Source organism: Punica granatum, chromosome 3 (assembly GCF_007655135.1).
Source record: "Punica granatum isolate Tunisia-2019 chromosome 3, ASM765513v2, whole genome shotgun sequence".
NCBI classification, from domain to species: Eukaryota; Viridiplantae; Streptophyta; class Magnoliopsida; order Myrtales; family Lythraceae; genus Punica; species Punica granatum.
This window is the reverse complement of record NC_045129.1, coordinates 21,395,126-21,539,304: the sequence shown is the minus strand read 5'-3', so window position 1 is coordinate 21,539,304 and position 144,179 is coordinate 21,395,126.

Below are 144,179 nucleotides of genomic sequence, written 5' to 3'. Positions count from 1 at the left end.
GAGAGTCGAAGAGAGTTTGCTTGCGTCGGAGTATGCCGAGCCACTACTCGGTGTAGCTTCACGGGGGAAGTGTCGCTTTTCTTTCGTGGTCGAGCCGACATTGTCCCCTAACTTTTGCCTAGGCCGCGAGATGCGTGATAGCCTAGCGGGGTATTTTATTTGATTTTTCTCACACGGATGCTCACCTTTTGCTACGATCCCCCACGTTTGGGTGGGATCGCACCCCTCGGGTCCTCTAATTTTTGCCTAGGCCGCCTCGAAGAGGTTTTCAACCTAGCGAGGAAGTGACTTGTGCTCTCCTTTTGCTGCGACTCCCCTTTGCGGGATTTTAAGTCGTGCCACTCGTTCCCTAGCTTTTGCCTAGGCCGCCTCGAAGAGGTTTTCGACCTAGCGGGAAAATTTATTTTTTTCTCTCAAGAAAGCTTAGTATTGTACAAAAGGTGGGAATTGACGCTCGTTCATGAGAACAGAAATGTCTTACAATAAAAATAGGCGCGGAGCCCGGCAAATAAAGAATGTACAAGTGCTCATGGATAATACTTCTTGATGGCGTCAGCGTTGACGGGAAGGGCAATTTCAGTGCCGTCCATATCGCTCAAAATGACCGCTCCTCCGGAGAAAACCTCTTTGATGACGAAGGGGCCGTCGTATTTATACGAGAACTTCCCTCGAGAGTCCGGCGTGACGTGTAGGACTTTCCTCAAAACGAGGTCACTGGGGCTGAAATCGCGGTGGCGGACTCTTGCGTTGAAAACTCGAGCCATTCTTTGCTGGTAGCACTGTCCATGGCATAGCGCTTTCAGCCTCTTTTCATCAATGAAGTTCAACTGTTCGTACTGTTGTTTCGCCCATTCTGCTTCTTCAAGTTCAGTCTCGGCAAGAATCCTCATGGAAGGGATCTCTACTTCGATTGGGAGGACGGCCTCCATGCCATAGACTAGGGAGTACGGGGTTGCCCCGGTTGAAGTCCGTATGGATGTCCGGTACGCCAAGAGTGCATAGGGGAGCATCTCGTGCCAATCCTTATAGTTCACCGTCATTTTTTCGATGATCTTCTTGATATTCTTATTCGCCGCTTCCACCGCGCCATTCATTTGGGGACGGTACGGGGTGGAGTTGCGGTGTCGGATTTTGAATTGTGCACAAAGCTCATCGATGACCTTGTTGTTCAGGTTCTTGGCATTGTCCGTGATGATTGTCGCAGGAACCCCGTACCGGGCGATGACGTCGCGTCTGAGAAAACGGGCCACGGCTTTTGCGGTGACTGACGCAAGAGTGATGGCCTCGATCCATTTGGTGAAGTAATCGATTGCCACCAAAATGAACATATGCCCGTTAGACGCTTTGGGGTTGATTGGGCCAATCACATCCATACCCCACATCGAAAAAGGCCATGGTGCCGTCATGGGGCGCAGTTTGTTGGGCGGCGCTTTGATCTGATCGGTGAAAACTTGACATCGGTGGCAATGTCTGACATGCTTCACACAATCAGTCTCCATGGTGGACCAGTAATAGCCTAGGTGCATAATCTTCTTAGCAAGCATGAGACCGTTCATATGGGGTCCACAGTTTCCCCCGTGCACTTCCTCCATGAGACGTCATGATTCGTGTTCATCGATGCACCGGAGGAGTGTGGAGTCGAAGGAGCGGCGGTAGAGTATCTCGCCTCAAAAAATAGTGTATCGCGAGGCATCTGAGAGTCTTTCGATCGCGGCGATCGGCGAATTGGGGGTATTGGCCGGTTCGTAGAAGGTTCTTAATGTCTTCGTACCACGGCTTTGCCTCGGACGCTTCGATTGAATTGCAGTGTGCTGGTCTTTCGGCTATCTCAATCTCGAGGGGCTCGATAAGGTTTTCCTTCGTGATGCTCACCATGGAGGCGAGCGTTGCAAGCGCATCTGCGAATTGATTTGTCACGCGTGGGGTATAGGTGAACGAGATGTCTTCGAAGTTCTCGGTTAACTTCTCGAGATACTCGTGGTATGGCACTAACTTCGCATCTTTTGTCTTCCACTGCCCCAATGTTTGGAAGATGGTGAGCATAGAGTCACCGAACACTTCTAGCTCTTTTACCTTGAAATCGATTGCCGCTTGTAGGCCGAGGATACATGCCTCGTATTCGGCCACATTATTGGTGCACGGGAAGTCGATCTTTGCCGCTACCGGGTAATAGCGTCCGTCCGGGGATATCAGTACTGCATCGATGCCTGATCCCGTGGAATTGACGGCACCGTCGAAGTACATCTTCCACCCCGGTTTCTCTCCCTCGTCGTCTACTTGGAGAATCCCCTCATCCGGGAAGTCGGGATTAATCGGTGTGCGGTCTTCAATTGGGAATTCTGCCAAATGATCTGCGATCGCCTGCCCCTTGATCGAAGTGCGGGACACGTACTCGATATCATACTCTGTCACCTGACAACGCCATTTGGCGAGGTTCCGCGTGGAGGAGGGGCTGTCGAGTAAATACTTCAAGGGGTCTGCCTTTGACAGCAAGTGGATCGTGTGATAAAGTGTGTATTGTCGGAGCCTCTGCATGACCCACACCAATGCACAACACATCTTCTCGATTTCCGGATAATTGGACTCTCCATCAGTGAACTTTTTGCTCAAATAATAGATCGCGCGCTCCGTGCGTGTGGACTCCTCCTCCTGCCTCAACATGCATCCTAATGATTGTCGGCGTACAGTTAGGTAAAGTACGAGGGGACGGCCTGGTGTAGGCGGGACCAATACCGGCGGTCGGACCAGATATGCCTTGATGGTGTCGAAGGCCTTCTGACATTCTTCGTCCCATTCGATCGCCGCGTTCTTGCGGAGCAAGCGAAAGAGTGGTTGACATTTGTCTATCAGGTTTGCAATGAATCGTGCGATGTAGTTCAATCGTCCTAGGAAGCCTCGTACTTCGCGGACCGATGACGGCGGAGGAAGCTCTTTGATCGCCTTGACTTTATCAGGATCTACCTCGATGCCGCGCTCGCTGACCACGAATCCTAGTAGTTTTCCTGATCGAGCGCCGAACGTGCATTTTGCCGGATTAAGCCGAAGTTTGTACTCTTTCAAGCGGTCGAAGAGACGCTTCAAATTAACGAGGTGATCTTCTCCTTCTTTGGACTTGGCAATCATGTCGTCGACATAGACCTCGACTTCTTTGTGCATCATATCGTGGAACAATGTAACCATAGCCCTCTGATAAGTTGCGCCGGCGTTCTTGAGGCCGAAAGGCATGACGCGGTAACAAAAGGTTCCCCACATCACAGTGAATGTCGTCTTGATCTTGTCTTCCTTGGCCATCCGAATTTGGTTGTATCCGGAGAAGCCATCCATGAAAGAAAACTGGGCGTGACGCGCCATGTTATCGACTAGTATGTCGATGTGGGGCAAGGGAAAATTGTCTTTGGGGCTAGCCTTATTGAGGTCTCGGTAGTCGACGCAGACTCGAACCCTTCCGTCTTTCTTTTCCACCGGCACAATGTTCGCCACCCACTCGGAATAGTTACAGACTTCGGGAAAGCCTGCGTTGATCTGCTTGACAACCTCCTCCTTGATGCGGAGAAGGAGGCTTGCCCGTTGCTGTCGCAATTGTTGCCGTTTGGGCGGGAACTTCTCAGTGTCTAACGGGAGGAAGTGCTTTACTATTGACGGGTCTAGACCCGGCATGTCGGCATAAGACCAGGCGAAAACTTCTTGATACCTGGTCAGGAAATCGATCATTCGGGCCCATTACGTTGGGTCGAGGCTCGTGCCGATCTTTAGGATGCGAGGCTCCTCTTTAGTGCCCACGTTAATCTCTTCCGTCGGCTCGAGCGAGGTGAGCTGGCGATCCTCGAGGCGGCGCAAACTCTCTTCTATCTCGGGCACTAGACTGTCTTCGTCGAGCCCTTCCCCGAAGTATATGGGTCCAGGCTCTCCGAGACATTCTTCGGGTGGGTTCGAATCAACGTGTCGAAGATTTGGATTCGAGTGGAGCCTGGAGAATTGAAAGAATCGTCTTAGAAAATTTAGAACGGTGTGAACAAAAGAGTAGGGAAGAGAGAATGGAATAGACAATGATTTAAAAAATGCATATAGGGAATTCATTGATAGAGTGGATCGTGAAGCCATAACAGAGTTCCCTCTTCCGTCGTGTGGCCTACGGCTACGCCGACACGCGGGAAACATCTTGTACATAGATAAATCTTACACATCGGCGATCACAGCCGAAAAGCGCAAGACTGAGGTCCAGTTGTTAAGCTCCTCGTTTTCCTGCGCCGGGCGAATGTGAACCCCTGAAGGAATCTCCTCGGTGACGGCATACACGGTTGGCGAAGCGTCAGGCGTGTTATCGGAATCCGAGGAAGGGCCGTCAGACGTGCTCCCGATGATGAGTGGAGGCCTGGGGAAGAAGTGGGGTAGCGGGGGGACTGGAATGCCCCTGTTGAGCCTACCATAGTGCGTAGCGAGGCGATGGAGATGGTTGCCCCGGCGGGCCTCAATAATTTCTTGGCAGGAGGGGCGAAAGCCAAGTCCCCTCCTATGCTTATACTCTTCAACTTCAATGGGGCGGCTGATTCCTTGCTCGCCTAAGACCGGTGCCGGGGATGTAATTGTGGCGCAAAAGGACCTTCCCTATCATGCGGTCGGCGCGGAACGGTCCGACCTCTCCGTAATCCCGAATGACGGATATGGTCTCGAAGGAGTGGAAGGGCAAGTTTTCGTCGTTTCCGACGCTGATGTAGGGAACTGCCGTCTCTTTGTAGATGGCGTAATCTTCCTCCCCTTTGACCGTGATGATCCTCTCCTCGACGATGAATTTCAACTTCTGATGTAGTGAGGATGGAATGGCGCCGGCCAAGTGGATCCAAGGCCTTCCGAGTAGTAGGCTGAAGGAGTTCGGGATATCCAACACTTGGAATGTGACGCTGAAGGAGCATGGGCCGATATCTATGAGGAGGTTGATTTCTCCGTTCACCTCTCTCCGTGAGCCATTAAAAGCTCGGACCGCTGTTTTGCTGGGACGGACGCAGTTGAGATCCACGTTCATTTGTTTCAAAGTGGTCACCGGGCACACGTTGAGCGCAAAGCCGTTGTCAATCATGACTTGGCCAACGATATGGTTGTTGCACTTGCAGACAATGTGCAGTGCCCGGGAATGCGCGCATCCTTTAGAGGGGAGCTCATCGTCTGAAAACGAGATGGTATTGGAGAAGATGGAATTGATGGTTTCCTCTATCCGGTCCGGGGGCGTCCCTTTGGGGACTTGCGCAGCCGTCAGGACCCACAGGAGGGCCTCCCTATGGGGTTCCGAATTGAGGAGGAGGGCTAGTAGTGAGATGTGGGCTGGAGATTTGGCCATCTGCTCCACCACCTTGTATTCACTCGCCTTGATGATCTTCATGAAGGCTTCGGCCTCCTCTTCAGTCACTTTCTTGGGCGGAGTAGGCTGGGCCCTGAGCATTGCCTCTACCTCGGCTGCGGGTGCCTTCCCTTTGTCCGTGGTTGCCGGGTTCTCATATAGCCGTCCCGAGCGGGTTACGCCCATGACGTTGAACTGTTGTTCGAGGTTCCCGACACCTTCTTCATAGGTCCAGGGGACCCTGTCATCGGAGTATGGCTCTCGGACGGGGATGTTTATGACGAAAGGAGCAGGGGGTGCACCAATTCCCGCGAACCCGACCGTAGCTTCCGTGGGGACGTATTCAATCACGAAGGGGGAGGGATCACCCCGTTCGCCTTCGCCCTCCCTTGATGTGCATACGGTGATCATGTTGATGGAGGGCCCCTGAGCCGGTCCATGGTCGGGGAGAGGATTAGCCTGTACATTCGGAGACCTTACAGCATTGAATACGAGCTCCTTCGAATCAATCATTTCCTAGATCCTCTCCCTTAACTTCCAGCAATTGTCTAGGGTGTGCCCTGGTGCCCCTCGGTGGTACTCGCATTGCTTGCTCTGATCTTGGATGGTTGGATCGAAGCTCGGGCCGGGTGTCGTTGTCCCGATCTTGTCAGGAATTTGCCAGTAAATGTGGGAAAGTGGGACCGGCAGGGCCGGGTATTGTCTGCGGGGTCGCAGTTGCGCTGCACCGCCCTGTTGAACTTGCGGGGGCGGGACTCGTTGTGTCGGCTGAGGAGTCCTAGGAGCCGGGGGTTGGTATTGAGGGGCTTGGGATGGAGTAGGGGCATAATGGTGGATGACGGGCGACGGCACCGTAGGTGGGGGTGGAGGCGGTAGTGCGGAATAGTAGATTGGTTGGGTAGGGGGTTGAGGCCGATATTGAGGTGCATGCAGGGCGTAGGAGGGAGCTACGGGAGGCGCCGCCGTGAAGTTCATCGAATACTGCTGGGAGGCCTGTTGCGCCGTGTTGACGGCGTTCACTGAAACTTCCTTCCCCCTCCTCCCGCCGGAAGATGACGATGTCGCAGGGACCTTCTTCGATGACTTCTCTCCTTTACTGACGGGGCCTTCCATCCTGCTGTCAGTACCCCATTTTGGCTCGCCATTCCAAACAACGATATTAGCAATGATCCAAGCCACGACTTGAGCAGAATACAGAAAACTGCTCGGCAGAGCAAGAAATCACTATTCATCCTCAAGTCGGCAAAATTGAGCAAATGACCCATGGATGCGATAGAAGGACTCCAGGGGTCACCAAAAGGCAACAGAGCGACCAGAGAGCTCAACAATGTCCAAAACCGGCATTTTCAATATATCACACGGACGATACTATTTTCCGATAGTTCGCTCGGTCGTCGGAAAATAGCCAATGTTGGACTCCAAAAATCCACTTCAATGCCAAATAGATGAAAAGTGTCCTCAAAGGCATTTTGCAAATCATCTGCTCTATACAGAACAACTTTCTGTATACAGACAACTTTTCAGTGGAAGTCCAAAAATGCCGGTTTCCTGGAGAAAAGTTAATTCCAAATATCAGACGCGGCCATGCCCCGCCAGCACACAGAGCATGAACAATGATTCAGATTGTCTCTTGGAAGTCGCACAGACACTTCAAATGACTTCCGAGCGGCAAAACAAGCATACCCTTCTTCAGAATAGCATAGCCGGAGACTGGTTTGATGGAATTACGGCATACAAAGTTCATACCGCATTGCCCTAAAAACTCTAGCGGACATTCGCAATTGGGCAAAACAGACAGCGAAACGCTTATCAGTTTCCCGAGTAACCTCCGAGGAGCGGAAATGGCCATTTTCAGTGGAAATGTATATCCGGAGGTTCTTTTCACGGAAACTTGATGTCGATTGTCTACCCTACATCATGTTAGCCTTCTCAAGGCTCAACGTGGAATCGTCGGAATAAACCACACGACTCATCTAGACCTCCCGAGCAATGCTTTAGAGGTCTCAGATACACTTTTCAAGTCCTTGGAGGTCTGACCATGACAAACAGAGATTACAGTAATCTCCGGAGTACCCAAGCAACTCAGAAGTCATCCTGAGAAATCCAGTTTCGGCCTCCTAGGACGTCTCCGGCCCCACGTTAGCATTATCGGCTCAAGGGATGATTGTTCACGTTGTCTGACAACTTATGTCAAAATGACCAACGTGAGATGCAGATACGAGATATGCTGTTAGAAGCGGACAACTTCGCCCTGGTCACTTGCAACGAGCAAAACCGGCTTCCGAGCCTCACACACATCCGGGACATTTCTCTATGAAAAATGTCAATCTCGGGCTCATTAACTCCGTTTTCACGCGTATATCGACAATTCGACGTTCAATTAGAACCACGAACTTCGAATACGCAACCAATCGAGACCCGAGTCTTTTCCCCGGTTTCTCCTCATGAGCCGTGGGACCCACGGGCTGCCCAAGGGCAACCGCCCTTTGCCCCCAAACTTTCGGCCTTTTCCTCTTCCTCTCTTGCCCTCACCTAGCCCAAAATATCTTTGGTCTTTCTAGTCAACACTCAAGCCATTAACTCCACCTCCATTGATGCTTCTTGGCTCTTCCTCATCAAGATACATGGAGGACATTCATCCTCATCTCCATTAGGGCAGCCGACTTTTGTTAATGAGGCCCTTAATGGTGCTTTGTTTTGCTTAATTGCTCATTAGCTTCACATATATATTGCATACTTGTCATTAAGTTAATCATTCATGAAGCACACATGATCTTGCTAGTTTCTCCCTCTAGAAAATGCTCTCAACTTCTTAGGAACCAGCAGCAAGCAAATAACTTGATGAAAACCGAAAACCAAGCCAAATATCCTTAGAGTTTAGGTCGGGATCCATAGCGGGCACTATTCCGACTTATATCCAAAATTCCTCAAACTTCATGGACGACATGTTTCGGACCCAAGGATTCCATTTCTGAACCCAGTTTTTTAGTTTGAAGTCATTTGCTGATTGTTTTGGGTCGTTTTAATCATTTCGGGTGAAGTTGGAGCTCTCGGGTGAATAGTGACGCGTCACCAGCGCCACCAGCGCCCGTCACCGAGCACCCCAGCGTCCGTCATCGAGCACGCCCGTGCTTGTCACCAGCGCCCGTCACCAAGCACCCCAGCGTCCGTCATCGAGCACGTCCGTGCCTGTCACCAGCACCCGTCACCAGCGCCACCAGCGCCCGTCACCGAGCGCCCCAGCGTCCGTCATCGAGCACGCCCGTGCTTGTCACCAGCGCCCGTCACCAAGCACCCCAGCGTCCGTCATCGAGCACGTTCGTGCCTGTCACCAGCACCCGTCACCAGCGCCCGTCACCGAGCACCCCAGCGTCCGTCATCGAGCACGCCCGTGCTTGTTACCAGCGTCCGTCATCGAGCACGTCCGTGCCTGTCACCAGCACCCGTCACCAGCGCCACCAGCGCCCGTCACCGAGCGCCCCAGCGTCCGTCATCGAGCACGCCCGTGCTTGTCACCAGCGCCCGTCACCAAGCACCCCAGCGTCCGTCATCGAGCACGTTCGTGCCTGTCACCAGCACCCGTCACCAGCGCCCGTCACCGAGCACCCCAGCGTCCGTCATCGAGCACGCCCGTGCTTGTTACCAGCGTCCGTCATCGAGCACGTCCGTGCCTGTCACCAGCACCCGTCACCAGCGCCACCAGCGCCCGTCACCGAGCGCCCCAGCGTCCGTCATCGAGCACGCCCGTGCTTGTCACCAGCGCCCGTCACCAAGCACCCCAGCGTCCGTCATCGAGCACGTTCGTGCCTGTCACCAGCACCCGTCACCAGCGCCCGTCACCGAGCACCCCAGCGTCCGTCATCGAGCACGCCCGTGCTTGTTACCAGCGTCCGTCATCGAGCACGTCCGTGCCTGTCACCAGCACCCGTCACCAGCGCCCGTCACCGAGCACCCTAGCGTCCGTCATCGAGCACGCCCGTGCCTGTCACCAGCACCCGTCACCAGCGCCACCAGTGCCCGTCACCGAGCACCCCAACGTCCGTCATCGAGCACGCCCGTGCTTGTCACCAGCGCCCATCACCGAGCACCCCAGCGTCCGTCATCAAGCACGCCCGTGCCTGTCACCAGCGCCACCAGCGCCCGTCACCAGCGTCGCCAGCTTTCGTCACCAGCGCCACCAGCGCCCGTCACCAGCATCACCAGCGCCTGTCATCGTGCCTGCCGTCACCCGTCATCGTGCCCGACGCCCGTCACCGTGCTTGACCGTGCTCGTGCACGCCCACCCTTGCACCCAAATACTCTTTCAAGGGTTCCACCGAGTCACCCGACTCTCAAACACTTCCCCGACTCTTTCCTCGTATCCTGAGGTTAGGTAAAACATTCTTGACCTAGAGGAGTCAGGGCTTTTCATATTTTTGCATGGCTATGGAGTATTATGGTGTTTCATTCATGTTTAACTTGCAAGATCCAATTTTTATGCAATTTTATGTTATATTATGCATGTGCACTACCTCATGACTTGCTAGCATGTCGGAAAAGGGCTTGGATCGTCGTAAAGAAGACTATCCCGACTCGACTATGGCCAACTAACTCTCGGCCAAGTCTCTAAATGAGAGGGTTCAGACTTAAATTGCTCTTTCCGGGTTAAGATCGGTCTCCTTAGCCGATCCAAGTTAGTTTCCGAGCTTGTTTTATCGTTATTGCACGCATGAAGCCGGTGTTATTTTATCCTTTCCTTAACTAACACGTTTGTAAATGTTTGTATGTTTAAATGAGCTAAACAAATCGTGATAACACCGGCTTTTTGTTAAAAAGGAGTGTTATTTATCACGGTTGATGTTTGAGCATCCGAAAAATAATTAAACCACGACTAGGAAATCATTTGTGACTCGGATAGAGCCATGAGAACCTTCGGCCACCTTTCATAAGATGAAGCCGAGGGCTTCTTGGCCTTCCTTGGGTCAAGAATGATTTCCTTATCTTAAGTTTAATTTGTTTATCGGACGGTGTGAATTTTTTAACTTCAATGTCTTTACGATTCCTATGTTAAAGTATCGTTTAAAGACTCTTTTAAAATAAACATGCATGGATTCATGTATCGAGGACTCATTTGGATCCATTCGGTTATAAGGATATTGTCGATTATTCAACTGAATTATCCTTGATCGTTATGGATTCATTTTGGTCGTCGAAACACGAATCGTTTTCCTAATTAATGCATTCGGCTATAACCCTTAAGCATTAATTCCACAAATGGGTTAATCGGGACGCCCACATGATTAAACCCACTTCACACTGATAAAGTTTACACAAATTGGCCGTTAACTGATAACTCGCGTCGACGAGTCGTCAAATGACGTTGATGCCCTTTTCAAACTTATCAATTTCAAAACCCGAAACGCGCGGTCCGATGTAGTATGAACGTCTGAAAAGGGCTTATGTGTCTCAACTTGAGTTTTTACCTGATTCCAGGTAGCTTAGGTCACGATACATAAGATCTTTCTAGATCACTTCCGGGCAGATCGACCGGTTCCTTGGCTTTTTCGAGGTTCTTGCACAACTCTGGACGATCTAGGGATTTGGTTGACACCGGCTACAGGCTGAGGTAGCCCGCACTACGATGTTTCCCCTTTTCTGAAAACAATTTTCAAATAAAGGGAAAAAATCGTCTTTTCACAATTCAGCGACACTCTTAGGGTTAGCATGACAGAAACACTACAGTACGGGATAAGAACGGGATACCTGTTCAGGTGCAGGTTCATCTGCATAGCCTTTTCCTATCTAACTGATGAGTTTCTATCATCCTAACATAGACTCGGGTAACTAGAACGGTTATCTCTGTCAGAAAACATGCAAAAATGCTGATTAACCTTTCACTCGACCTAACCAAACACTAGATAAGGGTTAGGAGGAATTCTAGATTCCAAATCTAGAGTCAAAACACGAGTTTGGTTAATTCAGTGGTAATTCAGTGTCACAATACGGAACAACTGTAAAAGCAATCCACACACCTGAGATTTGACTATCTTTGTCAAGTTCTCAAAACAAAGCCGAATGCTAAAACATTAGCACATGTTTGATTGTTTAGCATATGGCATTTGCTTGCAAAAACACCCCTGGGTTAATAATCTGTTAATTCACGTAAACACGACAATAACAAACACTTTGTCTGTTATTAACATGTTGCGTGTTATCTTTCCGCACCTGTTTGCCATGCGGGTCGAGCCTGATCCCTAGGCCGAATAATATTAGGGTTCAACGCTCTAATCATCGAGCACAGGGTCCAACACCCTAATCAACACTCACAGGGTCCAACGCCCTATTCAGCGAGAGCGTCCCTTGAATTTCAGTTTTTCGGTCTTTTCCCTAAACTCACGGTGAGTTAGAGTGGAATAATAACCGAACGCAAAACGACTGGAATTCAACCCTTTTGTAATTTGTATTTATTGTTTTCGAGAGCATTGTAAGGATTTCATTTTGTACTTTTATTCTGTAAGAATTCCAGTCGGTGAGCGAACGGTCCGAGAGTCGAATTAATCGAATCGGTCTAATACTTGCCCAGATACAAGTAAATCCAAGAACTCGTGGTTCTGGTTCACGCAGGGATTCAACCTCCATGGTTCGATGAACTATAACACAAGATTGTGAACCAACTCCCCGACATACGAGTTTACTTCTCTCTCGGCTTCTCAACCGACATCGTTTGGTTCACCGAATCTCCGGTGTCAAAACGTGCGAGCCGAGTGCAGCTTAATTCATGCGGTAAATCATAAAACATGCAAGCCTAGCAAACCAGAGTACCGAAAGGGTGTGCGGGATATAGGCCCGCACATAACATGAACCCCCGAACACGGATTTTCCGGTTTCGCACAGACCAATGACTTAACAACAAACTAGGTGTTCCATACCCCTAGACCCGGGTAACTTATCCGCCCTCGACCTTCGGGTTGTAAAGTGATAAGTGACGACTCCTTCTCTCACGCGTGTCCGTCACGCGTCCCCACGGGAAGGTGGACACCCCCCAAGCCGCGCGATCCAAAAGCGCGCAATGCGGGCCCCGACGAGAGTCCACATTCGGGGCCGTACAGCTTGGCGACTCCACTGGAGACAAACTTAATGGGTTTAGGCTCGATTCGTTTGCTTGCTTGCATGTTCATTTACCGCTTCCTGCAATTTTCTGCTTATCTACTTTATGCACCTTTACTTTCTGCACTTGCATTGCATCATTCTAGCGGATTTAGGTACCTCGCCTGAAATCCCACGGGCGCCGATTTAGGAAGCTAGGTTAGTCAGAGGTTCCGAGTAAGGGAACGGATCGAGTCGGCTCCGCCACCGAACCGGCCCCCAAAGATCCTCGCTCAATTTCAAGGAATTGACACCCCTGAATCGGGAGCCCCCATCCCTAGTTAGTGGTTTTCCCAGTAGAACATTGAAACCATGCATAAACAGGGTCTGTCATGCTGGACCAAAAATAACCTTCACGCCGCCAACCGACCCAAAAGTTGAGTCTTTGAGTCGGCTCGTAGTTTTTCTTTTAGGCGAGCCTTTTGTTGTTTTCACTAAAGGAGTGTTGTATATTGTAAAGAACTCGTGCTATAATTTATTTTCTGCACCTGCATGCATATTTTCAAAACAAACTAGGACATTGCATCAGTTTGTTTATAAACATTAAACCAACATTTTCTCCATTTAGGTAAGAATGGATCGCTCGCGTCCCTGTCCTAGGCTTGATATCATCATCACACCATCTGCGAACATTACTCGCCTTTGGAACACATTCCGCCCAGTGGACCGTGCATTCCTCCGGCTCATCATAGGAGACCTACCATTACTCGCCGATTCTCCCGTTGATTGGACCCTACTCAGAACTGCCATTAGTTTTTGGGACACTCAGCGAGCCGTTTTCAGCTTTCATGGGACAGAGTTAGCCCCTACAGTAGAAGAATATGCGACACTCCTTCAGCGGTCTACACCGATTCATGACATCGTGGTGCCTAACCAGTTTGCCACGATACAGAACAGACTAGCCATCCTTTTAGGTCTTCGCAACGAAGAAGTTCATTGCGAGCTTCAGTATGGAGGGGAGCACAGCATTAGGACTACATGGCTCATAGATTTCATACAGGCCCGTGCTCTGAATGCCACGGGAGAGTCCTATCAGCGTGACGCTTGTCACGGGTTTCTTTTGCTCATCTTCGGGACTATGCTATTCCCATACTCGTCGAACCTCACAGACGAGGCACTTGCTCAGGTCATCCTCCAAGTGGTAGGAGGCCATAGTTATGTGGAAGCCGTTTTGGCTGAGACCATTCGGTCTCTTGACTATGTACAAGAGAATCGACGGGGCAGGATGAGAGGATCCCCACATCTGCTTCAGATTTGGCTTCTAGCACATATCATACCGTTCGGCTTATCCCATCCTTTTTCATGTATCACCGACGAGCGATCACTCATTGCTCGTTTACTTCATGTGTTTCGACCCTCCGACCGTAACTACACCGACTGGATGCGGTTTATGGAAAAACTCTCCCCAGCACAGTTTTTATGGACTACACGTTGGAATCCTGGCGGTCCTATGATCATTGGATGTCCTTCAGTTATAGGACTTCCCTTAATCAGTCATTTAGGGAGCACACTTATCTTTCCAGCCCGAGTCATCAGACAACTCGGTGGGCTACAAGATATTCCTATAGAGGCAGATCGCACTTCACACCGTTTCAAGTGGGCAAACACCACAATTTCACTCCCGGATAGGATTCTACGGGTTAGAGAGGTCCGACGCTTATGGAGCACGCGCATCGTCCAGGAACTGTACTTCCCAGAGCATCCCACTGACGAGGAGCGAGCTTTCTCAGCTTCAGCAGCGTATGTGATGCAGTTCCATCCGTATGGATTCGTACCTGTTCGTCGGCTACGCATGCCACAGATGCTGCAGACATCGCAGGCAGACATTCCAGATGCAGAGAGCTCAGTCCAAGGAGCCGTGCGCCCAGAGTTGCAGGTTATTAGGGCAGAGCAAGATCGTCTTCGCTGTGAGCTAGTGGATATTCGTGCAGAACTCACCGACCACAGAGAACTTCAGAGCGAGTTAACTCAAACTCGTGCACGCGTAGTGAGCCAAGACAGGGAGATAGCGCGTTTGAGCGCTACGTTGGATCGGGCGCAGGCAAGAGCGCGCAGGATCTCCCATCCTTGAGCTCAGTTGCTGAGCGTTTTTGCCTGTACAGAACCCGCGTAGCGCTCACTCAGCTACGGGTCGTAACAGTTGTCGGTTTAATGTTTATGTTTCCTTTCGAACAGACTGCCTTTGTAAATTATGAAACGTGAATCAAACTGATGTAATGGCATTAGTGTTTTTAAACTCATACATCTCATGCATTCATATATTGTCATTTACATTTCGAAGATGGTCAACACACAACAATTACACTTATACACTTACACATACATAGGTACTAACAACTGGCGTCGCATCGATATCCTACTCAGGCACGCGGAAGAATGGCCGAAGAGCAACAACCCGTTATCTCGGAGCAAGACGCGCCACCGATGCCTGTACAGTCCCTTCCGGAAGACACACGCGTGATGTCATCTCCAGCATCTACAGCGTATTCCGGCGCTCTTCCAACGCACTTCCCTTCTCCTGCACAGGCGTCATCCAATGTTGTCGATCCCATGCGTTTTGCTGCACTCAAAGGGATGGTTAATCAGTTGGCTGCCAACATGAATACCAATATGACAAAGCTCATGGCTATGCTTCGGGATCAAAACTGAGCTTCCTCGAGCCACACTCCGCCTCCTGAACGCAGGACAACTGTTCACCGGAACTCGATCGACCCTCCTATTTATGTGAAGGATAGCGAAGATATGTCTTTTCCAGCAATGACATATGTGCCGACAGTCAGCCCAGTCAGTGATCCTATGCCACCAGCACCGGCTCCTACATCAGTGCCGTTTCCACCCGCGGCATTCCTATCAACAGATCCCGCGATGCTCACTTTGCCGCCGCTCACCATACCTACTCAATCTCCAATTTACACCGTTCCACCACGGACGGTTCCTCCAGTCGCGATCACACAAATCCCTGCTCCCACTGCGGAACCTTTTTCCTTCCAAGCTCCACAAGCCCAAATGAGCTTCTCCTACCAAACTCCACCGCCTCTAAATATTCCCCCACTGAGCCAGGCACGCCTACTCATGCCGCACTTGCAGTTCTACTGACGAACATTCCTCCTGATAATGAACAGGAGAAAAGAATGAAGAGAATGGAGGAAACCATTCGAACCCTCCAAGTAGGCACGTCCCGTCCTGACTCCGGTGACAGTGACTGGAATCTCTTTCCGGGCATGTTGTTGCCCCCTAAGATCAAGATTCCAGATTTTAAGAGGTACGATGGGACCAAAGACCCTCGGCATCATCTCCGTCACTATCATAGCAAAATGCTTTCGTATTGGGATTACGAGGAATTTGTCATCCAGACTTTCCAAGACAGTCTTACGGGATCAGCGCTAGATTGGTTTATGACCCTGAAAGCCGGCGACATCCCTACATGGACAGATCTTTCTCAGAAATTCCTCGACCAGTACCGATTCTGTGCAGAGACACCTCCTACTCTTCTTGATCTTAGCATGACAGAGATGAGAGAAAGTCAAACTTTCGAAGCATACGCAACGGAATGGAGAGGAAAAGCGACAAAGCACATTCCACCAATCACTGAGCGACAGCAAGTTCAACTGTTTCATTCTACGCTCAGAGGCGCATATTACTCACATCTCCTGGCTCATACTTCCTCTTTCTCAGACCTGATTGAGGCAGGAAAGAAGTTGGATATGGGTGTTAAGCTAGGAAGAATTGAAGGCCCGTCAAGGAAGAAGGACGGAGAGACACCGAAGAAACAAACTGCCGGAATATCCAGAAGAGGCAAAGACGCAACTATTGGCATCGTCAATTCTGGACATCAAGCTCCACAGCCAATGTCGATGGACTACACCCCTGCATTACCGACTTCTCAGGCATACGCGCATCCCGTGCAGTATGTGCAACCTCATCAAACGCCGCAAGCTTATTTCTCAACCCCGCCCACTGTCATCCAGTCGCAACCTTCGCAACCGTACCCTCCTATTCAAGTTCAACAAGCTAGACCCCCGGCTTCGAGACCTCCTCAGCCGGCTCAACGTGTTCCAGCTCCTAGAACTCAACACGACAGTGCTGCTCAACCGCGTTCACGCAAGCAATACACCAATTTACCAGCCCCCCTCTCACATATTCAGACAGCTCCTTGCAGGCGACAAGATCAAAACAGAAGCACCAGGTCCCCGTTTCGATCCGTCCATGCATAACCAAAATCTTCGCTGTGAATTTCATCAGGGTGCTCCTGGTCACACTCTGGATACTTGTTGGAGACTCCGGGATAAAATCTAGGAGATGATTGATGCAAGACAAATCTCCTTTAACGAGGTGAAGCCGCCGAATGTCCGTGCAAATCCTCTTTCTGATCATGGATCAGGTTCAGGACCTTCTGTGAACATGATTAGCATTGCTGCTATTGAGGAGGAAGAAGACGCGCAAAAGGCCTCAACTCCATTTGCCATTAACTATGCTCTAGTAGAAGTCGCATTCGCTCCCGTCCCGTTCGTTATAGAAGTTCATGCAAAGGAGCCTTATCACGGTAGTCGAGTTCCCTGGACATATGAGAGCGAGGTTGCCAGTGCAGAACTGGAAATGAGCGCGATGGGAATCACGCGTTCAAGACGGGTTTATCAGGGTCCAGAGCCTGTTGACAAAGGAAAGGCTCCCGCTACTGAGTTCTCAACCGTTCCAAAAGCCGTGTCACTCTCTACAAAGAAGGTCACCGATCAAGAAGCCGAAGATTCATGAAGGTGATCAAAGCAAGCGAATACAAAGTGGTCGAGCAAATGAGCAAGTCACCAGCTCATATATCGCTGCTCGCATTGCTTTTGAACTCCGAACCTCATCGGAACGCTTTGCTGAAAGTTCTCACTGCGGCACAAGTCCCGAAAGATACTACACCGGATAGAATCGAGGAGACGGTGAACTCTATTTTCTCGAATCAGATTTCCTTTTCAGAAGACGAAATTCCCTCGGAAGGACAAGGACACTTGCAGGCATTGCATATAGTTTGCAAGTGCAACAACCACGTCGTTGGTCGAGTCATGATCGACAACGGCTCTGCTCTTAACGTTTGCCCCGTCTCCACGTTGAAACAGATGAACGTGGACATGAGTCGCATTCGTGCAAGCAAGACCACCGTTCGAGCCTTTGACGGCTCTAAGAGAGTGGTGAACGGTGAAATTGATCTCCTAATTGATGTGGGTCCTTGCTCATTCTCTATTACCTTCCAGATCCTTGAAATACCCAATGCTTTTAGTCTCCTACTTGGAAGGCCATGGATTCACGCCGCCGGCGCCGTTCCTTCATCATTGCACCAGAAGTTGAAATTCTTTGCTGAAGGCAAACTCATCACTGTCAACGGCGAGGAAGATTATGCAGTCTATAAGGAAACGGCCATCCCTTATATCAGCATTGGAGAAGATCAGAATCTCCCCTTCCATTCTTTCGACATGATCTCCGTAATTCGAGACTACGGAGAGGTCAGTCCATCACGAATTGATCGCATGATTGGAAAGGTTCTCTTGAAGAACAATTATGTCCCTGGAACTGGACTCGGGGCACGTGCACAGGGAATCCTTCGACCGATTGAAATGGAGGAATATCGCAATAGGAGGGGACTCGGCTTTCGCCCCTCCTGTCATGAGATCATGCAAGCTCGCCGTGGAAAACATCTACACCGCCTTGCTGCATATTACGGAAAGCTTTGTAGGGGCATTCCAGTTCCACCCCTCTCACAGTTTTTTGCAGCACCACCACAAATCATGGGAGGCACCTCCGAGAGCCCGATCACTGAAACAGATGACTTCTCTTCGGATGCAGTTGAAGCGTTTTTGGCTTTGCCAGCCATATATGCCGTCACTGAGGAGACATCTTCTAGGGTTCATATCCGCCCTGTACGGGAGGATGAGGAGCTTACCAACTGGACTTCAGTTCCGCTCTACTCGGCCATAGTTGCCGATGTGTAAGACGGTCTTTATACATAATGCTGCCTGCGTGTCGGCAACGCCATAAGCCACATGACAGAAGATGGGTTTTTGTTATGGCCTGTTAATAGAATCCCTGCGTGCTTTTTGATTTCCTGTGTCTAAATTCTCTCTCTTGCACTTACTCCTAGCATCTTTAATTTCTAAAACAATTCACTTTCATGTCCAGGCTCCAATCGAATCCAAATCACGGATATAACGATTCGGATTCACTCGAAACACATCTCGGAAAGTCCCTACCCATATACTTCGGGGAAGGACTTGATGAGGACGGTCGCGTGCCCGAGATAGAAGAGAGTTTGCATCGTCTCGAAAACCACCAACTCACTTCCGTCGAGCCAACCAAAGACATCAACATAGGCAATGCAGAAGAACCACGCACCCTTAGAATCGGAACGGGACTCGACCCTGCACAGAGGGCCCGAATGATCGACTTCTTGACAGAGTATCAGGAGGTCTTTGCTTGGTCCTACGCCGATATGCCAAGACCCCTCAATTGTAAAGCATTTCCTTCCACTCGACACTGAAAGATTCCCACCCAAGCGCCAACACTTGCGACGTCAACGAGCTGACCTTCTCTTACGCATTAAGGAAGAAGTCATCAAGCAGGTAGACGCGGGATTCTTGGAGGTATGCAATTACTCTGAATGGGTAGCGAACATTGTTCCAGTGGAGAAGAAGAATGGGAAAGTCAGAGTCTGCATCGACTACCGAGATCTCAATAGGGCTAGCCCAAAGGATAACTTTCCGCTGCCTCACATTGATGTCTTGGTGGACAATACAGCACGCCACACACAATTCTCCTTCATGGACGGTTTCTCTGGATACAATCAGATTCAGATGGCCGAAGAAGACAAAGTCAAGACCACATTCATCACGATGTGGGGTAGATTTTGTTACAAGGTCATGCCTTTCGGTCTCAAAAATGCTGGGGCAACCTATCAACGGGCAATGGTCACTCTTTTTCATGACATGATGCATAAAGAGATCGAGGTCTATGTCGTCGACATGATCGCGAAGTCCAAAGAAGGAGAAGATCATTTGGTTAACCTCAAGCGACTGTTCGACCGTCTCAAGAAGTATAAACTCCGACTTAACCCAGCGAAATGTACATTTGGCGTCAAGTCAGGGAAATTGTTAGGGTTTATAGTTAGTGAGGAAGGGATCGAGGTCGACCCCGACAAGGTTAAAGCGATCATGGAATTGCCCCCTCCATCGACAGTGCGCGAAGTAAGGAGCTTCTTAGGACGGCTGAATTACATCGCGCGTTTCATTGCAAATTTGACAGATAAGTGCCAACCACTCTTCCGTCTGCTTCGTAAAATTGCAGCGGTCGAATGGGATGATGAGTGTCAGAAAGCTTTTGATACCATCAAGGCATGTCTAATTCAGCCACCGGTGTTGGTTCCACCTTCACCGGATCGTCCTCTCATTTTGTACTTGACGGTGCGCCGACAATCCATCGGATGCATGTTAGGGCAAAAGGACGAATCCTCTCACGCAGAGCGAGCAATTTATTATTTAAGCAAAAAGTTCACTGAAGGGGAGTCCAATTACCCGGAGATAGAGAAAATGTGTTGCGCACTTGTGTGGGTCATGCAAAGGCTCCGACAATACACTCTCTACCATACTGTTCGCCTGCTGTCGAAGACAGATCCTTTGAAATATCTACTTAGCACTCCGTCCTCCATGAGGAATATAGCAAAATGGCGTTGCCAACTGACGGAGTACGACATCGAATATGTGTCGCGCACATCAGTGAAGGGCCAAGCGATAGCAGATCATCTAGCAGAGTTCCCGATTGTCGATGACACACCGATCGACTCTGACTTTCCAGACGAAAGAATCCTCCAAATGAGTGGTGAGGAGGAAATTACCAGATGGAAGATGTACTTCGATAGTGCAGTCAATTCCACCGGGTCAGGTATTGGCGCAGTGCTGATATCCCCGGAAGGGCGTCATTTCCCTGTTGCAGCGAAGATTGATTTCCCCTGCACCAACAACATAGCCGAATATGAGGCATGTATCCTCGGCTTGCAGGCGGCAATCGACCTCAAAGTCAAGGAGCTTGAAGTGTTTGGAGATTCTATGCTCACAATCTTTCAAACACTCAAACAGTGGAAGACGAAAGATCCGAAACTGGTGCCATATCATGAGTACCTCGAAGACTTGACAGAGAACTTCAAGGACATTTCCTTTACATACACACCGCGCATGAAGAACCAGTTCGCCGATGCACTCGCAACGCTCGCTTCCATGGTTAGCATTACAAAAGAGAATCTCATCGAGCCCCTCGAGTTTGAGATTGCTCAGAGCCCTGCCCATTGCGATGTAATCGACGCTGTCAACGGCAAACCGTGGTATGCAAACATTAAACACTTGCTACAAACGGGTCAATTCCCAGCATTCACCGATCGACATGACCGGAGGACTCTTCGGCGCATTGCAGCAAATTTCTTCCTGAGTGGTGAAACCCTTTACCGCCGTTCATTCGATGCCACACTGCTTCAGTGTGTTGATGAGAATGAGGCATAACGCCTCATGGAAGAAGTGCACGAGGGAAATTGCGGACCTCACATGAACGGGCTCATGCTAGCAAAGAAGCTCATGTGACTTGGGTATTTCTGGTCCACCATGAAGACTGACTGCGTCAAACATGTCAGGCATTGTCATTTGTGTCAAGTCTACGCAAATCAGATCAGAGCACCACCCAACGAGCTGCATCCAATGGCTGCTCCGTGGCCCTTTTCAATGTGGGGCATGGACGTAATTGGTCCTATCAACCCCAAAGCATCCAATGGGCACTTGTACATACTGGTAGCTATCGATTACTTCACCAAATGGATCGAAGCTATCACCCTTGCATCGGTCACTGCAAAAACCGTGGCACGCTTCCTCAAACGCGACATTATCGCACGTTACGGGGTCCCTGCGACACTTGTCACAGACAACGCCAAGAATTTGAATAATAAGCTCATTGACGAGCTCTGTGCACAGTTCAAGATCCTACACCGCAACTCCTCTCCGTATCGTCCACAAATGAACGGCGCGGTAGAGGCAGCAAACAAGAACATAAAGAAAATCATTGAAAAGATGACAGTGAATTACAGAGACTGGCACGAGATGCTCCCGTTCGCACTCTTGGCGTATCGGACTTCTATCCGCTCGTCCACTGGAGCAACCCCGTATTCTTTGGTTTACGGCATGGAAGCAGTTCTTCCAATCGAAGTAGAGATTCCCTCTATGAGGTTCCTCGCCGAGTCCAAGCTCAAGGAAGCAGAATGGGCGAAACAACGCTACGAACAGCTCAATCTCATTGATGAGAGGCGACTAACAGCACTTTGCCACGATCAGTGCTATCAGCAAAGAATGGCCCGAGCTTTTAATAAGAAAGTTCGTCCCCGCGAGTTCAGCCCCGGTGACCTCGTCCTGCGGAAAGTTTTGCATATCGCCCCTGATTCCAGGGGCAAGTTTGCTTACAAATACGACGGTCCCTTCATCGTTAAAGAAGTCTTTAACGGGGGGGCAATCATTCTCAATGATATGGACGGGAACGAGAACGCTCTTCCGGTTAATGCTGATACACTTAAGAAATACTATCCGTGATGGTGTTTCTCTCATTCCACTGTGGACGTTTTTCTCAGATGCACATTACATTTTAACTTTCTTCGCATGTACAATTTCCCAGCACTTTCATTTCTGCTTATTAATACACTCCCCTCTTCTGCTCTTTCCCTTTCTCTGAACTTTTCCTGAGAGAAAAATAATGAATCTCCCGCTAGGTTGAAAACCTCTTTGAGGCGGCCTGGGTAAAAATTAGGGAGTGAGGGGCACGGTCTAAAATCCCGCCAAGGGGGGCCGTGGCAAAAGGAGAGTACAAAACGAAATCCTCGCTAGAGTGAAAACCCGAAAGGGTACCCTAGGCAAAAGTTAGAGGAACCGAGAGGTATGACCAGATCCAATAAGGACGGTCATAGCAAAAGGTGAGCTCTAAATGAGAGAAAAGTCTAAAAGAATACCCTGCTAGGTCGTCACGCGTCTTGCGACCTAGGCAAAAGTTAGGGGCCTTTGGCAGCTCGACTATGAAATGACAGCTACACTCAGTGTGAAGCGACAACAAGTAGTAGTTTGGCAGTCTTCGATGCAAGCAAACTCTCTTTGACTCTCACAGCGCAAGACACGTTTCGACATGCACTCAAATCGTTGTATCCTTAACTTGGAGGATCCCAAAATCCCTCCGCTTACCTTAATGCAAATTCTACGGGTCAAGCCCGTTCTGTAAAAGACTTTCTTGTCAAGTCACAATTTAGCGGGAGACGACCACCCCTTTTAATGGTCATTATGTTCAAATCCCCAAAGCATTATTATTCAGACTTCTTTACACATCTTCATTATGGCTATAGAGTAAGATTGACAACCACTATTAGCTCTTTTGATTCTAGATGCAGGAAGCAGGATGTGAACCCCGAAAAGAGTTTCTTTTTGACGAATGCATGTCTGCCTTAGGCCAAAAACTACAGTTTGAATCCGAAGAGAGACCTTCAGGATAACACTCCAGGCATTCAGTGACATCGAAATCAGTCGGCAAGCAATGAAACGTCCTACCACAGCATCGATTGCGACATGGACGAACTCAGCGATGGAAGAAACACAATGATTCCTTCCACACCTCACACTACTCCTCAGCGTTTGCATTTACTTCGCGCACCTTTATTTCTGCAATGCACTTTCATTGGCGCGCACCTTCTCAGGATCGCAGTGCGCTTTTATTTTTGCAATGCACTTTCATTGGCGTGCACCTTCTCAGGATCGCAGTGCGCCTTTATTTTTGCAATGCATTTTAATTGGCGTGCACCTTATCAGGATCGCAATGCGCCTTTATCTTTCCAATGCACTTTCATTGGCGTGCACCTTCTCAGGATCGCAGTGCGCCTTTATTTCTGCAATGCACTTTCATTGGCGTGCACCTTCTCAGGATCGCAGTGCGCCTTTATTTCTGCAATGCACTTTCATTGGCGTGCACCTTCTCAGGATCGCAGTGCGCCTTTATTTCTGCAATGCACTTTCATTGGCGTGCACCTTCTCAGGATCGCAGTGCGCCTTTATTTCTGCAATGCACTTTCATTGGCGTGCACCATCTCAGGATCGCAGTGCGCCTTTATTTCTGCAATGCACTTTCATTGGCGTGCACCCTCTCAGGATCGCAGTGCGCCTTTATTTCTGCAATGCACTTTCATTGGCGTGCACCCTCTCAGGATCGCAGTGCGCCTTTATTTCTGCAATGCACTTTCATTGGCGTGCACCCTCTCAGGATCGCAGTGCGCCTTTATTTCTGCAATGCACTTTCATTGGCGTGCACCCTCTCAGGATCGCAGTGCGCCTTTATTTCTGCAATGCACTTTCATTGGCGTGCACCCTCTCAGGATCGCAGTGCGCCTTTATTTCTGCAATGCACTTTCATTGGCGTGCACATTCTCAGGATCGCAGTGCGCCTTTATTTCGGCAATGCACTTTCATTGGCGTGCACCCTCTCAGGATCGCAGTGCGCCTTTATTTCCGCAATGCACTTTCATTGGCGTGCACCCTCTCAGGATCGCAGTGCGCCTTTATTTCCGCAATGCACTTTCATTGGCGTGCACCTTCTCAGGATCGCAGTGCGCCTTTATTTCCGCAATGCAGTTTAATTGGCGTGCACCTTCTCAGGATCGCAGTGCCCCTTTATTTCCGGCAATGCACTTTAATTGGCGTGCACCTTCTCAAGATCGCAGTGCACCTTTATTTTCGCAATGCATTTTAATTGGCGTGCACCTTCTGAGGATCGCAGTGCACCTTTATTTTCGCAATGCATTTTAATTGGCGTGCACCTTCTCAGGATCGCAGTGCACCTTTATTTTCGCAATGCATTTTAATTGGCGTGCACCTTCTCAGGATCGCAGTGCACCTTTATTTTCGCAATGCATTTTAATTGGCGTGCACCTTCTCAGGATCGCAGTGCACCTTTATTTTCGCAATGCATTTTAATTGGCGTCCACCTTCTCAGGAACGCAGTGCACCTTTATTTTCGCAATGCATTTTAATTGGCGTGCACCTTCTCAGGAACGCAGTGCACCTTGCAAACCCGCCGAGCAAGCGCTCGTGCACCTCGCAAGTCCACCGGGTAGGCGCCTTTGAACCATGCAGTTCATTTGGTATGCGCCCCGTGCATATTGCAAACCCTTCGGGTCAATCCCGACTTTACTTTCTGCACTGGGGTCAGTCCCCGTCGGGTCAATCCCGACTTTAATTACCTGTTTTAGCTCTGTTTCGGACTCTACAAGTCTATTGTGCGCATCTCACTATATCTCCATTTTATTAGGTACAACATCCCACATATCCAAAGTAAGAAGGAGAAGGCCATATAGGAAATTCCACCTTGATCATTGCTATCAAACTGGGGTGCTTCTGAAATCTTTGGCTGCATCCTCTACTCGAGCAAGCAGTCAAAGAGGGGCAAGCTGTCAGCACCCCATTTTGGCTCGCCATTCCAAACAACGATATTAGCAATGATCCAAGCCACGACTTGAGCAGAATACAGAAAACGGCTCGGCAGAGCAAGAAATCACTATTCATCCTCAAGTCGGCAAAATTGAGCAAATGACCCATGGATGAGATAGAAGGACTCCAGGGGTCACCAAAAGGCAACAGAGCGACCAGAGATCTGAACAATGTCAAAAACCGGCATTTTCAATATATCACACGGACGATACTATTTTCCGATAGTTCGCTCGGTCGTCGGAAAATAGCCAATGTTGGACTCCAAAAATCCACTTCAATGCCAAATAGATGAAAAGTATCCTCAAAGGCATTTTGCAAATCATCTGCTCTATACATGTCAGCACCCCATTTTGGCCCACCGGCTTCCTACACGAGAATCCCCGGCCAAAGCTCGGATTACTATTCATCACCCGACAATCGGAGGCGAGCATGCGGACACGGAATCATGAAGCACAGGAGAGAAGCATGGTCTACTGAGAAGACAGGGGAGAGCAATCAGAAAGGCAAACAGACGACAAATCTCGGAGCAACAGGAGTTGGCACTACGGCACTATTCATCGCCGGATCACCGGAGCGTCAAAAGATATCCAATATGGGACTTTAAAAATCCCTCTTGGTACCAAAATGACCAATGGCACCTCCGAGCGCATTTCAGAAGCCTCCTGCTTAAGCCGGGGCACTCCCGAACATTTGCAGACGCCTTCCTGACGGGGCTCCCAGGACGCCCGATCCACAAACAAGTAAACGGCACCGGAAACGGGCCTGCATGCACCCAAGGACCACCAGGACCATGGAACAGGATTTAGACTGCGTTTCGGAGTTCATCTTGGTCTCCCGAGTGGATCCGGACCCGGGAAAAAGATGCCATTTTCTACAAAAAGACATAGCCGGAGACCTTTTTAACAAATCGCCAATGCACGAAATTTGCGCCAATCAATCCCAGGGACCTCAAGGGCTTGGGAGATAAACCCCGATCGCATTGCATAATCCATTTAGGTTTCCCGAGTACCATTCCGGTAATAAAAGGGTACCTTTCACGGGGAATCTTGTGCTCAGAGCTCATTCGGGGAAATGTTGACGTCCGAGCTTCACACCACTCACTTCCTACAACTCCTAGGACTAGGGAAATCATTTCGCCTCAGGCCAAGTAAATCAATTAGGTCTCCCGAGTGACATTTCAGTGGTCCCGAACGCCTCTCGGCAAACCTTCGGGACTCGTTTCTAACAAACGGAGATCGCAGTGGTCTCCGAACACATCAAAACACTTGGGAAACACTGAGAAATCCCCGTTCGCGGATTCCTAGGTCATCTTCGGTTATCGATCTCCAGCCGGGGTCGGCGAGTAAACCGTTTCGCTCAATGCGGAAAATACACCGATGCGAGCCTTACAACCCGCAGAAGTGCAAATAGGCGTCAGAAGAGAACAACTCCGCTCCGATCATCCAAATATTGCAAAACCGGCTTTCGAGTCCCCGAGTCATCCGAGCATTCGCTTTCAAGAAGCATGTCAATATTAGGCTCATTAAAATCGTATTCGCGCGCACATTGATAATTCGTCGTTCAAGTGAACCACGGAAATCAAACGCACGATCAATCGAGCCCCGAGCTTCTTCCGGCTTTCTTTCTAGTCAAGTGGGACCCTTGAGATAGCCAAGCCAAGCCGCAAGCCATGGCTTCTCTCTAGGGGTGGCTAAAAGCAAGCCAACTCTCCCCTATCCACCCATTTCAAAATATCTCTTACACACTTCCCATCCATCCTTCCATCCATCAACTCTCATTTCCCTTCTCTTCCTTTCCCCACACTCAACAAGACAACTTCCCCACCCTAATCTTCCCTCAAAAATTCGGAACCCCTAAGCACCCCCCTCTAATTGCACTTAAACTCACTAATTTGGCTCATTAAGGCATCCTATAAGTGCCTAATTGCAAGACACTTTAATCACAACTCCTCTTGCACTCTCTCTCTAGCTTTCTCACTCAAAAACTCTCTCAAATTCCTCTCAAACTCCAACAATTCGTCCAGCTTTCCCTCAGCCCGAAACCAAGGCAAAATTGCCGGAAAACTCAACCGTTTTCCGGCGACCGCCACTCAACCCGAACCAAACTTGACCAAACTTTATATCCCACATGTATTCGACCTCCCGAGTCCATTTTCGGTGTTAGTTTCGGCATTTGAAGCCTCCAGCATGCAGTTCCAGCCCAGTCCAGAATCGGGTCCCTAGGGAGTTTCCCGGTTTCTAGGCGAGTTCTTCCTTCCCGACTTATCCGAGCCTCAGACAAACTACATATCCCACATGTATTCGACCTACCGAGTGCATTTCCGGTGTTAGTTTTGCGATTTGAAGCTCCCAGCAGCCCGAACCAGCTCTGTCCAGAACCGGGTTCAATAGGTGTTTTCACGGCTTCCCGGGCTCCCCGGACATTTCCACTACCTCACGACTATGGCGAGTCGTGCCATCATTTCCTAGGGGTTCCTCATGACCCTCACTCTCCCCCGTGACAAGGTGGTCGCGTGCCGAGAGCCGCTCAACCGCGCACCACCGTCATTTCTCTCCTTTCTCCCTTCACAGATTTTTTCCAGTTTTTACCGGTTTTCTTTGCATCTCTCAGGAACATCGACATGTCTAATCTTCATGAAACCACTGTAGGCATGATCCTCAGTCAGTTAGGAGTCCAATGCCACCGACCTTGCACCAAAAGACCACCGGGAGCCTCCCGTAGAGTCGTTTCCTCATCGGGTGCCAGTCGGGTTTGTTCCTCTGGTCGTCTTTTCTAACCCGAACTTTTCAGGTACGCACAGGTCAGCTCGGGTTGCATCTTGCTGCGAGCCACCTATCACCGTGATCCTCAGTCAGTTAGGAGTACAATGCCACCGACCTTGCATCAAAAGACCACCGGGAGCCTCCTGTGGAGCCGTTTCTTCATTGGGTGCCAGTCGGGTCTGTTTAGACCCGACTGGGTCTGTCCTTTTTTACTGACCCGACTTTGTTTTTGATTTCCAGAAAATCTATGCATGCTTTCCTCCCAAAACCACCACAGGCGCGATCCTTAGTCTTTTGGGAATCCAACGCAACTGGCCCCGAGCGAAAATTCCATCCCGATCAACCGATACAGATCCGACAAGCCAGACTGCCAGTTGGGTCTGCCAGTCGACCCGACTGCTCCGATTCGGGTCTGTTCGTTCCAGCCGAGTCTCCCGACTCCCTTTGCCACTTCTCCGACTCTTTCCTCGTGTTCCGAGGCTAGGTAACACTCCTCTACGACTTAGAGAAGTTAGGATCTCCGATATTCTTTTGATATGAGGTGTTAAGGCGTTTAACAAGTTGAAATGCATGCAAGTTTACGTTCTTACCTACTCCCATGCAAATGTACGTCGTTTATCATGCTATACGTCGTATGAACACATGTATCATGATGGGAAAGAACTTAAATCGGGGTTGAAGAGGTCGCCTTGACCCGCGTGAGCCACGGAAACTCACGGCCATTCCTCATGGGAGGTGGCTGAGAGTTTCTTTGGACCACACGGGTCCAAGGAATCCTCTTTCGCCTCGAAATAAGTCGGTTCCCGTATTTTCCATTTCGTCGTTGTATGAGTCGACGCCGTTTTATTGATTCCTTTAAATATCTTGTTTGTGCATGTTTGTATGCCCGTTTGCGTAATTATGATCATGGCGGCATCGATTTGGTTAAAACGTGCGTTACTATCGTGCTTGACGTATTATGCATGCAAGATACGATCGGAATCGATATAGGAGGCCCTCCATAACCCGAGTCGGGTCATGGAGTGCTCTCGGCTCAACCTTTGAAGGAGGGGCCGAGTGCCCTTTGACCCATCCCGGGCTCAGGAGGTCTCCTTCGTTGCTTCGGAATCGTCCCTTGGAATTGAGTGTACCCATATTTTGTGTTTCTATCGTCGATCATGTGCTAGCCGTCTCCTAGGAGAGTTAGCTTTGGAAGATTATCCGTCAAGTCCACAATTCCTCGATATAAGATAATCACCGAAGAATCTCACAAATGGGCAAACGGGACGTATCATTCGGTTAATTAAATCACTTGGATTAAATGATTGGACAAATTAGACATTAATCCGTAAACGCATCGATGGTTCATGGAACGACGGAAATGCCCTTTTCCTTTAAAAACCCACAATTTCAAAACACCGAAACGTGCAACACGAATAGAACCGACGTCTAGCGAACACTCGCGTGCTACGACTCGAGTCCGGGCCCGATTTGAGGCGGCTCGAGTCGAGACACGCGAGTCTTCCTTAGACTCCTTCGTGTCACACGATCTTCAATTTGCATACGAACATCACAATTTTATCGTCCAAGGGCATAACCGTCATTCCGTGATTCACCGATACCCTAGGCGCTAGAGAGTCGGAAACACCTCGATCTATGGACGAAAAAGGGCTACCCGTTCGGGTGCGAGTCTCATTCGCACGGCCCATTCCGTCCACTTTCGGTGTTTCTATCTCCCTATCGTAGATTCGTTGGGGAGTATTTTATTTCAGTTACAAAACACAAAGAACCGGATTAATCATACATCCAGCCTAATCAAACACTAGGTAATGGATAGGCGGAATGATAGATTCCAATCTAGAGTCAAAACACGAGTTTGGCTAATTCGGTGAAACCGCAGTGACACTTAACTGAATAAGAGTCATAAAACAAACATACACATGTAATTGGCTTAGAACCTTATCCTAGCCCGCCCTCTATGTATGCCTAGGTTAGATGCATTGTTTACCAATCAACCACGGGTAATAACTGATTAAATCACGTACATTCGACTTAATACACCACTTGTCTGTATTCACCGACAATTGTCAGTTGTTGTCTGTATTGTGTCAGTTTTATCAGTTTTCTTCTGTTTTGTCTTTGCATATGATGATTTATTGCGGTTCGGGCCCGAGCCCATAGGCCACGTGTTGCACGGGGTCCAACGCCCCAAATCACCGAACACGAGGTCCAACGCCTCTTGACTCACCGAGCGTGTGCAACTCGAGTGCGGAATGGGATCTAGCCTCGATTCACCGTTACACTCCGAATGCGGCCTATGTGGAAGGCGGATTTGGATTGAACGCGTGAAACGGGTTTAGATATCACCCGGGAGCTCGATCGGTCCATCGGATACAGTGAGAACCGACCGGATCTCCCGAAAATCGTTGGATCGATCGGACCCGACCCCCGGCTCCTCGAGCCCGCGTTGCCTTAATTTGTTTATCGGTTATTTAAAATACTCGGTGAGCCGGAGCGGAATATTGACCCAATGCAAACCGATCGGGATCCATTTACTTATTCAGTCATACTTTGTAATCGTTCGAGAGAACATTGTGAAAATTCTATTTGTATGTTCATTCATCTACTTGTAAGGATCCCTGATCGATGAGCGAGAGGTCCGAGTGCCGGATCGGTTAAATTGGTCTATCGCCACCAAAGGGTGAGTAAGCTTGGATACTCGTGGTTTCGGTTCACGCAGGGAATCGACCCACCAAAGGGTGAGTAAGCTCGGATACTCGTGGTTTCGGTTCACGCAGGGAATCGACCATCACGGTTCGATGAACTGTAACGCTAAGATAGTGAACCGACTCCTCGATGCACAAGCCTACTCATCTTTCGGACTCTTGGCCCAACTTGATCAATTCATCGAATTTACGGTGTCAAAACGGGCGAGTCGAGTGCAACTCTAAATCACGCGGTAAATAAACAAAATGGCAAGCCTAGCAAGCTAGAGTATCGAAAAGGCGTGCGGGATATAGGCCCGCACGTAATAGAACCCCCGAATTCAGAATTTTCGGTTCCGTATGTGCGCACCCGAATTTCATCTCGTCGGGGCACGCATGCGCGCGCCTAAGCAAACGCGGCTTGGGAGTGTCCACCTTCCCGGGGGGGACGCGCGACGGACGCACGTGAGAAGGAGTCGCCACTTGCCATTTTACGACCCGAAGGTCGAGGGCCGGCAAGTTACCCGGGTCTAGGGGTACGGGGTACACCTAAATGCTAAGGCAATGGTCGTACGGAACCGAAAGTTCCGAATTCGGGGGTTCTATTACGTGCGGGCCTATATCCCGCACGCCCTTTCGGTACTCTAGCTTGCTAGGTTTGCCATTTTTGTTTATTTACCGCGTGATTTAGGGTTGCACTCGACTCGCCCGTTTTGACACCGTAAATTCGATAAGTTGATTGAGTTGGGCCAAGAACCCGAAAGGTGAGTAGGCCTGTGTGTTCGAGGGATCGGTTCGCTATCTTGTCGTTACAGTTCATCGGACCAATACGGTCGATTCCCTGCGCGAACCGATATCACGATCATTCAAGCTTACTCATCCTTCGGTGATGATAGACCAACTTAACCAATTCGATACTCGGACCTCTCGCTTGCCGATCGGGGATCCTTACAAATGAATGAATGAACATACAAATAAAATCCTCACAATGTTCTCTCGAATAATTACAAAGTGTAAATGAATAAGTAAATGGATCCCGATCGGTTTGCATTGGGCCAATATTCCGCTCCGGCTCACCGTGTAGTTTGAATAACCGATAAACAAATTAGGGCAACGCGGGCTCAAGGAGCCGGGGGTCGGGTCCAATCGAACCGACGATTTGCAGGAGAACCGGTTTGTTTCCACTGTAATCGTTGGACCGATCGAGCTCCCGGGTGATATCTAAACACGTTTCACGCGTCCAATCCAAATTGCCTTCCACATAGGCCATATTTGGAATGTGATGGTGACTCGAGGCTAGATCCCATTCCGCACTCGGGTTGCACGCGCTCGATGAATTAAGAGGCGTTGGACCTCGTGTTCGGTGATTTGGGGCGTTGGACCACGTGCAACACGTAACCTATGAGTTCGGGCCCGAACCGCAATAAATCATCAAAAAGCAAGAATAAAATGGAAGAAAACTGACATAACTGACATGATACAGAAAGCAACTGACAACAACTGATAAGTGTCGGTGAATATCAACGAATTGTGTATTAGGCCGAATGTACGTGATTTAATCAGTTATTAGCCGGGGTTGATTAACGAACAATGTATCTATCCTAGGCAAGCACAAGTGGCGGATTGGGATGAGGTTCTAAGCCAATTACATGTGTGTGTTTGTTTTATGACTCTCATTCAGTTAAGTGTCACTGTGATTTCACCGAATTAACCAAACTCGTGTTTCGACTCTAGATTGGAATCTAATATTCCACCTATCCATTATCTAATATTTGATTAAGTCGGGTACACAATTAGTCCGGTCTTTGGTGTTTTGTAACTGAAATAAAATACTCCCCACTGAATCTATGATAGAAAGAAAAAACACCGAAAACAAACGAAATGGACCACGCGAATGAAACTCGCACCCGAACGGGTTGTCCTTTCTCGTTCATAGCTCTAGGTGTTTCCAACTCCCTAAAGCCTAGGGTATCGGTGAATCATGGAATGACGGTTATGCCCTTGGATGATAAAATTGTGATGTTCGTGTATAAATTGGAGATTTGCGTTACGCGAAGGAGTCTAAGAAGGACTCTCGTGCCCCGACTCGGGCCGCCTCAAATTGGGCCCGGACTCGAGTCACGGCACGTGAGTATTCCCTAGACGTCAATTCTATTCGTGTTACGCATCTCGGTATTTTGAAATTGTGAATTTTATTGGAAAAGGGCATTCACGCCGTTCCGTAAATCATCGATGCGTTTTACCAATTAAGGATCAATTAACCCGATTATTTAATCCAAGTGGTTTAATTAACCGAATGATTCGTCCTATTTCCCCGTTTGTGAAATTATTCGGTGGTGGTAATTTCATGTGGTTATCTCGGTTTTAATGGGGGATTGTTCAAAATTTATGTATCCATCATCCAATTATCATGTGAATAACGAAAATATGAGACACGGATACAAACAATCCCAAGGGACGATTCCAATCATGCCTTACATGCATAACATGCTTAAACTCAAGAACGAAATCTATTTCAACGAAACAAAAGAAAGTCGACGCCGTCAAGGTCTCTCAAACGCAAACGGACACACAACCACGTACACATGACACATAATATAACGAAATCCACAAAGAATGACGTCGACTCATACGATGAAAAAAATGTGAAACATGGGAACCGACTCATTTCGGGATGGGAGAAACCACCTTAGACCCGTGTGGTCCAAGGGGACTCTCGGCCACACCCATCCAAGAGTGGCCGTGGGTCCTCATGGCTCACGCGAGTCAAGGGGGGCTCTCTAAACCCGATCTAAGCCTATTCCCACCATGCTAATACGTGGTACATGACAAAACAGCGGCAAAAGGGAACGGGGACCGGCTAGCTTCTAGGAAAGAGAAGTACCCTAGCCTCGGAGGAACCATAGAGGCTCACGGGTCACCCCCTCAAGGCTAGACCGTGGGTTCTATGGTTCGGCCGTGACTCGGGACCTCTCCCGCTTCGATCCACGTCGTCTCCCCTCATGAGATATACATTCATGTAGTTTACGAGCATGATAGATAAAGTAAATAGATGCTGGACGTTGTATGGCATGCATGAGACATCCGGATCCGAGAAAAAAATGCAAGCTTTCACCTATCCCGAACCTTTAAAGCATATTAACACCACACGTAAGTAAATATCAAAGATCCTAACTCCTCTAAGTTAAAAGGTGTGTTACCTAGCCTCGATGTACGAGGGAAAGAATCGGGGAAGCGGCCACGAGAGTCGCAAGACTCGGTTTGGGCGGCTACGGGTGAGGGACCCGTAAGTGGGCAGGCGCGGCAGTCTCGGGAGAACGGCTTGGCACGCTCGCTCCGATCACGGAACGGTGCAAGGTCGGGCTCGTTGGACTCCTAAGAGGCAGATCTAGGTGGGCACGGAGAGCTCCGAGCGTGCCGAACCCTGAATAAGTCGGAAATGGTGAGAGAAGTTCCAGTGAAAACACAGAAAAACTGGTTAGCGAAAATGGGCCAAACGGAGGTCGTGCACGGTTGGTCGGCCCTCGGATCGTGACCACCTCTTCACGAGAGAGGGTGAGGGTTGTGAGGAACCCTTTAAACTTGATGGCACGACTCTCCGAAGTCGTGGGATGAAATGGCACGCCGTTAGTGTTCGGTGCGCGCGGTGAGGGTCTCGGGACCCGATTGCAACTTCGGCTGGAACGGGATCTTGGGGACCTCAAATCGAAAATCCAAGTCCGGAAATGGACTTAGGGGGTAGGAAATATGTAGGCTATGAAGTTTGAGAATTTTTGGGTTAAGTCGGGTCGGGTGGTTACCGGAATACCGGGTGGTTTTCCGACGGTTTTGGCCGGTTTCGGCCTTGGCAAAGGGTGGACGGAAGTGAGGGGATGGGCTGAGGTTTGAGAGAGTTCTTGAGAGAGATTGGCTTGAGAGAGAGTGAAATTCAAGAAGTGATTAAAGATAATGATGCAAAGGCTTATAAAGGGAGGCTTAATGAAGCAATTAGGGAAAGTGAAGTGTGCTTAGGAGGCCTAAGTATGGGCTGCCGAAAATGGAGGGAAGATTAGGGAGGGGTTTGTGTCTTGTAGAGTGTAGGAGAAGCAAGAGGGGTGATGGGTGTGATGGATGGGTGATGGGAGTTGATAGATGTGAGAGGAAGTGATGGGTGTAAGAGCCAAAATTTGAATTTGTGGAGGGGAGGGCTTGGAGCCGCCGGCCATGGGGGCTTGAGCCGCGGCTCGGGGCTGTCAATTCGAGCCGAGGGTTGAGCCGTGGCTTGGGGTTGAGCCGCGGCTTGATGGCTTGGCTTGGCTAGGCTGTGGGTCCCATTCGGTTGAGGGAAAAGCCGGGAAACGCTTGAAACTTGATTGAACGCGCATCCGACTTCCGATGTCCAATTAATTTGAAGATTTGGAATGCTTGAACTACGAGGATTTGAACGAGCCCGATATCGCCATACGTCGCGTGGACGAACGTCCGGGCGACTCGACGCCTCGAGAATCGATTTTGCCTCGTTCGGACGTTCGGAGTGGAATTTAATGCCCTTCGACCTCCGATTGATCTCTGTGCATTCTTGTATTTGTTTTGACGATCCTTTTGCCCCGTGAGGGATTGTTGGGTCGTCATCCTCGATCGGGGACCATTGGCCCGGGAAGACCTAGGGACTTCGACCGGGGTTTTCTCAGTGTGCTCTGAATGTCTTGAGGTGCTCGGGGCTCGTTGTGATCTGTGCTCTACGTGGACGTGCCCCGAAGGCTCGCCGGGAGACGTTCATGACCACTGAAACGTCCATCGGGAAACTGAGTCGAGTTCCGGAAGGTCATCTGAAGCTTGTTCCCCGGCCCTGATGGTCCCTGGGTGCCTGTAGGCCCGTTTTGAAGGGCCGTTTACTTGTCGGTGGAGTGAACCCCGGGAGCTATGTCAGAAAAGGCGTCCGTGGGGGATCGGGGTGTCCCGGCTTAAGCAGGATGTCCCGAAAATGCGCCCGGACGCGTCATTGGTCACTTTGGCACTGAGGGGGATTTTTGAAGCCCCATATTAGGCACCTTTCGGTGCTTCGGTGACTCGATGATGAATAGTGCCACAGTGTCAGCTCCGTTGTTTTCGGGGTTCTTTGTCTGTAAATTCTTCCGACTGCTCTCTTCAGCTTTTCTAATGGACCCAGCTCTTCTTCTGTGGTTTATGACTCCGTGCTCGCCTATTTGCCTCCGATTGCCGGGTGATGAATAGTAACCCGGGCCTTGGTCGGAAGTCCTCCCGTGGGAAGCCGGTGGGCCAAAATGGGGTGCTGACAGCTTGCCCCTCTTTGGTTGCGTGCTCGATTAGAGGAGGTAACCAAAGATCATGAGAGGCATCCCTTTTTGGTCCCGGCGACCGCCTTGTTGTCACTCCCTGTAGTGGCTCGCCCCTCCGCATTGGATACTTAGGGAGGATATGCAAAAGTGCCCGAATCTGTCACAAGGTAATCATATGGTTGAGAAGCGGAAATTACGAAATGTAGATGAGGGGCCTAAGCCCACATGACAGTATGTGTAGGGCCAAGGCCCGTGGAAAGCAGTAAAGTGGACGCGAAGTCCGGAAAGCAATAAAGTTACTAGGCCGAAGCCCGAGGAAAGCAGTAAAGGTGGACGCGAAGTCCGTGGACGCGAAGTCCGGAAAGCAATAAATTCACTAGGCCGAAGCCCGAGGAAAGCAGTAAAGGTGGACGCGAAGTCCGTGGACGCGAAGTCCGGAAAGCGATAAATTCACTAGGCCGAAGCCCGAGAAAAGCAGTAAAGGTGGACGCGAAGTCCGTGGACGCGAAGTCCGGAAAGCGATAAATTCACTAGGCCGAAGCCCGAGGAAAGCAGTAAAATGGACGCGAAGTCCGTGGACGCGAAGTCCGGAAAGCGGTAAAATCACTAGGCCGAAGCCCGAGAAAAGCAGTAAAATGGACGCGAAGTCCGTGGACGCGAAGTCCGGAAAGCAGTAAAATGGACGCGAAGTCCGTGGACGCGAAGTCCGAAAAGCGGTAAAATCACTAGGCCGAAGCCCGAGAAAAGTAGTAAAATGGACGCGAAGTCCGTGGACGCGAAGTCCGTGGACGCGAAGTCCGGAAAGCAGTAAAATGGACGCGAAGTCCGGAAAGCGGTAAAATCACTAGGCCGAAGCCCGAGAAAAGCAGTAAAATGGACGCGAAGTCCGTGGACGCGAAGTCCGGAAAGCAGTAAATTCACTAGGCCGAAGCCCGAGGAAAGCAGTAAAATGGACGCGAAGTCCGTGGACGCGAAGTCCGGAAAGCAGTAAATTCACTAGGCCGAAGCCCGAGGAAAGCAGTAAAGGTGGACGCGAAGTCCGTGGACGCGAAGTCCGGAAAGCGATAAATTCACTAGGCCGAAGCCCGAGAAAAGCAGTAAAGGTGGACGCGAAGTCCGTGGACGCGAAGTCCGGAAAGCGATAAATTCACTAGGCCGAAGCCCGAGAAAAGCAGTAAAATGGACGCGAAGTCCGTGGACGCGAAGTCCGGAAAGCAGTAAAATGGACGCGAAGTCCGTTGACGCGAAGTCCGGAAAGCGGTAAAATCACTAGGCCGAAGCCCGAGAAAAGCAGTAAAATGGACGCGAAGTCCGTGGACGCGAAGTCCGGAAAGCAGTAAAATGGACGCGAAGTCCGTGGACGCGAAGTCCGGAAAGCGGTAAAATCACTAGGCCGAAGCCCGAGAAAAGCAGTAAAATGGACGCGAAGTCCGTGGACGCGAAGTCCGGAAAGCAGTAAAATGGACGCGAAGTCCGTGGACGCGAAGTCCGGAAAGCGATAAAATCACTAGGCCGAAGCCCGAGAAAAGCAGTAAAATGGACGCGAAGTCCGTAGACGCGAAGTCCGGAAAGCAGTAAATTCACTAGGCCGAAGCCCGAGGAAAGCAGTAAAATGGACGCGAAGTCCGTGGACGCGAAGTCCGGAAAGCGATAAAGTCACTAGGCCGAAGCCCGAGAAAAGCAGTAAAATGGACGCGAAGTCCGTGGACGCGAAGTCCGGAAAGCAGTAAATTCACTAGGCCGAAGCCCGAGGAAAGCAGTAAAGGTGGACGCGAAGTCCGGAAAGCGATAAATTCACTAGGCCGAAGCCCGAGAAAAGCAGTAAAGTTACTAGGCCGAAGCCCGTGGAAAGCAGTAAAATTACTAGGCCGAAGCCCGTGGAAAGCAGTAAAATTACTAGGCCGAAGCCCGTGGAAAGCAGTAAAGTTACTAGGCCGAAGCCCGTGGAAAGCAGTAAAATTACTAGGCCGAAGCCCGTGGAAAGCAGTAAAATTACTAGGCCGAAGCCCGTGGAAAGCAGTAAAATTACTAGGCCGAAGCCCGTGGAAAGCAGTAAAGTGGAGAGAGCGAGGGGAAGCGAGGGTGGGAAAGAATGCTAAGCGGTTTGTCGGGGACGTCGGCAGAGGCGGATTGTCCCGTTCCAAGTTGAGCTTGTCATTTGTCGTTTCCTTGAGTCAGGGTCAAAAGGGTTCCTTATCATGCCCTTCATTTGGTTCGGTGCCCCGATCTGCCTCACAAGCCAAACGCGTGTTCGTCAAGAAGGAGATGCCTCCTGGGATTCCCGATCACACCTGTGCATGGAAATGAAGGAACCTACAAAGGGCGTCAGTTGCACTTAGTCGGCGAGACAGGCATACGTAAGAGGAATCTATGTAAAGATGCGTCGGGGATTTGATATCAGTGACCATTGTAGGGTGGTCGTGTCCCTATCGAAGAATGGCTTTTTTTAGAAACGGGTAGCCCGTGGAATATGTGCGTAAAGGTAAGAGGAGGGATCTCATGGGATCCTCCAAGTCAAGGATACGTTGATTCGACCCCCATTTCGAAGCGTGTCTCGAGCTTGGAGAGTTGAAGAGAGTTTGCTTGCGTCGGAGAGTGCCGAACCACTACTCGGTGTAGCTTCACAGGGAGAGTGTCGCTTTTCTTTCGTGGTCGAGCCGACATTTTTTTCCCTAACTTTTGCCTAGGCCGCGGGATGCGTGACGGCCTAGCGGGGTATTTTATTTAATTTCTCTCACATGAATGCTCACCTTTTGCTACGATTCCCCATGTTTGGGTGGGATCGTACCCCTCGGGTCCTCTAACTTTTGCCTAGGCCGCCTCAAAGAGGTTTTCGACCTAGCGAGGAAGTGATTTGTGCTCTCCTTTTGCCGCGACCCCCCTTTGCGGGATTTTAAGTCGTGCCGCTCGTTCCCTAGTTTTTGCCTAGGCCGCCTCAAAGAGGTTTTCGACCTAGCGGGAAAATTTATTTTTCTCTCAAGAAAGCTTAGTGTTGGACAGGTGGTGGGAATTGAAGCTCGTCCACGGAAATATAAATGTCTTACAATGAAAGGGGCACGACGCCCGGAGAATAAAGAATATACAAGTGTTCACGGATAATACTTCTTAATGGCGTCAGCGTTGACGGGAAGGGCATTTTCAGTGCCGTCCATGTCGCTCAAGATGACCGCTCCTCCGGAGAAAACCTCTTTGACGACAAAGGGGCCATCGTATTTGTACGAGAACTTCCCTCGAGAGTCCGGCGTGACGTGTAGGACTTTCCTTAAAACGAGGTCGCCGGGGTTGAAATCGCGGTGGCGGACTCTTGCGTTGAAGGCTCGAGCCATTCTTTGTTGATAGCACTGTCCGTGGCATAGCGCTTTCAACCTCTTCTCATCAATGAAATTTAACTGTTCATACCGCTGCTTTGCCCATTCCGCTTCTTCAAGCTCGGCCTCGGCAAGAATCCTCATGGAAGGGATCTCTACTTCGATTGGGAGGACGGCCTCCATGCCATAGACTAGCGAGTACGGGGTTGCCCCGGTTGAGGTCCGTATGGATGTACGGTACGCCAAGAGTGCATAGGGGAGCATCTCGTGCCAATCCTTGTAGTTCACCGTCATTTTTTCGATGATCTTTTTGATGTTCTTATTTGCCGCTTCCACTGCACCGTTCATTTGGGGACGGTACGGGGTGGAATTGCGGTGTCGGATTTTGAATTGTGCACAAAGCTCGTCGATGACCTTGTTGTTCAGGTTCTTGGCGTTGTCCGTGATGATTGTCGCAGGGACCCCGTATCGGGCTATGACGTCGCGTCTAAGAAAACGGGCCACGGCTTTCGCGGTGACTGACGCAAGAGTGACAGCTTCGATCCATTTGGTGAAGTAGTCAATTGCCACCAAAATGAACATGTGACCGTTGGACGCTTTGGGGTTGATCGGGCCGATCACATCCATTCCCCACATTGAAAAAGGCCATGGTGCCGTCATGGGGCGCAATTCATTGGGCGGCGCTTTGATTTGATCGGCGTAGACCTGACATTGGTGACAATGCCTGACATGCTTCACACAATCAGTCTCCATGGTGGACCAATAATAACCCAGGCGCATGATCTTCTTAGCGAGCATGAGGCCGTTCATATGGGGTCCACAGTTTCCCCCGTGTACCTCCTCCATGAGACGCCGCGATTCGTGTTCGTCGATGCACCGGAGGAGTGTGGAGTCGAAGGAGCGGCGGTAGAGTATCTCGCCACTCAAGAAGTAGTGTATCGCGAGGCGTCTGAGGGTCTTCCGGTCACGGCGGTCGGCGAATGGGGGGTATTGGCCGGTTCGCAGAAGGTTCTTGATGTCTTCGTACCACGGCTTCGCCTCGGATGCTTCGATTGAATTGCAGTGCGCCGGCCCTTCGGCTATCTCAATCTCGAGGGGTTCGATAAGGTTCTCCTTCGTGATGCTCACCATGGAGGCGAGCGTTGCAAGCGCGTCCGCGAATTGATTTGTCATGCGCGGAGTATAGGTGAACGAGATGTCCTCGAAGTTCTCGGTTAACTTCTCGAGGTACTCGTGGTACGGCACTAGCTTCGCGTCTTTCGTCTTCCATTGCCCCAGCGTCTGGAAGATAGTGAGCATGGAGTCACCGAACACTTCGAGCTCTTTTACTTTGAAATCAATCGCCGCTTGGAGGCCGAGAATACATGCTTCGTACTCAGCCACATTATTGGTGCAGGGAAAGTCGATCTTTGCCGCTACCGGGTAATAGCGCCCGTCCGGGGATATCAGTACCGCGCCGATGCCTGATCCCGTGGAATTGACAGCACCGTCGAAATACATCTTCCATCCCGGCTCCTCTCCCTCGTCGCCTACTCGGAGGATTCCCTCATCCGGGAAGTCGGGGTTTATGGGTGTGTGGTCTTCAATTGGGAATTCTGCTAAATGATCCGCGATCGCTTGCCCCTTGACCGAAGTGCGGGACACGTACTCGATATCGTATTCCGTCAATTGACAGCGCCATTTGGCGAGGTTGCGCGTGGAGGAGGGACTGTCGAGCAAATATTTCAGGGGATCCGCCTTTGATAGCAAGCGGACCGTGTGATAAAGCGTGTATTGTCGGAGCCTTTGCATGACCCACACCAACGCACAGCACATCTTCTCGATTTCCGGATAATTTGACTCTCCATCGGTGAACTTTTTGCTCAGATAGTAGATCGCGCGCTCCGTGTGCGTGGACTCCTCCTCCTGTCCCAGCATGCATCCTAATGATTGACGACGCACCGTTAGGTAGAGTACGAGGGGACGGCCTGGTGTAGGCGGGACCAAAACCGGCGGTTTGACCAGGTACGCCTTGATGGTGTCAAAGGCCTTCTGACATTCTTCGTCCCATTCGATCGCCGCGTTCTTGCGGAGCAAGCGAAAGAGTGGTTGGCATTTCTCTGTCAAGTTGGCAATGAATCGTGCAATGTAATTCAATCGCCCTAGGAAGCCTCGTACTTCGCGGACCGAAGACGGCGGAGGAAGCTCCTTGATCGCCTTGACTTTATCGGGATCTACCTCAATACCGCGCTCGCTGACCACGAACCCTAGTAGCTTTCCCGATCGAGCGCCGAACGTGCATTTTGCCGGATTGAGCCGAAGCTTGTACTCCTGCAAGCGGTCGAAGAGACGCTTCAAATTAACAAGATGGTCTTCTCCTTCTTTGGACTTGGCAATCATGTCGTCAACATAGACCTCGACTTCCTTATGCATCATGTCATGGAACAATGTGACCATAGCCCTCTGATAAGTTGCCCCGGCGTTCTTGAGACCGAAAGGCATGACGCGATAACAGAAAGTTCCCCACATGGTAGTGAACGTCGTCTTGATCTTGTCTTCCTCGGCCATCCGAATTTGATTGTATCCGGAGAAGCCGTCCATGAAAGAAAACTGAGAGTGGCGCGCCGTGTTGTCAACTAGTATGTCGATGTGGGGCAAGGGAAAATTGTCCTTGGGGCTGGCCTTATTGAGGTCCCGATAATCGACGCAGACTCGAACCCTTCCATCTTTCTTCTCCACCGGCACGATGTTTGCGACCCATTCAGAATAATTGCAGACCTCGAGGAAGCCCGCGTTGATCTGCTTGACAACCTCCTCCTTGATGCGGAGAAGGAGGCTTGCCCGTTGCCGTCGCAATTGTTGTCGTTTGGGCGGGAACTTCTCGGTGTCCAGCGGGAGGAAGTGCTTCACTATTGACGGGTCTAGCCCCGGCATGTCGGCGTAGGACCAGGCAAAAACTTCTTGATACTTGGTCAAGAAATCGATCATTCGGACTCGTTGTGTTGGGTCGAGGCTTGTGCCGATCTTTAGGATGTGGGGCTCCTCTTGAGTACCCACGTTGATCTCTTCTGTTGGCTCGAGCGAGGTGAGTTGGCGATCCTCGAGGCGGCGCAAACTCTCTTCTATCTCAGGCACTAAACTGTCTTCGTCGAGCCCTTCCCCGAAGTATATGGGGCCGGGCTCTCCGAGACTTTCTTCGGATGGGTTCGAATCAACGCATCGAAGATTTGGATTCGAGTGGAGCCTGGAGAATTGAAAGAATTGTCTTAGAGAAATTTAGAACGATATGAACAAAAGAGTAAGGAAGAGAGAGTGAAATAGACGAGGATTCAAAAAATGCATATAGGGAATTCATTGATAGTGAGGATCGCGAAGCCATAACAGAGTTCCCTCTTCCGTCGTGTGGCCTACGGCTACGCCGACACGCGGGAAACATCTCATACATAGATAAATCTTACACATCGGCGATCACAGCCGAGTAGCGCAGGACTGAGGTCCAGTTGTTAAGCTCCTCGTTTTCCTGTGCCGGGCGGATGTGAACCCCTGAAGGAATCTCCTCGGTGACGGCATACACGGTTGGCAAGGTGTCAGTCGCGTCGTCGAAGTCCGAGGAAGGGCCGTCAGAGGTGCTCCCGATGATGAGTGGAGGCCCGGGGAAGAAATGTGATAGCGGGGGGACTGGAATGCCCCTGTGGAGCCTACCATAGTGCGTGGCGAGGCGGTGGAGGCGATTGCCCCGGCGGGCCTCGATGATTTCATGGCAGGAGGGGCGAAAACCAAGTCCCCTCCTATGCTTGTATGTTTCAACTTCAATGGGGCGGTTGATTCCTTGCCCGCGCGCCCCAAGGCCCGTGCCGGGAATGTAATGGTGGCGCAAAAGGACCTTCCCTATCATGCGGTCAGCGCTGGAGGGTCTGACCTCTCCGTAATCCCGGATAACGGAGATAGTCTCAAAGGAGTGGAAAGGCAGGTTTTCGTCGTCCCCGACGCTGATATAGGGAACCGCCGTCTCCTTGTAGACGGCGTAATCCTCCTCCCCCTTGACCGTGATGATCTTTTCCTCGACGATGAATTTCACCTTCTGATGTAGCGAGGACGGAATGGCGCCGGCCGAATGAATCCAAGGCCTTCCAAGGAGTAGGCTGAAGGCGTTCGGGATATCCAATACCTGGAATGTGACGCTGAAGGAGCATGGGCCGATATCTATGAGGAGATCGATTTCACCGTTCACCTCTCTCCTCGAACCATCGAAAGCTCGGACCGCTGTTTTGCTGGGACGGATGCGGTTGAGATCCACATTCATCTGCTTCAGAGTGGTCACCGGGCATACGTTGAGTGCAGAACCGTTGTCGATCATGACTCGGCCGACAATATGGTTATTGCACTTGCAGACGATGTGCAGTGCCCGGAAATGCGCGCATCCTTCGGAGGGGAGCTCATCGTCCGAAAACGAGATGGTGTTGGAGAAAATAGAGTTGATGGTTTCCTCTATCCGGTCCGGGGGCGTCCCTTTGGGGACTTGCGCAGCCGTGAGGACCCGCATGAGGGCCTCCCTGTGAGGTTCCGAGTTGAGCAGGAGGGCGAGCAATGAGATATGGGCCGGAGATTTGGCCATCTGCTCCACTACCTTGTACTCGCTCGCTTTGATGACTTTCATGAAGGCTTCGGCCTCCTCTTCTGTCACCTTCTTGGACGGAGTAAGCAGGGTCCTAGGCCTCGTATCCTCTTCGGCAGCAGGTGCCTTCCCTCTGTCGGTGGTCGCCGGGTTCTCATATAGCCGCCCTGAGCGGGTTATGCCCATGACACCGAATTGTTGCTCTAGCTTCCCGACACTTCCCTCATAGGTCCAGGGGACCCTATCGTTCGAGTACGGCTCCTTGGCGGGGACGTCTATGACAAGCGGGGCATGAGGCGCGTCTACCCCGGTGAGCCCGACTGTGACTTCCGTCGGTACGTATTCAATCACAACGGGAGAGAACCCGTCTTGTTTGCCTTCGTCCTCGCTCGATGTGCACACGGTGATCATGTTGATGGAAGGCCCCGGAGCCGATCCATGGTCAGGAAGAGGATTAGCCTGTACGTTCGGAGGCCTTACAGCATTGAATACGAGCCCCTTCGCGTCGATCATCTCCTGAATCCTCTCCCTTAATCTCCAACAAGTGTCCAGGGTATGCCCCGGTGCCCCCCGATGATATTCGCACTGCTTGCTTTGATCTTGGATGGTTGGATCGAAGCTTGGGCCAGGCGCTATTGTTCCGATCTTCTCACGAATTTGCCGGTAGATGTGGGAAGGCGGAACCGGTAGGGTCGGGTATTGTCGGCGGGGTCGCGATGGTGCTGCACCGCCCTGTTGACTTTGCGGGGGTGGGGCCCTTTGTGCCGGCTGAGTAGTCCTAGGAGCCGGAGGTTGATATTGAGGGGCTTGGGATGGAGCAGGGGCATAATGGTGGACGACGGGCGATGATACTGCAGGTAGGGGTGGAGGCGGCAGTGCGGAATAGTAGATTGATTGGGTAGGGGCTTGAGGTCGATACTGAGGTGCCTGCGGGGCGAGTGAGGGGGCTGCGGGAGGCGCCACCGTGTAGTTCATAGAATATTGCTGGGGGGCTTGTTGCGCCGTATGGACGGTGTTTACCGAGACTTCCTTTCCCCTTCTCCCGCTCGAAGATGATGATGTCGTGGGGGCCTTCTTCGACGACTCATCTCCTTTGCTGGTGGGGTCTTCCATCCTTCCGAGCTTGATGCCCAAATCCAGCTTTTTTCCAGCCTCGATGAGGTCGGAGAACGAGGAGGTGTGCGCCAACAAGTGCGAGTAATATACCCCTCTCAGCGTGGAGTGGAACAATTGGATCTGTTGCACCTCGCTGATCGGAGGGATGTGTTTTGCTGCTTGGGCCCGCCACTTGGCAGCATACTCCTCAAACCTTTGGCCCCTTGCCATCTCTTTGGTGCTTAGCTCCAACAGGGTGGGAGGCGTTTCTGCACAATACCGGTACTGGTCGGTGAACTTCCGGGAGAGGTCCTCCCACGTTGGGATGTCTTCGGCCTTCAACGACATGAACCAATCGAGGGCCGATCCTGACAGGCTATCCTGGAAGGAGTGGATGACGAACTCCTCGTATTCCCAATACTGCAGCATCTTCCCTCGGTAATGGCGGAGGTGGTGGCGCGGATCCGTCGTGCCTTCATAGGTCTTGAACTCTGGAACCTTGAACTTCGGGGGCAGACGCATGCCCGGGAATAGGCTACAGTTACCGTAAAGGGCGTCGGGACGAGCGTCGTTTGCTTGCAGGGCCCGTATAGTTTCCTCCACTCGCTTCAGCCTACGTTCCTGTTCGGCGTCGGCCTCGGGGAAGAAGTGCGTCGGTGAGGCGAGTTGGGCCGCATGAGTTGGCGTGCCCGGTTCGTGGAAGGTGGTGTTTATGGGGGGCGGTACCTGGTAGGAGAGGCCGACGTGGGGCTGCAGAGTCGGATAAGAAGGGAGCTCCGTGGCTTGAGGATGAGTTGGAGCAGGTGCGGTGGGTGCCGGGAAAACCGTCGGCGGAGGCGCCGTGTAGATCATAGCCGGAGCCGGTATAGGAGCAGGTGGAGGTGCAGACAGGATGTGCTCCGCGGATAGGAAGGTAGCCGGTGGAAGAGGGACTACCGAAGGGGCCGGCGGTGGCTGAAATTGACTTGTGAAGGGGTGGGCCGTGGACGTATACAACGTTGGTGGTGCGGGAGCTTCAACGTTCTCCGGGGCTTGGGTCGGTGGAGCCCACGGGGTTGGATCGACTGTTGGTCCCGGTCCCGGGGGAGGAGTAAAACTCGAGGAGGCCCGGTTAGGTCCTCTGAGCAAGGCGAGCAGTTCCGCCATATTAGTGGCCATTTGGTTGACCGTGCCCTCGAGGGCCGCAATGCGGGCTTGGTCATTGGTGGCGGCGGATGTTGGTGAGGCCGTGGGAGAGGCGCCCCTGAAGGTGCCGGGGGTGGGAGATGCGTCGGAAGGGCGCCGGAGTATGCCGGGAGTACGCCTGCAGGAGTAAGAGGTGGTAGAGCGTGTGTCTGCGGTGGTTGAGAGAGAGTCGGGACCGAAGGGTTGACTTCTTCGGAAATATCGACGTGATCTCCTTCCGCCATTCTGAGACGTTGACGAGTCGGGTAGCGGTGTGACGCCAGTGGTAATCACCTAGATTCCAAGAATGTGTAAGGACATACACCAATATCTCAAATGATAAGTGCGGAATTAAGTAAAATGACAAAATGTATGAGATGCATGAGCTTTCAAAACACTAATGTCATTACATTGATTTGCTCCAGGTTCCATGGTTTTCACAAAATAGAACAATCGGAAGAAAGGAAAGGAACATAAATGTAAAGCCGACATCCCTTTGCGCTCGGTGGCCGCTCGAAAATGGCGTGGGTGCGAGCGAGGGCAAAAATGAGTGCGCCTACTAATCCTAAGGATGGGCGAGGTTGCGCGCCCTCTTGTGCACTCGATCCAACTCCGCGTCCAAGCGGGCCATCTCCCGGTCTAAGTGTGCGACCCGGGCGCGTGCTCGAGTCAGCTGCGTCTGAACCTCCCTGTAGTCCGCGACCTCTGCGCGGGCGTCGACAAGCTCGCAACGGAGCCTATCCCGTTCCTCCCTGACGGCCCGTAGCTCCGTGTGCATGGCCGCTTGGATAGAACTCTCGGCTTCGGGAGCGAAGGCGGATGTAGCGCGGGGAGTCGGGGCGGCCTGAGGCCGTTGTGGTGGTGTCGATCCTTGCGGGTAGAACTGGGCTACATATGCTGAGGTGGCAGAAAATGCTCGCTCCTCGTCGGTAGGATGCTCGGGGAAATACAGGCGCTGTATGGTGCTAGCATCCCGCTGACGGCGGATCTCCCGAATCTGTAGGAATCTATCAGGAGCTGTGGACGTGGAGTCGGCCCATTGGATGCGGAAAGGTAGGCGGTCCGCCTCGGCGGGAATGTCCTGTAGGCCGCCGAGTTGTCTGATTACTCGGCCGGGAAATATGAGGGTGCTCCCCAAATGGCTGAGGAGGGGAACTCCAACGATTCCGGGACATCCCGTGATCATGGGGCCGCCGGGATTCCATCGGGCGACCCATAGGAACCGTGAGGGTGTCAGCTCGCGCCAAAAGCGCCTCCATTCCGAGAAGCTGTGCTCGGGAGGTGGGATGACCGGCGCCAAGCGTTCGACAACGAGCGCTCGTCGGCGATGTAGGAGAACGGATGTGACGAGCAGAACGGGCGGATGTGGGCTAGAAGCCAAATCTGTAGCAAGTGCGGGGATCCTCTCATCCTTCCGCGCCGAACCTCCCTAACATAGTCAAGAGACCGAACGGTCTCGGCTAATAGAGCCTCCACATAACTATGGCCTCCCACCGCTTGGAGGACGACTTGGGCTATAGCCCCGTCAATGAGGTTCGGCGAGTACGGGAACAGGAGGGTGCCAAAGATCAAGAGCAGGAATCCATGGCAAGCATCGCGCTGATAGGAAGCCGTAGTAGGCGTCATTGCGCGGAGGAGCGTCCAATCGGAGAGCCATGCAATCCGGATGCCTTGATCCCACCTTTGATGGAGCTCCTCGTGGATATCTTGAGCGGGTATGCGGAGAAGAGCGGAGAGCTGACCCTGGACGGTTGTGAACGGATTGGGTCTGAATATGCCTTGGGTCGTGGGTGTGGGCCTCTGGATGAGTGCCGTGTACTCCTCGATCGTAGGAGCTAACTCTGTACCCTGGAAGTTGAATACTGCGTGCTCGGGGTCCCAAAATTCGGTAGCGGTCCTCAAGAAGATCCAGTCTACCGGAGTCTCGGTGAGCATGACCACGTCTCCGATGATGTCCTGGATGAATGCGCGGTCCACCGGTCGGAGAGTCCTCCAGATGCGCATGATGTCTTGCCTTGGTGGTGTAATTGCTTCGAGCCTAAGACCGGGAGCCGGGCGGTCCATCCTTACCTAGATGGAGGAGATGCCGGCTTAACGTTTTTAGGATCAAATCAATGTAATGTCCTAGATTTTTCGAAAAAATGTATGCAGTGCGAAAAGATAAACTATAGTTGTGTTCTTTACAGTATACATCGCTCTTTCTTATAAAAACAACAAAATGCCCGTCCTAAAAAAAACTACGGGCCGACTCAAGGACTCGACTTTGGGTCGGTTGACGGCATGGAGGTAAAAATTGGTCCAGCATGACGGTCCCTGTGTATGCATGGTTTTCGGTGCTACTGGGAGAACCGCTAACTAGGGATGGGGGCTCCCGACTCAAGGGTGTGAATTCCTTGAAATCGAGCGAGGATCTTTGGGGGCCGGTTCGGTGGCATAGCCGACTCGATCCGTTCCCTTACTCGGAACCTCTGACTAACCTAGCTTCCTATATTGGTGCCCGTGGGATGTCGGACAAGGTCCCTAAGAATCTAGTATGATGTGCAATGCATGTGCAGGAAATAAGATGCGTAAAGTAGATAAGCGGGAAATGCGGAAAGCGGTAAATAGACAAGCAAACAAACAAGCGGGAACGAGCCCGAACCCTCTAAGTGTCCCCAGTGGAGTCGCCAAGCTGTGCGCACCCGAATTTCATCTCGTCGGGGCACGCATGCGCGCGCCTAAGCAAACGCGGCTTGGGAGTGTCCACCTTCCCGGGGGGGACGCGCGACGGACGCACGTGAGAAGGAGTCGCCACTTGCCATTTTACGACCCGAAGGTCGAGGGCCGGCAAGTTACCCGGGTCTAGGGGTACGGGGTACACCTAAATGCTAAGGCAATGGTCGTACGGAACCGAAAGTTCCGAATTCGGGGGTTCTATTACGTGCGGGCCTATATCCCGCACGCCCTTTCGGTACTCTAGCTTGCTAGGTTTGCCATTTTTGTTTATTTACCGCGTGATTTAGGGTTGCACTCGACTCGCCCGTTTTGACACCGTAAATTCGATAAGTTGATTGAGTTGGGCCAAGAACCCGAAAGGTGAGTAGGCCTGTGTGTTCGAGGGATCGGTTCGCTATCTTGTCGTTACAGTTCATCGGACCAATACGGTCGATTCCCTGCGCGAACCGATATCACGATCATTCAAGCTTACTCATCCTTCGGTGATGATAGACCAACTTAACCAATTCGATACTCGGACCTCTCGCTTGCCGATCGGGGATCCTTACAAATGAATGAATGAACATACAAATAAAATCCTCACAATGTTCTCTCGAATAATTACAAAGTGTAAATGAATAAGTAAATGGATCCCGATCGGTTTGCATTGGGCCAATATTCCGCTCCGGCTCACCGTGTAGTTTGAATAACCGATAAACAAATTAGGGCAACGCGGGCTCAAGGAGCCGGGGGTCGGGTCCAATCGAACCGACGATTTGCAGGAGAACCGGTTTGTTTCCACTGTAATCGTTGGACCGATCGAGCTCCCGGGTGATATCTAAACACGTTTCACGCGTCCAATCCAAATTGCCTTCCACATAGGCCATATTTGGAATGTGATGGTGACTCGAGGCTAGATCCCATTCCGCACTCGGGTTGCACGCGCTCGATGAATTAAGAGGCGTTGGACCTCGTGTTCGGTGATTTGGGGCGTTGGACCACGTGCAACACGTAACCTATGAGTTCGGGCCCGAACCGCAATAAATCATCAAAAAGCAAGAATAAAATGGAAGAAAACTGACATAACTGACATGATACAGAAAGCAACTGACAACAACTGATAAGTGTCGGTGAATATCAACGAATTGTGTATTAGGCCGAATGTACGTGATTTAATCAGTTATTAGCCGGGGTTGATTAACGAACAATGTATCTATCCTAGGCAAGCACAAGTGGCGGATTGGGATGAGGTTCTAAGCCAATTACATGTGTGTGTTTGTTTTATGACTCTCATTCAGTTAAGTGTCACTGTGATTTCACCGAATTAACCAAACTCGTGTTTCGACTCTAGATTGGAATCTAATATTCCACCTATCCATTATCTAATATTTGATTAAGTCGGGTACACAATTAGTCCGGTCTTTGGTGTTTTGTAACTGAAATAAAATACTCCCCACTGAATCTATGATAGAAAGAAAAAACACCGAAAACAAACGAAATGGACCACGCGAATGAAACTCGCACCCGAACGGGTTGTCCTTTCTCGTTCATAGCTCTAGGTGTTTCCAACTCCCTAAAGCCTAGGGTATCGGTGAATCATGGAATGACGGTTATGCCCTTGGATGATAAAATTGTGATGTTCGTGTATAAATTGGAGATTTGCGTTACGCGAAGGAGTCTAAGAAGGACTCTCGTGCCCCGACTCGGGCCGCCTCAAATTGGGCCCGGACTCGAGTCACGGCACGTGAGTATTCCCTAGACGTCAATTCTATTCGTGTTACGCATCTCGGTATTTTGAAATTGTGAATTTTATTGGAAAAGGGCATTCACGCCGTTCCGTAAATCATCGATGCGTTTTACCAATTAAGGATCAATTAACCCGATTATTTAATCCAAGTGGTTTAATTAACCGAATGATTCGTCCTATTTCCCCGTTTGTGAAATTATTCGGTGGTGGTAATTTCATGTGGTTATCTCGGTTTTAATGGGGGATTGTTCAAAATTTATGTATCCATCATCCAATTATCATGTGAATAACGAAAATATGAGACACGGATACAAACAATCCCAAGGGACGATTCCAATCATGCCTTACATGCATAACATGCTTAAACTCAAGAACGAAATCTATTTCAACGAAACAAAAGAAAGTCGACGCCGTCAAGGTCTCTCAAACGCAAACGGACACACAAACACGTACACATGACACATAATATAACGAAATCCACAAAGAATGACGTCGACTCATACGATGGAAAAAATGTGAAACATGGGAACCGACTCATTTCGGGATGGGAGAAACCACCTTAGACCCGTGTGGTCCAAGGGGACTCTCGGCCACACCCATCCAAGAGTGGCCGTGGGTCCTCATGGCTCACGCGAGTCAAGGGGGGCTCTCTAAACCCGATCTAAGCCTATTCCCACCATGCTAATACGTGGTACATGACAAAACAGCGGCAAAAGGGAACGGGGACCGGCTAGCTTCGAGGAAAGAGAAGTACCCTAGCCTCGGAGGAACCATAGAGGCTCACGGGTCACCCCCTCAAGGCTAGACCGTGGGTTCTATGGTTCGGCCGTGACTCGGGACCTCTCCCGCTTCGATCCACGTCGTCTCCCCTCATGAGATATACATTCATGTAGTTTACGAGCATGATAGATAAAGTAAATAGATGCTGGACGTTGTATGGCATGCATGAGACATCCGGATCCGAGAAAAAAATGCAAGCTTTCACCTATCCCGAACCTTTAAAGCATATTAACACCACACGTAAGTAAATATCAAAGATCCTAACTCCTCTAAGTTAAAAGGTGTGTTACCTAGCCTCGATGTACGAGGGAAAGAATCGGGGAAGCGGCCACGAGAGTCGCAAGACTCGGTTTGGGCGGCTACGGGTGAGGGACCCGTAAGTGGGCAGGCGCGGCAGTCTCGGGAGAACGGCTTGGCACGCTCGCTCCGATCACGGAACGGTGCAAGGTCGGGCTCGTTGGACTCCTAAGAGGCAGATCTAGGTGGGCACGGAGAGCTCCGAGCGTGCCGAACCCTGAATAAGTCGGAAATGGTGAGAGAAGTTCCAGTGAAAACACAGAAAAACTGGTTAGCGAAAATGGGCCAAACGGAGGTCGTGCACGGTTGGTCGGCCCTCGGATCGTGACCACCTCTTCACGAGAGAGGGTGAGGGTTGTGAGGAACCCTTTAAACTTGATGGCACGACTCTCCGAAGTCGTGGGATGAAATGGCACGCCGTTAGTGTTCGGTGCGCGCGGTGAGGGTCTCGGGACCCGATTGCAACTTCGGCTGGAACGGGATCTTGGGGACCTCAAATCGAAAATCCAAGTCCGGAAATGGACTTAGGGGGTAGGAAATATGTAGGCTATGAAGTTTGAGAATTTTTGGGTTAAGTCGGGTCGGGTGGTTACCGGAATACCGGGTGGTTTTCCGACGGTTTTGGCCGGTTTCGGCCTTGGCAAAGGGTGGACGGAAGTGAGGGGATGGGCTGAGGTTTGAGAGAGTTCTTGAGAGAGATTGGCTTGAGAGAGAGTGAAATTCAAGAAGTGATTAAAGATAATGATGCAAAGGCTTATAAAGGGAGGCTTAATGAAGCAATTAGGGAAAGTGAAGTGTGCTTAGGAGGCCTAAGTATGGGCTGCCGAAAATGGAGGGAAGATTAGGGAGGGGTTTGTGTCTTGTAGAGTGTAGGGGAAGCAAGAGGGGTGATGGGTGTGATGGATGGGTGATGGGAGTTGATAGATGTGAGAGGAAGTGATGGGAGTAAGAGCCAAAATTTGAATTTGTGGAGGGGAGGGCTTGGAGCCGCCGGCCATGGGGGCTTGAGCCGCGGCTCGGGGCTGTCAATTCGAGCCGAGGGTTGAGCCGTGGCTTGGGGTTGAGCCGCGGCTTGATGGCTTGGCTTGGCTAGGCTGTGGGTCCCATTCGGTTGAGGGAAAAGCCGGGAAACGCTTGAAACTTGATTGAACGCGCATCCGACTTCCGATGTCCAATTAATTTGAAGATTTGGAATGCTTGAACTACGAGGATTTGAACGAGCCCGATATCGCCATACGTCGCGTGGACGAACGTCCGGGCGACTCGACGCCTCGAGAATCGATTTTGCCTCGTTCGGACGTTCGGAGTGGAATTTAATGCCCTTCGACCTCCGATTGATCTCTGTGCATTCTTGTATTTGTTTTGACGATCCTTTTGCCCCGTGAGGGATTGTTGGGTCGTCATCCTCGATCGGGGACCATTGGCCCGGGAAGACCTAGGGACTTCGACCGGGGTTTTCTCAGTGTGCTCTGAATGTCTTGAGGTGCTCGGGGCTCGTTGTAATCTGTGCTCTACGTGGACGTGCCCCGAAGGCTCGCCGGGAGACGTTCATGACCACTGAAACGTCCATCGGGAAACCGAGTCGAGTTCCGGAAGGTCATCTGAAGCTTGTTCCCCGGCCCTGATGGTCCCTGGGTGCCTGTAGGCCCGTTTTGAAGGGCCGTTTACTTGTCGGTGGAGTGAACCCCGGGAGCTATGTCAGAAAAGGCGTCCGTGGGGGATCGGGGTGTCCCGGCTTAAGCAGGATGTCCCGAAAATGCAACCGGACGCGTCATTGGTCACTTTGGCACTGAGGGGGATTTTTGAAGCCCCATATTGGGCACCTTTCAGTGCTTCGGTGACTCGATGATGAATAGTGCCACAGTGTCAGCTCCGTTGTTTTCGGGGTTCTTTGTCTGTAAATTCTTCCGACTACTCTCTTCAGCTTTTCTAATGGACCCAGCTCTTCTTCTGTGGTTTATGACTCCGTGCTCGCCTATTTGCCTCCGATTGCCGGGTGATGAATAGTAACCCGGGCCTTGGTCGGAAGTCCTCCCGTGGGAAGCCGGTGGGCCAAAATGGGGTGCTGACACTGTACAACCATTGCCTTAGCATTTAGGTGTACCCTGTACCCCTAGACCCAGGCGACTCAACAGCCCTCGACCTACGGGTCGTAAACAGTAAGTGGCGACTCCTTCTCACGCGTGTCCGTCGCGCGTCCCCGGGAAGGTAGACACTCCCAAGCTGCGTTTGCTTAGGCGCGCGCACGCGTGCCTCGACGAGATTAAATTCAGGTGCGCACAATACAGAACAACTTTCTGTATACAGATAACTTTTCAGTGGAAGTCCAAAAATGCCGGTTTCCTGGAGAAAAGTTAATTCCAAATATCAGACGCGGCCATGCCCCGCCAGCACACAGAGCATGAACAATGCTTCAGATTGTCTCTTGGAAGTCACACAGACACTTCAAATGACTTCCGAGCGGCAAAACAAGCATACCCTTCTTCAGAATAGCATAGCCGGAGACTGGTCTGATGGAATTACGGCATACAAAGTTCATACCGCATTGCCCTAAAAACTCTAGCGGACATTCGCAATTGGGCAAAACAGACAGCGAAACGCTTATCAGTTTCCCGAGTAACCTCCGAGGAGCGGAAATGGCCATTTTCAGTGGAAATGCATATTCGGAGGTTCTTTTCACGGAAACTTGATGTCGATTGTCTACCCTACATCATGTTAGCCTTCTCAAGGATCAACGTGGAATCGTCGGAATAAACCACACGACTCATCTAGACCTCCCGAGCAATGCTTTAGAGGTCTCAGATACACTTTTCAAGTCCTTGGAGGTCTGACCTTGACAAACAGAGATTACAGTAATCTCCGGAGTACCCAAGCAACTCAAAAGTCATCCTGAGAAATCCAGTTTCGGCCTCCTAGGACGTCTCCGGCCCCACGTTAGCATTATCGGCTCAAGGGATGATTATTCACGTTGTCTGACAACTTATGTCAAAATGACCAACGTGAGATGCAAATACGAGATATGCTGTCAGAAGCGGACAACTTCGCCCTGGTCACTTGCAACGAGCAAAACCGGCTTCCGAGCCTCACACACATCCGGGTCATTTCTCTATGAAAAATGTCAATCTCGGGCTCATTAACTCCGTTTTCACGCGTATATCGACAATTCGACGTTCAATTCGAATACGCAACCAATCGAGACCCGAGTCTTTTCCCGATTTCTCCTCACGAGCCGTGGGACCCACATGATCTTGCTAGTTTCTCCCTCTAGAAAATGCTCTCAACTTCTTAGGAACCAGCAGCAAGCAAATAACTTGATGAAAACCGAAAACCAAGCCAAATATCCTTAGAGTTTAGGTCGGGATCCATAGCGGGCACTATTCCGACTTATATCCAAAATTCCTCAAACTTCATGGACGACATGTTTCGGACCCAAGGATTCCATTTCTGAACCCAGTTTTTTAGTTTGAAGTCATTTGCTGATTGTTTTGGGTCGTTTTAATCATTTCGGGTGAAGTTGGAGCTCTCAGGTGAATAGTGACGCGTCACCCGCGTCACCAGCGCCACCAGCGCCCGTCACCGAGCACCCCAGCGTCCGTCATCGAGCACGGCCGTGCTTGTCACCAGCTCCCGTCACCAAGCACCCCAGCGTCCGTCATCGAGCACGTCCGTGCCTGTCACCAGCACCCATCACCAGCGCCACCAGCGCCCGTCACCGAGCGCCCCAGCGTCCGTCATCGAGCACGCCCGTGCTTGTCACCAGCGCCCGTCACCAAGCACCCCAGCGTCCGTCATCGAGCACGTTCGTGCCTGTCACCAGCACCCGTCACCAGCGCCCGTCACCGAGCACCCCAGCGTCCGTCATCGAGCACGCCCGTGCTTGTTACCAGCGTCCGTCATCGAGCACGTCCGTGCCTGTCACCAGCACTCGTCACCAGCGCCACCAGCGCCCATCACCGAGCACCCTAGCGTCCGTCATCGAGCACGCCCGTGCCTGTCACCAGCACCCGTCACCAGCGCCACCAGTGCCCGTCACCGAGCACCCCAACGTCCGTCATCGAGCACGCCCGTGCTTGTCACCAGCGCCCATCACCGAGCACCCCAACGTCCGTCATCGAGCACGCCCGTGCCTGTCACCAGCGCCTGTCACCAGCGCCACCAGCGCCCGTCACCAGCGTTGCCAGCTTTCGTCACCAGCGCCACCAGCGCCCGTCACCAGCATCACCAGCGCCTGTCATCGTGCCTGCCGTCACCCGTCATCGTGCCCGACGCCCGTCACCGTGCTTGACCGTGCTCGTGCACGCCCACCCTTGCACCCGAATACTCTTTCAAGGGTTCCACCGAGTCACCCGACTCTCAAACACTTCCCCGACTCTTTCCTCGTATCCTGAGGTTAGGTAAAACATTCTCGACCTAGAGGAGTCAAGGCTTTTCATATTTTTGCATGGCTATGGAGTATTATGGTGTTTCATTCATGTTTAACTTGCAAGATCCAATTTTTATGCAATTTTATGTTATATTATGCATGTGCACTACCTCATGACTTGCTAGCATGTCGGAAAAGGGCTTGGATCGTCGTAAAGAAGACTATCCCGACCCGACTATGGCCAACTAACTCTCGGCCAAGTCTGTAAATGAGAGGGTTGAGACTTAAATTGCTCTTTCCGGGTTAAGATCGGTCTCCTTAGCCGATCCAAGTTAGTTTCCGAGCTTGTTTTATCGTTATTGCACGCATGAAGCCGGTGTTATTTTATCATTTCCTTAACTAACACGTTTGTAAATGTTTGTATGTTTAAATGAGCTAAACAAATCGTGATAACACCGGCTTTTTGTTAAAAAGGAGTGTTATTTATCACGGTTGATGTTTGAGCATCCGAAAAATAATTAAACCACGACTAGGAAATCATTTGTGACTCGGATAGAGCCATGAGAACCTTCGGCCACCTTTCATAAGATGAAGCCGAGGGCTTCTTGGCCTTCCTTGGGTCAAGAATGATTTCCTTATCTCAAGTTTAATTCGTTTATCGGACGGTGTGAATTTTTTAACTTCAATGTCTTTACGATTCCTATGTTAAAGTATCGTTTAAAGACTCTTTTAAAATAAACGTGCATGGATTCATGTATCGAGGACTCATTTGGATCCATTCGGTTATAAGGATATTGTCGGTTATTCAACTGAATTATCCTTGATCGTTATGGATTCATTTTGGTCGTCGAATTACGAATCGTTTTCCTAATTAATGCATTCGGCTATAACCCTTAAGCATTAATTCCACAAATGGGTTAATCGGGACGCCCACATGATTAAACCTACTTCACACTGATAAAGTTTACACAAATTGGCCGTTAACTGATAACTCGCGTCGACGAGTCGTCAAATGACGTTGATGCCCTTTTCAAACTTATCAATTTCAAAACCCGAAACGCGCGGTCCGATGTAGCATGAACGTCTGAAAAGGGCTTCTGTGTCTCAACTTGAGTTTTTACCTGATTCCAGGTAGCTCAGGTCACGATACAGAAGATCTTTCTAGATCACTTCCGGGCAGATCGACCGGTTCCTGGGCTTTTTCGGGGTTCTTGCACAACCCTGGACGATCTAGGGATTTGGTTGACACCGGCTACAGGCCGAGGTAGCCCGCACTACGATGTTTCCCCTTTTCTGAAAACAATTTTCAAATAAAGGGCAAAAATCGTCTTTTCACAATTCAGCGACACTCTTAGGGTTAGCATGACAGAAACACTACAGTACGGGATAAGAACGGGCTACCTGTTCAGGTACAGGTTCATCTGCATAGCCTTTTCCTATCTAACTGATGAGTTTTTATCATCCTAACATAGACTCGGGTAACTAGAACGGTTATCTCTGTCAGAAAACATGCAAAAATGCTGATTAACCTTTCACTCGACCTAACCAAACACTAGATAAGGGTTAGGAGGAATTCTAGATTCCAAATCTAGAGTCAAAACACGAGTTTGGTTAATTCAGTCGTAATTCAGTGTCACAATACGGAACAACTGTAAAAGCAATCCACACACCTGAGATTTGACTCTCTTTGTCAAGTTCTCAAAACAAAGCCGAATGCTAAAACATTAGCACATGTTTGATTGTTTAGCATATGGCATTTGCTTGCAAAAACACCCCTGGGTTAATAATCTGTTAATTCACGTAAACACGACAATAACAAACACTTTGTCTGTTATTAACATGTTGCGTGTTATCTTTCCGCACCTGTTTGCCATGCGGGTCGAGCCTGATCCCTAGGCCGAATAATATTAGGGTTCAACGCCCTAATCATCGAGCACAGGGTCCAACACCCTAATCAACACTCAGAGGGTCCAACGCCCTATTCAGCGAGAGCGTCCCTTGAATTTCAGTTCTTCGGTCTTTTCCCTAAACTCACGGTGAGTTTAGAGTGGAATAATAACCGAACGCAAAACGACTGGAATTCAACCCTTTTGTAATTTGTATTTATTATTTTCGAGAGCATTGTAAGGATTTCATTTTGTACTTTTATTCTGTAAGAATTCCAGTCGATGAGCGAATGGTCCAAGAGTCGAATTAATCGAATCGGTTTAATGCTTGCCCAGATACAAGTAAATCCAAGAACTCGTGGTTCTGGTTCACGCAGGGATTCAACCTCCATGGTTCGATGAACTGTAACACAAGATTGTGAACCAACTCCCCGACATACGGGTTTACTTCTCTCTCGGCTTCTCAACTGACATCGTTTGGTTCACCGAATCTCCGATGTCAAAACGTGCGAGCCGAGTGCAGCTTAATTCATGCGGTAAATCATAAAACATGCAAGCCTAGCAAACCAGAGTACCGAAAGGGTGTGCGGGATATAGGCCCGCACATAACATGAACCCCCGAACACGGATTTTCCGGTTCCGCACAGACCAATGCCTTAACAACAAACTAGGTGTTCTATACCCCTAGACCCGGGTAACTTATCCACCCTCGACCTTCGGGTCGTAAAGTGATAAGTGGCGACTCCTTCTCTCACGCGTGTCCGTCACGCGTCCCCACGGGAAGGTGGACACCCCCCAAGCCGCGCGATCCAAAAGCGCGCAATGCGGGCCCCGACGAGAGTCCACATTCGGGTCCGTACACCTGCCAAGCTTAATTCTCAAATCGAGCTTTTTCCCGGCCTCAATGAGGTCGGAGAATGAAGAAGTGTGCGCCAACAGGTGTGAATAATACACCCCCCTCAGGGTAGAATGGAACAACTGGATTTGCTGAACTTCACTAATCGGAGGGATGTGTTTCACCGCTTGGGCACGCCATTTGGTGGCGTATTCCTCGAACCTTTGGCCCTATGCCATTTCTTTCGTGCTCAGCTCTAGAAGGGTGGGAGGCGTCTCCGCGCAATATCGGTATTGGTCGGTGAACTTCCGGGAGAGATCCTCCCACGTCGGGATGTCCTCAGCCTTCAGCGACATGAACCAATCGAGGGCCGATCCCGACAGGCTATCTTGGAAGGAGTGGATGACAAACTCCTCGTATTCCCAATATTGCTGCATCTTCCCCCGGTAGTGGCGGAGGTGGTGGCGTGGATCCGTCGTGCCCTCATAATTCTTGAATTCCGAGATCTTGAACTTCGGGGGCAGCCGCATACCCGGGAATAGGCTGCAGTAGCCGTAGTGTGCATCGGGGCGAAAGTCACCCGCTTGTAGGGCCCGTATCGTTTCTTCCATCCTCTTGAGCCTTCGCTCCTGTTCGGTGTCAGCCTCGGGGAAGAAATGCGTCGGTGAGGCGAACTGGGCCGCATGAGTTGGCGTGCCCGGTTCGTGGAAGGTGGTGTTTATGGGGGGCGGTGCCTGGTAGGAGAGGCCGGCGTGAGGCTGTAGAGACGGATAGGGGGGAAGCTCCGCGGCTTGAAGATGAGTCGGAGCGGGTGCACTGGACGCCGGGAAAACCATCGGCGGAGGTACTGCGTAGGCCATAGCCGGGGCCGGTATGGAAACGGGCGGAGGCGCGGACAAGGTGTGCTCCGAGGATAGGAAGGTTGCCGGTGGAAGAGGGACGGCCGCGGGGGCCGGCGGCAGTGAAAATGGGTTGGTGAAGGGGTGAGCTACGGACGTGTGCAGTGTTGGTGGCACGGGCGCCTGCATGTCGACTCCGGTCCTGGTGGAGGCGTGGAGCTCGAAGAGGCTCAGTTGGATCCCTTGAGTAGGGTGAGCAGCTCTGCCATGCTGGTGGCCATTTGGTTGACTGTTCCCTCGAGTGTCGTGATGCGGGCTTGGTCGTCGGAGGCGGAGGGCGTCTGTGAGGCCCGCGCAAGGGGCGCTCCTATAGACGTCAAGGGCTGGAGATGTGTAGGAGGGGCGCCCGAGTACGCCGGGAGCATGCCTGCGGGAGTCGGAGGCGGCGGAGCGTGCGTCGGAGGCGGTTGAGAAAGGGCCGGAGCCGGCGGATTGACTTCCTCGGAGATGTCGACTTGATCTTCTTCCACCATTCTGAGACGCTGACGAGTCGGGTAACGGTGCGACGCCAGTTGCGATCACCTGAATTCCAAGAATGTGTAAGGGCAAACATCGATATTTTGAGACGATAAGTGCGGACTAAGTACAATGACAAGATGTATGAGATGCATGAGCTTTCAAAACGCTAATGTCATTACATTGATTGGATTCAAGTTCCATAATTTTACAAAATAGAACATTCGGAAGAAAAAAATGAACATAAACGTAAAAGCCGACATCCCTTTGCGCTCGGTGGCCGCTTAAAAGCAGTGTAGGTCCAAGCGAGGGCAAAAATGGGCGCATCCGCTAATCCTAGGGGTGGGCGAGGTTGCGCGCCCTTTTGTGCACTCGGTCCAACTCCGAGCTCAAACGGGCCATCTCCTGATCTAGATGTGCGACTCGGGCGCATGCTCGAGTCAACTCCGTCTGGAGCTCCCTGTAATCTGCGACCTCTGCACGGGAATCGACAAGCTCGTAACGGAGCCTATCTCGTTCCTCCCTAACGGCCCTTAGCTTCGCGTGCATGGCCGCTTGGATGGAGCTTTCGGCTTCGGGAGCGAGGGTAGATGTAGCTCGAGGAGTCGGGGTGGTCCGGGACCGTTGTGGTGGTGTCGATCCCTGCGGGTAGAATCGGGCCACGTATGCTGATGTGGCGGAGAATGCTCGCTCTTCGTCGGTGGGATGCTCGGGGAAGTACGGACGCTGTATGATGCTAGCGTCTCGTTGACGACGGATCTCCCGGATCTGTAGGAATCTCGCGGGAGCCGAGGATGTAGAGTCGGCCCACTGGATGCGGAAAGGTAGACGGTCCGCCTCGGCGGGAATGTCCTGTAGGCCGCCGAGCTGTCTGATTACCCGGCCGGGGAATATGAGTGTACTCCCCAAGTGGCTGAGAAGGGGAACTCCCACAATTCCGGGACATCCCGTGATCATGGGGCCACCGGGGTTCCATCGGGCGACCCATAAGAACCGCGCGGGCGTCAACTCACGCCAAAAATGCCTCCATTCCGAGAAGCTGTGCTCGGGAGGCGGGATGACTGGTGCAAGGCGCTCGATCAACGAGCGCTCGTCGGAGATGTAGGAGAACGGATGTAATGAGCAAAAAGGGCGGATGTGCGCGAGAAGCCAAGTCTGCAGTAGGTGCGGAGATCCCCTCATCCTACCGCGCCGAACCTCCCTAACATAGTCAAGAGACCGAACGGTCTCGGCTAATAAAGCCTCCACATAACTATGGCCTCCCACTGCTTGGAGGACGACTTGGGCTACAGCCCCGTCAATGAGGTTCGGCGAGTACGGGAACAGGAGAGTGCCAAAGACCAAGAGCAGGAATCCATGATAGGCATCGCCCTGATAAGAAGCCGTCGTAGGTGTCATTGCGCGGAGGAGCATCCAATCGGAGAGCCATGCGATCCTGATGCCCTGATCCCACCTCTGATAAAGCTCCTCGTGGATGTCTTGAGCGGGTATGCGGAGAAGGGTGGAGAGCTGACTCTGGACAGTTGTGAACGAGTTAGGCACGAAGATGTCGTGGGTCGTGGGCGTAGGCCTCTGGATGAGTGCCGTGTACTCTTCGATTGTAGGGGCTAACTCCGTTCCCTGGAAGTTGAACACTGCGTGCTCGGGATCCCAAAATTCGGCGGCGGTCCTCAAGAAGATCCAATCCACCGTGGTCTCGGCGAACATAACCATGCCTCCGATAATGCCCCGGATGAAAGCGTGATCCACCGGCCGGAACGTCCTCCAGATGCGCATGATGTCTTGTCTTGGCGGCATGATTGCTTCGAGTCTGAGACCGGGAGCCGGGCGGTCCATCCTTACCTAGATGGAGGAGATGCCAGCTTAACGTCTTAAGAATCTAATCAATGCAATGTCCTAAGTTTTTTTGGAAAATTGTATGCAGTGCGGAAAGGTAAACTATAGTCGTGTTCTTTACAGTATACATCGCTCTTTCTTACAAAAACAACAAAATGCCCGTCTTAACAAAGAAAAACTACGGGCTGACTCAAGGACTCGACTTTTGGGTCGGTTGACGGCATGGAGGCAAAAATTGGTCCAGCATGACGGTCCCTGTGTATGCATGGTTTTTGGTGCTACTGGGAGAACCGCTAACTAGGGATGGGGGCTCCCGACTCAAGGGTGTGAATTCCTTGAAATCGAGCGAAGATCTTTGGGGGCCGGTTCAGTGGCATAGCCGACTCGATCCGTTCCCTTACTCGGAACCTCTGACTAATCTAGCTTCCTATATTGGTGCCCGTGGGATTTCGGGCAAGGTACCTAAGAACCCGCTAGAATGATGCGATGCAAATGCAAGAAGTAATGGTGCTTGAAAATAAATGTACGGAAAGCGGTAAATAGACACGCAAGCAAGCAACCGGAAACGAGCCCGAACCCTCTAAGTCTCCCCAGTGGAGTCGCCAAGCTGTGCGCACCCGAATTTCATCTCGTCGGGGCACGCATGCGCGAAGCCTATGCAATGCGGCTTGGGAGTGTCCACCTTCCCGGGGACGCGCAACGCACGCACGTGAGAAGGAGTCGCCACTTGCCATTTTACCACCCGAAGGTCGAGGGCCAGCAAGTTACCCGAGTCTAGGGGTACGGGGTACACCTAAATGCTAAGGCAATGGTCATACGGAACCGGAAATTCCGAATTCGGGGGTTCTATTACGTGCGGGCCTATATCCCGCACGCCCTTTCGGTACTCTAGCTTGCTAAGCTTGCCATTTTGTTTATTTACCGCGTGATTTAGAGTTGTACTCGACTCGCCCGTTTTGACACTGTAAATTTGATGAGTTGATCAAGTTGGGCCGAACATCCAAAAGGTGAGTATGTTGGTGCATCGAGGAATCGGTTCACTATCTTAGCGCTACAGTTCACCGAACCATGATGGTCGATTCCCTGCGTGAACCGAGGCCACGAGTATCTGAGCTCACTCACACTTTGGTAGAAATAGACCAACTTAACCGATTCGGCATTCGGACCTCTCGCTCATCGATCGGGATCCTTACAAGTATATGAATGAACATACAAATAGAATTCTCACAATGTTCTCTCGACTAATTACAAAGTACAACTGAATGAGTAAATGGATCCCGATCGGTTTGCATTGGGCCAATATTCCGCTCCAGCTCACCATATATTTTGAATAACCGATAAACGAATTAAGGCAACGCGGGCTCAAGGAGCCGGGGGTTGGGTCCGATCGATCCAACGGTTTACGGGAGAACCGGTCGGTTCTCACTGTATCCGATGGACCGATCGAGTTCCCGGGTGATATCTAGATCCGTTTCACACGCCCAATCCAAATTGCCTTCCACATAGGCCGTATTCGGAGTGTAACGGTGAATCGAGGCTAGATCCCATTCTGCACTCGGGTTGCATGCGCTCGGTGAGTTAAGAGGCGTTGGACCTCGTGTTCGGTGATTTGGGGCGTTGGACCCCGTGCAACACGAAACCTATGGGCTCAGGCCCGAACCGCAATAAATCGTCATAAGCAAGGATAAAACAGAAGAAAACTGATAAAACTGACATAATACGGACAACAACTGACAACTATCGGTGGATACAGACAAATGGTGTATTAAGTCGAATGTACGTGATTTAATCAGTTATTAACCGGGATTGATTAGCAAACAATGTATCTAACCTAGGCAAATATAGAGGGCGGGCTAGGATATAGTTCTAAGCCAATTATATGTGTGAATTTGTTTTAGGACTCTTATTCAGTTAAGTGTCGCTATGGTTTCACCGAATTAGCCAAACTCGTGTTTTGATTCTAGCGTTAGATTAGGCCAAATGTATGATTAATCCGGTTTTTCGTATTTTGTAACTGAAATAAAAATGATCCCCACCGAATCTACAATAAGAAGAAAGAAACACTGAAAACGAACGAAATGGGCCGCGCGAATGAAACTCGCACCCGAACGGGTCGTCCTTTCTCGTTCATAGTTCTAGGTGTTCCCAACTCCCTAAAGCCTAGGGTATCGGTGAATCACGGAATAATGATCATGCCCTTGGACGATAAAATTGCGAGGTTCGAAAATAAATTGGAGATCGCGTCACACGAAGGAGTCTAAGAAGGACTCGCGTGCCCCGACTCGGGCCGTCTCAAATTGGGCCCGGACTCGAGACATAACACGCGAGTACTCGTTGGACATCAATTCTATTTGTGTTACGCGTCTCGGTATTTTGAAATTATGAATTTTTGGTGGAAAAGGACATCCTCGCCGTTCCGTAAATCATCGATGCGTTTATGAATTTACGACCAATTTATCCAATTATTTAGTCCAAGTGTTTTAATTAGCCGAATGATACGTCTCGTTTATCCCGTTCGTAAGATTTTTCGATATTTATTATTTCATGTCGCGATTACGGTTTTGACGGATGAGGTTCGGGTCTAGCATATCCAATAAGTAATAAATGCGTGGGCGACGATTTAAAGGAAATGTAATTACGAACAATTCCGAGGACCGGCTTTGGAGTAATGGAGAGGCCAACCGAGACTCCCACGAGGTCACGGATGATTCGGCCGCCTCTCAAAGGTGAGTAGCCGAATACACCTTGACCCGGCTTGAGCCTCGGTAGGTCTTTCACGTTGCTCCTAACCGTCCCTTGCATGCAACAAATAACCCATACGTGATAATAATACACATTTTACTAAATTGACATTGACACGACCCCGATTTGTGCAAATAAACATATGAAACACTCAAAGAACATCATATTCGCAAAATCGACAATCAATATTAACTCATTTCATGATAATCTTAGGAATAATGCATGGGAATCACACGGCATCAAGAGAGGAGGAGCCCCAAGATTTCGAATAGGCCAAGGAGCCCCACGGCCCCCATTGCAAGGGCATGGCCGTGGGTTCCTTGACATAGCCGAACCCTCCAAGGGCTCTCTCTCCTAGATCCCGAGCCATTCCCTTCACTTAACCATATCACAGCCACGGCTAGGGACTTCCCGTGCATGGAGACGGTCTATTCCGGGAAGAGGAGAGGGTCATGGACCCTAGGAGGCCATATAGGCTCACGGCCCTCCTTCATGAGGTTCGGCCGAGAGTCTCTATGGCCTCCTCAAGTCCATACCGATCTCCTTCTCTCGGATCCGACCCCCCCTAGCACTATGCATGCATATTAATACGACGTGATGACGTGAATAATAATAAAAATACGTGCAACAATGCATGGCATGCATGGGAACATCCGAATCTAAAGGAAAACGACGTTGTCATGCATTCGGATCTTTCAAGTCATATAAACATTTCATACAAGCAATGATCGAGGGTCTTAACTTCTCTAAGTTGTGAAGAATCGTTACCTAGCCTCGATGCATGAGGAAAAGAGTCGGGGAAGCGGCCTCGAGAGTCGCAAGACTCGGTTTGGGGTTACGGGTGTAGTGACCCGAGAAGAGGGCAGCTGCGGCAGCTCGAGGGAAAATGGGTCGGCACGCTCGCTCTGGTCATGGCACGATGCGAGGTTGGGCTCGTTGGACTCCTAAGAGACGGATCTAGATGATCGTAGGCAGACCCGAACGTGTCAAGGCCTGAAAAAACCCGAAAATGTGAGAGAAAGTTCGGTAAAAATGTGAGGAACCCGGTAAGAGAGAAACGGATGAACGATGGTTGAGCACGGTTGATCGGCCCTCGGACCGTGACCACCTCTTCAAGGGGGAGGGTGAGGGTTGTGAGGAACCCTTGGAACGTAATGGCACGACTCGCCGAAGTCGTGGGAAGAAATGGCAAGTCGGAAGACTCGGTGTGCACGGCTAGGGGCTCTTGGGACCCGATTGCACTTTTGGCTGGAACGTGATGTTGGGGACCTCCAATGGAAAATCTAAGCCCGGAAATGGACTTAGGGGGTGGAAAATATGTAGGCTAGGGAGTTTGGTGATTTTTGGCTTAAGTCGGGTCGGGTGGTCACCGTTATACCGGGTGGTTTTCCGGTGGTTTCGGCCGGTTTTGGCCTTGGCAAGGGCTAGACGAGCTGGAGGGTAGGACTGGAGTTTGAGAGGATTCTTGAGAGAGATTGGCTTGAGAGAGAGTGAGAATGAAGAAGTGATTAGGTTGATGAGGCTTAGGGTTTATAAAGGGAGGCTTAACGGCTTGGTTTAGTGAAGTTAAGTGCGGTTTTGGGGGGATTAAAGGGCTGCTGAAATTTGGAAGGGGATTAGGGAAGGGAAATGGTCATGTTGAGTGTAGGGGAAGTTAGAGAAAAGTGATAGGAAGTGATGGGAAGTGATGTGTGTGTAAGAGGAAGTGATGGGTGTAAGAGCAAAATTTGAATTTTGTGGAGGGGAAGGCTTGGAGCTGCCGGCCAAGGGTTGAGCCGAGGCTAATTGCGGCTGAGCCGCGGCTTGAGGGATTGAGCCGTGGCTTGGGGTTGAGCCGCGGCTTGGTGGCTTGGCTTGGCTGAGCTGTGGGTCCCATTCGATTGAGAGAAAAGCCGGCAAACGCTTGAAACTTGATTGAGCTCGCATCCGATCTCTGATGTCCAATTAATTTGTTGATTTGGAATGCTTGAACGACGAGGATTTGAATGAGCCTAATATCGCCATACGTCGTGTGAACGAACGTTCGGGCGACTCGGCGCCTCGAGAGTCGGTTTTGCCTGTTTGGACGTTCGGAGTGGAGTTTAGTGTCCCCCGGTCCCCGATTGCTCTTTGTGCGTCTTGACATTCGTTTCGGTGACCCTTCTGCCCCGCGGGGGATCGTTGGCTCGTCGCCCTCGACCGAGGACCGTTGGCCCGGGGAGGCCTAGGGACTTGTGCCCGGGATTTCTCAGTGCTCCCTGAATGTCTTGAGGTGTTCGGGAATCGCTACGGTCTCTATTTTCCGTGAATGTGCCCCGAAGATTTGTCGGGATGCATTTGCTACCACCGAAACGTCCCTCGGGGAGCCCTGTAGAGTTCCGAATGATCGTCTGAAGCTTGTCCCATGGCCTTGATGGTTCCTGGGTGCCTGTAGACCCGTTTTAGGGGGCCGTCTGCTTGTCAGTGGAGCGGGCCCCGAGAGCTCTGTCAGAAAAGGCGTCCGTGAGAGATCGGGGTGTCCCGGCTCATGTGGCATGCCCCGGAAATGCGCCCAGACGTGTCTTTGGTCACTTTGGCACTAATAGGAATTTTTAGAGTCCCTTATTGGGCACCTTTCGGTACTTCAGTGATCCGATGATGAATAGTGCCGCAGTGCCAGCTCCGCTGTTTTCGGGGCTCCTTGTTTGTCTGTTCTTCCGATGGCTCCCCTCCACCTTTCTCGGTGGACCATGCTTTTCTTCCGCAATCCATGACTCTGTGCCCGCCTATTTGCCTCCGTTTTCCCGATGGTGAATAGTGTCCCGAGCCTTGGTCGGAAGTCCTCCGTTGGAGCCGGTGGACCAAAATGGGGTGCTGACACAATGTGATTAGCAATATTTCCTTCACCAATGGCCGTATGTGTAAAACGATTTTTAAACGTGACATGCGTTCTCCAAAAACTTTGTTTTGAGACCCTAATCACTTGTATTTTTAGTAAAAATGATATATTGATTTCCTCTTATTAAAACCATTTGAATGCCTTAATTTATTTAATAGAATAAGGGTTCAAGACAGAAAAATCGATATTCTCGCGTAGCAAGAAATATTCATTTCGGGATATTTTCAATTAAATAATGTTTGCCTGAACCAGATAATACTTTTTCGGAAAAAATTTCTTCGCTTTAGTGCTTAAAATCTTCAAAAACGATGAAAATGAATTTTTTTGATAAGTTCAGGAGCTTAGGCATGATTAAAACGGACCAAACCAGTTTAGTTCGAACTTTAAACTCAGCTGCTTTTTTATCGAAATTAAGGAAGGCTGGTTGTGGTACCACTCGCACCACCGTACCTGCACTTGGTACGGCTACCCCCGCCTGGCTGCCAGTTGGCCATCCTTATTCGGATAGCCAGCTAGCATCCTCCGAAGCTCCGAAATCAAAAAAAGTTCTTTCCATTTTTGACCCCTATAGTTTTTGAAATTATAAACTGACCCCGACTCCTCTTTCTGTATTTATAGAGGGTATTTGCTTGAGCAAAAGATTTTGGCTACTTGATGTGCTGAAATACTACCAAAATATTGACCTAAAATACCACAAATTGCCTAGGATCTAGCCTAATTAGTAAGGAGAACCAGTGTTATCAGAACCAGATTAGATGTTGAACCGGTCGAGGTATGGGTTCACGGGTTCGATAGGTCCAATCGGGGTTCGATGGGTCGGACCGCACGTTTAATTAAAAATTATATAATACATAATTATTATAAAAAAGCATGATGAATAAAATAAATACACAATAACTATTCTTAATTAATAAAAGAACATTTTCACCCAAGCCTTTCTCTCCTTTGTTATTGTGTAAATCACATTTATGCTTCTCGTTGAGTGTTAAAAAGAAAAACTTTGAACAAAAACAGACAAAAAGCGGCTCCAGCATAAATGGTTATAGCGCAAGCATTGAAGGAGTGTGGAATCTGAGGTCTTGTGTTCGAGTCCCTTACCACAAATTTCACATTTCTCAATAAAAAGGAACCCATATAGTTGGTCTGGTTCGTTTGGGTTTGGTGGGTTCACATTAAAACAGATCGATTCTATGGGTTGGCCGGTCCAAATAGGCAGATTGGGTCTTCAAGCAGAACTGGACCGGAGAAAGTGTCAGTTCCCAGTCGAACTAGTCCGATCGGCCGGTCCGGTCCGGTTTTGATAACACTACATGGGTTGAAATCGATTTACACCTCTTCGCTTCCTTTCTTAAGCTCCTACTAAATATCTAAGGAAAAATTGAACTTTTTATGCCTCTTCGTGCTTTCTAGGCTAGTATCTTGCCAGGATAGGTGTAAATACGTCAAATACCATGCTAATAGGTTGCTAGACTATAGATTAGGGTAGTCGGAATGCCTAATATAATGTATCTTAGCTCAATCTTGCTAGATTTGTTGTTAATATGCATGTTTAAGCTTTGATCTAGGATTAACCGGTTAGCATCATGTTAATTAGGTCTAACCCGACTTCAAAAATTCTCTTGATTGCTCCCGGTCTCTATGCTAGGATAGTAACAGAGTATAATTTGTTGCTGAAAAGGTTAATTAGTGGCTAAATTGCATGAAAACGAACCCTTAAGCATTTGGCCATAGGAATCGAACGTGAAAACCGATTTATTTATTAATTTGGCCATGAAATTGAGCTCAAGAGCCTCCGCTTTGTTGCTGTGCATTCGGGTCAATAGGATTAGAGTGCTTAATCGGATCAATTTAGGACTGAATTAGATGGAAATTGCATGATTCAGCTTGGTAAGGCTAGCTAGGCTTTCAACTTTGGCATGATTAGGTGTATATTTAATCTAAGCGCTTCATTTTGCCTTGGAATGTGAATGTCTACCCCCTGTTGATGTGTGCTGGTGTGGCCAAATGGGAATCAGGGGCCAATTAGAGTTGATGTTGCTCAATTAGATGAAATGTTGATGAATTTGTTCGATTTGTTTCGGCCATGAGGGAATTGTCGTCCAATGAGGCCAATTTGGGTCACTTAGGCTTGGATATGGAAACTGAGGCAATCTGTGAAGGTTCTTTGTCATTGCCGAATGAGTTTTTGTGTGTCTAAGAGTAATTGGAGAGTCTAATTGGTGGTTTAATTGGTTAATTGGAGTGCCAATTGGCTTAATCACATACACTAGACTACAATTCACGGGTATTGGGACTAATAAACCACTAATTAGGTGTATTAGGACTAATTGGATGACCCAAGTGGTCTTGAGGGTAGAAACATTAGGTCAACCGATTGAAGCCCTCATTTGGTCAAAAAATGGAATTAATTGAACAAAAAACCCAACTTGTGCGAAAATTGAATACTTAGACTTAAAATTTGATAATAGCATAAATTTGGTGTTAAGGGTAATAAACCCGCTAAGCGAGTATAAAGGATATAGATTGAAGGTCTTCTTGACCTAAAGGGATTTAGGACCTTTTTTTCTAGAGTTCGGGATTAGAATGAATAGATCATGTAAATATGGTCTTTTGATAAAATTGGAATAAATTGTTTAAGGATAAAACATTGTAAATAGACTCTGGATAAAATAAATAGTTTTTTCCTCGATCAGGAGCTGTAGCCTCTAGCTCATTTCTACTTCTTTTAGGCCCGCTCTGTAGACCTACTTGGCCCACCATGAAGACCCATTTGAAGGTCCATTGGAGGCTCATGAATGTGACGATTGTATTGATGTGGATGTATGGACACATGTGTGACGTGCAAAGCGATGTGAGTAGTATATTCCGACTTGTATATCCATATATATACGCTGATACGACTCTTAAGAGTTAGATTGAAACAATTTGACATAAAATAAATGTGTTAACAAGATAGGAGCCCAGGAGAGTACCAAAATGGAGGGTTATTCGTTTGCAAGCCTCTAATCCCATAAGAGCTCCCGGATCCACCTCTTTGGTTCAAGACCGAGTCAAACAATCAAGTCCATAGGAGGTTAGTGTTTTGACCACTTAGTGACCCAAGGGGCTCACCGACCAATTGAAACGATGTAATGGCAACTCCTCACAGTCCAAATCACACGGACTAAACTAACCCAAGTCGGTAAAATCCACTTATCGACAGCCTCGAAAACATATCCTTATAATTTTTTTATCACTTAAAACCACTTCTCCAATCAATATCTGAAATACTTTTTTTTTATAAGTAAGATTAAGAATATATTACTGAGACGAAAGTGGTACATCAAGATTAGGATAACCCTCAAACATGGGAGAAAATTGGACTTATTACCGTATTGGCTTAAATCATGCGCATGAGAGTTATCCGATCGAGGAATCCAAGTACATTTCTAGTCTAAAAGTAGAGCTAGTAGCCTAACAATATCCAAAACGACGATTCTAATTTCCCATGGGGAGTGATTGGGATAGACGATAGCATCAACAAGCAGCAAATCATCAGATCTAATCCAAATCTTTCTCCAGACATGTTCAAGTGCTAGAGAGATTGTCAGCAGAACTGCCTTGGCTTCGGCCTGCAAGGGCTAACCCGTCTCTGCTTTGGAGATCCATGAGTGTGAGATGGGCATGTTTGGCTAGTTTATGGTTCCTGCAAGGTTGGACTTCTCTGCCTTCCAAGTAGCGTTAGTGGAAATGTAGGTCCGATCTCCGGTGAGACTGCTTGTTTCCTCCATGTGCTGAAATTGTCTAGATCTGGACTCAAAATGTGGTAGGGATGTCTGGCAGGTGCTGTGTTTCGCGAAAGCATGTTTGAAACGATGGAGGCAATAGGAAAGATCTACAATGCTTCCTGCAAAGAAGACATCATTTCTTAGTTACCACAAATGATATAAAATAAGGGATCCATACAGGGTAAAAAGTAAACTATCAGCCAATAGTCGAGTGATAATGGCAGGAGGATTTGCAGTGAAGTTCACAATATCTATCGGTGATAGACAAGGGATAGCTTCAGAGCATATGTCCCATGGTGATTCCGTCCAAACAACACGATAGAAGATGCATTCTCGGAAGAGATATGCAAAGTTATCGGAGCTGTGTGCACCCGAATTTCATCTTGTCGGGGCACACATTGCGCGCGCCTATGCAACGCAGCTTGGGAGTATCCACCTTCCGGGGACGTGCGACGGACACACGTGAGAATGAGTCACCACCTACCATTTTACGACCCGAAAGTTGAGGGCCGGTAAGTTACTCGGGTCTAGGGGTATGGGGTACATCTAATTTGTTAAGGCAATGATTTGTACGGAACCGGAAATTTCGAATTCGAGGGTTCTATTACGTGTAGGCCTATATCCCACACGCCCTTTCGATACTCTAGCTTGCTAGGCTTACCATTTTATTTATTTATCGCGTGATTTAGGGTTGCACTTGACTCAACTGTTTTGACGTCGTAAATTCGGTGAAATGATCGCTTTGGGCTAAGGCCTCGAAAGAAGAGTAGGCTTGTAACTTGAGGAATCGGTTCACTATCTTCGCGTTACAGTTTGTCGAACTGTGGTGGTCGATTCCCTGCGCGAACCGAGACCGCAAGTACTCGGGCTTACTCATGACTCGACCAATTCGACCCTCGGACTTTTTGCTCGCCAATCAGGGATCCTTACAAATGAGTAAATAAGTGTACAAATAACATCCTCGCAATGTGCTCTCGAATAATTACAAAAATACAACTGAATAAAGTAAATGGATCCCGATCGGTTTGCATTGGGCCAATATTCCACTCCGGCTCACCACGAGATTTTGAATGACCGATAAGTAAATTAAGGCAACGTGGGCTCAAGGAGCTAAGGGTCGGGTCCGACCAGACCGACGGACAGTAAAAGAGTCGATTGACTCTCAAGATGGTCGTGAGAACAGTCGAGCTCCCAGGTGATTGTCAAGCTACGATTCACGCACCCAATCCGAGTCGTCTTCCGCTTAGACATTACTCGGAGTAAAGCGATGACTCGAGGCTAGACCCCATTCCGTACTCGGGTTGCACGCGCTCGATGTAGGGGGCATTAGACCCCGTGATCGATGATTTGGGGCGTTAGACCCCGTGCAATACGTAACCTATGGGTTCAGACCCGAGCCACAACAAATCAACAAATAAAAGCGGAAAACAGAAAAAAAAATCCTTATAAAAATTGATATAAACAGATAAAAACAGACGAATAATTGATAAACAGACAAGTGCAGACAAGTTGTGTATTAGACCGAAATTACGTGATTTAATTAGTTATTAACCGGGATTACTTGGCAAACAATTTATCTAGCCTAGGCAAACAGAGGAATGTGCTAGAATGCAGTTCTAAGTCAACTATGTGAGTGAGTTTGTTCTGTAGATGACAATGTGGTTTCACTAAATATGCCAAACTCATGTTTTGACTCTAGATTTGGAACCTAGAGTTCCGCCTAGCCATTATCTAATGTTTATATAAGCCGAGTGAACGTTTAGTCCGGTTTTATATATTTTGTGACAAAAGTAACAACACTAACTACTGAATCTACAGTAAGATGACAGAAACACCGAAAGTGGATGAAACGGGCCATGCGAATAAAACTCACACCTGAACGGGCTGCCCTTTTCCAACCATAAATCAAGGTGTTTCGATCTCCTTAATGCTTAGAATGTCGGCGTATCACGAAACGATGGTTATGCCCTTGAACAGTAAAAGAGTGCAAGGCACACGTGTAAGATTGAGATTGTGTGACACGAAGGGGTCTAAAGGAGACTTGCATGCTTTGACTTGAGCCGCCTCAAATCGGGCCCAGACTCGAGTCAGGGTGCACAAGTCCGCCCTAGACACCGATTCTATTTGTGTCACGTGTCTTGGCGTTTTGAAATCGTGAATTTTAAAAGGGCATTCCCGTCGGTTCATGATCCGTCGATGCGTTTACACATTGATAGCCGGTTTGTCCAATTATTTAGGTCGAATGATTTAATTAATCGAATGATATGTCCCACTTTCCCGTTTGTGGAATCATTAAGGATTATGGCCTCGAATCTCAAATGCTACCGGTTAATGAAGTGATTGTTCGAAATAGACGCGCCTAACATACAAACTAACGATTAGGCAAAGGATCCGATCGCAAACAAATCTGAGAATCGATTTGAAAGTGGAAAGGGAGACCGCCCTTGACCTGGGAAAGGTCATGGAGCTCTCGGCCACTCTCCAAGGAGGAAGGCCGAGAGCCTCCTTGACCCTGCTCGGGTCTCGGATGGTCTCCTGCGCCAGTTCTAACCATTTCTCGCATGCATAAAGCATCAAGCACGACAATGACACACATTTTACAAAACCGATGCCGCCAAGATCATGGAAACGCAAACAAGCATGTAGCACAAACACAAATACGATATTTAAAGGAATCGATAAAGCTGCATCGGCTCATGCAACGACAAAACATAAAGGAAATCATGGGAAGCAACTAACATCGAGGGAGAAGAGACCGCATGGCCTCGGGTGCACCAAAGGGCTCTCGGCCTCCCTCCCATGGGATGTGACTGTGAACCCTTCCTTGGCTCAACCGGGCCATAACGTCTCTCCCACCTCGATCTAAAGCGTCTCCCGTCATGCTAACAAGTTATATATGTTATTACATGTGTACACATCATTAAAAAGTCAAGATAACGAACTAATAACATAATAAACGAAACATGTAAGAAAGTCGGTCTAGGACTGCCTTTTCACCCCCACAAGCCTAAGAAACTAAGAGACCTACTTCTCTAAGTTGTGAAGGAGTTCTACCTAGCCTTGAGATGCGAGGAAAGAGTCGGAGAAGTGGCTTGAGAGTCGGAAGACTCGGTTGCACAGAAGCTATCCAAGAAAACAGCAGCGGCTCCCGGAAGAACTTGGCTTGCACGAGAGGTTCGGGATGGCTTCACGGGCTAGCACGACTCGCCTTGACCCTCAAGAGGATGCTGGAGATGGCCGTGGACAGTGCTGATCGTGCAAGGTCCTGGATTGTCCCGGAAACGCAAAAGAAAAACCGGCAAAACTGAAAAAAGAAATCGAAAAAGAGGAAAAGAGGGCAAAGGCGGTTGTGCACGGTTGATCGGCTCTCGACACATGACCGCCTCTTCATGGGGGAGAGTAAGGGTCGTGAAGGACCCTTAGAAGGTGATGGCATGACCCACTGTGGTCGTGGGAAGAAATGGCATGCTTGGAACCCGATATGGACTGTAGGAACCTAGTTGTGCACCGTCTCTGTGCTGAGCTGAAACACAGTGCTGGAGGCCTCAAATGCTAAAACTAAGCTCAAAAATGGATTTAGCTGGTTGAAAACATGAGGGGTATTAAGTTTGGTTGAAGTTGGCTAAGGTTGGGATGAAGGAACACGCCTAGGACTCGGGAATCACCTAGTAAGCCCGTTTCTGGACTGTTTCTGTGTTGATCAGTTCCGCATGGCTGGAGGCTTCAAATGCAAAAACTAAACTCGGAAATGGAATCCGGAGGTCGAAAACATGTTGGGTATGAAGTGTGGTTGAAGTTGGTTTGGGTTGGGTGGCGGTCGCCGGAAAACAGTTGAGTTTTCGTGTAAATCGGCCTTGTATCCGGGCTGAGTTGGGCCTGGACGCCCAGAACTTTGCTGAAGCTTGAGAGCACTTGGAGAGGATCTCCGAGATAGAGAAAGCTAGATAGATGTTGGATGTTGTGTTGTGATTAAGTTAATGATCCAATGGGCTTATAAGGTGGCCTAATGAGGCAAATTAAGTGGAATTAAGTGCAATTAGAGTGCGCTTAGGGCATCCGAATTTTTGTAGGGAAGATTAGGGTGGGGAAGTTGTCTTGTTGAGTATAGGGAAAGGAAGAGAAGGGAAATGAGAGTTGATGGATGGAATGATGGATGGGAGAGGTGTAAGAGATATTTTGACTTGAATGGAGGAGGCTCATTTGGCTTGCCCTTAGAGGAGAGCCATGGCTTATGGCTTGGCTTGGCTTGGCTAGCTCAAGGGTCCCACTTGACTAGGAAGAAAGCCGGAAGAAGCATGGGGCTCGATTGATCGCGCGTTCGATTTCCGTGGTTTGCTTGAACGACGAATTATCAATGTACGCGCGAATACGATTTTAATGAGCCTAATATTGACATATTTTATGTAAGTGAATACTTGGGTGACCCGGGGACTCAAAAGCTGATTTTGCTCCGTTTGGATGATCGGAGCGAAGTTGTCCGTTTATGTCGGCTATTCGCGCCTCTGCGTGCTGCACTGCTCGTGTCGGTGTGCTTTGTGCTTTGGGCAAAACGGTTGACTCGCAGACCTCGGCTGGAGATCGATAACCAGAGACGTCCTAGGAATCCGTGAACGGGGCTCTCTTAGTGTTTCCCAAGTGTTCTGATGTGTTCGGAGACCACTACAATCTCCGTTTGTCAAAAACGAGTCCCAAAGGCTTGCTAGGAGGTGTTCGTGACCATTGAAACGTCACTCGAGAGACTAGTATGATTTGCTTGGTCCGAGCCGAAATGATTTTCTAGCCCCTGGGGGTTGTTGGGAGTGGGTGGTACAAAGCTCGAACATCAACATTTCCCCAAATGAGCTATGAGCGCAAGATTATGTGTGAAAGGGGCCTTTTTTCCGCTGGAACGGTGTTCGGGAAACCTAAATAACTTGTGCAGTGCGAACAAAGTTTATTTCCCTGGCCCTTGAGGTCCCTAGAATTGATTGGCGAAGATTTCGTGCGTTGACGATTCGTTAAAAGGGTCTCTAGCTATGTTTCTGTGCAAAAAGGGCTCATTTTTCCAAGTCGAGACCTATTCGGGAGATCATGATGAGTTCCGAAACACAGTCTGAAACCTGTTCCCTGGTCCTGGTGACTCTCGGGTGTGTGCAGTCCTATTTTTCGGGTGTCGATTATTTGTCTGTGGAGCAGACGTCTCGGAAGCCCCGTCAGGAAGGTCCCTGTGAACGTTCGGGGGTGCCTCGACTTAAGTAGAAAGTTTCTGAAATGCACTCGGAAGTGCCGTTGGTCATTTTGGCACTAAGGGGGATTTTTAGAGTCCCATATTAGATACCTTCTAACGCTCTGGTGATCCGACGGTGAATAGTGTCACAGTGCTGGCTTTTGTCGTTTTGAGGTTTGCTGCTTGTTTACTCCTTCCAATTGTTCGTTGCGGGCCTCTAATTGTCCTAACTTCTCCTTTGTAGTCCATGCTCTCTAACTGCGTGTTTGCCCCTATCGACCTAGCTGTGAATAGTGACTTGAGCCTCTGTTGGGCGTTCCTCTATCTTGTTCGTCGAGCTATGGTCGGGGTCACTGTTGGTGTTCCCTGTTGGAGCCGGTGGGCCGGAATGGGGTACTGATAGGAGCTGGTTCGATAAAGAGGGCAAGGTGCACCGCTTTGGGAGAACCAGGGGAGGTATTCATCACAATTCTCCATAAGTGGATTTTCAAACGTTCATGAATCTTTAGACGCTGTTAGCACCCCATTTCGGCTCATCAATCCAAGCAACAGTATCAGTAGTAAGCAAGAACAAGCGGATGATATGGGTGAACAACAAAAGAACTTCCTTGGTCATCCATAGCCAACAGAGCAAGCAGAAGCCAAACCATCACAAAATCGACATTTTTCAAAATACCACGCCGACAGTGCTATTTTGATGGTTCGCTCAATCATTAGAAAATATCCAATATTAGACTCAAAAAATTCACATCAGTGCCAAATAGATGAAAAGTGCTTCAAACACATTTTGCAGATCATCTGCTCTATACAGAACAACTTTCTATATACATAAAACTCTTCAGTGGAAGTCCAAAAATGTCGGTTTATCAGAGAAAAGTTAATTCCAAATTTCAGACGCAGCCATGTCCCACGAACATACAGAGCACGAACAGTACTTCAAATTGTCTCCTGGAAGTCACACAAACACTTCGAATGACTTTCGAGCGATAGAACAAGCATACCCATCTCTGGAGAAGCATAATCGGAGACTGGTCTGACGGAATAAAGGCAAAAGAAGTTGACCCTGTATTGCCCTGAAAACTCTAACGACCAGACGCAATTGGGCAAAACAAACAGTAAAACCCTTTTTAGTTTCCTGAGTGACCTCCGAGGAGCAGAAAATGCCATTTTCAATGGAAATTCATATCCGGAGGTCCTTTTTGCGGAAACTTGAAGCCGAACGATTAGCCTACACAATGCTAGCCATCCCAAGGCTCAATGTGGAATCATCTGACTGAACTGCACAACTCATCTAGATCTCTCGAGCAGTGCTTTAAAGGTCTTAGATGCACTTTCCTAGTCCTTAGAGGTCCGTTTTCGACAAACAGAGATCACAGTGATCTTCGGATCACCCGAGCAACTTAGAAAGCAATTTGAGAAATCCAGATTCGGCCTCTTAGGACGTCTCCGACTCCATATTTGTTATATCGACCTAAGGGTCAACTATTCACGTTGTCTGATAATTTATGTCAAAATGACCAACGTGGGATATAAATGCAAGATATGCTGTCAGACACGGTTAACTTCGCTCTGATTACTTAAAATGAGTAAAACCAACTTCCGAGCATCGGGACCACACCAGGCATTTTCTCATGAAAAATGGCAATCTTGGGCTCATTAAATTCGTTTTCTCCGTCCCTTGTTGGCACATTCAGCATATTGTTTATTCTTCTTCAAGATATGTTGCCTCGCTTCTTCATGAATCTTTTTCACCATATCTGCCTTTCTCTTTCCGTCAAGACTAGAAATCTCACTCATAGGCAAAGGGATTAGATTCAAAGGTGTTAATGGATTAAAACCATACACAATCTGAAATGGTGAGAAGTTAGTAGAAGAATGTATTGTACGATTATAGCCAAACTCAATAAACGGTATGCAATCTTCCCAAAACTTTAAATTCCTTTTTATGACAGTACGAAGAAGAATGGACAACGTCCTATTAACCACCTCGGTTTGCCCATCCGTTTGGGGATGACAAGTAGTTGAAAACAACAATTTAGTTCATAACTTTCCCCACAAGACGCGCCAAAAATGACTCAAGAACTTAGCATCCCGATCACTAACTATGGTCTTACGTATCCCATACAATCGCATTACCTCCCTAAAGAACAAATCAGCAATATGTGTGGCATCAAGAGTTTTGCGGCATGGAATAAAATGAGCCATATTAGAAAATTGATCCACAACTACGAAAATGGAATCTCGTCCTTTATTAGACCTAGGCAATCCTAGGATGAAATTCATGGATATATCAGTCCAAGGCTCATTAGGAACAGGTAAAGGCATATACATTCCATGGGGTTTGACTGTTGATTTCGCCTTCTTACAAATAACACATTTAGAGCAAATTCTCTCCACATCTCTCTTCATATACGGCCAAAAGAAATGTTCTCTCAAAATATCTGTCAGTACCCCATTTTGGCTCACAATTCCAAACAAAAATATCAGCAATGGTCCAGACTATAACTTGAGCAGGAATACAGAAAACGGCTCGGCAGAGCAAGAAATCACTATTCATCCTCAAGTCGGTAAAATTGAGCAGATGACATAGGCATATGACAGAAGGACTCCAAGGGTCACCAAAAGGCAACAAAGTGACTAGAGAGCTCAACAATATCCAAAATCGGCATTTCCAGTGTACCACATGGATAGTCCTATTTTTCGATAGTTCACTCGACCGTCGGAAGATAGCCAATATTGGACTTCAAAAATCCACATCAATGCCAAACAGATGAAAAGTGTCTTCAAACGCATTTCACAAATCATCTGCTCTATACAGAACAACTTTCTGTATACAGACAATTTTTCAGTGGAAGTCCAAAAATGCCGGTTTCTCGGAGAAAAGTTAATTCCAAATATCAGATGCGGCCATGCCCCACAATCATATAGAGCACGAGCAGTGCTTCAAATTGCCTTTTGGAAGCCATACAGACACCCCGAATGACTTTCGAGCGACACAACGCGCATACCCCTCTTCGAAAGAGCATAACCGGAGACTGGTTTGATGGAATAACGGCAAACGAAGTTGACCCTGTATTGCCCCCAAAAACTCCAGCGGACAGACGCAATTGGGCAAATCAAACAGCAAAACCCTTTTCAGTTTCCCAAGTAACCTCCGAGGAGCATAAAAGGCCATTTTCAGTGGAAATTCATATCCAGAGGTCCTCTTTGGGGAAACTTGACGCCGGATGCCTACCTTACACAGTGCTAGCCTTCTCAAGGCTCAATGTGGAATCGTCGGAATGAATCACACAACTCATCTAGACCCCCCGAGCAGTGCTTTAAGGGTCTCAGATGCATTTTTCATGTCCTTAGAGGCCCAATCTCAACAAACAGAGATCACAATGATCTCCGGATCGCCCAAGCAACTCAGAAAGCAATCTGAGAAATCTAGTTTCGGCCTCCTAGGACATCTTCGACGTAAAAGGAGCAAAACCGACTTTCGAGCCTCATACAGACATTTGGCAATTTCTCGCTGTGCGCACCCGAATTTAATCTCGTCGGGGCACGCATGCGCGAGCCTATGCAACGCGGCTTGGGAGTGTCCACCTTCCCGGGGACGCGCGACGGACGCACGTGAGAAGGAGTCGCCACTTACTGTTTACGACCCGTAGGTCGAGGGCCGTTGAGTCGCCCGGGTCTAGGGGTACGGGGTACACCTAAATGCTAAGGCAATGGTCATGCGGAACCGAAAATTCCGAATTCGGAGGTTCTATTACGTGCGGGCTTATATCGCGCACACCCTTTCGGTACTCTAGTTTGCTAGGCTTGCCGTTTAGTTTATTTACCGCGTGATTTAAGGTTGCACTTGACTCGCCCGTTTTGACACCGTAAAATCGATGAATTGATCAAGTTGGGCCAAGAATCCAAAAAATGAGTAGGCTTGTGCGTCGAGGAATCGGTTCACTATCTTAGCGTTACAGTTCATCGAACCGTGATGGTCGATTCCCTGCGCGAACCGAAACCGCGAGTATTCGAGCTTACTCACCTCTTGGTAACAATAGACCGACTTAGCCAGTTAGACACTCGGACCTCTCGCTCGCCAATCGGGGATCCTTACAAATGAATGAGTGAGTGTACAGATAAAATCCTCGCAATGTTCTCTCGAATAATTACAAAGTGTAACCGAATAAGTAAATGGATCCCGATCGGTTTGCATTGGGCCAATATTCCGCTCCGGCTCACCGTGTGTTTTGAATGACCGATAAATAAATTAAGGCAACGCGGGCTCAAAGAGCCGGGGGTCGGGTCTAATCGAACCGATGGTTTGCAGGAGAACCGATTAGTTCCCACTGTAACCGTTGGACCGATCGAGCTCCCGGGTGACATCTAAACACGTTTCACACATCCAATCCAAATTGCCTTCCATATAGGCCATATTTGGAGTGTGATGGTGACTCGAGGCTAGATCCCATTCCGCACTCGGGTTGCACGCGCTCGGTGAATTAAGAGGCGTTGGACCTCGTGTTCGGTGATTTGGGGGCGTTGAACCCCGTGCAACACGTAACCTATGGGTTCGGGCCCGAACCGCAATAAATCATCATAGGCGAGGATAAAACAGAAGAAAACTGATAAAACTGACATGATACAGACAATAACTGACAACTATCAGTGAATACAGACAAGTGGTGTATTAAGTCGAGTGTACGTGATTTAATCAGTTATTAATCGGGGTTGATTAGCAAACAATGTATCTAACCTAGGCAAACATAGATGGTGGATTAGAATAGGGTTCTAAGCCAATTACATGTGTGTGTTTGTTTTAAGACTCTTATTCAGTTAAGTGTCGCTACGGTTTCACCGAATTATCCAAACTCGTGTTTTGACTCTAGATTGGAATCTATCATTCCGCCTATCCATTATCTAGTGTTTGATTAGGCCAAATGTATGATTAATCCGGTTTCTCGTGTTTTGTAGCTGAAATAAAATGCTCCCCACCGAATCTACGATAGGAAGAAAGAAACACCGAAAATGAACGAAATGGGCCGCGCGAATGAAACTCGCACCCGAACGGGTTGCCCTTTTCCATTCGTAAATCAAGGTGTTTCCAACCCCCCAACGCCTAGGGTATCGGTGAATCACGGAATGACGATTATGCCCTTGGATAGTAAAACGTGTGATGCTCGTGTGTAAATTGAAGATCGTGTGACACGAAGGAGTCTAAGGAGGACTCGCGCGTTTCGACTTGAGCCGCCTCAAATCGGGCCCGGACTCGAGTCGTAGCACACGAGTATTCGTTAGACGTTGATTCTATTCGTGTTACGCGTCTCGATGTTTTGAAATTGTGGGCTTTTAATGGAAAAGGGCATTCCCGCCGTTCCATGAACCATCGATGCGTTTACGAATTAATATTTAATTTGTCCAATTATTTAATCCAAGTGATTTAATTAACCGAATGACACGTCCCATTTCCCATTCGTGGAGTGTTTTAATGATTGAGACCTCAAACCTCAATTGTTATGGATCAATGGAATGACTGTTCGATACTAATGCATCTAACATACGAATTAACGTTAAGCCAACGATTAAATGAAAATTGTGATTACAATCAATTCCAAGAATCGGTTTTGACCGTTTCTTGCATGCATAAAACATCAAACACGATGACAACGTACATCTTTACATAGCCGATGCCGCCATGATCTTAGGAATGCAATTAAACATGTAAACAAGCACAAGCACGATATTTAGAGGAATCGATAAAACGACACCGACTCATGGGAAGCAAAAAATGTAAAAACTCGGGAAATGACTTGAGTCGGGGAAAGGAGGCCATCCATGGCCCGAGGAAGCCAAGAGGGGCTCTCGGCCACCTCCCTTGGGGTGAGGCCAAGAGGCTCCCTTGGTTCGCCTGAGCCAACGATGTCTCCTCGACTCCGATTCAAGCTATTTCCTGACATGCTAGCACTATATACGATGAAGACATGCATAATACGATGTAAAAACACATAAAAACATAAACTTGCATGTGAATCGGTCATGGACCGCCTTATCGCCCCACAAACGCAAAGAAAACGTAAAAGTCCTAACTTCTCTGAGTCGGGAGTGATTATACCTAGCCCCGGGATGCGGGAAAGAGTCGGAGAAGTGGCGAAGGGAGTCGGGAGACTCGGCTGGAACGAACAGACCCGAATCAGTGAAGTCGGGTTGGCGGCAGACCCGACTGCCAGTCCGGCTTGTCGGGGCTGTACCGGTTGATCGGGATGGAATTTTCGTGCGGGACCAGTTGCATTGGATTCCCAAGAGACCAAGGATCGTGTCCGACTGGGCTGTTTGGGTAGAAACAGCTGTAAAGGGGGCTCCAGGTGTTGCACCGAGCTGGCTCGAGTTTCTCCGTTTCCCTAACCCGGTAAAGGAAAAGATTGGGAAAAGGGCGGCCTTGCGCGGTTGAGCGGCTCTCGGCACGTGACCACCTCGTCACGGGAGAGAGTGAGGGTCATGAGGAACCCTTAGAAAGTGATGGCACGACTCGCCATGGTCGTGGGAAGGAATGGCGTCGAAGAAGCCCGGAAAGCCGTGAAACCCATCTAAGGAGCCCGGTTCTGGACAGAGCTGGTTCAGGCTGCTGGGAGCTTCAAATCGTAAAACTAACACCGGAAATGGACTCGGGAGGTCGAATACATGTGGGGTATGAAGTTTGGTTGAAGTTGGCTAAGGTTGGATGGCGGTCGCCGGAAAACGGTTGAGTTTTCCGGCATTTTCGGCCTTGAACGGGCTGAGGGTGAGCTGGACGATTTTTGGAAAAATGCTGAAGTTTGGGAGGGCTTTGGAGGTTCTCCTAGAGTGAGAAAGCTAGAGAGATGATGGAAGTTGAGTTGTGATTAAGTTAATGACCCAATGGACTTATAAATGCAAGCTTAATGACAAGATTGAGTGAAGTTAAGTGTAATTAAATGGTGCTTAAGGCATCCGAATTTCTTAAGAGGGATTAAGGAGGGGAAGTTGTCTTGAAACGTTGATGGGAGGTGATGGATGGGAGAAGGGAAGTGATGGGTGTAAGAAGATATTTTGAATGTGTGGTTGAGGGAAGCTCTTGGGATTGAGCCATTGGGGCTTGGAGCCACCGAATTGAGCCGTGGCTTAGGGATTAGCCGCGGCTTGGGGCTGTCATGTCGGAGCCGTGGCTGATTGTGGGCGAGCCGTGGCTTGGTGGCTTGGCTTGGCTGAGCTGTGGGTCCCATTCGAATAAGAGAAAAGCCGGAAAACGCTTGAAACTTGATTGAGCTTGCATCCGATCTCCGATGTCCAATTAATTTATAGATTTGGAATGCTTGAATGACGAGGATTTGAATAAGCCTAATATCGCCATGCGTCGTGTGAACGAGCGTTCGGGTGACTCGGCGCCTCGAGAGTCGGTTTTGCCCTGTTTGGACGTTCGGAGCGGAGTTTAGTGTCCCCGGTCCTCGATTGCTCTTTGTGCATCCTAACATTCATTTTGGCGATCCTTTTGCCCCGTGGGGGATCGTTGGCTCATCACCCTCGGTCGAGGACCGTTGGCCCGGGAAAACCTAGGGACTTTAACCGGGGTTTTCTCAGTGTTCTCTGAATGTCTTGAGGTGCTCGGGGCTCGTTGTGATCTGTGCTCTACGTGGACGTGCCCCGAAGGCTCGCCGGGAGACGTTAATGACCACTGAAACGTCCCTCGGGAAACCGAGTCAAGTTCCGGAAGGTCATCTGAAGCTTGTTCCTCAACCTTGGTGGTCCCTGGGTGCCTGTAGACCAGTTTTGGGGGGCCGTCTGCTTGTCAGTGGAGCGGGCCCCGGGAGCTTTGTCAGAAAAGGCGTCCGTGAGAGATCAGGGTGTCCCGGCTCATGTGGCTTGCCCCAGAAATGCATCCGGACGTGTCATTGGTCACTTTGGCACTGAGAGGGATTTTTGGAGTCCCATATTGGGCACCTTTCGGTGCTTCGGTGACTCGATGATGAATAGTGCCACAGTGCCAGCCCCGTCGTTTTGGGGATTCCTTGTTCGTTCGTTCTTCTGATGGCTCTCTTCTGCTTTTCTAATGGACCCAGCTCTTCTCCTGTCGTTCATGACTCTGTGACCGCACGTTCGCCTCTGATTGCCGGGTGATGAATAGTAACCCGGTCTTTGGTCGGGGATTCTCGTGTAAGAAGCCGGTGGGCCAAAATGGGGTGCTGACACTCACGGAAAATGCCAATCTCGGACTCATTAAATTCGTTTCCTCGCGTATATCGACAATTCGACGTTCAATTCAAACCACGAACTTAGAAATACGCGACCAACCGAGACCCGAGCTTTCTCCCGGTTTCTCCTCAATGCCTTAGAAATTTCGACTTCTTCTTCTTTAATGAAAGAAGCCAACTTGCCAACTTGCCCTCTCTTAGCCAAAATATCTTGGAGAGGTTGAAGACAACACTCAACTCCTCATCAATGCTCATCAATGTCTTATCTCTTCTTCATTAATGCAATGGAAGAAGATGAGGCTTGATATTTTCTTAATCAAACCGTCCAAGCTTAATCCAAGGGGTTTAGAGCACTTGCTTTTGTTTAATTGCTCATTAGTTTTGCCTATAAATTGCTCAAAAGTGATTAAGTTAATCACTTCTCTTCTTACACATCATCTCACTAGCTTTCTCACTCTTTAAAATGCTCTCCAAGACTTGAAGAAACCGCAACAAGCAAGAGGAAGCTTCAGCTGAAGCAAACCAAGAAAAAATCGGGCAAAGTCTTAAGTCGGAATCCATCCCAGCTTAAATTCAAACTTTACCAAACTTCATATCCCACAAGTTTTTGACCTCCTCTATCCATTTTCGGGCTTAGATTTTAGTTTTGGAGCCGCCAACCCTCCGGAACAAGCAACCACAGAATCTGGAAAGATTTGGTCTTCTCGGGTCAAAAATGTCAACCCGGATTCCAAGCCCTTCCAAGTCGGTTTGAGCTACCAAAACCAATCAAACACCTTCCCACACAACCCTAGGGTGTCAAGGAGTCAAGAAATCCAAGAAAAACCTGTCGGTTTAACCCTAGGAAGAAGAAACAGCCCGACTGCCTAGTCGGGTCGAAATTTCTGACTGTTTGTACTGTTTTCTTGCAGATCGGGTCGATCCGAGACTCTTTTCGGAAAACGACCACCACAGTCACATCCGGGGGTCAGTTAGGAGTCAGGAGCCGTTGACCTTGTCTCAAAATTCCATCGGGAGACACCGTGGCGATGTCCGACCCGGCTGGTGCCAGACGGGTCTGAAATTCCAGACGTGCTCTGTTTTCCGTGATTTCTGCAGGGCTGTACGGGTCGACCCGATTACTTTGGAGCCAAACGACCATCACAGTCACCTCCGGGGGTTAGTTAGGAGTCAGGAGCTGCTGACCTTGCCTCAAAATTCCATCGGGAGCCTCCGTGGCGATGTCCGACCCGACTTGTGCCAGTCGGGTCTGTTCAGTTTCCAACCGGGTCTGTTAAGGCTATTCGGGTTTGTGCAAGGCCAAAACAGTGCAAACCCAACCCAACAAAGGTCCAACTCGACTTTTTGCAGTCCCATCCCGTATATCAGGATTAAGTATTACCATTCCTGACTTAGACGAGCTAGGACTTTTACATTTTGGTTTTGTTTACGGAGTCATAAGGCGTTTTTATGCAAGTTTCACTTCCGAACTTTAATATTATGCAATTTCCTTACTATATCATGCATGTTTATCCTTGATTAACATGTCAACATGTCGGAAAACACTTGGATCGTAGTTGGGAAGAACATCCCGGCCCGGGAAAGGCAAAGAGCTCACGGGTTACCCTCCATGAGAGGTGGTCGAATGCTCTCTCGCTCCTTTCGGGCAAGGAACGGTCTTCTTGGCCCGATCCAAGTTCGATTCCCGAGTTTCCTCGTGTTTTCCTACGTTCATGAAGCCGGTATTGTTTTATCGATTCCTTAAATAATATGTTTGTGCATGTTTACATGTTTGAATGTGTTATTTAAATCATGGCAATACCGACTTTCGTTTAATTGTGTTATTTAACATGTTTGATGTTTGAGCATGCTCGAAACGATTCAAAATAAGATGGGGAAAACTCGTGGAACCTGTCAGCACCCCATTTTGGCCCACCGGCTTCCCGCGCGAGGATTCCCGACTGAAGCTCGGGACACTATTCATCGCCCGGCAATCAGAGGCAAATATGCGGGCACGGGGCCAGGAGCAGTAGGAGAAGAGCACAATCCACTGAGAAAGACGGAAGAGAGCAGTCAGAAGAATGAACGGATAAGGAATCCCGAAGATAGCGGAGCTGGCACTGTGGCACTATTCATCACCGAGTCACCGAAGCACCGAAAGGTGCCCAATATGGGACTCCAAAAATCCCTCTCAGTGCCAAAGTGACCAATGACACGTCCGGACTCATTTCCGGGGCATCCTGCTTAGGTCGGGACACCCCGATCCCCCACGGACGCCTTTTCTGACAGAGCTCCCGGGGTTCGCTCCACTGACAAGCAAAAGGCCCCTCAAAACTGGTCTACAGGCGCCCAGGGACCACCAGGGCCGGGGAGCAAGCTTCAGACAACCTTCCGGAACTCGGCTCGGTCTCCCGAAGTACGTTTCAGTGGTCACGAACGCCTCCCGGCGAACCTTCGGGTATTCCCACGGAAAGCAGAGACTACAACGATCTCTGAGTACCTCACAATAATCTCCAAGCGCCTCAAGGCATTCAGGGCACACCGAGAAAATCCCGGTCAAGGTCCCTAGGTCTTCCCGGGCCAACGGTCCCCGATCGAGGATGACGAGCGAACAATCCCTCACGGGGCAAAAGGATCGTCAAAATGAATGATAGGATGCACAAAGAACAATCGGGGATCAAGGGGCACTAAATCCCACTCCGAACGTCCAAACAGGGCAAAACCGACTCCTGAGGCGCCGAGTCGCCCGAACGTCCGTTCACGCGACGCGTGGCGATATTAGATTCATTCAAATCTTCGTCGTTCAAGCATTCCAAATCTTCAAATTAATCGGACATCGGAGGTCGGACGCGAGCTCAATCAAGTTTCAAGCGTTTGCCGGCTTTTCTCCTAATCGGATGGGACCCACAGCTCAGCCAAGCCAAGCCATCAAGCCGCGGCTCAACCCCAAGCCACGGCTCAACCCTCGGCTCCGAATTGACAGCTCCAAGCCGCGGCTCAAACCCCCATGGCCGGCGGCTCCTCTTCCCTCCACTACACAATTCAAACTCCTCTTACACCCATCACCTCTCCATCACCTCCCATCAACTTCCCTTTGCTTTTCCCTCACTCAACATGACATTTTCCCCTCATTAATGCTCCTCCAATTTTCGGCAGCCCCCCTAATGCAATTCGGCAGCCACTTAGCACACAAAACCGCACTTAACTTCACTTAATCACACCGTTAGAGCTCCCTATAAGTTCCCATTCATCATTAACTCTAATCACTTCTTCATTCTCACTCTCTCTCAAGCCAATCTCCCTCTAGAATCCTCTCAAGTTCCAGCCCACTCTCACTCATTCGTTCGCCCCAAGCCAAGGTCGAAACCGGCCAAAATCGCCGGAAAACCACCCGGTATCCCGATAACCACCCGACCCGACTTAAGCCAAAAGTCACCAAACTTCCTAGCCTACACATTTTCCATCCCCTAAGTCTGTTTTCGGGCTTAGATTTCCCATTTGAGGTCCCTAACATCACTTTCCAGCCAAAGTTGCAATCGGGTCCCGAGTCTCCTAGCCGCGCGCACCGGAGCCCTTCACGTGTGCCATTTCCTCCCACGACTTCGGAGAGTCGTGCCATCACGTTCAAAGGGTTCCTCACAACCCTCACTCTCCCCCGTGAAGAGGTGGTCACGGTCCGAGGGCCGATCAACCGTGCACAACCGCCATTCACCCGTTTCTCTCAAACCGGGTTTTCCCCATTTTTACCGAGTTTTCTCTCACATTTTCGGGTTTATTCAGGCCTTGGCACGCTCGGGTCTGCCCGTGCTCGTCTAGATCCGCCTCTTAGGAGTCCAACGAGCCCGACCTTGCACCGTGTCGTGCCCGGAGCTCGCGTGCCAAGCCATTCTCCCGATACTGCCGCGGCTGTCCTCCTCTCGGGTCACTCCACCCGCGACCCCAAACCGAGTCTTGCGACTCTCGTGGCCGCTTCCCCGACTCTTTTCCTCGTGCACCGAGGCTAGGTAACGTCCCCCTACAACTTAGAAGAGTTAGGATCCTCGATATTCGTTTATATGAAATGTTATTGTGGCTTAAAGAACCCGAACGCATGAAAGCTCCCTCTTTTCTTTCGGATCCGAACTTCCATGCAACCCCATACATCGTTGCTTGTTTTATTTCCTTGATTATGTCTTAACGTCGTATGAACGTGCATGCCATGGCGGGACATGATTTATTTCGAGGCTAGAGAGCTCCTCGTGGTCCGCGGGGGTCACGGAACTCGCGGCCATGCCTCCCGAAGGGATGGCCGAGAGTTCCCATGCCCCTCACGGACGCACCGGGCGCTCTTTCGCCCCGAGGTTCGTCGTCCCCCACATTTTACTGTCCCGAGCATCGTGTAATGTGTGAGCATGACGAGAAACACTCGGGATCTAAGAAGGAGAGGCCTTAGAGGACTCGGTTGCACCAAGAGGACCCACGGCCATCCCCCTTGCTACGGGGACCGTGAGGTCCCTTGGCCCACCCGAATCCTTAGGGTTCTTTTTCCTTGAGGCCGTGTGTTTCCCGCGGATTATTTCCGGGTCTATCGTTGAATGAGTTGATGTCGTTCGTTAATTCCATGAATATGTTGTTTTTGGTTGTCTCGTATGTTTATTTGTGCAAATCGGGGTCGCATCGACGTCGATTTAATAAAATGTGTGTTATTATCACGTATGTGTTATTTGTTGAATGCGAGGGATGGTTAGGAACAACGTGAAGGACCCATCGAAGCTCAAACCTGGTCAAGGAGCATTTGACCATTCACCCTTGAGAGGTGGCCGGATCATCCGTGACCCCGTGGGAGTCTCGGTTGGTCTCTCCATTGTTCCAAAGCCGATCCTCGAAATTGTTCGTGATTACATTCCCTTTTAATCGTTGCCCACACGTTTATTACTTATTGGATATGTTAGACCCGAACCTCATCCCTCAAAACCGCAACCGCGACACGAAATAATAAATATCGAAAAATCTCCACGAACGGGAAACGGGATGTGCCACTTGATTAATTAATCACTTGGACTAAATAATTGGGCTAATCAATCCTTAATCTGTAAACGCGTCGATGATTTACGGAACCACGAGAATGCCCTTTTCCATCAAAATTCACAATTTCAAAATACCGAGACACGTGACACGAATGGAATTAATGTCTAGTGAGTACTCACGTGCCGTGACTCGGGTCCGGGCCCAATTTGAGGCGGCCCGAGTCGGGGCACGAGAGTCCTCCTTAGACTCTTTCGTATGACGCGATCTCCAATTTATACACAAACATCACAATTTTATCATCCAAGGGCATAATCGTCATTCCTTGATTCACCGATACCCTAGGCGCTAGGGAGCCGGAAACGCCTCGATCTATGGACGGAAAAGGGCCACCCGTCCGGGTGCGAGTCTCATCCGCACGACCCATTCCGCCCACTCTCGGTGTTTCCATCTCCCTATCGTAGATTCGTTGGGAAGCATTTTATTTCAGTTGTAAAACACGAACAACCGGATTAATCGTACATTCAGCCTAATCGAACCCTAGATAATGGATAGGTGGGATAATAGATCCCAATCTAGAGTCAAAACACGAGTTTGGCTAGTTCGGTGAAACCACAGTGACACTTAACTGAAATGAAAATCATAAAACAAACACACACGTGTAATTGGCTTAGAACCTTATCCTAGCCCGCCATCTATGTTTGCCTAGGTTAGATGCATTGTTTGCCAATCAACCACGGATAATAACTGATTAAATCACGTATATTCGGCCTAATACACAATTCGTTTGTATTCACCAACACTTATTAGTAATTGTCAGTTGCTTTCTTTATTGTGTCAGTTATATCAGTTTTCTTCTGTTTTATTCTTGCTTTCGATGATTTATTGCGGTTCGGGCCCGAACCCATAGGTCACGTGTTACATGGGGTCCAACGCCCCAAATCACCGAACACGAGGTCCAACGCCTCTCAATTCACCGAGCGCGTGCAACCCGAGTGCGGAATGGGATCTAGCCTCGAATCACCATCATACTCCAAATACGGCCTATGTGGAAGGCGATTTGGATTGGATGTGTGAAACGTGTTTAGATATCACCCGGGAGCTCGATCGGTCCAACGGTTACAGTGGGAACTAATCGGTTCTCCTGCAAACCATTGGTTCAATCGGACCCGACCCCCGGCTCCTTGAAGCCCGTATTGCCTTAATTTATTTATCGGTTATTCAAAACATACGGTGAGCCGGAGGGGAATATTGGCCCAATACAAACCGATCGGGATTCATTTATCTCATTCAGTTGTATTCTGTAATTATTCGAGTGCACATTGTGAGGATCTTATTTGCGTATTTGTTCATATACTTGTAAGGATCCCGATCGGTGGGCAAGAGGTCCGAATGTTGAGTTGGTTAAGTCGGTCTATCGTCACCAAGGGACGAGTAAGCTCGAATAATCATGGTCTCGGTTCGCGCAGGGAATCGACCATCACGGTCCGAAGAACTGTAACGCTAAGATAGAGAACCAATTCCTTGACTCTCAAGCCTACTCATCCTTCGGATCCTCGGCCCAACTCGATCGATTCATCGATTTACGGTGTCAAAACGGGCGAGTCAAGCGCAACTCTAATTCACGCGGTAAATAAACAAAATGGCAAGCCTAACAAGCTAGAGTACCGAAAGGGCGTGCGGGATATAGGCCCGCACGTAATAGAACCCCCGAATTCGGAATTTCCAGTTCCGTACGACCATTGCCTTAGAATTTAGGTGTACCCCGTACCCCTAGACCCGGGTAACTTGCCGACCCTCGACTTTCGGGTCGTAAAATGGCAGGTGGCGACTCCTTCTCACGTGCGTCCGTCGCGCGTCCCCGGGAAGGTGGACACTCCCAAGCCGCGTTTGCTTAGGCGCGCGCATGCGTGCCCCGACGAGATGAAATTCAGGTGCGCACAGAACCAAATACAAGCCATGAGACCTCTCGGCTTTCCCCGAGGAGAATTGGCCGAAAGTCTCATGGAGTTATTCGGGTTCCATGAGGCTTCCTCTTCCCATTTTAAATCCGTTCTCGGATTTCGTGTAATTTGCAAGTTCAATTACATTGAGAATCTCACATAAAATGTCTTTCCAAACCAAAATATGCATGGATTCGCAATTCGGAGACCCTTTCGGGCCTATTAAGACCAAAGGGTGTTTCGGCCATCGTTGGCCGAATCATCCTCGGTCTTTCTTGACCCGTATTGGTCATCGAGTCACGAGTCGTTTTCATAATTAATGCATTCGGCAATAACCTTAAGCATTAATGTCACGAACGGGTTAATCGGCACACTCACACGGTTAATTCATTCAACTTTAAACAACCTTGCACGAATTGGACATTAATCTGTAACTCGCGTCGACGAATTACAAAACAATGTTAATGCCCTTTTCAAAATACGCATACTTCCAAACCCGAGACATGCAATATGAAGTAACATGGACATCTAGGAGAAACTTGTGTGTTTTGACTTGAGTTTCACCTGACTTCAGGTAATTCAGGTCGAAATACAGAAGTTCCTTTTAAACCACTTCCAGATAGATCGACCAAATCTTTGGCTTTTATGGGGTTCTCGCGTAACCCTGAAAGATCCAAGGAATTGGTCAACACCGGTTACAGGCCGAGGTGGCCCGTATTGCGTTGTTTCCCTTTTCTGAAAATACATTTTCAAGTCAAGGGCAAGAATATCATTTTGTGATTTGGCGACACCCCAGGGGTTAGTTTGATGGAAACACGTTGGTATCGGAATAGGAACGGGCTACCTGTTCAGGTGCAAGTTTATCTGCATAGCCTTTCTTATTCCCACTGATGAGTTTCTGTCATCCTAGCATAGTTCAGGGTGCTAGTCGGGTATTCTGTATCAAAATACAATTACCTGACTAATCATTTCACTCGACTTAACCAAATGCTAGAAAATGATTAGGCGGAACTCTAGGTTCCAAATCTAGAGTCAAAACACGAGTTGGATTAATTCAGTGTCACAACACCGAATCATTGTAAAAGCAATCCACACACACGAGATTTGACTCTCTTTGTCAAGTTCTCAAAACAAAGCCGAATGTAAAATGTTTTGCATGATTCTTTGTTTAGCATATGGCATTTGCTTGCAAAAACACCCCTGGGTCAATAAACTTGCTTAGACACGTACATTTGACAATAACAAACACTTTGTCTGTCATTAACATGTTACGTGTTACCTTTCTGCATCTGTTTGCCATGCGGGTTGAGCTTGATCCCTAGGCCGAATAATATTAGGGTTCAACGCCCTAATCATCGATCACATGATCCAACGCCCTATTCAACACTCACAGGGTCCAACGCCCTATTCAGTGAGAGCGTGCATTGAATTTCAGTTTTTTGGTGTTTCCCTAAACTCACGGTGAGTTAGAGCGGAATAATAACTGAAAGTCAACTGGAATTCGGCCATTTGTAATTTGTATTTATTGTTTTCGAGAGCATTGTAAGGATTTTTATTTTGTACATTCATTCTGTAAGAATTCCAGTCGGTAAGCGAACGGTTCGAGGATCGAATTAATCGAATCGGTCTAATGCTTGCCCAAAGAAAAGTAAATCCAAGAACTCGCGGTTCTGGTTCACGCTGGGATTCAACCTCCATGGTTCGATGAATTGTAACGCAAGATTGTGAACCAACTCCCCGACATACGGGTTTATTTCTCTCTCGGCTTCTAAATCGACATCATTTAATTCATCGAATTTACGGTGTCAAAACGTGCAAGCTAAGCGCAACTTAATCCACGCAGTAAATAATAAAACATGCAAGCCTAGCAAACCAGAGTACTGAAAGGGCGTACGAGATATAGGCCTGCATGTAACATGAACCCCCGAACACGGACTTTCCGATTCCGCACAGACCAATGCCTTAACAACAAACTAGGTGTTCCATACCCCTAGACCCCGGGTAACTTATCCGCCCTCGGCCTTCGGGTGGTAAAATGATAAGTGGCGACTCCTTCTTTCACGCGTGTCCGTCACGCGTCCCCACGGGAAGGTGGACACTCCCAAGGAGAGCGATCCAAAAGCGCGCATGCGGGCCCCGGCGAGAGTCCACATTTGGGTCCGTACAATATCCAAAGTCTTAACTACCCCGAAATAACCCATAAGACCTCCCCCATGCGACTCAAGCACAAGTAATTCACGCATAGAAGAATTAGGAATGCATAGCTTATTCTCCCTAAATAAGAATTCGTCATGCTTAAAGAACTTACCAAATGCACCCTTTTCACATGTACTATATATAGCACCTGTCAGCACTCCATTTTGGCTCATCAATCCAAACAACAGTATCAGCAGCAATTCAGGCCACGACTCAAGCAGGAATACAGAAGAAGGCTCGACAGAGCAAGAAATCACTATTCATCCTCGAGTCAACAAAATTAAGAATATGACATGTCCATACGACAGAAGGATCCCTGGAGTCACCGAAAGGCAACAGAGCGACTAGAGAGCTCAACAACATCCAAAACCGGCATTTTCAGTATATCACACGAACAAACCTATTTTTCGATAGTTCGCTCAATCGTCGGAAGATAGCCAATATTGGACTTTAAAAATCCACATAAATGCCAAACAGATGAAAAGTGTCTTCAAAAGTATTTTGCAAATCATCTGCTCTATACAGAACAACTTTCTGTATACAGATAACTTTCCAATGGAAGTCCAAAAATGCCGGTTTCCTGGAGAAAAGTTAATTCCAAATGTCAGATACGACCATGCCCCACAAGCATACAGAACATGAGCAATGCTTCAGATTGTCTCTTGGAAGCCACACAAACACTTCAAATGACTTCCGAGTAACAAAACGGGTATGCCCCTCTTCGGAAATGCATAACCGGAGACTGGTCTGACGGAATTACGGTAAATGAAGTTCATACTGCATTGCCTTGAAAACTCCAACGGACGGACGCAATTGGGCAAATCAGACAGCAAAACCCTTTTCAGTTTCCCGAGTAACCTCCGAGGAGCAGAAATTCCATTTTCAATGGAAATGCATATCCGGAGGTCCTTTTTATGGAAACTTGATGCCGGATGTCTACCCTATACAGTGCTAGCCTTCTCAAGGCTCAATGTGGAATCGTCGGAATGAATCACACAACTCATCTAGATCCCCGAGCAGTGCTTTAAGGGTCTCAGATGCACTTTTCATGTCCTTAGAGGCCCAATCTCGACAAACAGAGATCACAGTGATCTCCGGATCGCCCAAGAAACTCAGAAAGCAATCTGAGAAATCCAGTTTCGGCCTCCTAGGACATCTCCGGCTCCATATTTGCATTTACCGGCTTAAGGGTCCAGTGCCCACGTAATTTGACAATTTATGTCAAAATGACCGACGTGGGATGCAAATACAAGATATGCTATCAGAAGTGGGTAACCTCGCTTTGAATGCATAAAAGGAGCAAAACCGGCTTCCGAGCCTCATACAGACATTTGGCAATTTCTCATGGAAAATGCCAATCTCGAACTCATTAAATCCGTTTCCTCGTGTATATCGATAATTCAACATTCAGTTCGAACCACGAGCTTCGAATGAGCGATCAATCGAGACCCGAGCTTTTTCCCGGTTTCTCCTCTTCGATCGTGGGACCCAAGGGCTGTACAAGATGAGTCACCCTTTGTTCTAGAAGCTTCTTCTTCTTCTTCAATGCAAGAAGCCAACTTGCCCTCTCTTAGCCAAAATATCTTGGAGAGGTTGAAGACAACATTCAACTTCTCATCAATGCTCATCAATGTCTTATCTCTTCTTCATTAATGCAATGGAAGAAGATGAGGCTTGATATTTTCTTAATCAAACCGAAATTTGCTAATGGGAGGCTTAAGTGTGCTTAGCTTTGCTTAATTGCCCATTAGCTTTGCCTATAAATAGACCCAAAGTGATTAACCTAATGACTTCTCCTCTTGCACACTCCCTCCAAGCTTTCTCCCTCAAGAAAAGCTCTCAACTCCATAGCCAAAACCAGCAAGCTTCAACACTTCAAAACCAAGAGAGAAAAACCGAAGAAAGCTTTGAGTTTCTTAAGTTGGAAGCCGATGTTCATCATCCCGACTTAAGTTCAAAATTCCTCAAACTCCATGGACCACATGTTTTGGACCCAAGGAGTTCATTTATGAACTTAGATTTTTGGTTTGAAGTCATTTGCTCATCATTTCAGGTCATTTAGGTGATTTCGAGTGAATGACGTGCTCTCGGGTGAACAGTACACCCATCGCCGCACGCGCAGCCGCACGCCCGCTCTCACAGCCGCGCGCCCACCAGCTGCACGCCCCGTCCGTGCACACCCGAACGTGCATCCTTTGCACCCGAGCATCCTTCCAAGCGTTCTACCGAGTCACCCGACTCTCGAACACTTTCCCGACTCTTTCCTCGTATCCCGAGGCTAGGTAAACCACTCTTGACTTAGAGGAGTTAGGGCTTTTTACATTTATTGCATGTTCATGGAGTTATATGGTGCACAAAGCATGTTCACTTGCAAGACTTCATTTTTATGCACTTTTACATTATATCATGCATGTTTATCCTCGATTAACATGTTAGCATGTCGGGAAACGTTTGGATCGACCCTCAAAAGACCTTCCCGACCCGGAATAAGCAAAAGAGCTCTCAGGTTTGCCTCAAGAAGAGGTAACCGAGATTTGGCTTGCTTTCCTCGGGTTAAGAACGGCCTTCTTAGCCCGATCTAAGTTCGATTCCCGAGTTTTCTCGTGTTTTCTTACATGCATGAAGTCGGTATTGTTTTATCGATTCCTTAAATAACTTGTTTGTGCATGTTTGCATGTTCGAATGCGTTATTCAAATCATGGCAATACCGACTTTCGTTTAATCGTATCATTTATCATGTTTGTCGTTTAAACATGCGAGAAATGATTCGAAACGAGACGGGGAAACCTCGTGGAACCCCATTCGGGCCATGAGACCTCTCGGCTATCTCCAAGGAGAAGTAACCGAGAGCCTCTTAGACTCGTACGGGTTGCATGAGGATTCCTCTTCCCGTTTTGAGTCCGTTCTCGGCTTTTGTGTAATTTGCAATTTACATTATTGTCGCAATATCGCATGAAAATTTCTTTTCAAACCAAAGCATGCATGGATTCGGGTATCGATGACTCATTCGGGTCCATTCGGTTACGAGGGTAGTTTCGGTCATTGGACCAAATTATCCTCGATCCTTATGGAATCGTCTTGGTCGCCAAGTCACGAATCGTTTTCATAATTAATGCATTCGGCACAACCCTTAAGCATTAATTCCACAAACGGGTTAATCGGGACGCTCACATGATTAAACCCATTTCACACTGATAAAGTTTACATGAATTGGCCATTAACTGATAACTCGCGTCGATGAGTTGTCAAATGACGTTGGTGCCCTTTTCAAACTTATCAATTTCAAAACCCGAAACGCGCGGTCCGATGTAGCATGGACGTCTGAAAAGGGCTTATGTGTCTCAACTTGAGTTTTTACCTGATTCCAGGTAACTCAGGTCAGGATACAGAAGATCTTTCTAGATCACTTCCGGGCAGATCGACCGGTTCTTTGGCTTTTTTGGGGTTCTTGCACAACCCTGGACGATCCAGGAATTGATTGACACCGGGTACAGGCCGAGGTGGCCCGCACTGCGATGTTTCCCCTTTTCTAAAAACAATTTTCAAATAAATGGCAAAATCGTCTTTTCACAATTCAGCGACACCCTTAGGGTTAGCATGACAGAAACACTACAGTACGGGATAAGAACGGGCTACCTGTTCAGGTGCAGGTTCATCTGCATAGCCTTTTCTTATCTAACTGATGAGTTTCTGTCATCCTAACATCGACTCGGGTAACTAGAACGATTATCTCTGTCAGAAAACATGCAAAATGCTGATTAACCTTTCACTCAACCTAACCAAACACTAGATAATGGTTAAGAGGAATTCTAGATTCCAAATCTATAGTCAAAACATGATTTTGGCTAATTTAGTGGAAATTCAGTGTCACAATATAGAACAACTGTAAAAGCAATCCACACACATGAGATTTGACTCTCATTTTCAAGTTTCCAGCAAAAGCCGAATGCTAAAACATTGGCACGTGTTTGATTGCTTAGCATATGACATTTGCTCGCAAAAACACCCTGGGTTAATAATCTGTTAATTCACGTAAACACGACAATAACAAACACCTTGTCTGTTATTAACATGTTGCGTGTTATCTTTCCGCACCTGTTTGCTATGCGGGTTGAGCCTGATTCCTAGGCCGAATAATATTAGGGTTCAAAGCCCTAATCATCGATCACAGGGTCCAACACCCAAACCATCACTCACAGGGTCCAACGCCCTATTCAATGAGAGCGTGCATTGAATTTCAGTTCTTCGGTGTTTCCCTAAACTCACGGTGAGTTAGAGCGGAATAATAACCGAACGCGGGTCGACTAAAATTCAGCCATTTGTAATTTATATTTATTGTTTTTGAGAGTATCGTAAGGACTTTTATTTTGTACATTCATTCTGTAAGAATTCCAGTCGGTGAGCAGACGGTTCGAGAGTCGAATCATTCGAATCGGTCCCATGTTTGCCCAGACAAAAGTAAATCCAAGATCTCGCGGTTTTGGTTCACGTAGGAATTCAACCTCCGTGGTTTGATGAACTGTAACGCAAGATTGTGAACCAATTCTCCGACACGCGAGTTTACTTCTCTCTCGGCTTCTCGACCGACATCGTTTAATTCATCGAATATTCGGTGTCAAAACGTGCGAGCCGAGCGCAACTTAATCCATGCGGTAAATAATAAAACATGCAAGCCTAGCAAACTAGAGTACCGAAAGGGCGTGCGGAATATAGGCCCGCATGTAACATGAACCCTCGAACTCGGACTTTTCGGTTCCGCACAGATCAATGCCTTAACAACAACTAGGTGTTCCATACCCCTAGACCCGGGTAACTTATCCGCCCTCGACCTTCGGGTCGTAAAATGATAAGTGGCGACTCCTTCTCTCACGCGTGTCCGTCACGCGTCCCCACGGGAAGGTGGACACTCCCAAGCCGAGCGATCCAAAAACGCGTAATGCGGGCCCCGACGAGAGTCCACATTCGGGTCCGTACAGCACCAAAGTCAGAATCTTGCATGTACAACTCCTTAAGATGTTCAAACCCAAGAAATTTAGCATTTAGAGTAGAGATAAGTACATACCTCCGTGATAATGCATCAGCTACCACGTTTTCCTTTCCTTGCTTGTACTGAATCACGTATGGAAACATCTCTATCAATTCGTCCCACTTGGCATGTCTCCGATTCAGCTTGTTTTACCCTTTCAAATGCTTCAATGATTCGTGGTCCGTGTGTATGACAAATTCCTTCGACCACAGGTAGTGCTGCCACGTCCCCAAAGCGCGGACCAAAGCATAGAATTCATTGTCATATGTAGAATAATTTAAAGCGGCTCCACTTAGCTTCTCACTAAAGTAGGCAATCAGTCGTTTTTCCTGCATCAAAACAGCATCTATACCAATCCCGGAAGCATCACATTCAATCTCGAAAGTTTTCGAAAAATCTGGTAAAACCAATAAAGATGCAAAACAAAGCCGTTCCTTAATCAAATTAAATGCTTGCTCTTGCTTTACTCCCCATTTGAAACCTATATCTTTCTTAACCACTTTTGTCAATGGAGTAGCCAAAGTACTAAAATCCGGCACAAATCGCCTATAAAAACTGGCTAGACCATGAAAACTTCTTACCTCGGTTACGGATTTCGGCGTCGGCCAATCCTTAATTGCTTTCACCATTTCCTCATCAACCTGAATACCCTTGGAACTAACAACAAATCCCAAAAACACAACTCGATCCATGCAAAATGTACATTTCTTCAAGTTGGCATATAATTTTTCATGTCTTAATGCTTGAAGCACGCGTCGCAAATGATGGATATGATCCTTCAAGCTCTTACTATACACCAAGATATTATCAAAATATACAACCATGAATTTTCCAATGAAAGCACGCAAAACATGATTCATGAGCTTCATGAAAGTACTAGGCGCATTAGTTAATCCGAATGGCATAACTAACCACTCATATAAGCCATGTTTTGTTTTGAAAGCGGTTTTCCACTCAGCACCCTCTTTCATCCTAATCTGATGGTATTCGCTTTTCAAGTCTATTTTTGTAAATAAAGTGGAACCATGCAATTCATCCAACATATCATCTAATCGAGGAATGGGATATCGATACTTTACCGTGATTTTGTTTACAGCGCGGCAATTAACACACATTCACCAAGTACCATCTTTCTTTGGCACCAGCAACACCGGGACGGCACAAGGACTCATGCTCTCACGCACATGCCCTTTAGCTAAAAGCTCGTCCACTTGCCTTTGAAGTTCCTTTGTCTCCTCTGGATTACTTCGATAAGCTGGCCGGTTCGGAATCGCGGCTCCTGGCACAAAGTCGATTTGATGCTCTATTCCCCTTATTGGTGGCAAACCATTGGGTAATTCCTTGGGAAAGACATCTCCAAACTCCTGCAAAAGAGAGGTAACACAACTTGGCAAAGAAGAATTAAGGTCAGAGAAATAAGCCTCCTTGTAAGAACAAGATCATTGGCCGATTAGTTTTGAATGCACTCTTGATCTCTATTTCTTTTGCATAGAAACTCATTTTTTTCTCTTTTCTCTCAACTAACTCTTTCCTCTCATATATAGCTAAGCTCTCTTTCTTTTCACTCTCTCGATTTTCTTCCTCTCTATTCTTACTAGTTTCCTCTCTCACTTGCTCACTCTCTTTTTTTCTTTGAATCTCAGCTTCTACCTCACTTTTCTCACAAATTGATCTCTTGATTCGGAGCTATCCTCATACACCTAATAAGGTGTCAATGGAAAAAGTGTCACCTTTCTACCATCCTTGACAAAAGAGTATCGATTCTTATACCCATCATGTATTGCCTGTCTATTGAATTGCCATGGCCTCCCAAGCAACATATGACTAGCATGCATGGGCACTACATCACAAAGAACTTCATCCTTGTATCTCCCAATTGTAAAGGAAACTAGAACTTGCTTGTTCACCTTCACTTCTCTACTTTCATTCAACCATTGCAGCTTATATGGCCTAGGATGCTTCAATGTACGCAATCCCAACTTGTCAACAAGTAACTTACTAGCCACATTCACACAGCTATCCCCGTCAATGATCAAACTACATACCCGATCCTTCATGTGGCATCTAGTATGAAATATATTCTCCCTTTGCACATCAACTCTTTCTTCTTCCTTAATTTGTGCATTAAGTGCTCGCATGATTACTAAGACATTCCCCTCAGCAACATATTCATAATCACTAGAATCATCATGTGTTGGCATTGAATCACTTTCCTCTTCTTCAGTTTCAATTTCCCCACTATCTAGCATGATCATTGCCCTTTTATTTGGACATTGAGAAGCACTATGCCCAGACCCCAAACACTGAAAACATTTGATATCCTTATTCTTTTGAGGTTGGGATGTAAAGTTACCTCTCTCCTTGTTGTCCCCTTGGCTCTTGCTCATGCTTCTTTCAGTATTCGATTTGGGTTTCTCTACTGGTCTTGAGCTGACACCCTAGTTCGACTTCCAATTTGATAAAGACCCCGAATTCGATCCACCCTCTTGCCTTGCTGGTCTCCCTCTATTGAGTTGTCGTTCTACTTTCATGGCCATGCTAACCATCTCTTCTATCTCCACATAATGTTGCAACTCCACCACATTAGCAATTTCTCAGTTCAAACCACATAAAAACCTGGCCATAGTTGCCTCTTCATCTTCTTCAATGTTTGCCCGAATTAAAGCTATTTCCATCTCCTTGTGGTAGTCTTCCACGCTCCTCGTCCTCTGCCTTTGACTTTGCAATTTTAAATGCAAGTCCCGATAGTAATACGAGGGAACAAATCGCCTCCGCATGACAGTCTTCATCTCTATCCAAGTCTCAATAGGCCTTTCAGGGTTCCTTCTTCTTTCCTTAACCAATTTTTCCCACCAAACGATGGCATAATCAGTGAATTCCACCGCTGCAAGCTTCACTTTCTTCTCTTCCGAGTAATTATGGCAATCAAATACAAGCTCCACCTTCGTCTCCCATTCGATAAAAGCATCAGGGTCATTCCTCCCTTGAAAAGGTGGTATCGTCATTTTAATACTCCCAATATTCCTATCTACTCCATCTCTAATTGCTTGATCTCGCCTACCATGTCTTCGCCCCTCATTCCTAACTCCTCTGGCTCTCCTCACACTTCCCACGGATGCAATTTCATCATCTTCCTCATAATCTTCATCTTCTTCATCGTGAGGATTCGGTGGCTGACAGATTAGTCTCCTTGCATTGGAAACTTACACATGCTGCTTGGGTTGCTCCCTCTGCATTTGATCAATTCCTTGATCTTGCCGGTCCATTCTATCACGGATATCTCCAAAAACAACTTCCAATCTCTCGAATTGTTGCTGCATGGCTTTCAAAGTAAAAGCAACATCTTGCTGGCCGGCATTACTTCCATCCCCGGTTGTAGATTCATTGCCTTTTCCTGCGAAGCTCATGTTTGCACTACGAAAAGAAAATTGGTGTTAGGACCTCATAACCACTCGCTCACGTGTTTGACCTCAAATTATCGTCACTCAACACTCGTGTTTCGCTCAGTTCAATGGCTTTTTCCCTCTGATACGCTCACCACTCTTGCCTCTTTCCACTCTAATTTCCTCCTCAAAGTTCTTTAAAGAACTCAGCAACTTACAAATCAATGGTGACTAGCTCGTAATAATTCAAAACAACAATTAATATATTGGCCCTAACTTGGACACAAACTAACAGGGAAATAAATGGTCAAAGGAAAGTTAAGAATAGAAAGCTTTTAGGAATGCAAAAAGGAATATATTATAGTAACATATGGATGGAAATATATGGAGGATGATATAGGGAAGGGAATATGAAAGATCAGGTATTAGGTAATTATGAGAGCAAAATCAACGTGGATCAACAACAAAGGTAAATAACAACTTTAGAATGATCTGATGCAAAGAATTCGGATCAAATTGACACTGACGGCTTCTTTCTTTTCTTTTTATCTTTTTTTTTCAGCTCTAATTTTTTTTTGGCTGAATTTTTTTCTCTCTCTTTTTTTTAAAGCTGGAACTTCGCTTTTCTTTTCTTTTTCTTTTCCTTTTTTTTTTTGCTACTACTAATCTAGAACGAACAAGTTAGACGAAATGAAATTCAGCACATTGAAACGAAAAAGGATAGAACAAACCTGATTTGGAGCCTGATACTCTGATACCAAAATGATGCGGACCTCACGAAGGATTGTGAAACCCGACGACCAACTTGAATCGATTCCAAGATTGCCAAACACAGTTTTAGATAAAGAGGATTATTGACCCGTTGTTTATAGAGAAACAAGAACCAACAATATCAAGACAATGATTATTTGTGCACACCCAAATTTCATCTCGTCGGGGCACGCATGCGCGAAGCCTACGCAACGCGGCTTGGGAGTGTCCACCTTCCCGAGGACGCGCGACGGACGCACGTGAGAAGGAGTCGCCACTTGCCATTTTACGACCCGAAGGTCGAGGGCCGGCAAGTTACCCGGGTCTAGGGGTACGGGGTGTCAGCACCCCGTTTTGGCTCACCATTCCAAACAATGATATTAGCAATGACCCAAGCCACGACTTGAGCAGAATACAGAAAACGGCTCGGCAGAGCAAGAAATCACTATTCATCCTCAAGTTGGCAAAATTGAGCAAATGGCCCATGGACATGACAGAAGGACTCTAGGGGTCACCAAAGGGGAACAGAGCGACCAAAGAACTCAACAATGTCCAAAACCGGCGTTTTCAGTGTACTACACGGACGGCACTATTTTCCGATAGTTCGCTCGGCCGTCGGAAGATAGTGAATATTGGACTCCAAAAATCCACACCAGTGCCAAAAAGATGAAAAGTGTCCCAAAGGCATTTTTCAAATCATCTGCTCTATACAGAACAATTTTCTGTATACAGACAACTTTTCAGTGGAAGTCCAAAAATGCCGGTTTCCTGGAGAAAAGTTAATTCCAAATATCAGACGCGGCCATGCCCCATCAACACACCGAGTATGAACAACGCTTCAGATTGTCTTTTGGAAGTCACACAGACACTTCAAATGACTTCCGAACGACAAAACAAGCATACCCCTCTTCAGAAGAGCATAGCCGGAGAAGGGTCTGATGGAATTACGACAAACGAAGTTTATACCGCATTGCCCAGAAAACTCTAGCAGACATTCACAATTGGGCAAAACAAACAGCAAAACCCCTCGCGGTTTCCCGAGTAACCTCCGAAGAGCGGAAATGACCATTTTTAGTGGAAATCCATATCTGGAGGTCCTCTTTGGGGAAATTTGACGCCGAATGCTTACGTTACACAATGCTAGCCTTCTTAAGGCTCAATGTGGAGTCGTCGGAATAATTCACACAACTCATCTAGATCTCTCAAACAGTGCTTTAGAGGTCTCAGATACACTTTTCAAGTCCTTGGAGGTTTGATCTCGACAAACAGAGATTACAGTAATCTCCGGAGTGCCCAAGCAACTCAGAAATCATCCTGAGAAATCCAGTTTCGACCTCCTAGGACGTCTCCGGCCCCACGTTAGCATTACCGGCTTAAGGGATAATTGTTCACGTTGTCTGACAATTTATGTCAAAATGACCAACGTGAGATGCGGACACAAGATATGCTGTCAGAAGCGGACAACTTCGCCCTGGTCACTTGCAATGGGCAAAACCGGATTCCGAGCCTCGCACACATCCGGGACATTTCTCCATGAAAAATGTCAATCTCAGGCTCATTAACTCCGTTTTCTCGCGTATATCGACAATTCGACGTTCAATTCGAACCACGAACTTCGAATGCGCGACCAATCGAGACCCGAACTTTGGCCCGAACTTACCTCGCGACCCGTGGGACCCACGGCCAACTCATTGCCGCCTCACCCATGCCCATTGCCCTCCATGTCTCTTGTCATCTTCTTCTTCAAGCCAAGAAGACAACTTGCATTTGTCTTCCTTTTGCAAAATATCTAAGTGTTTCAATTCAACACTCCAACTTCCCATCCAAGCCATCAATGCTCTTATCTCTTCTCCATTAATGCAATGGATGAGGATTGAGCTTGATATTTCCTTAAGAAATTCGGATTCCACTAATCCATGGCCCTAATTGCACTTTTCTTCACTAATCTTGCATTTAAGCTTTTCTATATATTGTCCAAATGTCATTAACTTAAGGGGACACCTTAAAAACACTCTCTCTCTAGCATTTCTCACTCTTCAAAAGCTCTCAAACTCCATAGCAAACCGCAGCAAGCTTCAGCCATTTCCAGCAAGCAAAACCAAGCAAAACCGGGCAAAGTCTTAAGTCGGAATCCATCCCGGCTTGAATCCAAACTTTACCAAACTTCATATCCCACATGTTTTCGAGCCCCTCTATCCATTTCTGAACTTAGATTTTAAGTTTGAAGCCTCTAAGCCATAGAACCAGCCTTGAACAAAATCTGGACAGATTTGGTCCTTCTCGGGTAAAAAATGTCAAACCGGGTTTCAAGCCTTTCCAAGTCGGTTTGAGCTACCAAAACCCATCAAACACCTCCCCACACAACCCTAGGGTGTCAAGAAGTCAAGAAATCCAAGAAAAACCCGTCGGTTTAACCCCAGGAAGAAGAAACAGCCCGACTGCCCAGTCGGGTCGAAATTTCTGACTGTTTGTGCGGTTTTCTTGCAGATCGGGTCGATCCGAGACTCTTTTCGGAAAACGACCACCACAGCCACCTCCAGAGGTGAGTTAGCAGTCGGGAGCCGTTGGCCTTGCTCACAAATTCCATCGGGAACCTCCGTAGCAACGTCCGACCCGACTGGTGCCAGACGGGTCCGAATTTCCAGACGTACTCTGTTTTCCGTGATCTTTGCAGGGCTGTACGGGTCGACCCGATAACTCTGGGACCAAACGACCACCACAGTCACCTCCGGGGGTCAGTTAGGAGTCAGGAGCCACTGACCTTGCCTCAAAATTCCATCGGGAGCCTCCGTGGCGACGTCCGACCCGACTTGTGCCAGTCGGGTCTGTCCAATATTTCAGCCGGGTCTGTTTGATGCCATTCGGGTCTGTTCAACGGAAAACAGCTCAAAACCGACCCATCAACGGTCCAACCCGACTCTTGAAGGTCCCATCCCGCATCTCGGGACTAGTTGGAGCTCTCGGGTGACCAGCGTCCGTCACCGAGCGTCACCGAGCGTAGCCAGCGCCCGTCACCGAGCGTCACCGAGCGCAACCCTCGAGCGTCACCAACGTCCGTCACCGAGCGTCACCGATCGCAACCCTCGGGCGTCACCAACGTCCGTCACCGAGCGTCACCAGCGCCACCCGCACCCATCACCAGCACACCCGAGCCCGTCACCCGCGCACGCCCGTGCTCGTCATCCAGCGCCACCCGCGCCCATCACCAGCACACCCGCGCCCGTCACCCGCGCACGCCCGTGCTCGTCATCCAGCGCCACCCGCGCCCATCACCAGCACACCCGCGCCCGTCACCCGCGCACGCCCGTGCTCGTCATCCAGCGCCACCCGCGCCCATCACCAGCACACCCGCGCCCGTCACCCGCGCACGCCCGTGCTCGTCATCCAGCGCCACCCGCGCCCATCACCAGCACACCCGCGCCCGTCACCCGCGCACGCCCGTGCTCGTCATCCAGCGCCACCCGCGCCCATCACCAGCACACCCGCGCCCGTCACCCGCGCACGCCCGTGCTCGTCATCCAGCGCCACCCGCGCCCATCACCAGCACACCCGCGCCCGTAACCCGCGCACGCCCGTGCTCGTCATCCAGCGCCACCCGCGCCCATCACCAGCACACCCGCGCCCGTCACCCGCGCACGCCCGTGCTCGTCATCCAGCGCCACCCGCGCCCATCACCAGCACACCCGCGCCCGTCACCCGCGCACGCCCGTGCTCGTCATCCAGCGCCACCCGCGCCCATCACCAGCACACCCGCGCCCGTCACCCGCGCACGCCCGTGCTCGTCATCCAGCGCCACCCGCGCCCATCACCAGCACACCCGCGCCCGTCACCCGCGCACGCCCGTGCTCGTCATCCAGCGCCACCCGCGCCCATCACCAGCACACCCGCGCCCGTAACCCGCGCACGCCCGTGCTCGTCATCCAGCGCCACCCGCGCCCATCACCAGCACACCCGCGCCCGTCACCCGCGCACGCCCGTGCTCGTCATCCAGCGCCACCCGCGCCCATCACCAGCACACCCGCGCCCGTCACCCGCGCACGCCCGTGCTCGTCATCCAGCGCCACCCGCGCCCATCACCAGCACACCCGCGCCCGTCACCCGCGCACGCCCGTGCTCGTCATCCAGCGCCACCCGCGCCCATCACCAGCACACCCGCGCCCGTCACCCGCGCACGCCCGTGCTCGTCATCCAGCGCCACCCGCGCCCATCACCAGCACACCCGCGCCCGTCACCCGCGCACGCCCGTGCTCGTCATCCAGCGCCACCCGCGCCCATCACCAGCACACCCGCGCCCGTCACCCGCGCACGCCCGTGCTCGTCATCCAGCGCCACCCGCGCCCATCACCAGCACACCCGGGCCCGTCACCCGCGCACGCCCGTGCTCGTCATCCAGCGCCACCCGCGCCCATCACCAGCACACCCGCGCCCGTCACCCGCGCACGCCCGTGCTCGTCATCCAGCGCCACCCGCGCCCATCACCAGCACACCCGGGCCCGTCACCCGCGCACGCCCGTGCTCGTCATCCAGCGCCACCCGCGCCCATCACCAGCACACCCGCGCCCGTCACCCGCGCACGCCCGTGCTCGTCATCCAGCGCCACCCGCGCCCATCACCAGCACACCCGGGCCCGTCACCCGCGCACGCCCGTGCTCGTCATCCAGCGCCACCCGCGCCCATCACCAGCACACCGCGCCCGTCACCCGCGCACGCCCGTGCTCGTCATCCAGCGCCACCCGCGCCCATCACCAGCACACCCGCGCCCGTCACCCGCGCACGCCCGTGCTCGTCATCCAGCGCCACCCGCGCCCATCACCAGCACACCCGCGCCCGTCACCCGCGCACGCCCGTGCTCGTCATCCAGCGCCACCCGCGCCCTTCACCAGCACACCCGTGCCCGTCACCCGCGCACCCCTGTGCTCGTCATCCAGCGCCACCCGCGCCCATCACCAGCACACCCTTGCCGGTCACCCGCGCACGCCCGTGCTCGTCACCCGCGCCACCCGCGCCCTTCACCAGCACACCCGTGCCCGCCACCCGCGCACTCCCGTGCTCATCATCCAGCGCCACCCGCGCCCTTCACCAGCACACCCGTGCCCATCACCCGCGCACTCCCGGGCTCATCATCCAGCGCACGCCCGCGCCCGTCACCAGCGCACGCCCGCGCCCGTCACCAGCGCACGCCCGCGCCCGTCATCCGCGCACGCCCGCGCCCGTCACCCGCGCCCGTCTGTGCCCGCCATCCGCGCACGCCCGCGCCCGTCACCCGCGCACGTCCTTGCCCAACACCAGCGCTTGTCAGTGCCCACCAACGCCCGTGCACGTCCACCCTTGCGCCCGAATACCCTTTTAAGGGTTCCACCGAGTCACCCGACTCTCAAACACTTCCCCGACTCTTTCCTCGTATTCCGAGGCTAGGTAAAACACTTCTGACTTAGAGGAGTTAGGACTTTTTATATTTTTGCATGGCTATGGAGTATTATGGTGTTTCGTGCATGTTTCATTTGCAAGATTTAATTTTTATGCAATTTTATGTTATATTATGCACGTACACTATCTTAGGACTTGCTACCATGTCGGAAAGGGGCTTGGATCATCATAAAGAAGACTATCCCGACCCTATTATGGCACATTAAGTCTCGGCCAATTCTCTAAAGGAGAGGGTTGAGATTTAAATTGCTCTTTTCGGGTTAAGATCGGTCTCCTTAGCCTATTCAAGTTAATTTCCGAGTTTGTTTATCATTATTGCATGCATGAAGCCGGTGTTATGTTATCCTTTTCCTTAATTAACACGTTTGTGAATGTTTGTATGTTTGAATGAGCTAAACAAATCGTGATAACGCCGGCTTTTGTTAAAAAAGGGTGCTATTTATCACGGTTGATGTTTGAGCATGCGAGAAATAATTAAACCACGATTAGGAAATCATTCGTGACTCGGATAGAGCCATGAGAACCTTCGGCCACCCTTCACAAGATGAAGCCGAGGGCTTCTTGGCCTTCCTTGGGTCAAGAATGAGTTCCTTATCTCAAGTTTAATTTGTTGATCGGATGATGTGAAGTTTTACTTCAATGTCTTTATGATTCCCATTAAAATATCATGTAAAGACTCTTTCAAACGAAGCATGCATGGATTCGAGTATCGATGACTCATTCGGGTCCATTTGGTTATGAGGATAGTTTCGGTCATTAGACCAAATTATCCTCGATCCTTATGGAATCGTCTTGGTCGTCGAGTCGCGAATCGTTTTCACAATTAATGCATTCGGCACAACCCTTAAGCATTAATGCCACAAACTGGTTAATCGGGACGCTCACACGATTAAACTCACTTCACACTGATAAAGTTTACCCGAATTGGACATTAATTGATAACTCGCGTCGACGAGTCGTCAAAGGACGTTGGTGCCCTTTTCAAACTTATCAATTTCAAAACCCGAAACGCGCGGTCCGATGTAGAACGGTTATCTCTGTCAGAAAACATGCAAAATGCTGATTAACCTTTCACTCGACCTAACCAAACACTAGATAATGGTTAGGAGGAATTCTAGATTCCAAATCTAGAGTCAAAACACGAGTTTGGTTAATTCAGTGGTAATTCAGTGTCACAATACAGAACAACTGTAAAAGCAATCCACACACTTGAGATTTGACTCTCTTTGTCAAGTTCTCAAAACAAAGCCGAATGCTAAAACGTTGGCACATGTTTGATTGTTTAGCATATGGCATTTGCTTGCAAAACACCCCTGGGTTAATAATCTGTTAATTCACGTAAACACGACAATAACAAACACTTTGTCTGTTATTAACATGTTGCGTGTTATCTTTCCGCACCTGTTTGCCATGCGGGTCGAGCCTGATCCCTAGGCCGAATAATATTAGGGTTCAACGCCCTAATCATCGAACACAGGGTTCAACACCCTAATCAACACTCACAGGGTCCAACGCCCTATTCAGTAAGAGCGTCCATTGAATTTCAGTTCTTCGGTCTTTTCCCTAAACTCACGGTGAGTTAGAGTGGAATAATAACCGAACGCAAAACGACTGGAATTCGACCCTTTTGTAATTTGTATTTATTGTTTTCGAGAGCATTGTAAGGATTTTATTTTGTACATTTATTCTGTAAGAATTCCAGTCGGTGAGCGAACGGTCCGAGAGTCGAATTAATCGAATCGGTCTAATGCTTGCCCAGACACAAGTAAATCCAAGATCTCGCGGTTTTGGTTCACGCAGGGATTCAACCTCCATGGTTCAATGAATTGTAACGCAAGATTGTGAACCAATTCCCTGACACACAGATTTACTTCTCTCTTGGCTTCTCAACCGACATCGTTTAATTCATCGAGTTTACGGTGTCAAAACGTGCGAGCTGAGCGCAACTTAATCCACGCGGTAAATAATAAAACATGCAAGCCTAGCAAACCAGAGTACCGAAAGGGCGTGCGGGATATAGGCCCGCACGTAACATGAACCCCCGAACACGGATTTTCCGGTTCCGTACAGACCAATGCCTTAACAACAAACTAGGTGTTCCATACCCCTAGACCCGGGTAACTTATCCGCCCTCGACCTCCGGGTCGTAAAATGATAAGTGGCGACTCCTTCTCTCACGCGTGTCCGACGCGCGCCCCCGCGGGAAGGTGGACGTTCCGACCAAGCCGCGCGATCCAAAAGCGCGCGATGCGGGCCCCGACGAGAGTCCACATTCGGGTCCGTACACGGGGTACACCTAAATGCTAAGGCAATGGTCATGCGGAACCGAAAATTCTGAATTCGGGGGTTCTATTACGTGCGGGCCTATATCCCGCACGCCCTTTCGGTACTCTAGTTTGCTAGCTTGCCGTTTTGTTTATTTACCGCGTGATTTAGGATTGCACTTGACTCGCCCGTTTTGACACTGTAAAGTCGATGAATTGATCAACTTGGGCCAAGAATCCGAAAGATGAGTAGGCTTGTGCGTCGAGGAATCGGTTCATTATCTTAACGTTACAGTTCATCGAACCGTGATGGTCGATTCCCTCCCCGAACCGAAACCGCTAATATTCGAGCTTACTCATCTCTTGGTAACAATAGACCGACTTGACCGGTTCGACACTCGGACCTCTCGCTCGCCGATCGGGGATCCTTACAAATGAATGAGTGAGTGTATAGATAAAATCCTCACAATGTTCTCTCGAATAATTACAAAGTGTAACTGAATAAGTAAATGGATCCCGATTGATTTGCATAATGGATCTCGATTGATTTGCATCGGGCCAATATTCCGCTCCGGCTCACCGTGTGTTTTGAATAACCTATAAATGAATTAAGGCAACGCGGGCTCAAGGAGCCGAGGGTCGGGTCCGATCAAACCAACGGTCTGCAGGAGAACCGGTTGATTCCCGCTATAACCATCGGACCGACCGAGCTCCCGGGTGATATCTAAACACGTTTCACACATCCAATCCAAATTGCCTTCCACATAGGCCATGTTTGGAGTATGATGGTGAATCGAGGCTAGATCTCATTCCGCACTCGGGTTGCGCGCGCTCAGTGAGTTAGGAGGCGTTGGACCTCGTGTTCGGCGGTTTGAGGCGTTGGACCCCGTGTATTACGTAACCTATGGGTTCGGACCCGAACCGCAACAAATTAGCAAAGACAAATGGAAGATGGAAGAAAAATGATAAAACTGACGAAAAACAGACAATAACTGACAAATACCGGTGAATATAGACAAGTGGTGTATTAAGTCGAGTGTAAGTGATTTAATCAGTTATTAACCGGGGTTGAGTAACAAACAAAGTATCTAACCTAGGCAAACATAGATGGTGGGCTAGAATATGGTTCTAAGCCAATTATGTGTGTGAACTTGTTTTAGAACTCTTATTCAGTTAGGTGTCACTACGGTTTCACCGAATTAGCCAAACTCGTATTTTGACTCTAGATTGGAATCTAGCATTCCACCTATCCATTATCTAATGTTTGATTAAGTCAAATACATGATTAATCCGGTTCTTTGTGTTTCGTAACAGAAATAAAATGTTCACCACCGAATCTACGATAGGAAGATAGAAACACCGAAAGTGAACGGAATGGGCCGTACGAATGAAACTCGCACCCGAATGGGTTGCCCTTTTTCGTCCATAGATCGAGGTGTTTCGGTCTCCCTAACGCCTAGAATGTCGGCGAATCACGAAATGATGGTCATGCCCTTTGAACGGTAAAACGTGTAGGGCGTGTATGTGGAAGTTGGGATCGCATGACACGAAGAGGTCCAAAGAGGACTCGCGCACTTAGACATGAGCCTCCTCAAATCGGGCCTTGACTCGAGTCATAGTGCACGAGTGCTCCCTAGACACTAATTCTATTCGTGTTATGTGTCTCGATGTTTTGAAATTGTGAATTTTAAAAGGGCACTCTCACCGTTTAGTGATTCGTCGACGCGTTTACGAGTTGATATTCGATTTATCCAATTACTTAGGCCGAGTGGTTCATTTAGCCGAATGGTACGTCTCGTTTCCCGTTTGTGAAGTGGTTTAATGATTGAGACCGCGAACCTCAATTGTTATGGATTAATGAAATGATTGTTCGATATTAACGTACCTAGCATACGAATTAACATGAAACCAATGATTAAATGAAAATTGTGATTACAATCAATTCCAAGAATCGGCTTTAACCGTTTCTTGCATGCGTAAAACGTCAAACATGATAATAACACACATTCTATAAAGCCGATGCCGCCATGATCTTGGGTGCGCAAACAAGCACATAATGCAAACGCAAATATCGTATTTAAAAGGAATTGATAAAACGGCGTAGGCTCATGCAACAACGAAATAAAATAAAATAAAATAAAATAAATACGGGAACCGACTTATTTCGGGGCGAAAGAGAGCTCCTTGGACTCGTGTGGTCCAACGAAACTCTCGGCCACCTCCCATGGGGAATAACCATGAGTTTCCGTGGCTTACACGGGTCAAGGCGACCTCTTCAACCCCGACTTAAGTTTTTTCCCGTCATGTTAACACATTACACGCGGAAATCGATGACAAAGGCATGGGAACTGGCTAGTTTCGGGGAAAAGAGACCGTCCTAGCCTCGGGTAAGTCAAGGGAGTTCACGGGTCCTTCCCTTGGGACTAGACCGTGGGCTCCCATGACTCTACAATGGCCAAGGGGTCTCTCCTATCTCGATCCAAGCCATTTCCCATCATGATACGTGCATTTATACGTCGTACGGATATAATACGGAGAGTAAACGTGCATGAAATTGCATGGTAGTGCATGGAATCACATGAAGACCCTAGTTTACGTGCAACATGTGTATTAACAATCTATCACCCCATAACAAGCGGAAATCGGAGACCTAGACCCATTTAAGTCGTAGAGAAATGTTACCTAGCCTCGGAACACGAGGAAAGAGTCGGAGAAGTGGCAAAGGGAGTCGAGAGACTCGGCTGGAACGAACAGACCCGAACCGGTGCAGTCGGGTCGACTGGCAGACCCGACTGGCAGTCCGGCTTGTCGGGGCTGTACCGGTTGATCGGGATGCAATTTTCGCGCAACGCCTATTGCGTTGGATTCCCAAGAGATTAAGCATCGCGCCTGTGGTGGTTTCGGAAGGAGAGCATGCGTAGATATTCTGGAAATCGAAAACAAAGTCGGGTTTGCTAGCAGAAAACAGAACCGACTGGGCGGAACTGACCCGACTGGGCAGGTCAGAAAGAAATGGCTGTCCTGGAGGCTCCCGGTGGTATTTTGCTGCAAGGTCGGCGGAATTGGACTCCCAACTCACTGAGCATCATGCCTGCAGTGGTTTCGGAAGGAGAGCATGCGTAGATTTTCCGGAAATCAAAAATAAAGTCGGGTTAGTAAAAAAATGACAGACCCAGTCGGGATGAAAGAAACCCGACTGGCACCCGATGAAGAAACGGGTCTACAGGAGGTTCCCGGTGGTCTTTTGGTGCAAGATCGGTGGGATTGGACTCCTAACTGAGTGAAGATCACGGTGATAGGTGGCTGGTAGCAAGATTCAACCCGAGCTGACCTGTACATTCCTGCAAAGTTCGGGTTTGAAAAGAAAACCAGAGGAACAGACCCGACTGGCACCCGATGAAGAAACGACTCTATGGGAGGCTCCCAGTGGTCTTTTGATGTAAGGTCGGTGGCATTGGACTCCTAACTGAGTGAGGATCATGTCTACAGTTGTTTCATGAAGATTGGATATGTTGATTTTCCTAAAAGATGCAAAGAAAATCGGTAAAAATCTGAAAAAATCTGTGAAGGGAGAAAAGAGGGAAACGGCGGTGGTGCACGGTTGGACAGCTCCCGGCACGCAACCATCTCGTCACGGGGGAGAGTGAGGGTTATAAGGAACCCCTAAAAAGTGATGGCACGACTCGCCATAGTCGTGAGGTAGTGGAAATGTCGAGGAAGCCCGGGAAGCCGTGAAAATGCCTACGGAACCCGGTTCTGAACAGAGCTGGTTCGGACTGCTGGAAGCTTCAAATCACAAAACTAACACCGGAAATGGACTCGGGAGGTCGAATACATGTTGGGTATGTAGTTTGTTTGAGGCTCGGATAAGTCGGGAAGGAATAACTCGCCTAGAAACCGGGAAACTCCCTAGAGACCCGAATCTGGATTGGGCTGAAACGGGACCTAGATGACTTCAAATGGAAAAAGTAACACCGTGAATGGACTCGGGAGGTCAAATACATGTGGGATATGAAGTTTGGTCGAAGTTGGCTTAGGTTGGGTGGCGGTCGCCGAAAAACGGTTTAGTTTTCGGACAATTTTGCCTTGTAACCGGGCTGAGGTGAGGCTATGCGATTTCTGGAAAAATGCTGAAGTTGAGAGGGCTTGGAGAGGGTTTCCTAGAGTGAGAAAGCTAGAGAGATGATAGAAGTTGAGTTGTGATTAAAGTGTCTTGCAATTAGGCACTTATAGGATTCCTTAATGAGCCAAATTAGTGAGTTTAAGTGCAATTAGAGGGGGGTGCTTAGGGGTTCCGAATTTTGGAGGGAATATTAGGGTGGGGAAGTTATCTTGTTGAGTGTGGGGAAAGGAAGAGAAGGGAAATGAGAGTTGATGGATGGAAGGATGGATGGGAAGTGTGTAAGAGATATTTTGAAATGGGTGGATGGGGGAGAGTTGGCTTGCTTTTAGCCACCCCTAGAGAGAAGCCATGGCTTGCGGCTTGGCTTGGCTTGGCTAGCTCAAGGGTCTCACTTGACTAGAAAGAAAGCCGGAAGAAGCTCGGGGCTCGATTGATCATGCGTTCGATTTCCGTGGTTCACTTGAACGACGAATTATCAATGTGCGCGCGAATACGATTTTAATGAGCCTAATATTGACATGCTTCTTGAAAGCGAATGCTCGGATGACTCGGGGACTCGAAAGCCGATTTTGCTCTGTTTGGATGATCGGAGCGGAGTTGTCCGCTTCTGACGCCTATTTGCACTTCTGCGTGTTGTAAGGCTCGCACCGGTGTATTTTCCGCATTGAGCGAAACGGTTTACTCGCCGACCCCGGCTGGAGATCGATAACCGGAGATGACCTAGGAATCCGCGAACGGGGCTTTCTCAGTGTTTCCCAAGTGTTTTGATGTGTTCGGAGACTACTGCGATCTCCGTTTGTTAGAAACGAGTCCCGAAAGTTTGCCGAGAGGCGTTCGGGACCACTGAAATGTCACTCGGGAGACCTAATTGATTTGCTTGGCCCAAGGCGAAATGATTTCCCTAGTCCTAGGAGTTGTAGGAAGTGAGTGGTGTGAAGCTCGGAGGTCAACATTTCCCCGAATGAGCTCTGACCACAAGGTTCCCCTTGAAAGGGGCCATTTTATTACCGGAATGGTACTCGGGAAACCTAAATGGATTATGCAATGCGATCGGGGTTTATCTCCCAAGCCCTTGAGGTCCCTGGGATTGATTGGCGCAAATTTCGTGCGTTGACGATTTGTTAAAAGGGTCTCCGGCTATGTCTTTCTGTAGAAAATGACATCTTTTTCTCGGGTCGGGATCCACTCGGGAGACCAAGATGAACTCCAAAACGCAGTCTGAATCATATTCCATGGTCCTGGTGGTCCCTGGGTGTGTGTAGACCCGTTTCCGGGTGCCGTTTACTTGTCAGTGGGTTGGGCCTCCCGGAGCCTCGTTAGAAAAGACGTCTGTGAGAGTTTAGGATACGCCCCGACCTAAGCAGGACACCTCCGAAATGCGCCTGGATGCGTCATTGGTCACTTTGGCACCGAGAGGGATTTTTTGAGTCCCATATTGGGCACCTTTCGAGGCTTCGTTGATTTGGTGATGAATAGTGCCACAGTGCCAGTCTCTGCTGTTTTCGGGGCTCGTCGTCTGTTCACTCCTCTGATTGCCCTCTCGTGCTCTCATGTTGGCCTCCGGTTGTCGGGTGATGAATAGTAACCGGAGCTTTGGTCAGGGATTCTCGTATAGGAAGCCGGTGGGCCAAAATGGGGTGCTGACAGCTTGCCCCTCTTTGGTTGCATGCTCGGTTAGAGGATGTAGCCAAAGATTATGAGAAGCACCCTTTTTTGGGTTCGGCGACCGCTCTGATATCTCTCCCCATGGCTGCTCGTACCCTGCTTGGACACATCGGGATATCGTGCGGAAAATTAAAACCGGGATGGACCCGATTGGACCAGGATAGACCTGAATGAGACCGGGATGGACCCGAATGGACCAGGATAGACCGGAATGAGACCGGGATAGACCTGAATGAGACCGGGATAGATCCGAATGAGACCAGGATAGACCTGAATGAGACCGGGATAGACCCGAATGGACCATGATAGACTTGAATGAGACCGGGAATGGACCAGGATAGACTTGAATGAGACCGGGATAGACCCGAATGGATCAGGATAGACCTGAATGGACCCGGATAGACTTGAATGAGACCTGGATAGACCCGAATGAGACCAGGATAGACTTGAATGAGACCGGGATAGACTTGAATGAGACCGGGATAGACCCGAATGAGACCAGGATAGACCTGAATGAACCGGAATAGACCCGAAAGAGACCGGGATAGACTCGAATGGACCGGGATGGACCCGAATAGGAATTTGAAATTTAGAATTTGCGTGGAGCGCTGTGTGATATGGCTCGCTTGGCGCTTGGGTCTGGACCACCTCATGCGCGGTGACTGATGATGATCTCCTATCGTTTGTCCTTCTTTGAACATTGTCGGCTTGGGCGGTGTGGTGCATCCCTCGACGGTTTCCGGCGTATCGGGAACACGGCCTGTCGCGTGAGGCAGACATGAATCCGTTAAGGAGGAGATGCCCCTTGGGGTTCCATGTGCATATTGGCGTTGCTGCCGCAATGAAGTTGTTTCATCGTTGTTTTGCCCCTGGGGTGGTGGTGTGTTTGATCTGCCGGAAGTCGGCTTTGCTGCTAGGGCAGTTGCTTGTTGCTCTGCCAGGTGCCAGCTTTATCGCAGGGGCGATTGTAGTTTGCTGGGGATGCCCCCGTCGTGCGATGAGGGACTCAAGCTCTGGGGTAGAGCGCCTACGTATCCCGAGGGGTCGGAAATCAGAGTCCGCTGTAGTTCTTGTGGCTTGTAGTACCTATGATCCTAGCATTATTAGTAAGTCATGGGGGTTACTAATAACGTGTAAGCGCGGGTAAAAAGATGTCTTTGAGACGCATGCTCTTCAGTTTCGGGTCGCCTGAGCGACCCGTGAAGAGTTTTTGTTTTAGCGATGCGAATGGGATCCCGCTTTCAGAGGCCCCAATGCGAGGCCTCCGGGGCTCCTGTTGGCCTTGCATGGGCATATCGAGATGTTCTCAAAGGTGCCCAAGCGGCTCTATCGGTTGTTCGACGCGCCCGTGAACTTGGGACCCTTCTCATCAGGGTACCGTAAGGCGGCTGCATTTGTAACCCGCATGGGGAATTTTGTTCAAATTTGGTCAAACCTCGGTCTAGTCATTTTCAGAGTGTTATGACTAGACTCCCGGAAAGAAATGTCTAGGATTTTGGCTTTGTGGTAGCCGATTGAAGGGTGGCTGTGACCCATTTTGGAGTTGTGCAATGACAAAGAGAAAAGAGAAAGCTTGGGGAGCACGTGCCCAAGGCTGAAAGGATACACGGGTTCATGCCTACCGTGAGATGTACCCCCCCTCTTCTTTCGACTTCTTGTCCTGTAGGCTATTGCGAAGTGCTCTGATGGGGTGCCTGCTTGTGCACCGTTCTTGAGGAAGAAACCGCCTAGGACAGTTGAGCTGCATTGGGGAGCCGATCGGGAATCGTGTTGGAGTAGATAACCTAGCCATTTCCCTTGGGGATCCCTGGTCCGCGCAGTGTGCGAAGGCCCAGGGTGACTGTTTTGTTTATCTCTCATTTTACTCTCCTTTTGCTACGGTCACCCGCCTCGGGGCCGTACCTCTCAACCTAAAGGGGATGAACTCTCCTTTTGCCACGACCGTCCGCCTCGGGATTTTCAGTCGTGCCTCTCTTTTGCCCTAACTTTTGCCTAGATCACCCCGAGGGGTTTTCGACCTAGCAGGCTCGATTCTTTTGCCTCTCGAGTTTGCAAGGGCGAAGGATTCGAATAATTCGACCTCCGAGTGCGTTACGTTATGTCTCCATCGAGGAGTTACGTCTGCTGCTCCCCCTTTTTGTCGGGGTTTGTTGATTTCTTCTTCGAATTGGCGGTGTCGGAGTTTTATATCTCGGCGGTGCCTTGTTTTGCTCATTGGCGAGTTTTTCCTGCATCTTTTCTCTCTCTCTTCATTGGCGGGTTTTTCCCGCTTCTTTTCGCTCTGTTTTTTTCTTGCAGCTGGGGTTTGTATTGTGCCTTTTGTATTTGTTTGAAACTCCTCGACTTTGCATCGCCGAGGCCACTTTTGTTTGCTTAGCCCCGTGGAGACTTGATGTACTTCGTTGTCCTAGCCCAATTTTGTGATGGCTGGTTTTCTCAGAAGTCTGATTCTTGTGCACTCGAAAGTCGAACTTCGCGTCTTTTGTCCTTGCAAACTTTACAAGTCCTTTTCCCTATTGTCTAAAACGAAAACAAAATTGCCCCAGGAGTGTGGGTGACCACGTTGCCTCCGCGTGAATGTTGGACGGGGATGCCCTGTTCTTTGTAGCCTGTGTCGGGAGTCTTGTACGATTACCGCTCCCGATCGTGCGTTGTCGCTCCCGTGGAGGGTGCCCCTTAGAGGATAGCCGCTCTTGAAGCCGATTGTGTCCTGCCTAAGGGCTTATCGTTGCATGTTGTCAGTGATGGGTCTTTACAGTGGGGAAGGCCCGATTTGCCCTAAGGTGCCGCTCGATCTCAATGGAGACGCATGCTTCGAGGTTGATCGGTTTGTTCGATTGTCTCTATCTTCGGCTTCGTGGGGGGTACATATTCGTCGGAAACCTCCCTCGTCGAAGTATGAGGAAAGGGTCTGAGAGGAATTCTCAGGGAGATGTGAACCTGTGTATCATTCTTTGCCTATGACCGGCGTGTCCCCGTGAGAGATGACAAAGAAGATGATGCATTAGGTGATTGATCGGTGGAATATGCGATAAGAAATGTGGAGTGGACCCATAGGAAAATCCCCTTGTCCAACGTACGACCCATGGGGTGCCGCGCGTGGGGGACACTCAATTCCGAGATCTAGTCATCGCCACCCTGGAGTGGGCAGACCGTGGCTAGGGGCTGCATAGGTGTACTTTCCCCGATTGCGGGTTGGCATGCGCAGCCGTCCTAGGGAAGGCTCGAGGAGCCGGATCCATGAAGACAGACGAATTGAACAATTCCGACAGAACCAACAGGGCGTCTTCGGGGCTGTCCTAGTGCACCCGTGAAGGGTTCGTTCATGCCGGGAGCTTGTTTGGGAATGCATATAAATAAATGTAAAAGAGAGTTTAGGGAAAAGTGCATGTTGCCCCAGTGGCTGGTTAATGGCCACAGTGGAGGGTGGGCAGGGATCATTCTCCGGTCGGAGATGTGACCGTGCTAGTGACTTTCGCGGCGGGTAGGCAGGGCCATGCTCTGTTCGTCGGAGCTATTGCTTGTGATCTTTTGCGGTTGAAGGATTAGACTTGCTCCTCGGAGTATCGCTTGGATGAATTTGAATCCAAGTCGATTTTGGATTTTAGACGAGCCTGAAAGTAGTAAATGCGAGGTGTCAAAACCTGAAAGCAGTAAATGCGGGGCCGGAGCCCAAAAGCAATAAATACTGGACCGGGGCCCGAAAGCAGTAAATGTAGGACCGAGGCCCGAAAGCAGTAAATGTAGGGCCAAGGCCCGATGCGGGGCCGAAGCCCAAAAGTAGGGCCGGAGCCCGATGCAGGGCCTAAACCCAAAAGTAAATGCAGGGCCGGAGGCCGATGTAAGGTCGAAGCCTAATGCAGTAAATGCGGGGCCGGAGCCCGATGCAAGGCTGGAGCCCGATGCGGGGCCAAAGCCCAATGCAGTAAATGCGGGATTGATAGGAAAGTGCAAGAAATGCGAAAGCAAGGGTCAATGCTGAGGAATAGCGCAAGGCGCTGCAATGCGGTGACGCTGATTTGCTTGCGGTCTTGTTTTGTGGAGCAGGGATGGGGACTTAGTGTTGAAATCCCAAGGAGCTGGATGGATGGGAGACGTTTGTTGTCTCAATTGTGGTCGATCAGTATTCAGGCTGTCTTCTTGTGTAGAATTTCCTACAATGGGAAAAGAAAACAATGAAGGAGCAAACTATATTCTCGATTTCAGCATAAGGGCGTAGGGGATTGAACTAGCCTGGTAGGCGTCGTGCGAGCGCACTGAGAGACATGCACAAGGTGTGTCGAGGATGCGTGCATGGGCAAGGTAGGGGTGTGCTCGCACGATGCGGAAATGGCACGCTCAGTTGTGTTGATGGAAGCACTTGTAGCATAGAGGGACGTGTGCTCAACCATGCAATGACATAATCGATTGCGCGGGATTAATGGGGAGTTAGTGTTGCTTGGATGGTTGGCCCTTGAGCTACTGATCGTCTCGCCGTGGAGGAAGGGCGAGGACCATGAGAGGTCCACCTGCAAAGGCAGTCACAACTTTGTCGACCGTGTGGTAGTGTTAATTGTCGTGTAAAATAGTAAATGTATAGGATGCATGCAATGCGTGAGTTTTCAAAAGCTAATATTGTCGTTCACATTGACTCGAAATGTTCAAAGTACAATGCAAATTTTGTAAAATAGAGCCTTAAGCTGATTTGCCACCACACTCGGGATTTGAGCGAGCGCGGCCTCGGAAAGCACCGGTTCTAGGCGAGGGCCTTGCACAGATATCTATCCTAGAGTGCATGTGTGGGCCTCCTCGAGCCCTCTTCCTAGACCTCTCCAGGGCGGCGTTCGCTCAAGTGAGCTCTTGACCGCATCTCTGCATCTTGGCACGGGTTTGGGAGAGCTCCCTCTAAGGTGGTTAGCCGGCGAGTTCTTCATCTCTCAGCGACCTCTCAGTGATCGAACCTAGTGTTGATGAGGTCGATCATGTTGTCCCGGAATATACACCATTCGCGTTCTGTGGCGGGTCGGTGAGGTCCTCGTATGTTGGCGGACTTTGTCGAGGTGCGGGCAGGAGGCCGAGCAAGGCGTCCCTTACCAAGACGACAGGAAAATCCCTTTAGGACTCGTCAACATGAATGACATTCTAATTTTTGAAAACTACATGATGCATGTGTACGAAGAGAGTAAATGCCGACGGCTTAATAGAAATTACATGTACATCGCTCTTGAAATGGAAAAGACTCAAATGGCTCGCAGGCCGACTCGATGGACTGTTGTCGAAGTCGGGTTGAAGGCTTGTATGGAGGCATAGCACGATGCATAGTTCGGTGCTACAGGGACCGTGCTATCTATGGATGGGGGCTCCCAACTCAAGGGTGTGAATTCCTTGAAATCGAACGAGGATCTTTGGGGGCCGGTTCGGTGGCATAGCCAACTATGTCCGTTCCCTTACTCGGAACCTCTGACTAACCTAACTTCCTATTTTGGCGCCCGAGGGATTTCGGACAAGGCACCTAAAGCTAGCATGATATGCAATGCATGCATGAAATAAATGTGCGTAACTAGATAAGCGGTAAACGACAGAAAGCAGTAAATAAACAAGCAAGCAAGCAAACGGGATTGAGCCCGAACCCTGTAGATGTCCCCAGTGGAGTCGCCAAGCTGTGCGTACCCGAATTTCATCACGTCGGGGCATGCATGCGCGGAGCCTATGCAACGCGGCTTGGGAGTGTCCACCTTCCCGGGGACGCGCGACGGACGCACGTGAGAAGGAGTCGCCACTTGCCATTTTACGACCCGAAGGTCGAGGGCCGGCAAGTTACCCGGGTCTAGGGGTACGGGGTACACCGAAATGCTAAGGCAATGGTCATACGGAACCGAAAATTCCGAATTCGGGGGTTCTATTACGTGCGGACCTATATCCCGCACGCCCTTTCGGTACTCTAGTTTGCTAGGCTTGCCGTTTTGTTTATTTACCGCGTGATTTAGGATTGCACTTGACTCGCCCGTTTTGACACCGTAAAGTCGATGAATTGATCAACTTGGGCCAAGAATCTGAAAGATGAGTAGGCTTGTGCGTCGAGGAATCGGTTCACTATCTTAACGTTACAGTTCATCAAACCGTGATGGTCGATTCCCTGCGCGAACCGAAACCGCGAGTATTCGAGCTTACTCATCTCTTAGTAACAATAGATCGACTTGACCTGTTCGACACTCGGACCTCTTGCTCGCTGATCGGGGATCCTTACAAATGAATGAGTGAGTGTACAGATAAAATACTCACAATGTTCTCTCGAATAATTACAAAGTGTAACTGAATAAGTAAATGGATCCCGATCGGTTTGCATTGGGCCAATATTCCGCTCCGGCTCACCGTGTGTTTTGAATAACCGATAAATGAATTAAGGCAACGCGGGCTCAAGGAGCCGGGGGTCGGGTCCGATCGAACCAACGGTCTGCAGGAGAACCAGTTGATTCCCGCTGTAACCGTCGGACTGACCGACCTCCCGGGTGATATCTAAACATGTTTGTCAACACCCCATTTTGGCCCACCGGCTTCCCACACGAGGATTCCCGACCAAAGCTCGGGACACTATTCATTGCCCGGCAATCAGAGGCAAATCGGCGGGCACGGGGTCATGAGGGATAGGATAAAGCGCTAGGTCACTGAGAAAAGCGGAGGAGAGCAGTCAGAAGAACGAACGAACAAGGAATTCCGAAAAACGAAGGAGCGGGCACTGTGGCACTATTCATCACCGAGTCACTGAAGCACCGAAAGGTTCCCAATATGGGACTCCAAAAATCACTCTCAGTGCCAAAGTGACCAATGACACGTCCGGACGCATTTCCGGGGCAAGCCGCATGAGCCGGGACACCTCGGTCTCTTACGGACGCCTTTTCTGACAGAGCTCTCGGGGCCCGCTCCACTGACAAGCAGACGGCCCCCCAAAACGGGCCTACAGGCACCCAGGGACCACCAGGGTCAGGGAACAAGCTTCAGATGACCTTTCGGAACTCGACTCGGTTTCCCGAGGGACGTTTCAGTGGTCATGAACGTCTCCCGGCGAGCCTTCGGGGCACGTCCACGAAGAACAGAGATCACAACGATCCCCGAGCACCTCACAACGAGCCCCGAGCACCTCAAGACATTCAGGGAACACTGAGAAAACCCCGGTCAAAGTCCCTAGGTCTTCCCTGGCCAACGGTCCTCGACCGAGGGCGACGAGCCAACGATCCCCCACGGGGCAAAAGGATCGCCAAAATGAATGTTAGGATGCACAAAGAGCAATCGGGGACCGAGGGACATTAAACTCCGCTCCGAACGTCCAAACAGGGCAAAACCGACTCTCGAGGCGCCGAGTCGCCCGAACGTTCGTTCACACGACACGTGGTGATATTAGGCTCATTCAAATCCTCGTCATTCAAGCATTCCAAATCTCCAAATTAATTGGACATCGGAGGTCGGATGCGAGCTCAATCAAGTTTCAAGCATTTTTCAGCTTTCTCTCAACCGAATGGGACCCACAGCTCAGCCAAGCCGAGCCATCAAGCCACAGCTCAACCCCAAGCCACGGTTCAAACCCACGGCTCCGATTGGACAGCCCCAAGCCGCGGCTTCCCCCTCCATGGCCGGCGGCTCAAGTCTCTCTCCCACCACAAATTTGAATTTCTCTCACATCCATCACCTCCCATCATCCATCCATCACCTCACATCACTCTTCCTCTTGCTTCCCCTACACTCTAAGTGACCATTTCCCCTCCCTAATTGCCTTAAATTTTCGGCAGCCCTAGCTTAGTCCACTAAACTGCACTTTACTTCACTTAATCGGGCCATTAGCCTAGCCTATAAAGTCTCATCCATCATTAACTCTAATCACTTCTTCAACTCCACTCTCTCTCAAGCCAACTTCTCTCTAAAAAGCTCTCAAACTCCAGCCTTCCCCTCTAGCTCGTGCGCCCCTTTGCCAAGGCCAAAACTAGCCGAAACCGCCGGAAAACCACCCGGTATTCCGGTAACCACCCGACCCGACTTAAGCCAAAAATCACCAAACTCCCTAGCCTACATATTTTCCACCCCCTAAGTCCATTTCCGGGCTTAGATTTTCGATTTGAAGCTTCCTACATCACGTTCCAGCCGTGAAGAGAGTCGGGTCCCGAGACCCCCTAGCTGTGCGCACCGGACCCCATCCACGTGCCATTTTCTCCCACTGTCGGCACCCCATTCCGGCCCACCGGCTCCCCATACGAGGATTTCCGACCGAAGCCCGGGGCACTATTCATCATCCGGCAATCAAAGGCGAACGCGCGGTCATGGAACCACGAGCAATAGGAGAAGAGCATGGTCCACCGAGAAAAGCGGAGGAGAGTCATCAGAAGAACGAATGAACGAGGAATCCCGAAAACAACGGAGTTGGCGCTGTGGCACCATTCATCACTGAGTCACCGAAGCACCGAAAGGTGCCCAATATGGGACTCCAAAAATTCCTCTCAGTGCCAAAGCGACCAATGACACGTCCGGGCGCATTTCCGGGACATCCTGCTTAAGCAGGGACACCCCGATCCCCCACGGACGCCTTTTCTGACAGAGCTCCCGGGGTTCGCTCCACTGACAAGCAAACGGCCCCTCAAAGCGGGCCTACAGGCACCCAGGGACTATCAAAGTCGGGGAACAAGCTTCAGATGACCTTTCGGAACCCGACTCGGCCTCTCGAGGGACGTCTCAGTGGTCATGAACGTCTCCCGGTGAGCCTTCGGGAATTTCCACGGAAAACAGAGACCACAACGATCTCTGAGCGCCTCACAATAACCCCGAGCACCTCAAGGCATTCAAGGCACACTGAGAAAATCCCGGTCAAAGTCCCTAGGTCTTCCCGGGCCTACGGTCCCCGACCAAGGACAACGAGCCAATGATCACCGACGGGGCAAACGGATCGCCGAAACGAATGAAAGAGTGCACAAAGGTCAATCGGGGTCGACGGACGCTAAACTCCGCTCCGAACGTCCAAACGGGGCAAAACCGACTCCCGAGGCGCCGAGTCGCCCGAGCGCTCGTTCGCATGACGCATGGCGATATTAGGCTCATCCAAATCCTCATAGTCCAAGCATTCCAAATCTTCAAATTAATTGGACATCGGAGATCGGATGCAAGCTCAATCAAGTCTCAAGCGTTTGCCGGCTTTTCTCCTAATCGGATGGGACCCACAGCCAAGCCAAGCCAAGCCATCAAGCCGCGGCTCAACCCCAAGCCACGGCTCAACCCTCGGCTCGGATTAGACAACCCAAGCCGCGGCTCAAGCCCTCTCACCCATCGGCTCCAATGCTCTCCCACCACACATTTTGAATTTTCCCCCCATCCATCACCTCCCTCCATCCATCCATCACATCCATCACCCCTCTTGCTTCCCCTACACTCAATGTGACACTTTCCCTTCCCTAAACCCTTCCTAAAATTCGGCAGCCACATTAGGGTCCCCTTAACCGCAATTAAATTCCCTCAATCAAGCCATTAGTCATTCCTTTATAAGCCCTTGCACCATTAGACTTAATGACTTCTTCAATTTCACTCTCTCTCAAGCCAATCTCTCTCAAGAACTCTCTCAAACCTCAGCCCATCCCCTCACTTCCGTCCACCCTTTGCCAAGGCCGAAACCGGCCAAAACCGCCGGAAAACCACTCGGTATTCCGGTAACCACCCGACCCGACTTAACCCAAAAATTCTCAAACTTCATAGCCTACATATTTCCTACCCCCTAAGTCCATTTCCGGACTTGGATTTTCGATTTGAGGTCCCCAAGACCCCGTTTCAGCCGAAATTGCAATCGGGTCCCGAGACCCTCACCGCGCGTACCGAACACTAACGGCGTGCCATTTCATCCCACGACCTCGGAGAGTCGTGCCATCACATTTAAAGGGTTCCTCACAACCCTCACCCTCTCTCGTGAAGAGGTGGTCACGATCCGAGGGCCGACCCACCGTGCACGACCTCCGTTTTGCCCATTCTTACTAACCGGGTTTCTGTGTTTTCACTGAAACTTCTCTCATCATTTCCGACTTATTCAGGGTTCGGCACGCTCGGAGCTTTCCGTGCCCACCTAGATCTGCCTCTTAGGAGTCCAACGAGCCCGACCTTGCACCGTTCCGTGATCGGAGCGAGCGTGCCAAGCCGTTTTCCCGTGGTTGCCGCAGCCGCGCCCACCCGGGTCGCCTGCTGCCCTTCGCCCTAACCGAGTCTTGCGACTCTCAAGGCCACTTCCCCGACTCTTTTCCTCGCACACCGAGGCTAGGTAACATCTCTTTACGACTTAGAGAAGCTAGGATCCTTGATATTTGTTTACATGAAATGTTAAAATAGATTAAAGACTCGAAATGCATGCAAGTTCCCATTTTTCTTTCGGATCTATCTATTTCATGCATTTTCATGCAACGTACATCCATCATCTTTTCATGCACGACCTTGCCGTGTCTACACGATGTCCAAGTTCGCATGTCATGACGGGAAACAACCCGGATCCGGAGGGAAGAGGTCCCCTTGGCCACGGGTTGAGCCATGGGACTCACGGCCGAGTCTCTAGGGAGAGACCCGGGAGCTCCCTTGGCCCACCCGTGGCTAGATAGGTCTCCTCCTTCCCGGAAGAGGGTTGGTTCCCGTGTTTCCTTTACCGTCAAGCATGGATAACGTGATAGCATGACGGGAAAAGGCCCGAATCGGGGCCGGAGAAGTCTTCCCGACTCATGTGGGCCATGGAAGCTCACGGCCTCCCTTGGAGGAATAGGGCCGAGAGCTTCCTCGGACCACACGAGTCCGGGAGGTTTTCTTCCGTCTCGAGACGGGTCGGTTCTCGTGTTTTATTTACTTCGTTATCATTCGAGTCAAGATCGTCTTGTTATTTCCGTTTAAATGTCTCGATTCATGCACGTTCGTGTGATTCCATGCAATTATGTTGTGGTGGTATCGAAGTTACTAAAACATGCGTTATTATCGTGGTTGATGTATTGTGTATGCAAGAAACGATTAGAACCGGTGCGGGAGATCTCTCAAAATCCGAGACAAATCAAGGGCCATTCGGCCCCTACCTTCGGGGAGTGGCCGAGAGTCCCCGGATTCCTCCCGGGTTTAAGGCGACCTCCCTAGTCGTTTCGGATCGCTCCTTGGAATTGGGTGTCTTAATATTCGGGTCTTATCATTAGCTATATGGTGGTTACATGACCGGCGCGTTGATTGTGGATAATCACTCACCGAACCCGATGCCTATGATGTTGGACCATCATCATCGAATAATTTCACAAACGGGAAAGCGGGACGAATCATTCGATTAACCAAATCATTCGGACTAAATAATTGAGTTAATCGAACCCCCAATTTGTAAACGCATCGACGACTTATGGAATGGTGAGAATGCCCTTAAAAATTCACAATTTCAAAATACCGAGTCGTGTGACACGTATAGGATTGAGGTCTAGGGAGTACTCACATGCCATGACTCGAGTCCGGGCCCGATTTGAGGCGGCCCGAGTCGGGGCACGAGAGTCCTTCTTAGACCCCTTCGTGTGACACGATCTCCGATTTATACATAAACATCACGATTTTATTATCCAAGGGCATAATTATCATTCTTTGATTCACCGATACCCTAGGCAATAGGAAATCGGAAACACCTCGATCTATGGACGAAAAAGGGCTACCCGTTCGGACATGAGTCTCATTCGTGCGGCCTATTCCGTCCATTTTCGGTGTTTCTGTCTCCCTATTGTAGATTCAGTGGGGAGCATTTTATTTCAGATATAAAACACGAACAATCGGATTAATCGTACACTCGACTTAATCAAACACTAGATAATGGATAGGCGGAATGTAATCGACTTAGAACCCCATCCCAATCCACCACTTATGCTTGCCTAGGATAGATACATTGTTTGTTAATCAACCCCGGCTAATAACTGATTAAATCACGTACATTCGGCCTAATACACAATTCGTTTGTATTCACTGACACTTATCAGTTGTTGTCAGTTGCTTCCTGTATCGTGTCAGTTACATCAGTTTTCTTCTGTTTTGTTCTTGCTTTTGATGATTTATTGCGGTTCGAGCCTGAACCCATAGGTCACGTGTTGCATGGGGTCCAACGCCCCTAAGTCACCGAACACGAGGTCCAACGCCTCTTCATTCACCAAGCGCGTGCAACCCGAGTGCGGAATGGGATCTAGCCTCGAGTCACCATCGCACTCCAAATATGGCCTATGTGGAAGGCAATTTGGATTGGATGTGTGAAACGCGTTTAGATATCACCCGGGAGCTCGATCGGTCCAACGGTTACAGTGGGAACTAATCGGTTCTCCTGCAAACCGTCGGTTCGATTGGACCCGACCCCCGGCTCTTTGAGCCCGCGTTGCCTTAATTTGTTTATCGGTTATTCAAAACATACGGCGAGCCGGAGTGGAATATTGGCCCAATGCAAACCAATCGGGATCCATTTATTTCATTCGGTTGTATTCTGTAATTATTCGAGTGTACGTTGCGAGGATCTTATTTGTACATTTATTCATATACTTGTAAGGATCCCCGATCGGTGAGCAAGAGGTCCGAGTGTCGAATCGGTTAAGTCGGTCTATTGTCACCAAGGGATGAGTAGGCTCGAATAATCATGGTCTTGGTTCGCGCAGGGAATCGACCGTCACGGTTCGAAGAACTGTAACGCTAAGATAGCGAACCGATTCCTTGACTCACAAGCCTACTCATCTTTCGGATTCTTGGTCCAACTCAATCGATTCATCGATTTTACGGTGTCAAAACGGGCTAGTCAAGTGCGACCCTAAATCACGTGGTGAATAAACAAAATGGCAAGCCTAGCACGTAATAGAACCCCTGAATTCGGAATTTTCGGTTCCGTACGACCATTGCCTTAGCATTTAGGTGTACCCCGTACCCCTAGACCCAGGTAACTTGCCGGCCCTCGACCTTCAGGTCGTAAAATGGCAAGTGGCGACTCCTTCTCACGTGCGTCCGTCGCGCGTCCCCGGGAAGGTGGACACTCCCAAGCCGCGTTTGCTTAGGCGCGCGCATGCGTGCCCCGACGAGATTAAATTCGGGTGCGCACACCCACGACTTCGGCAAGTCGTGCCATCACGCTCAAAGGGTTCCTCACAACCCTCACCCTCCCCCGTGAAGAGGTGGTCACGGTCCGAGGGCCGATCAACCGTGCACAACCATCGTTCTACCCGTTCCTCCTTTACCGGGTCCACTGATTTTTGCCGAGTTTTATCTCACTGTTTCGGACTTATTCAGGGTTTGGCACGTCCGGGACTGCCCACGATCGTGTAGATCCGCCTCTTAGGAGTCCAACGAGCCCGACCTTGCACCGTGCCGTAACCGGAGCTAGCGTGCCAACCCCTTTTTCTCCGGACTGCCACGGTCGTTGCTTTACGGGTACCTACTGCCCGTGACTTCCTGCCGGGTCACCCGACCCTCTTGCCGCTTCCCCGACCCTTTCCCTCGTATATCGAGGCTAGGTAACACTTCGCTACAACTTAGAAGGGCTAGGATCTTTGATGTTTGTATGTATGAAGTGTGGATGTGATTCGAAATAACCAAAAGCATGAAAGTTATGTTTTTTTTTAGACCCGTGCGCCCCCATGCAAATCCATGCATCGTAACATGTTTTTGTTTCCTTCGTCACGTCCGAATGTTGTATGAGCATGCATGCAATTATGGGAGACGGCCTATTTCGAGGTTGGAGAGCCCCTCGTGGTTCGTAGGGGTCACGGGAACTCACGGCCACGTCCCCTAAGGGGTGGCCGAGAGTCCCCTTGCCCCTCACGGACGCACGGGGAGTTCTTCCGCCCCGAAACTCGTTGCTCCCTATACCTTCTTGTCCCTAGCCGTGACCACAATATACATGCATGACGGGAAGACTCGGGATCTAGGCGTGAGAGACCAAAAGAGAGTCGGATGTGTCAAGGGAAGCTCACGGCCGCCACCCTTTCAAGGGGGCCGAGAGGTCCCTTGACCCACCCGAAGCCTTGGGCTCTTAGTTCCGTGATCCTGTGAATTTCCCGTGACTTACTTCCGGGTTTACCGTTAAACGAGCCAATGCCGTTTTGTTGATCCCATGAATATGTTATCTTTGGTTGTCATGTATGTTTATTTGTGCAAATCGGGATCGTGTCGACGTCGATTTAGTAAAATGTGTGTTATTATCACATATGTGTTATTTGTTGCATGCGAGGGACGGTTAGGAGCAACGTGAAAGACCTACCGAAGCTCAAACCGGGTCAAGGAGCATTCGGCCCCCCACCCTTGAGAGGTGGCCGGATCATCTGTGACCTCGTGGGAGTCTCGGTTGGTCTCTCCATTATTCCAAAGTCGATCCTCGGAATTGTTCGTAATTACATTCCCTTTTAATCGTTGCCCACGCGTTTATTACTTATTGGATATGCTAGACCCGAACCACGCCCGTTAAAACCATAATCGCAGCATGGAATAATAAGTATAGAATAATTTCACAAACGGGAAAACGGGGCGCGTTATTCGGTTAATTAAATCATTCGGACTAAATAATTGGGTAAATTGGTTATTAATTTGTAAACACATCGATGATTCACGGAACGGCGAGAATGCCCTTCTCCCTTAAAAATTCACAATTTCAAAATACCGAGTTGTGTAACATGAATAGAATTGATGTCTAGGGAGTACTCACATGCCACGACTCGAGTCCGGGCCCAATTTGAGGCGGCCCCAGTCGGGGCACAAGAGTCCTTCTTAGGCTCCTTCGTATGACGCGATCTCCAATTTATACACAAACATTGCAATTTTATTATCCAAGGGCATAATCGTCATTCCGAGATTCACCGATGTCCTAGGCGTTAGGGAGTTGGAAACACCTCGATCTATGGGCGAGAAAGGGCAACCCATTCGGGTGCGAGTTTCATTCGCACGGCCCATTCTGTTCACTTTCGGTGTTTCTATCTTCCTACCGTAAATTCAGTGGTGAACATTTTATTTCAGTTACAAAACACGAAAAAAAACGGATTAATCATGCATTTGGCTTAATCAAACATTAGATAGTGAATAGGCGGAATACTAGATTCCAATCTAGAGTCAAAACACGAGTTTGGCTAATTCGGTGAAACCGCAGTGTCACCTCACTGAACAAGAGTCTTAAAACAAGTGCACACATGTAATTGGCTTAGAACCTTATTCTAGTCCACCATCTATGTTTGCCTAGGTTAGATACATTGTTTGCCAATCTACCACGGATAATAACTGATTAAATCACGTACATTCGACTTAATACACCACTTGTCTGTATTCACCGACAAATGTCAGTTGTTGTCTATATTGTGTCAATTTTATCAGTTTTCTTCTGTTTTGTCTTTGTATATGATGATTTATTGCGGTTCGGTCCCGAGCCCATAGGTCACGTGTTGCACGGGGTCCAACGCCCCAAATCACCGAACACGAGGTCCAACGCCTCTTAACTCACTGAGCGCGTGCAACTCGAGTGCGGAATGGGATCTAGCCTCGATTCACCGCCACACTCCGAATGCGGCCTATGTGGAAGGCGGATTCAGATTGAGCGCATGAAACGGGTTTAGATATCACCCGGGAGCTCGATCGGTCCAACGGATACAGTGAGAACCAACCGGTTCCCCGAGAACCGTTGGATCGATCGGACCCGATCCCCGGCTCTTCGAGCTCGCGTTGCCTTAATTTGTTTATCGGTTATTCAAAATACTCGGTGAGCCGGAGCGGAATATTGGCCCAATGCAAACCGATCGGGATTCATTTACTTTATTCAGTTAAACCTTGTAATTAGTTGAGAGAACATTGCGAGAATTCTATTTGTATGTTCATTATGTACTTGTAAGGATCCCCGATCGGTGAGCGAGAGGTCCGAGTGCCGGATCGGTTAAGTTGGTCTATCGCCACCAAAGGGTGAGTAAGCTTGGATACTCGCGGTTTCGGTTCACGCAGGGATCCGACCATTGCGGTTCGATGAACTGTAACGATAAGATAGTGAACCGACTCCTTGATGCACAAGCCTACTCATCTTTCGGTCTCTTGGCCCAACTTGATCAATTCATCGAATTTACGGTGTCAAAACGGGCGATTCAAATGCAACTCTAAATCACGCGGTAAATAAACGAAACGGCAAGCCTAGCAAGCTAGCGTACCGAAAGGGCGTGCGGGATATAGGCCCGCACGTAATAGAACCCCCGAATTCGGAATCTCCAGTTTCGTACGACCATTGCCTTAGCATTTAGGTATACCCCGTACCCCTAAAACCGGGTAACTTGCCGGCCCTCGACCTTCGGGTCGTAAAATGGCAAGTGGCGACTCCTTCTCACGCGTGTCCGTCGCGCGTTCCCGGGAAGGTGGACACTCCCAAGCCGCGTTTGCTTAGGCGCGCGCATGCGTGCCCCGACGAGATTAAATTCGGGTGCGCACAGCTTGGCGACTCCACTGGGAACTTCTAGAGGGTTCGGGCTCAATCCCGTTTGCTTGCTTGCTTGTTTATTTATCGCTTTCCGCATTTCCCGCTTATCTATCTTACGCACTTTTATTTCCCGCTCATGCATTGCATACCATGCTAGCTTTAGGAACCTTGTCCGACATCCCACGGGCACCAATATAGGAAACTAGGTTAGTCAGAGGTTCCGAGTAAGGGAACGGATCGAGTCAGCTATGCCACCGAACCGACCCCCAAAGATCCTCGCTCGATTTCAAGGAATTCACACCCTTGAGTCGGGAGCCCCTATCCCTAGTTAGCGGTTCTCCCAGTAGCACCGAAAACCATGCATACACAGGGACCGTCATGCTGGACCAATTTTTACCTCCATGCCGTCAACCTACCCAAAAGTCGAGTCCTTGAGTCGGCCCGTAGTTTCTTTTGTTAGGACGGGCATTTTGTTATTTTTGTAAGAAAGAGCGATGTATACTGTAAAGAACACAACTATAGTTTATCTTTCCGCACTGCATACATTTTTCGAAAAAAACTTAGGACATTGCATCGATTTGATTCTAAAAATCTTAAGCCGTCATCTCCTCCATCTAGGTAAGGATGGACCGCCGGGCTCCCGGTCTTAGGCTCAAAGCAATCACACCACCAAGGCAAGACATTATGCGCATCTGGAGGACTCTCCGACCGGTAGACCACGCATTCATCCAGGGAATCATTGGAGACGTGGTTATGCTCACCGAAACCCCGGTGGATTGGATCTTCTTGAGGACCGCCGCCGAATTTTGGGATCCCGAGCACGCAGTATTCAACTTCCAGGCAACAAAGTTAGCGCCTACGATTGAGGAATACACGGCACTCATCCAGAGGCCCACGCCCACGACCCACGGCATCTTCGTGCCGAATCCGTTCACCACCGTCCAGGGTCAGCTCTCCACCCTTCTCCACATACCCGCTCAAGACTTCCACGAAGAGTTTCATCAAAGGTGGGATCAAGGCATCCGGATTGCATGGCTCTCCGATTGGACGCTCCTCCGCGCAATGACGCCTACAACGGCTTCCTATCAGCACGATGCCTGCCATGGATTCCTACTCTTGATCTTTGGCACTCTCCTATTTCCGTACTCGCCGAACCTCATTGACGGGGCTAAAGCCCAAGTCGTCCTCCAAGCGGTGGGAGGCCATAGTTACGTGGAGGCTTTATTAGCCGAGACCGTCCGGTCTCTTGACTATGTTAGGGAGGTTCGGCGCGGCAGGATGAGGGGATCCCCACACCTACTTCAGATTTGGCTTCTCGCCCATATCCGCCCCTTTTGCTCATCACATCCGTTCTCCTACTGTGCGCACCCGAATTTCATCTCGTCGGGGCACGCATGCGCGCGCCTAAGCAAACGCGGCTTGGGAGTGTCCACCTTCCCGGGAACGCGCGACGGACACGCGTGAGAAAGAGTCGCCACTTGCCATTTTACGACCCGAAGGTCGAGGGCCGGCAAGTTACCCGGGTCTAGGGGTACGGGGTACATCTAAATGCTAAGGCAATGGTCGTACGGAACCGGAAATTCCGAACTCGGGGGTTCTATTACGTGCGGGCCTATATCCCGCACGCTCTCTCGGTACTCTAGCTTGCTAGGCTTGCCATTTTGTTTATTTACCGCGTGATTTAGAGTTGCGCTCGACTCGCCCGTTTTGACACTGTAAATTCGATGAATTGATCAAGTTGGGCCAGGAGTCCGAAAGATGAGTAGGCTTGTGCATCGAGGAGTCGGTTCACTATCTTAGCGTTACAGTTCATCGAACCGTGATGGTTGATTCCCTGCGTGAACCGAAACCACGAGTATCCAAGCTTACTCACCCTTTGGTGGCGATAGACCAGCTTAACCGATCCAGCACTCGGACCTCTCGCTCACCGATCGGGGATCCTTACAAGGAGATGAATGAACATACAAATAGAATCCTCACAATGTTCTCTCGAACAATTACAAAGTATAACCGAATAAGTGAATGGATCCCGATCGGTTTGCATTGGGCCACTATTCCGCTCTGGCTCACCGTGTATTTTGAATAACCGATAAATGAATTAAGGCAACGTGGGCTCAAGGAGCCGGGGGTCGGGTCCGATCGATCCAAGGTTTGCAGGAGAATCGGTTGATTCCCACTGTGACCGTTGGGCCGATCGAGCTCCCGGGTGATATCTAGATCCGTTTCACACGCCCAATACAAATTGCCTTCCACATAGGCCGTGTTCGGAGTGTAACGGTGAATCGAGGCTAGATCCCATTCCGCACTCGGGTTGCACGCGCTCGATGAATTAGGAGGCGTTGGACCTCGTGTTCGATGGTTTGGGGCATTGGACCTCGTGTAACACGTAACCTATGGGCTCGGGCCCGAATCGCGATAAATCATCATATGCAAAGACAAAACAGAAGAAAACTGATAAAATTGACACAATACAGACAACAACTGACAATTGTCGGTGAATACAGACAAGTGGTGTATTACGTCGAATGTACGTGATTTAATCAGTTATTACTCGTGGTTGATTGGCAAACAATGCATCTAACCTAGGCAAACATAGAGGGCGGGCTAGGATAAGGTTCTAAGCCAATTACATGTGTGTGTTTGTTTTATGACTCTTATTTAGTTAAGTGTCACTGCGGTTCCACCGAATTAGCCAAACTCGTGTTTTGACTCTAGGTTGGAATCTATCATTCCGCCTATCCATTACCTAGTGTTTGATTAGGCAAGATGTATGATTAGTTCGGTTCTTTGTGTTTTGTAACTGAAATAAAATACTCCCCAACGAATCTACGATAGGGAGATAGAAACACCGAAAGTGGACGGAATGGGTCGTGCGAATGAGACTCGCACCCGAACGGGTAGCCCTTTTTCGTCCATAGATCGAGGTGTTTCCGACTCTCTAGCGCCTAGGGTATCGGTGAATCACGGAATGACGGTTATGCCCTTGGACGATAAAATTGTGATGTTCGTATGCAAATTGGAGATCGCGTTACACGAAGGGGTCTAAGGAGGACTCTCGTACCCCGACCCGGGTCGCCTCAAATTGGGCCCGGACTCGAGTCACGGTATGTGAGTATTCCCTAGACATCAACTCTACTCGTGTTATGTATCTCGGTATTTTGAAATTGTGGATTTTGATGAAAAAGGGCATTCTCGCCATTCCGTAAATCGTCGATGCGTTTACAAATTGAGGATTGATTAGCCCAGTTATTTAGTCCAAGTTATTTAATTAGCCGAATGATTCGTCCCATTTTCCCGTTTGTGAAAATTATTCATTGGTGGTGATTTCATATAATTATTATGGTTTTGATAGGAAATTATCCAAGACCGACATACTTATCATTTAGTTATCACATGGCCATCGGGAACAATGTAAAAAAATGGATACAATCAATTCCGAGAGACGATTTCGATCATGTCTTACATGCATAATACGCTTAAACTCAAGAATGAAATCTATTTCAATAAAACAAAAGAAAATCGACGCCATCCGGGTCTCTTGAACGCAAACGAACACACAAACAAGTACATATAACACGTAATATAACGAAATCCGTAAAAACGGCGTCGACTCATACTATGGGAAAGCGAGAAACGCGGGAACCGGCTCATTTCGGAAAGGGGGAAGCCACCTTAGACCCGTGTGGTCCAAGGGGACTCTCGGCCATAATTCTCCAAGGATGGCCGTGAGTCCTCTTGGCTCACACGAGTCAAGGGAGGTTCTCCGGTCCCGATCTAAGCCTATTCCCGCCATACTAATAAACCTCATGCGACGAACAATGATAATAACACGGGAACCGACAAGTTTCGGGGAAGAGGAGGCCGATCAAGCCCCGGAGGGACCAAGAGAGCCCCTGGGTCCTCTCCTTTGGACCTAGGCCGTGGGCTCCCATGGTCTAACCGTGGCTTGAGTGTCTCCCCTACCTCGATTCTAACCCTTTCCCTTCACGGCACAAGTATCATGTGGACATGTGAACGTGACATGGTGGACGTGCGTGCATGAAAATGCATGGGGACGTAGATCCGAAGGAAAAAGGCAAGCTTTCATGCATCCGACTTATTTAAACCACATAAACATCTCATATGAGCAAGCATCGAAGATCCTAACTTCCCTAAGTTGTAGAGGGATGTTACCTAGCCTCGTTGCCCGAGGAGAAGAGTCGGGGAAGTGGCCTTGGAAGTCGCTAGACTCGGTTTGAGCGTTACGGGTTAAAGGACCCGAGAGGAGGCTATCGCGGCAGTTTCGGGGAAACGAGTCGGCACGCTTGCTCCGGGCACGGCACGTCGCGAGATCGGGCTTGTTGGACTCCTAAGAGGTAGATCTAGACGACCACGGGCAGACCTGAACATGCCAAGGCCTGGACAAACCCGAAAATGTTAGAGAAAACTCGGTAAAAATGAGAGAAACCCGGTAAGAGAGAAACGGGTGAACGATGGTTGTGCACGGTTGGTCGGCCCTCGGACCGTGACCACCTCTTCACGGGGGAGGGTGAGGGTGGTGAGGAACCCTTTGAACGTGATGGCACGACTCGCCGAAGTCGTGGGAGAAAATGGCACGTGGATGAGGTCCGGTGCGCACGGCTAAGGGGTCTCGGGACCCGACTCTCTTCACGGCTGGAACGTGATGTAGGAAGCTTCAAATCGAAAATCTAAGCCCGGAAATGAACTCTTAGGGGGTGGAAAATATGTGGGCTAGGGAGTTTGGTGATTTTTGGCTTAAGTCGGGTCGGGTGGTTACCGGAATACCGGGTGGTTTACCGGCGGTTTCGGCCGGTTTTGGCCTTGGCAAGGGGTCGCACGAGCTGTGGGAGTGGGCTGGAGTTTGAGAGGATTCTTGAGAGAGATTGGCTTGAGAGAGAGTGAGAATGAAGAAGTGATTAGAGTTAATGATGGAAGGGAACTTATAGGCTAGGCTAATGGTTCGGTTAAGGAGAGTTGATTGCGGTTTAGAGGATTAATGGGCTGCCGAATTTGGCTTAGAGGGCTGCCGAAATCTTGAGAGGGGATTAGTGAGGGAAAATGTCATGTAGAGTGTGGGGAAAGGAAGGGAAAGGGTGATGGGTGTGATAGGAAGTGATAGGAAGTGATAGGAAGTGAAAGATGTGAGGGAAAATTCAAATTGTGTGGTGGGGAAGCCTTGGAGCCGCCGGCCATGGATTGAGCCGTGGCTCATTGCGAGCGAGCCGAGCTTGGAGGGGTTGAGCCGCGGCTTGACGGCTTGGCTTGGCTGAGCTGTGGGTCCCATTCGATTACGAGAAAAGCTGGAAAATACTTGAAACTTGATTGAACTCGCACCCGATCTCCGATGTCCAATTAATTTGAAGATTTGGAATGCTTGAATGACGAGGATTTGAATGAGCCTAATATCGCCATACGTCGTGTGAACGAACGTTCGGGCGACTCGGCGCTTCGAGAGTCGGTTTTGCCCTGTTCGGACATTCGGAGTGGAGTTTAGTGTCCCCCGGTCCCTGATTGCTCTTTGTGCATCCTGACATTCGTTTTGGGTGGCCCTTATGCCCCGTGGGGGATCGTTGGCTCGTCGCCCTTGGCCGAGGACCGTTAGCCCGGGGAGGCCTAGGGACTTGTAACCGGGATTTTCTCAGTGTTCCCTGAATGTCTTGAGGTGCTCGGGGATCGTCGTGAGGTGCTCAGGGATCGTTGTGATCTCTGTTCTTCGTGGACGTGCCCCGAAGGCTCGCCGGGAGACGTTCGTGACCACTGAAACGTTCCTCGGGAAACCAAGCCGAGTTCCGGAAGGTCATCTGAAGCTTGTTCCCCGACCTTGGTGGTCCCTGGGTGCCTGTAGGCCCGTTTTGGAGGGTCGTCTGCTTGTCGGTGGAGCGGGCCCCGGGAGCTCTGTCAAAAAAGGCGTCCATGAGCGATCGGGGTGTCTCGGCACATGTGGCTTGCCCCGGAAACACGTCCAGACGTGTCGTTGGTCACTTTGGCACTAGGAGGGATTTTTGGAGTCCCATATTGGGCACCTTTCGGTGCTTCGGTGACTCGATGATGAATAGTGCCACAGTGCCAGCCCCGTCGTTTTGGGGAATTCCTTGTTCGTTCGTTCATTCTGATGGCTTTCCTCCGCTTTTCTCAGTGACCTAGCTCTTTCTCCTATTGCTCATGACCCCGTGCCCGCCTATTTGCCTCTGATTGCCGGGTGATGAATAGTGTCCCGGGCTTCGGTCGGGAATCCTCGTGTGGGAAGTCGGTGGGCCAAAATGGGGCGCTGACACCTACATCGCCGACGAGCGTTCGCTGATCGAACGCCTGGTACCGGTTATCCCACCTCCCGAGCACAGTTTCTCGGAATGGAGGCGCTTTTGGCGGGAGTTGACGCTCGCACGCTTCTTATGGGTCGCTCGATGGAACCCCGGCGGCCCCATGATCACGGGATGTCCCGGAATTGTGGGAGTCCCCCTTCTCAGCCATTTGGGGAGCACCCTCATATTCCCCGGCCGGGTAATCCGACAGCTCGGCGGCCTACAGGACGTTCCCGCCGAGGCGGACCGTCTACCTTTCCGCATCTAGTGGGCCGACTCTACATCCACGGCCCCCGATAGATTCCTGCAGATTCGAGAGATTCGCCGCCAACGGGACGCTTGCATCATACAGCGTCTGTACTTCCCCGAACACCCCACCGACGACGAGCGAGTCTTCGCCGCCACTTCAGCATACGTGGTTCGGTTCTATGCACGGGGAATCGCATCACCGCAACCGTCCCATGCTGCCCCGACTCCCCGCGCTACATCCACCCTCGCCCCCGAAGCCGAGAGTTCCACCCAAGCGGCCATGCACGCGGAGCTACGGGCCATCAGGGAGGAACGGGATAGGCTCCGTTGCGAGCTTGTCGATTCCCGCGCAGAGGTCGCGGACTACAGGGATCTTCAGACAGAGCTGACTCGAGCACGCGCCCGGGTCGCACACCTAGATCGGGAGATGGCCCGCTTGAGCGCAGAGTTGGATCGAGTGCACAAGAGGGCGCGCAACCTCGCCCACCCCTAGGATTAGCGGACGCGCCCATTTTTTGCCCTCGCTCGGACCTACGCCACTTTCAAGCGGCCACCGAGCGCAAAGGGATGCCGGCTTTACGTTTACGTTCCTTTCTTTTCCATTGTATGTTCGATTTTGTAAAATTATGGAACTTGAAGCTGATCAATGTAATGACATTAGCGTTTTGAAAACTCATGCATCTCACACACCTTGTCATTCTATTTATTCCGCACTTATCATCTGAGATATCGGTGCTTGTTCTTACACATTCTTGGAATCTAGGTGATCACAACTGGCGTCGCACCGCTACCCGACTCGTCAGCGTCTTAGGATGGCGGAAGGGGATCACGTCGACGTTTCCGAAGAAATCCACCCTTCGGTCCCGACTCTCTCTCAACCACCGCAAACGCACGCTCCGCCGCCTCCCACTCCTGCAGTCGTACTCCCGACGTATTCCAGCGCCCTCCCAACACATCTCCCGCCCCCGGCATCTTCGGGGGCGCCCCTGCCATCGACCTCACCAACTTCCGCCGCTACCAATGACCAAGCCCGCATTGCGGCCCTCGAGGGTACGGTCAACCAAATGGCCACTAACATGGCGGAGCTGCTCGCCTTGCTCAGAGGGCCTAACCGGGCCTCCTCGAGTTCCACACCTCCGCCGGGACCGGGGCCAACAGTCGATCCAACCCCGTGGGCTCCACCGACCCAGGCCCCGGAGAACGTTGAGGCCCTCGCACCGCCGACGCTGTATACATCCACGGTCCACCCCTTCACCACTCAACTTCCGCCGCCGCCGGCTCCCTCGGTAGTCCCTCTTCCACCGGCTACCTTCCTATCCTCGGAGCACGTCCTGTCCGCACCCCCGCCCGACTCCATACCGGCCCCGGCTAAGGCCTACTAGGTACCTCCGCCGATGGTTTTCCCGGCGTCCACTGCACCTGCTCCGATTCACCTTCAAGCCACGGAGCTTCCTCCCTATCCGTCTCTACAGCCTCACGCCGGTCTCTCCTACCAGGCACCTCCCCCCATAAACACCACCTTCCACGAACCGGGCACACCGACTCATGCAGCCCTGTTCGCCTCGCCGACGCATTTCTTCCCCGAGGCCGACGCCGAACAGGAGCGAAGACTCAAGAGGATAGAAGAAACGATACGGGCCTTGCAAGCGGGTGATGCTCGTCTCGACGCGCGCCACGGCGACGGTAGCCTATTCCCGGATATGCGGTTACCCCCGAAGTTCAAAATCCCGGAATTTAAGACTTACGAGGGCACGGCAGATCCGCGCCATCACCTCCGCCATTACCGAGGGAAGATGTTGCAATATTGGGAATACGAGGAGTTTGTCATCCACTCCTTCCAAGACAGCCTTTCGGGATCGGCCCTCGATTGGTTCATGTCACTGAAGGCTGAGGACATCCCGACGTGGGAGGATCTTTCCCGGAAGTTCACCGACCAATACCGCTATTGCGCGGAGACGCCTCCCACCCTCCTAGAGCTGAGCACGAAAGAAATGGCGCGGGGCCAAAAATTCGAGGAGTATGCTGCCAAGTGGCGTGCCCAAGCCGCAAAGCACATCCCCCCGATCAACGAGGCGCAACAGATCCAATTGTTCCACTCCACACTGAGAGGAGTGTACTATTCGCACCTATTGGCGCACACTTCGTCATTCTCCGACCTCATCGAGGCCGGGAAGAAGTTGGATTTGGGCATCAAGCTCGGAAGGATGGAGGACCCCACCAGCAAAGGAGAGGAGTCGTCAAAGAAGACCCCCGCGACATCATCGTCTTCAAGCGGGAGAAGGGGAAAGGAAGTTACGGTGAATACCGTCAACATGGCCCAACAGGCCCTTCAGCAATATTCGATGAACTACACGACGGCATCCCCTGTAGCTCCCTCTTATGCCCCGCAGGCACCTCAATATCGGCCTCAAACCCCTACCCAGCCAATCTACTATTTCGCACTACCGCCTCCACCCCTACCTACGGTGTCGTCACCCGTCGTCCACCATTATGCCCCTGCTCCATCTCAAACCCCTCAATACCAACCTCCGGCTCCTAGGACTTCTCAGCCGACACAGCGGGCCTCGCCCCCGCAAGGTCAACAGGGCGGTGCAACGCAACTGCGACCCCGCTGACAGTACCCGGCCTTGCCGGTCCCACTTTCCCACATCTACCGGAAAATTCGTGACAAGGTCGGGACAACAACGCCCAGCCCAAGCTTTGATCCAACCATCCAAGATCAAAGCAAGCGGTGCGAGTACCATCAAGGGGCACCAGGACACACCATAGACAACTGCTGGAAGTTAAGGGAGAAGATCCAAGAAATGATAGATGCAAAGGAGCTCGTGTTCAACGCCGTAAGGCCTCCGAACGTGCAGGCTAATCCCCTCCCCGACCATGGACCGGCTCAGGGGCCCTCCATCAACATGATCACCGTGTGCACGTCAAGCGAGGGCGAAGGCAAGCAAGGTCGGCCTTCCCCCTTTGTGATTGAATACGTACTAACAGAAGTCGCAGTCAGGTTCGCCGGGATTGAGGCACCTCATGCCCTGCTTGTCATAGACGTTCCCGCCCGGGAACCATACTCGGACGATAGGGTCCCCTGGACCTATGAGGGAGGTGTCGGGAACCTGAAACAACAATTCGGTGTCATGGGCATAACCCGCTCAGGACGACTATACGAGAACCCGGCGACCGCCGATAAAGGGAAGGCGCCCGCTACCGAAGAGGAGACGAGGCCTAGGACCCTGCCTACTCTGTCCAAGAATGTGACAGAAGAGGAGGCCGAAGCCTTCATAAAAGTCATCAAAGCGAGCGAGTATAAGGTGGTGGATCAGATGGCCAAATCTCCGGCCCACATCTCATTGCTCGCCCTCCTACTCAACTCGGAACCCCACAGGGAGGCCCTCATGCGGGTCCTGACGGCTGCGCAAGTCCCCAAAAGGACGCCCCCGGACCGGATAGAGGAAACCATCAACTCTATTTTCTCCAATACCATCTTGTTCTCGGACGATGAGCTCCCCTCCGAAGGATGCGCGCATTTCCGGGCACTGCACATCGTCTGCAAGTGCAACAATCATATCGTTGGCCGAGTCATGATCGATAACGGTTCCGCGCTCAACGTATGCCCGGTGACCACTTTGAAGCCGATGAATGTGGATCTCAACCGCATCCGTCCTAGCAAAACAGCGGTCCGGGCCTTCGATGGTTCGAGGAGAGAGGTGAACGGTGAAATCGACCTCCACATAGATATCGGCCCATGCTCCTTCAGCGTCACATTCCAAGTCTTGGATATCCCGAACGCCTTCAGCCTACTCCTTGGAAGGCCTTGGATCCACTCGGCCGGCGCCATTCCGTCCTCGCTACATTAGAAGGTGAAATTCATCGTCGAGGAGAAGATCATTACGGTCAAAGGGGAGGAAGATTACGCCATCTACAAGGAGACGGCGGTTCCTTACATCAGCGTCGGAGACGACGAAAACCTGCCCTTCCACTCCTTCGAGACCATCTCCGTTATTCGGGATTACGGAGAGGTCGGGCCGTCCCGCGCCGACCGCATGATAGGGAAGGTCATTTTGCGCCACAATTACATTCCCTTCATCGGCCTTGGGGCGCGCGGGCAAGGAATCAACCGCCCCATTGAAGTTGAAGCATACAAGCATAGTAGGGGACTTGGCTTTCGCCCCTCCTGCCATGAAATTATTGAGGCCCGCCAGGGCAACCACCTCTACCGCCTCGCCACGCACTATGGCAAGCTCCACAGGGGCATTCCAGTCCCCCCGCTATCACATTTCTTCCCCGGGCCTTCACTCATCATCGGGAGCACCTCTGACGGCCCTTCCTCGGACTTTGACGACACGACCGACGCCTTGCCAATCGTGTATGCCGTCACCGAGGAGATTCCTTCAGGGGTTCACATCCGCCCGGCGCAAGAAGACGAGGAGCTTAACAACTGGACCTCAGTCTTGCGCTACTCGGCTGTGATCGCCGATGTGTAAGATTTATCTATGTATGAGATGTTTCCCGCGTGTCGGCGTAGCCGTAGGCCACACGACGGAAGAGGGAACTCTGTTATGGCTTCGTGATCCTCACTATCAATGAATTCCCTATATGCATTTTTTGAATCCTTGTCTATTCCACTCTCTCTCCCTTACGCCTTTGTTCATACCATTCTAAATTTTTCTAAGACGATTCTTTCAATTCCCCAGGCTCCACTCGAATCCAAATCTTCGACGCATTGATTCGAGCCCATTCGAAGAATGTCTCGGAGAGCCCGGACCCATATACTTCGGGGAAGGGCTCGACGAAGACAGTCTAGTGCCTGAGATAGAAAAGAGTTTGCGCCGCCTCGAGGATCGCCAACTCACCTCGCTCGAGCCAACAGAAGAGATCAACGTGGGCACTCAAGAGGAGCCCCGCGTCCTAAAGATCGGTACGAGCCTTGACCCAACACAACGGGTCCAAATGATCGATTTCCTGACAAGGTATCAAGAAGTCTTTGCCTGGTCCTACGCCGACATGCCGGGGCTAAACCCGTTGATAGTAAAGCACTTCCTCCC